The sequence below is a fragment of the Hippopotamus amphibius genome, chromosome 13 (assembly GCF_030028045.1).
Source record: "Hippopotamus amphibius kiboko isolate mHipAmp2 chromosome 13, mHipAmp2.hap2, whole genome shotgun sequence".
In the NCBI taxonomy this organism is placed as follows: Eukaryota; Metazoa; Chordata; class Mammalia; order Artiodactyla; family Hippopotamidae; genus Hippopotamus; species Hippopotamus amphibius.
The window spans coordinates 67,081,614-67,225,792 of NC_080198.1; the positions used below are offsets into that span (position 1 = coordinate 67,081,614).

Consider the following 144,179-nt stretch of genomic DNA (forward strand, 5'->3'; position numbering starts at 1 on the left):
CTACAGGATACACATTCTTCTCAAAGGCACATGGAACATTCTCCAGGATAGATCATATCTTGGGTCACAAATCAAGCCTCAGTAAATTCAAGAAAATTGAAATCATATCAAGCATCTTCTCCAACCACAATGCCATGAGACTAGGTATCAATTACAGGAAAAAAACTATAAAAAATACAAACACATGGAGGTGAAACAATATGCTATTAAACAACCAAGAAATCACTGAATAAATCAAAGAGGAAATCAAAAAATACCTAGAAACAAATGACAATGAAAAGACAACAACCCAAAACCTGTGGGACGCAGCAAAAGCAATTCTAAGAGAAGTTTATAGCAATACAATCCTACCTTAAGAAACAAGAAAAATATCAAATAAACAACCTAACCTTACACCTAAAACAATTAGAGAAAGAAGAACAAAAAAACCCAAAGTGAGCAGAAGGAAAGAAATCATAAAGATCAGATCAGAAATAAATGAAAAAGAAATGAAGGAAACAATCACAAAGATCAATAAAACTAAAAGCTGGTTCTTTGAGAAGAAAAACAAAATTGATAAACCATTAGCCAGACTCATCAGGAAAAAAAGGGAGAAGACACAAATCAACAGAATTAGAAATGAAAAAGGAGAAGTAACAACGGACACCTCAGAAATACAAAACATCATGAGAGACTACTACAAGCAACTATATGCCAATAAATTGGATAACCTGGAAGAAATGGATAAATTCTTAAAAAAGTACAATCCTCCAAGACTGAACCAGGAAGAAATAAAAAAATATGAACAGATAAAACACAATTACTGAAATTGAGACTGTGATTAAAAATCTCCCAACAAACAAAAGCCCAGGGCCAGATGACTTCACAGGCGAATTCTATCAAACATTTTGAGAAGAGTTAACATATATCCTTCTCAAACTCTTCCAAAATATGGCAGAAGGAGGAAGACACCCAAACTCATTCTACGAGGCCACCATCACCATGATACCAAAACCAGACTGGTCACAAAAAAAGAAAATTACAGGCCAATATCACTAATGAATATAGATGCAAAAATCCTCAACAAGATACTAGCAAAAAGAATTCAACAGCACGTTAAAAAGATCATACACCATGATCAAGTGGGGTTTATCCCTGGGGTGCAAGGATTCTTCAATATATGCAAATCAATCAATGTGATACATCATATTAACAAATTGAAGGATAAAAACCATATGATCATCTCAATAGATGCAGAAAAAACCTTTGACAAAATTCAACATCCATGTATGATAAAAACTCTCCAGAAAATGGGCATAGAAGGAAATTACCTCATCATTGTAAAAGCCACATATGAGAAACCAGCAGCCAACATCATTCTAAATGGTGAAAAACCAAAAGAATTCCCTCTAAGAACAGGAACAAGACAAGGATGCCCACTCTCTCACCATTATTATTCAACATAGCTTTGGAAGTGTTAGCCACAGCAATCAGAGAAGAAAATGAAATAAAAGGAATCCAAATTGGAAAAGAAGTAAAATTGTCACTCTTTGCAGATGACATATTATACTTAGAAAAACATAAAGATGCTTCCAGAAAACTACTAGCACTAATCGATAAATTTAGTAAAGTAGCAGGATACAAAATTAATGCACAGAAATCTCTTGCATTCCTATACACTAACAATGGAAGAGCAGAAAGAGAAATTAAGGAAACACTCCCATTTACCATTGCAACAAAAAGAATAAAACACCTAGGAGTAAACCTGTCTAAGGAGGCAAAAGACCTGTGTGCAGAAAACTGTAAGACACTGATGAAAGAAATCAAAGACGGTACAAACAGATGGAGGGATATACCATGTTCTTGGATTGGAAGAATCAACATTGTGAAAATGACTATACTACCCAAAGCAATTTACAGATTCAACACGATCCCTATCAAATTACCAATGGTATTTTTCTCAGAACTGGAAGATGAAATTTTTATGATTTGTATGGAAATGCAAAAGACCCTGAATAGCCAAAGCAATCCTGAGAAGGAAAGGCAGAGGTGGTGGAGTCAGGCTCCCTGACTTCAAACTATACTACAAGCCTACAGTGATGAAGACAGTATGGTACTAGCACAAAAACAGAAATATAGATCAATGGAACAGAATAGAGAGCTCAGAGGTAAACCCATGCACTTATGGGCACCTTGTCTTTGACAAAGGAGGCAAGAATATACAATGGAAAAAAGATAGCCTCTTCAATAAGTGGTGCAGGGAAAATTGGAGCTACATGTAAAAGAGTGAAATTATAACACTTCCTAACACCATACACAAAAATAAACTCAAAATGGATTAAAGAGTTAATTGTAAGGCCAGACACTATACAACTCCTGGATGAAAACATAGGCAGAACACTCTATGACATCCATCAAAACAAGTTCCTTTTGGACCCACCTCCTAGAATAATAGAAATAAAATCAAGAATAAACAAATGGGACCTAATGAAATTTAAAAGCTTTTACAAAGCAAAAGAAACCATAAACAGGACAAGAAGAAAACCCTCAGAATGGGAGAAAATATTTGCAAACGAAGCAATGGAAGAGGGATTAATCTCCAAAATATACAAGCAGCTCATGCAGCTTAATACCAAAAAAGCAAATAACCCAATCCACAAATGGGCGGAAGACCTAAATAGACATTTCTGCAAAGACGACATGCAGATGGCCAACAAATACATGAAAAGATGCTCAACATCACTAATCATTAGAGCAATGCAAGTCAAAGCCACATTGAGGTATCACCTCAAACTGGCCAAAATGGCCATCATCAAAAAATCTAGAAATAATAAATGCTGGAGAGGGTGCGGAGAAAAGGGAACCCTCTTGCACTGTTGGTGGGAATGTAAATTGGTACAGCCACTATGGAAAACAGTATGGAGGTTCCTTAAAAAACTAAAAATGTAACTACCATATGACCCAGCAATCCCACTCCTGGGCATATACCCTGAGAAAACCATAATCCAAAAAGAAACATGTAGCACAATGTTCATTGCAGCACTAAGTACAATAGCCAGGACATGGAAGCAACCTAAACGCCCATCGACAGATGAATGGATAAAGAAGATGTGGCACATATATACAATGGAATATTAGCCATAAAAAGGAATGAAACTGAGTTATTTGTAGTGAGGTGGATGGACATAGAGTCTGTCGTATAGAGTGAAAGTCTGTCGTATAGAGCGAAGTAAGCCAGAAAGAGAAAAACAAATACCTATGCTAACTCATATATATGGAATCTACAAAAATGATACAGGTGAACCCAGTGACAGGGCAAGAATAAAGATGCAGATGTAGAGAATGGACTTGAGGACATGGCTTGAGGGGTGAAGGGGAAGCTGGGACGAAGTGAGAGAGTAGCATTGACATATGTACACTACCAAATGTAAAATAAAAAGCTAGTGGGAAGTTGCTGCATAACACAGGGAGATCAACTCGATGGGTGATGACTTAGAGGGCTGGGATAGGGAGGGTGGGAGGGAGTCACAGGTGGAGGGGGATATGGGGATATATGTAGAAATACAGCTAATTCACTTTGTTATACAGCAAAAACTGGCACAATGGTGTAAAGCAATTATATTCCAATAAAGAACTTAAAAAAATAAAAATAAATAAATGGTGCTGAGAAAACTGGAAAGCTACACGTAAGAGAATGAAATTGGAACATTTTCTAACAGCATACAAAATTAAACTCAAAGTGGATTAAAGACCTAAATGTGAGACCAAATACTCTAAAAGTCTTAAAGGAAAACATAGGCAGAATACTCTTTGATATAAATCGCAGCAATATCCTTTTGGATCTACCTCCTGGAGTAATAAAAATAAAAACAAAAATAAACAAATGGGGCATAATTAAATTTAAAGGCTTTTGTACAGCAAAGGAAAAGCAACAAAATGAAAAGACAACCTATAGAATGTGAGAAAATATTTACAAACTGTGCGACTGACAAGGGATTAATCTCTAAATTATACAAATAGCTCATGTACCTCAATGTCAAAAACAAACAACCCAATCCAAAAATGGGCAGATATATAATAGACATTTCTCCAAAGAAAGAAGACATACAGATGGCCAAAAGCACAGCTTTCAAGATGCCCAACATCGCGAATTACTAGAGAAATGCAAATCAAAACTACAATGAGATATCACCTTGCACCAGTCAGAATGGCCATCATCAAAAAATCGACAAACAATAAATGCTGGAGAGGGTGTGGAGAAAAGGGAACTCTCTTGAACTGTTGATGAGAATGTAAATTGATACAACCACTATGGAAAACAGTATGGAGGTTCCTTAAAAAACTAAAAACAGAACTACCATATGACCCAGCAATCCCACTCCTGGGCATATACCCTGAGAAAACGATAATTCAAAAAGATATATGTATTCCAATGTTCATAGCTGCACTATTTACAATAGTCAAGACATGGAAACAACCTAAATGTCCATTGATAGATGAACAGATAAAGAAGATGTGGTACATATACACAATGGAATATTACTCAGCATAAAAACGATTGAAATAATATCATTTTCAGCAATATGAATTGACCTGGAGATTATCATACTAAGTGAATTAAGTCAGCCAGAGAAAGACTAACATCACATGATACCACTTATATGTAGAATCTAAGAATATGATACAAATGAACTTATTTACAAAGCAGAAGCAGACACACAGGCTTCAAAAACAAATTTATGGTTACCAAAGGGGAAAGGTGGGGGGAGGGATAAATTAGGAGCTTGGGATTAAAAGATACACATTTCTATATATAAAATAGATAATCAACAAGACCTACTGTACAGCACAGGGAACTCTACTCATTAATCTGTGATAACCTATATGGAAAATAATCTGAAAAAGAATAGATATATGTACATGCATAACTAAATCCCTTTGTTGTATACTTGCAACGCAACATTTTAAATCAGCTGTACTCCAATATAAAATAAAAAAAATTAAAGGAAAAGTTTATGCTGAAAGATCAGCTGTTTGTCTTGAGTTTCCCCTTATACATAACTAGTTGTTTTTCTCTTGCTACTCTTAATATTCTCTTGTGTTTAAATTTGACATTTTAACTATAATGTGTCTTGGTGTGGGACTCTTTGTGCTTTTTGGACTTGGATGATTGTTTCCTTCACCAGGTTCAGGACGTTTGCAACCATTATTTCTTCAAACAGGTTTTCTGTCCTTTTCTGTCTTCTCTTTCTGGGACTCCTATGATGCAAATGTTAGGATGCTTGATGTTGTCCCAGTAGTTTAGTTGCTCCTTAAATTACCCTTAGTTTTTCTCCTTTTTACTCTTCTGAATGGGTGATTTCCACTACCCCATGTTTTGGATCACTGATTCATTTGTCTGCATCCTCTGATCCGCTGTTGGTTCCCTCCAGTGTTATTATATTAATTTCAGTCATTACATTCTTCAGTTCTGATTGGTTCTTTTTTATATTTTCTATCTCTTTGTTGAGGTTCTCGCTGCATTGATCCATCCTTCTCCTGAGTTTGGTGAGCATGTTTATTACTATTACTCTGAACTCTTTATCTGGTAAGTTGCTTATCTCCTTTTTGGTTAGTTCCTTTTCTAAGTTTTGTCTTATTCTTTTATTTGGAGAACATTCTCTTCATTTTGCCTTATTCTCTTCATTAGCTTTCTACCTGGTCTTGAAGTAGTATCTAGCCAGGCATATTGGGGGCTCTTTTTTCCCATGCAGGGGCCTCAGGTGGGGGAGCCTGATGTGGGACTCAGACACCTCACTCCTCAGGGAGCCCTCGATGATTGTGGTATCCCTCCTGCTTGTGGGTTTCTGCACCAGGAGTGTGGGCTCTGACTAGACTGCATCTCTGCCTCTCCTACCCATCTTTTTTTTTTTTTTTTTTTTTTTTTTAGCATTTTTTTCCACATCTTTATTGGAGTATAATTGCTTTACAATGTTGTGTTAGTTTCTGCTGTACAACAAAGTGAATCACCTACATGTATACATATCCCCTCCCTCTTGAGCCTCCTTCCCACCCTCCCTATCCCACCACTCTATATCATCACAAAGCATCGAGTTGATCTCCCTGTGCTATGCAGCAGCTTCCCACTAGCTATCTATTCTACATTTGATAGTTTATATGTCAATGCTACTCTCTCACTTCGTCCCAGTTTCCCCTTCTTCCTGTGTCCTCAAGTCTGTTCTCTACTTCTGCGTCTTTATTCCTGTGCTGCCACTAGGTTCATTAGTACTGTTTTTTTAGATTCCGTATATATGCATTAGCATAAACATTGTTTTTCTCTTTCTGACTTACTCCATTCTGTATGACAGACTCTAGGTTCATCCACCTCACTACAAATAACACAGTTTTGTTCCTTTCTATGGCTGAGTAATATTCCATTGTATATACATGCCACCACTTCTGTATCCATTCATCTGTTAATGGACATTTAGGTTGCTTCCATGTCCTGGCTATTGTAATCTCCTATCCATCTTGCAGTGACCTTTTTTTATTTATCCTTAGTTGTAGAATATCTGTCCGCCTAGTCTTCAGATTGTTCTCAGAAACAGTTGTTCTATATGTAGTTGTAGTTTTGGTGTGTCTGTGTGAGACAGTAAGCTTAGGATCTTCCCATTCCACCACCATGATCTGGTGGCTACAACTTGAAAGTCAAAGTAGATGTAAATTTTATGGCCTGAAGTTTTGTTTCTCATAAGAGCAACTTGGCTTTTCTGATAGAGGAAATACATGTCTTATTCACCAAAACATGCAAGTAGTTGTATACATTGTTTATTGGTAGTATTCATTGCCAAGCAGACTGGCTGACTCTGACAGATCGTTTTTCCTATCTTGATAATAAGACTATAGGAATTTTCTACTAAAGGAACTTAAAGTCCAGATGGATCATAAAAGGAAATTGGAAATGGTGCTCCAAAGAACTTACCACGGGTGCACTCTAAAATCCAGTTAAAAAGAAAGTATCTGTGGGTGGAACTGCAAAGGAGTGGGCAGGATAAAGACATGAAAATAGGTAGACCTGAATGTTTCTGTTTGGCTGGACCAAAGTCTCAGAACTCTGCCTCTTCCCCCAAGGTGGCAATTCTTGCTGGGTAAAGAAGTATTACTCTGTTTATTCGCAAGTAAACTCTAAGTCTTTTTGATTCTTTCAGGCACCCTTCAAGACCAATAGAAGTAGGCTCTCTGAGGCTGATTAGCCATGTAGAAGACATGTGAAATGTTTGAAAACGCTCCAGTTTCTATGTAGTCTTTATTCTCCTCTTGCTTATGAAGTTACTCAAAATTATCTTCCCAAATTAGAAAAAAAATGTACCGTGTGTTCAGAATAAATTTCAACCATAAACCATTTTAGACAGCAGCTGAATATAAATAAGTTTAATCTAACACATCTGGTACCTCCTTTGCCTGCAGGGAGATTTTTTTAGGAGGAGGTTGGAGATCAGATTCTGTTTAGGTCACAGGGCCTGATCCTTTTTTTTCCCACTCTAAGAATTCAATGCTAGTTAGTATTGATAGAATCAGCCCAGGTGATTATACAGCTCAGGACAATAGACAGCTAGTAAGAGTAATTATGAAGGACCAGAGTTTTAGGTGGGTACCTAGAAATGGAAGATAAAGGAAGGGAAAACTGAGAGAGGAAGCAGAATGCTTACACAGAGTTCTGGGGATTGTCAGCCACAGAAGGACCTCAATATTCTTACTGGGTGTAGGTGTCTAGGGCCAAAGATTGGATACCAGACACTAAGAAAACATACAAAATTGGTAAAATAACGGAATAGCAGGAATACATTTCAGTATAATAGAAATTCAGACACCTTCATTTGCCCCTGCTTGCCTGATTACTCCTTTATTTTTTTCTTAAAAGGCAGTCAAAAGTGCGATAGTTTTGTAGGTGTGTGTATGTCCATGAATGCATACACACACACAAAATTGTTTTAAGGAGCTAAATCTGGCCATGTCTTGGCTGTCCAGATTGGACATCAAGAAACTTGAATTTTTTTTTTACCGATAAATTGTGTTCACCTTGGGGATTACCTTGGCCTGAACTCAGAACAATTCAAAGACACACATATTGGTGAGGGCAAAACCACGGACCCTGGCTTGGCTTGTCTGCTTCGCCAAACCCAAACAGCTCCACTTCCTCTGCTGAGTAAGATTGGGGTTTGGGGGACAAATAACTGATTCAGTCTGCTGGACCTATCTGCTTATTTGGCAGCTTGAAGAATGGTGGAGTAAATATTTTTTAATTGAATACACGAGATTTTTTTTAATACATGAGATTTATAATTGTTTGTAATAAAAATATTCAAAATTTATATAAATCTCAAAGTAAAAGATTTCCTTGTTTTCTCATTGCCACTTCTAAGCAGTAATTGCTAAGTTTTATATCTAAACAAATTAGATTTATAACTACAATTTTTAAAGTAGTAATTTAAAATTTAAACAAAAATATGGTACAGCTATAACTCTCAGAAAAGAATTTTAAAATTCTCAAATTAACTTTGTATTTCGTGAGAACAAAATCAACTTTGAAAACGAGTATATATGGGGAATTTCCTGGTAGTCCAGTGGTTAGGACTCTGTGCTTCCACTTCAGGGGACATGGGTTTGATCCCTGGTCAGGGAACTAAGATCCCACAAGCCACATGGTGCAACCAAAACTAACAAACAAAACCAAACAACCCCCCCAAAACAACAGCAACAAAAACACAAGTATATCCAGGGAAGACCTGCCAATATGTCAGAGTTAATAGACCCTGAGCTCACCTCCTCTCATGAGCACATCAAAATCACAACTATTTGCAGAAAAACCATTGATGGAAAAGAATGGAACCTACCAGAAAAGGTCTTCTACAACTAAAGACAAAGAAGGAACTACAATGAGACAGGTAGGAGAAATAGAGTCATGATATAATCAAATCCCATAACCCCTGAGTGGATGACCCACAAACTAGAGAATAATTAAATTGCAGAAGTTCTCCCATGAGAGTAGGGATTGAGCCCTACAAAGGCCTCCCTAACCCAGGGGTCCTGTACTGGGAAGAGGAGCCCCCCGAGCACTTGGCTTTGAAGGCCAATGTGGCTTAACTCTGGGAGTCACAGAGAACTGGGGAAATAGAGATTTCACTCTTAAAGGTCATACACAAAAGCTCACATGCTCCAGGACTCAGGACAAAAGCAATAATTTGAAGGGAACATAAGTCAGGCCTACCTGCTGGTCTTTGAGAGTCTCCTGGAGAGACAGGAGGCAACTGCAACTCACCCTGGAACACTGATACTGACATCAGCCTTCTTATGAGGTGTATCCACCACACTGACACTGGTGCTAGTGGGCACCATTGTGGAATCCTCCCTCTAGCTTATTAGCTCCGGGACCCAGCCTTGCCCTGGCCCAACAATCTGTAGGTACCAGTGTTGCAACACCTCTGGCTAGGCAACTAACTGAGCAGGGACACAGACCCAGCCATCAGCAGACAGGTTGCCTTAAGACTCCCTGAGCCAACAGCCACCTCTAGACATGGCCCTGCCCACCAGAGAGCCCAGGACCCTGATTCACCCACCAGTTGGCAGGCACCATCTGGTGCCCCAGGGGTCCCTGGGTTCTGCAGCAAGCCACCTTGTGACCCAACCCTGTTAACCAGCAGCTGGTAGCCTCCACACAAGGCAGGGCCTGGTAACCAACCAGTCTGGGGGCCAAGCTTATAAGACTGCCACACAGTCAGCTTACAACAGAAGGACCCATGCAGCACTCATGGGGGAACCCCTGGAACATACATCTTGGGTGGTGAGAGGAGAGTGTGCTGCAAAAGTCCACATCTCCAAGGCTGGGGAATGTAAATAACCTGCCAGAATCATAAAAATACAAGCAGCAACTTAGGCAAAATGAAGCAACAGAAGAACATGTTCTAGATGGAGAAACAAGGTAAAATCTGAAGAATAACTAAGTGAAGTGGATATAGGCAATCTACCCAAGAAAGAGTTTATGGTAGTGATCATACAGATGATCAAAGCACTAGGGAGAAGAATGGATGCACAGAGTAAGAAATTAGAAGTTTTTAACAAAGAGTTAGAAAATATAAAGAACAACCAACCAGAGATGAAGAATACAATAAATGAAATAAAAAGTACAATGAGAAGAAATCAAAAGAAGACTAAGTGATACAAAGGAATGGATTACCAAGCTGGAAGAGAGAGTAGTGGAAATCACTGATTCCGAAAAGAAAAAAGAAAATAGAATTTTTTAAAATGTGGACACTTTAAGAGACCTCTGGGAAAACATCAAGAACACTAATATTTGCATTTTAGGGGTCCCAGAGGAGAAAGAGAGAGGGAAATGGGACTGGGAATATATTTGAAGACATAATAGTTGAAAACTTCCCTAAACTTCTAATCTAGGAAGTGCAGAGAGTTCCATACAGTATCAACCCAAAGAGGAACACATCAAGACATGTAGTAATAAAAATGGCAAAAATTAAAGATAAAGAGACAATATTAAAAGCAACAAGGGAAAAGCAACAATTAACACACAAGGGAACTCCCAAAAGGCTATCAGCTGACTTTTCAACAGAAACTTTGCAGGCCAGAAGGGAATGACACAACATACTTAAAATGATGAAAGGGAAAAAAAAAAACAAAAACACCTACAACCAAGAAACTCTACCCAGCAAGTCTCTCATTCAGATTTGATGGAGAGATCAAAAGCTTTACAGACAACCAAAAGATAAAGAGTTCAGCACCACCAAACCAGCTTTACAAGAAATGTCAAAGGAACTTCTCTAAGCAGAAAAGGTCACAACTAGAGCTGCACAATTAAAATTCTCACAATCAAAGGTCACAATTAAAATTGCAAAAGGAAAAACACATCAGTAGAGGCAAACATAAGGTTAGGAGGTCATCTATGCACAAAGCTAGAAGGAAGGTTAAAAGACAAAGGTAATAAAACCATCCATATCCACAATAAGAAGTTAAGGGATAAATAAAGCAATTAGATGTAAAATATGACATCAAAAACAGTCATTGTGAGAGATGGAGAGCACAAATGCAGTGTTATTAAAATGCATTTGAAATTAAGCGATCAGCAACTTAAAATAATCACATATATACAGAATGCTATGTGAAAACCTCATAGCAACCAAATTAAAATTTATAATAGATACATACAGAAAAGGAAAAGGAATCCAAACATAACACTAAAGACAGTCATTAAATCACAAGAGAAGAAAACAAAAGGGAAAAAGACCTATAAAACAACTGCAAAACAATTAACAAAATGGCAGTAAGAACATACATATGAGTGATTACCTTAAAGGTAAATGGACTAAATGCTGTAATCAAAAGACAGACGAAGGATGCTGTGTAATGATCAAGGGATCAATCCAAGAAGATGTAATAATTTTAAATATATATGCACCCAACATAGGAGCACCTAAATACATAAAGCAAATATAAATGAACATAAAGGGAGAAATCAACAGTAACACAATAATGGTGGGGGATTTCAACACCCCACTTACGTCAATGGAAGATCATCCAGACAGAAAGTCAACAAGGACACCCTGGCCTTAACTGACACATTAGACTAGATCTACTTAATAGATGTATATAGAACATGGCATCTGAAATCAGCAGATACACATTCTATTCAACTGCACACAGAACATTTTCCCAAATAGATCACATGATAGGGTCCCAAAACAAGTCTCAATAAATTTAAGATTGAAATCATATCAAACATCTTTTCTGACCACAATGCTATGAGTATGGAAATCAATTACAAGGGAAAGGCTGCAAAAAACACAAACCTGTGGAGGCTAAACAATATGCTACTAAGCAACCAATGGATCACTGAAGAAATCAAAGAGGAAATTAAAAAAATACCTAGAGAAAAAAGAAAATGAAAACACAAAGATCCAAAACCTATGGGATGCAGCAAAAGCAGCTCTAAGAGGGAAGTTTACAGCAGTAAAAGGCTTCCTCAGAAAGCAATTAAAAATCTCAAATAACCTAATCTTACACCTAAAGGAACTAGAGAAAGAACAAACAAAACCCAAAGTTAACAGAAGGAAAGAAATCATGAAGATCAGAGCAGAAGTAAATGAAATAGAGATGGTTAAAACAATAGAAAAGATCATTGAAACTAAAAGTTGGTTCTTTGAAAAGGTAAAATTGATAAACCTTTAGCCAGACTATCAAGTTAAAAAGGGAGAGGGCCCAAATCAATAAAGTTAGAAATAAAAAAGAAGTTACAACTGACACCACAGAAACACAAAAGTTAAGACACAACCTTGGGAAAATGGACAAATTCTTAGAAAGGTAAAATTTCCCAAAACTTAACCAGGAAAAAATAGAAAATATGAACAAATAATGAGTAATAAAATTGAATCAGTAACTTAAAAACCCCCAACAAACAAAAGTCTAGGACCAGATGATTTCACAGGTGAATTCTACTAAATACCTATCCTTCTCAAACTATTCCAAAAAATTGCAGAGGAAGGAACACTTCCAAACTCATTCTGTGAAGCCAGCATCACCCTGATACAAAAACCAGACAAAGATATCAGAAAAAAAAGCAAATTACAGGCCAATATCACTGAAGAACATCCTCAACAAAAAATTAGCAAGTTGAATCCAACAATACATTACAAGGATCATTCACCATGATCAAGTGGAATTTATAGGGATGCAAAGATTTTTCTCTATCCGCAAATAAATGTGATACACATTAACAAAATGAAGAATGAAAACCACATGATCATTTCAATAGGTTCAGAAAACTCTTTTGACAAAAGTCTACATCCATTTATAATAAAAACTCTCCAGAGAGTGGGCATAGAGGGAACCTACTTCAACATAATAATAAAGGCCATATATGACAAATCCATAGCTAACATGATACTCAATGGCAAAAAAGGTAAAATCATTTCTTCTAAGATCAAGGTAAGGCAAGAATGTCCACTCTTACCACTTTTATTCAACATAGTATTGAAAGCCACAGCAATGGGACAAGAAATAAAACAAATCCAAATTGGAAAGGAGAAGTAAAGCTGTTACTGTTTGCAGATCACATTATACTATACATAGAAAATCCTAAAGATGCTACCAGAATCCTGCTGGAGCTCATCAATTAATTCAGTAAAGTTGCAGGATACAAAATTAATATACAGTAATCTGCTGCATTTCTACATAGTAACAATGAACTCTCAGAAAGAGAAATTAAAGGCACAGTCTCATTTATCATAGCACCAAATAAAATACCTAGAAATAAGCCTACCTAAGGAGGCAAAAGACCTCTGCTCAGAAAATTATGACACTGATAAAAGAAATTGAAGATTACACAAACAGATGGAAAAATATACCATGTTCTTGGATTGGAAGAATTAATATTGTTAAAAGGACCATACTACACAAGGCAATCTAAAGATTGAATGCAATCCCTATCAAAATATCAATGGCAAATTTCACAGAACTAGGACAAATAATTTTAAAATTTATATGGAAACACAAAAGACACCAAATAGCCAAAACAATCTTAAGAAAGCAGAGTAGAGCTGAAGGAATCATGTTCCATGACTTCAGGCTATACTACAAAATCATAGTAATCAAAACAGTATGGTACTGGCACAAAAACAGACACATAGATCGATGGAACAGGAGAGACCAAAAATAAACTCATGCACTTATGGTCAATTAATTTATGACAAAGGAGGCAAGAATATATAGTGAAGAAAAGATAGTCACTACAATAAGCAGTGCTAAGAAAACTGGATAGGTACATATAAATCAACTAAATTAAAAACATTCTCTAACACCACATATAAAAATAAATAAACTCAACATGGGTGAAAGACCTAAATGTAAAACCAGAAACCATATAACTCCTAGGGAAAAACATAGGCAGTACACTGACATAAACTGTAGCAATATTTTTTGGATCTGCTTCCTAAAGCAAAGGAAATAAAAGCAAAAATAAACAAAAGGGACCTAATTAAACTTAAAAGTGTTGCACAGCAAAAAACCATCAATAAAATGAAAAGGCAATATACTGAATGGGAGAAAATATTTGCCAATGATATTACCAATGCGGCTGAGAAGGGGTTAATATTCAAAATATATAAACAGCTCATACAACTCAACATGAAAGAAAAACAACCCAGGACTTCCCTGGTGGCACAGTGGTGAAGAATCTGCCTGCCAATGCAGGGGACATGGGTCTGAGCCCTGGTCCATCAAGATACCATATACCACGGAGCAGCTAAGCCCATGTGCCACAACTACTGAGCCTCTGCTCTAGAGCCCATAAACCACAACTATTGAGCCCACATGCCACAACTACTGTAGCCCATGCACCTAGAGTTTGAGCTCCGCAACAAGAGAAGCCACCACAATGAGAAGCCCACTCACCGCAATGAATAGTAGCCCCCGCTTGCCGCAAGTAGAGAAAGCCCACACACAGCAATGAAGACCCAACATAGCCAAAAATAAATAATAAATAAATAAGAAACAAACAACCTGATTAAAACATGGGCAGAAAACTGAATAGACATTTTTCCAAAGAGGACATGCAGATGGTCAACAGGCATATGAAAAAGTGCTCAATACCATTAATCATCAGGGAAATGCAAATCAGAACCACAATGAGATATCACCTCACACCTGTCAAAATGGTTCTCATCAGAAAGAACACAAATAACAAACATTGGTGAGGATGTGGAGAAAAGAGAACCCTCGTACATTGTTGGTGGGAATGTAAATTGGTGCAGCCACTGTGGAAAACAAAAACTAAAAATAGAACTATCATATGACCCAGCAATTCTACCCCTGTGTATATATGTCCAAAAAAGTGAAAATACTAGTTCAAAAATATGCATGCACTCCAATGTTCATAACAGCATTATTTACAAATTGCTAAAATGTGGAAGCAACCGAAGTGTCCATCATCAGATGAAAGGATAAAGAGGATGTGGTGTATATGTGCTGTATATGTGGTATAGATATATATATCACACAATGGAATACTATTGATCCATAAAAAAGAATGAAATCTTGACATTTGCAACAAAATGGATAAACCCGGAGGGTATTATACTAAGTGAAAACAGAAAAGACAACTACTGTATGATATTGTTTATATGTGGAATCTAAAAAATACAACAAACTAGTGAGTACAACCAGCACCAAAAAAAGCAGACACAGATAGAGAGAGCAAACTAGTGGTTACCAATGGGAAGAACAGGGGGAGGGGCAAAATAAGAGTGAAGGAGTGGGAGGTTTAAACTATTTGGTGTAAGATAGGCTACAAAGATATATCATACAACATGGGGAACATAGTCTATTTTGTAGTAACTGTAAATGGAGTGTAAACTTTAAAAATTATAGAAAAATAAAAAATAAAGAGAAAAAATATGTTCTATTGCAAATATTTTCCCACTATATTATCTTAGTAATGGAAATGCATACCATTCTCTAAGGAAGACTAGGAATGTGTAAATTTAGGATGATAACGGTTTGCTTGGGACTTAGAAACAGGGTTAAGAGCATAATACAAAAAAGAATGGGTTGCATGTTTCTGCTGTACCTCCAGTGGTGCAGGAGCCCAATAATTATTACCACGGGCAAGAAAACAGATGATGGATAATGAGCTAAAAGGGAAACTTGGGGTCTAGAAAATAATATTTAATGGGATGGGTTAGGCAATCTAAGTAGCACAGCCTCCAATAGGCCATATTCCACAAACTTTCAGTTCACTTTGGGAGAAAGTCTGTAGGCTGATTGGCATTGTTGCCTTGAAAGCTACCCCAAGCATTCACTCAGCTCAAACTCAATAATTCATCTGTGTTTTTTTTTTTTTAACAAAATAAGGTAAATTTTGAGCTGTATTAATATAATCTTCATTTTTAAGTATTTTAACACAAATCTACCCTGCAAGTATAGCTGTAAAGAGAATAGCAGAGGGAGAGAGAGGAGGAATAGGGCTCTAGGCTAAATGCTTTTCTGGAAATATCCCTAGAAATCCTCGGATATGTGTCAAATTCTTATGACACTTGCACACATTAAAAAGGCTGAAAACTTAAAATCCCAGGTGGGAGGGTGTCAGCTGTTTATGCCATTCAGAATGCATGGTGCTGTCATACATTTCTTTTTTACCTCTCTGGACAAGTATGGCCAGAGGAGCTGGTTAGTCATTCTTCTACCATGATGATATCAAGTAGAAAATGACCGAGGATCAACAGTGTTTTGCCACTAAACCAGCTGAGAGAGTCATTGACCCAAAGATAAGGCTTGTAACCAGTTAGCCAGAGCACTTTGGGGGCAGGATGTCACTGGGTAGCTCCTTTGAAGCTATGCTGCAGAACGGTGAATTTGGGCTTCAGCTTCCACGTGATATAGAAAACTGGCCCCTGCTTTTCTGGTAAGCGCCTGATGTGACCTCTAAAAATGGTTTGCTATTCACTTGACCCAGAAAATCCCACAAAATCATACAAGTCAAGAGGTTCAAATCTTCACGTTCACTCTAAGAACACTTGTGAAACTGCCCAGGCCATTAAGGGTATGCATATCCGAAAAGCTACCAAGTATCTAAAGGACATCGATTTACAGAAGCAGTGTGTGCCACTCCTTAGTTACAATGGTGGAGTTGGTAGGTGTGCCCAGGCCAAACAGTGGGGCTGGATGCAGGGTTTGTGGCCCAAAAAGAGTGCTGCATTTTTACTGCACATGCTCAAAAATGCAGAGAGTAACGCTGAACTTCAGGGCTTAGATGTATATTCTCTGGTCATTGAGCACACCCAGGTGAACAAAGCCCCCAAGATGCAGCACAGGACTTACAGAGCTCATGGTGAGATCAACCCATACATGAGCTCTCCCTGCCACACTGAGTTGATCCTTACTGAGAAAGAACAAAATTGTTCCTAAACCAGAAGAGGAGGTTGCACAGAAGGAAAAGATATCCCAGAAGAAACTGAAGAAACAAAAACTTATGGCTGGGAATAAATGCCACACACACACACATACACACAAATGAATGCAAATAAAAATTTAAAAGAAAGAAAAAAAGAAGAAAGAAATACTGGTCCCTTAGGACTGAGTGGCCAATTTTCCTGGTGGCCAACACTGGCCAAGACCCATAATTGAAAGAGCTGTCTCTGCCTTGAGCATTGCCAACCTCAGACAATCTGAGAATAGCTTTCTGCAATTTCATGTCTCTTCTCCAGACTGTAAAAAAGCTGAACGATAAACATAAATATCAGACAAACAAACCAAACACTGGACAGAGATGTGAGGACAAATGGATGAATCTCATGTGCTCTTTGATATCCTTGACATCCCAGGAAGTTTATTTACGTCCCATTTCCTGATATGAGAGCAACCAAAAAATGATGCCCTCAGATTCTTAAATTGCATCCTGTCATCCTGATACCCTCTAAGTGGGTATTACAACACAGTCCTCATTCAGATAGAGATAAACCCGGCAAAACATGTTTCTGAAAGAAGTACTGGCCTATCTTATTTTCTCCCTGTCTGAATGCCAGAGTTGGAACTTCAATTATCAGATAGACACCTGATCCAGGAACATACCTACACATAACAAAGCCAGAAAGGAATTCCTCATTTGAGGCTTGATGAAGATTTACTTATTTACGTAAATTTATTCTGTGATGGGAATGATACACAGTTAAGCACACATGGGCTATACAAGAAGGTTATATTGTGTGTGGATGGCCTCTGTCTCCTCACTCAAAAACTGGTCTTTGCCTTTGATCAATGCAGCTAAAGGACTCTTCCCTTACATCCTATGCACTTCAGAGTTCCCAACACAAATCACAGAGAACTTCAATGTCTTTGTTATTGTTCCCAATTTGGTCTTTAAGCAGCATGCAATCAATTTCTTCAGAAAATGTTGCTTTCTTCCAAAATACTGCACAAAATTCTGGCTGCCTGCCTTGTTTACCACCTCAGGAATTTTGCAGCTCCTTAACTCTCTAATCTGAACACCCCCGTGTCTGCAGTGATTTTGTGGATATTGTGGCTGCAGTCTCTCTGCAATGATCGGATTCTGCCTCGCTAACAAGCAACACAAACACTTTAATCTCCCTTCGGCCAGAAGAACTATTTGCTACTCAGACTCTGAAACAAAAACTGATTTCCCATTCTATGATACTCTGGCATCTCCTGGAACATGTAGCATCAATTACTATTTTTGTAGAAGTGCCCCCAGAAGTGGCCCTGGGGGAAAAATCTCTGCTTAAACCAGCAGCATGTGGGCTACACTATCCTGGGAACATCAGCAATTGTGCGTTACCCTCATCATAAATCCACAGGAATAATAAAGGTGTAGTCTTTGCATGAGTGCATACACCATCCTGAGGACAGGGGCCTTTCCCCCTTGTGGCTCCCTGGATAAAGCATCTGCTCAAATGATACCTTGCTCTACTGATTTGGCAATTATTTACTGTTTTTCACGGTTTTTATGGTGTTTCTCATAGTACTAGAATTCATAAAACAGGTATAATGAACTCAATGCAAGTACCTCCCAAATTGGGTCGCAAAGCTGATTCTTTTCAGTTGGTTTTATATCTGCAGCTTGATTAACCGTATTAGACTCTTTTATTAGAAAATGACCTATTTAATTAAATGAAATTGTTATTACTTAAAGCAAGGGAGTCATTGTTTACATTAATGATTCTCAAACTTGATTATCCATTATAATCCTCACGGGAGCTTCCACACTCTCTGAGGCCCAGGCTGCAAACAAATCAGTTACATTAATAACTCGGAGTGGAATCCAGGTGTCATACATCTTAAAGTGCCCCAGGAGATTCCAACATGTAGCTAAGTTTGGGAACTACTGATTTACAGGGAGACTTTAAATTTTTAATGTTATTTAATTAGACTTATAATAATAGCAAACTCTTGTTATATTGTACCTGCTATGTATCAGGCACTGCTGTAAGCATTTTATGAATATAAACTCACCTAATCTTCACTACGACCCTATGGTAGTATTGTTATCTCCATGTTACAGCTGATGGAAATAAGGCACAGAAATTAAGTGACTTGTCCAAAAGTCATTTATGTTGTAAGTGCCAAAGTGATGATTTTTCTTCCATCACTTTGGCTCATAACCATTATTCCAGCTATGAAACGTTTATGTTTTTAAGTAGAGTAGTTGTAGCAGTAGCAGCAGCAGGCACTCAGAGGCACACTTTTAAGGGCTTTATAGAAAGAAATACATTGATAGTAATGCAAAACTTCCTAAACGCCAGCTCTTATTTGTAACTGCTTAATCTAATTCTATTTTTCATTGTTCTACATTCAGACAAACCTCTTTTCCAATGTTATATAACTGAAATTCAGCCATATACTATGTACCAAGAAGTTTAGTTTAAAATCACTTAACATTGACAACGTGCATTCCTACGATAATCTTAATGTAACTTCCTTGCCTTTCATTCTCCTAAAAAAGTGATTCTTCTCTCCCCAAACAAATGAACAAACATACCTCTTTTCTTCTCACCTTCAGTCCCATCATCACAGAATGTGTAAAGTCCTCCCTGGTAGCCCTCTCCTGTGTTGCAGGCATTCTTGCCCCACGCTAACTGCCTTCCCAACATTCCTGGTTTACCCCCTTTCAGCATTTCTGACACCCAAGTTCAGCACAGAAACAAACGGCTCAGGGGCCCACAAGAGCCAGGGAGAACTCACCTTTCTCTGGTGTGCAGCGGGACGGAGAGAGGGGCTCTTCTAGCCTTAGGCCCCAGAAAAGGGACGCTCTGATTGCTCCCTTCTCCTTGGATCTATTTCTACTCTGCCTTGTTACGGCCTGCGGGGCTCACCCGTGAGGCCCTGGAGGTTCTGCAGCTGGAGCCACTTAACTGCAGCTGCCGCCAACTGAACCTGGCTGGGGGCCCTGAACTCTGCATCCATGAAGGGCAGCAAGTCATTCTTAAAGTTGACACATACATAGCCGTTGACCATAGTCTGACTTTTAGTCCACTCGCAAATAGGCCGTTGACTTACTTCTGTGATCACGTCCTTCTTTACATCTTAGTTTTAAGAACTGTGTCTCTGTTTGTCTCTTCTCCACACTCACCTTCACATTCCAGCCTCTGATGCAAGCCCTGAGCTGAGATAATCACCCTTTCTTTTACCCTTTCATTCCTCTGGAGTCTGTAGTTCAAGCCCCAAATATCCAGCCCAGCTTGGGCCGGCTACCTGCTGCTAGATCTTGCTGACACCCACAGTCTGCTTTTGTGGCCTTAGGACTACTGCCAAGCCTCTATAAATCTGTTTGCCAGTCTCCCTGGATGTTCTTTGCTTTATTGTTGATGACTGCTGAGACTTGTCTCAGAGACCTTCTCTGCCCCAGGGTTTTGATGTTTCTGACTCTTGGCCTTTTCTACCCTGACCCACTCCAAAAGCCATTTGACTTGAGGTTTGACAGCCTTTTCTCCACTGGAGCTGGGGTTTATAATAAATTATTTGTATGCACATGAAATTTTGTTTTTACTGAGCTCTGTCACAGGCTTCTAGCAGTTTTCCCCACCTGTCTCAGGGTGGCTGGCACAGATTTATCCTTTATTAAAGGGGCCAGGTCCTTTTTAGCAAAACATTTAAAAACCACATTTACACAGGGCATACCTGTAAGCAGGTGCACAGTAGTTTCTTAGGGTATCACTGGGCATCACTCTTTCCCCTGCCCTCTGCATCCCTCATCTTCTGCCATCACTGACCAGCCTCCACCCAGGCTCTTTCTTCCCTCCATCCCTGCATGTTCCTCCTCATATCCCTCAACTGTCAGTTTCAATACCCATTCCTCATGCTGTGGCTTCATATTAGAGTCACCTGAGTCACTTTTAAATCAAACTAGAGTCTCTGCAGGTGGGGTCTGGGCATTAGTGATGTTAAAGCCTCCTCAGATGATTCCAATGTGCCTCCAAACCTGACAACTTCTGACTTAGGGAAATTTAGCCTTTGTTCTTTTCTAGAAAGGGCAAAAGGCTCTGCCACCAGAATCAAGTTCTATCTAACTTATCATTTTACTCCTAATATATAACAAAGCATGTGGTATATCTTGGGGATATGTGTTTGATGAATAAATGAACGCATATTCTGAAATGTGATCACAACTTTTTCCCAAGGCTGCAGGCTGTGATTTCTATCCACTAAACCCAATTGGCTGGAAAATGTAAACAAATACACTCCAAGCATGATCTCATCCTATTATAAAAATTTTACATTTTGACATTCCTGATCACTCTATGTCTTAAAATTCAAAATATTTCCCCCATTTTTATATATACTGATTATAGGGAAAAAATAGAAAATACTTCTAATCAAAATTAAGTAACTAAAAGACATCTGTACTTATACCACCACTGCTAACCCTTTATCATCTCTCCATTTACAATGCCCACACGTTATGGCATATATTAAATTGAATCATACCTTATTTCTTCAGCAGTACATTGTATAAAAACCTTAGTTTTATTAAAAAGCAACTTGTAGACAAGTCAGCTAAATATAACGGAGGTTAAAACTTAAATGTAAAAGTCCCCTAGAAGGAACCTAAGACTTTTCTAATATTCAGCTACAATATTCTTGTGTTCTATTGTGAATCAAAGCCTTAAAAATATGTTTGAAAAGATGAACCTTAGGAGAGTGTGAACTAGATGAAGTTCCTCTACATATAGGGGCAAAGACAAGCATTTTAACAAAAATGAGAACATTTTCTGAGGGTTTTGTGTCAAATTTATAACATTACTTTAAACCTACGCTTGCTTTTTTGTTTTGACAGGAGAAAATCACAATAACTAATGTTTATCAACCACTTTTTGTTAGGCACCGTGCTAAACAATTTCCATGAATTATTTAGCTTCCTGCTCACAATAGAACTGTTCAGTAGGTGTTGTAATCCCCAGGTTATAATCAAGGAAACTGAGGCTTAGGTTAAAAAAAGTCATCTGGGTTCCGCAGTTAGTGACAGAGCTGGGATTCATGGATGCGCAGAGTAACCCCTGAACACAGTGTTCTGCCATCAGTCTAGCAACACTTTAAAAAGCGTAACACTTTGACAAAACTTGTTCTTAATAAAAACCTGTGCTGATAATCTCCCTCCCTTTATTAAATTACTCTAGAATTTTACTGGAGGTGGCCTCGAGTTTATGGTTTAAAAGAACCATTTTCCTTCTTGGGAAAATGGAGAATTTACCCATGTCTAGACTACGCTGTTTCTCTTGGTTTTCTGATTTTCTAAAGATTCTCAGTGGCAGTTCTTCAGCCCCATTGTTAGTCATCATTATGGTTTCCAGCTATACAATCTGTTGCTGACCTCCGTGCAGAACCAGAAGGGTCCACTTGAAGAGCAGGACAACGCGGCAATCAACAGCAGAGATTACCTCCTCTATCTCAGTTTAGAGCCATTTCCTACACAGCCCCTGTCCAAAGCCTGACAAATAGAATTGATATTCAGGGCTGGTAGTTCATGAGACATGAATAGTGATACATTCCCTAAGCTTTCTCTTATAGAGTCAAATCACCAGAAAGCAGCATACCTGCATTTTATTATTCTGGATTTGCATACAAATCATTTTTATAGAATTAATGACTTGAATTATGCCACCAACTGGCATCATTTGCTATTATCATGAATGGCTACATGTAGAATATCCACCCCTACTGAAGACACCATCCATTATGTGCTTCAATATTTCTTCTATAAAGGCTGATGTGGTAATAAAATAATAAAATCACGGGCCTCAAACCATTGTTATGAAAATAAAATAATGCAGATAAAGTATAGTTCAAATGATATTATTAGTGCATATTTTTTCCTTTTTAAAAAACTGTGGTCAAATACACACAGCATAAAATTTACTATCTTAACCATTTTGAGGTGTGCAGTTTAGTAGTGTTAAGTACATCCACATCATTGTGCAACCAATCTCCAGAACTCTTTACAGCTTGCAAAACTGAAATGCTATATATACCCCAACAATTTTTCATCCCCTCCTGCTCCTAACTCCTGGCAACCACCATTCTACTTTCTATCTCAATGAATTTGACTACTCTAGGTACCTCAGATAAGTGGAAACATACAGTATTTGTCTTTTTGTGACTGGATTATTTCACTTAGCATAATGTCCTCAAGATTCATTCATGTTGTAGCACACATCAGAATTTGCTTCCTTTTTAAGGCTGAATAATATCCCATGGTATTATATACATATTACCACATTTTTTTGTACATTTATCCGTTGGTGGACCCTTGGGTTGTTTCTACATTTTGGCTGTTGTGAATACTGCTGCTATAAACATGGGTGTACAAATATCTCTCCCTGATCTTGCTTTCAATTCTTTTGGATATATACCCAGAAGTGGAACTGCTGGATCATACATAATTCTATTTTTAATTTTGTGAGGAATCACCATGCTGGATTTTATAGTGGCTGTGCAATTTTACATTCCATCAACAGTGCACAAGGTTTCCAATTTATTTGCTTTCTCATCAACACTTGTTATCTTCTGTTTTTGCTTTTTAAGTAGTAGACATCCTCATGGGTATGAGGTGGTATCTCACTGTGGTTTTGATTTGCATTCACCTAACGATTAGCGATGTTGAGCATCTTTTCATGTGCTTATTGGCCATTTGTATGTCTCCTTTGAAGAAATGTTTATTCAAGTATTTTGTCTATTTTTTTCATCAGGTTAGTTTTGTGTTGTTGAGTTGTAGGCGTTTGTTATATATTCTGGATATTAACCACTTACTAGATATATGACTTGCAAATTTGATGCTCAGAAGCTTTTAATTTTGATGTAGTTCAGTTTATCTATTTTTACCCTTGTTGCCTGTGCTTTTCATGTCATATCCAAGAAATTATTGCCAAATCCAATGTTCTGTAGCTTTTCTTCTATGTTTTCTTCTAAGAGTTTTGTAGTTTTAGCTCTGATGTTTCAGTCTTTGATATGTTTTGAGTTACTTTTTGCATACAAGTAAGGTCCATTGTTTTTTGCATGTGATATCCAGTTTCCCCAGCACCATTTGTTGAAAAGACTGTCCTTTCCTCATTGAATGGTCTTGGCACCCATGTTGAAAAGGTATGACTATAAATGTGATAGTTTACTTCTGGGCTTTTCTATTGTATTCCATTGGTCTATGTGTCTGTTTTTATGCAAGTACTACACTGTTTTGATTAATGTAGCTTTGTAATAAGTATTAAAATCAGTAAACGTGAGGCATTCCACTTTGTTCTTCTTCTTCAAGATTACTTTGGCTATTCAAGGTCCCTTGTGATTCCATATGAATTTTAGGATGGGTTTTTCTATTTCTACATAAAACTTTGTAGAGATTTTGTAGGACTTTGATAGAGATTGCTTTAAATCTGTAGATCTCCTTGGGTAGTGTTGAAATATTAACAATATTAAACGTTCCAATCCATAAACACGGAATATCTTTCCATTTATTTGTGTCTTTAAGTTCTTTTAGCAACATTTTGTAGTTTTCAATGTACAAGTCTTTTGTCTCTTTGGTTATTTTATGTCTCCTACATATTTTATTCTTTTTGATGCTACTGTAAACAGAACTATTTTTCTTAATTTCCTTTTCAGACTTTTCATGATTAATGTATAAAAACATAACACAACTGGTTTGTGGGTTGATTTTGAATCCTGCAACTTTGCTAAATTCTTTATTGTTACAATTTGTTGTGGATCATTAAATGCAGTTTTTAAAATATAAGTTATTGCTAATCCTCTTTTATGGTAATTAATATGGATATAAGATATCCAATATATAAAATCACACGATCTTATACCCAAATTAGTGGAACCTAGCTCTTATTTGTTCAACTTCTTGCTCTTAAACAGAAAAAACCCTTTCTATCTCTGTCTCTGTCTCTCTGTTTCTTCCTTTTTCTTTTTCACTGTGATCACTTTACACAAAAATTAGTTTATTCTATTCTTAGAAGTTTTTGTATCTGTTTTGTATCTGTTATATACATATTACATATTATGTATGCTATATATATATACATATTATGTTTATATATATCACCTGTATGCATATATATACAGGTAAGGTTCTACCTCACCTCACACTCAGAGTTGACAGCAAAAATTGTCTCAAACTTTCTGTCACTCCCACCACGCCATCAATTCTTTCCAAATTGGTCAGAATTAAGAACAGAATATCAGTTCTACCAGATAATTCTTCCTTTTGAGTGACAAAATTCTGAGCAAAGTGAAGAAAACCTTTACCATGTACTATGTTTTTAGACTACTTATACTTACAGGCAATGTCTAGTTAATCCCCCATCTGTGACAATTTTGTAATCTTTTCCAGGAAAGACTTGATTATTACATCCTCTGACTGGCCAGATAAACTCTACAACATTCTGATAAAGTACCTTTGCTTCTTCTTTTACATTTATCTAAATAGTTTCTCCCATGTTTCTACCCTCAAGAGTAGAGTTCTTCATTACTTCTCTTTCGCTTGGTCAGCTTGTTTCTTTTGGAAAAGGAACCATCTTTCTCTACTGTCTTCTAGTCTTTTTTTTTTTTTTGGCTGCGCCCTGAAGCATATGGGATCTTAGTTCCCCAACCAGGGATCGAACCCATGTCCCCTGCAATGGGAGCACAAAGTCTTCACCACTGGACTGCCAGGGAAGTCCTCTTCTAGTCATTTTTATTGGCAACAAGTATCAGAAGCCAATCCTATCTTCCCTGCGTTACATTTTCCAGCATCCCTCATCTCTAGCCATAACAAAATACCATAAGCAGTGTCTTACCTACAACAGTCATAGAAAATAGGTAGGGAAAACTCAAAAACACTACAGTTAAATCTAAATGAGATGCTAAAAGACGTTTATATGACCCACAGGCAGGAAAAACAAATTAGAGAAACTAAGAACAAACAGAAAACAAACACATAAATAAAATGGTTGACTTGAATCCTTACATAGAAATAATTGGATTTAATGTAAATGGTCTAAATATACAAATTAAAAGATTGGAAAGTGCATTCTTTAAAAAAAAATGACACAAAGATATACTTCTATAACAACCTCAACTAAATATAATGATATAGATAGGTTGAAAGTATAAGGATGGACAAAGACATGTGACACAAGCATTAATCAAAAGAAAGCAGGAGTGGGTATATTACTACAACATACAATCAACTTTGGAGCAAAGGTAATGGTCTGGTACAGAAAGGAGCATTGTATAATGATAAGAGAGTCAATGCATCAAGAAGACGTCAGTCCTAAATGGGCATTCATTGAGCAACAGAACTACAATATATGTGGGACAGACACTAATAAACTGAAATGAAAAATAGACAAATTCACAATTATAGTTGGAGATCCTCTCTCAACAATTGATAGAATAAGTAGAGAAAAAAATCAGCCAGGAAATAGAAGTCTCATCAAGAAAAAAAGGGAGAAGATGCAAATCAACAGAATTAGAAATGAAAAAGGAGAAGTAACAACGGACACCTCAGAAATACAAAACATCATGAGAGACTACTACAAGCAACTATATGCCTATAAATTGGATAACCTGGAAGAAATGGATACATTCTTAGAAAAATACAATCTTCCAAGACTGAACCAGGAAGAAATAGAAACCATGAACAGACCAATCACAAGTATGGAAATGGAGGCAGTGATTAAAAATCTCCCAACACACAAAAGCCCAGCACCAGATGGGTTCACGGGTGAATTGTATCAAACATTTCGAGAAGAGTTAACACCTATCCTTCTCAAACTCTTCCAAAATATTGCAGAAGGCAGAGCACTCCCAAACTCATTCTACGAGGCTACCATCACCCTGATCCCAAAACCAGGCAAAGATGTCACAAAAAAAGAAAACTACAGACCAATATCACTGATGAATATCGATGCAAAAATCCTCAACAAAATACTAGCTAACAGACTCCAACAGCACATTAAAAAAATCATACACCATGATCAAGTGGGGTTTATCCCTGGGATGCAAGGATTCTTCAATATATGCAAATCAATCAACGTGATACATCATATCAACAAATTGCAGGATAAAAACCACATGATCATTTCAATAGATGCAGAAAAAGCTTTTGACAAAGTGCAACATCCATTTATGATAAAAGCTCTCCAGAAAATGGGCATAGAAGGAAATTACCTCCACATAATAAAAGCCATATATGAAAAACCAAAAGCCAACATCGTTCTCAATGGGGAAAAACTGGAAGAATTCCCTCTAAGAACAGGAACAAGACAAGGGTGTCCACTCTCACCACTATTATTCAACATAGTTTTGGAAGTTTTAGCCACAGCAATCAGAGAAGAAAAAGAAATCAAAGGAATCCAAATTGGAAAAGAAGAAGTAAAATTGTCCCTCTTTGCAGATGACATGATATTATATATAGAAAACCCTAAAGACTCTACCAGAAAACTGCTAGCACTAATTGATGAGTTTAGTCAAGTAGCAGGATACAAAATTAATGCTCAGAAATCTCTTGCATTTCTATACGCTAACAACAGAAGAGCAGAAAGAGAAATTAAGGAAACTCTCCCATTCACCATTGCAACCAAAAGAATCAAATACCTAGGAATAAACCTGCCTAAGGAGGCAAAAGATCTGTATGCAGAAAACTTTAAGACATTGATGAAAGAAATCAAAGATGACACAAACAGATGGAGGGACATACCATGTTCCTGGATTGGAAGAATCAACATCATGAAAATGACTGTACTCCCCAAAGCAATTTACAGATTCAATGCAATCCCGATCAAATTACCAATGGCATTTTTCACAGAACTAGAGCAAGAAATCTTACCATTTGTATGGAAATGCAAAAGACCCCAAATAGCCAAAGCAATCTTGAGAAGGAAAAATGGAGTTGGTGGAATCAGGCTTCCTGACTTCAAACTATACTACAAGGCCATAGTGATCAAGACAGTATGGTACTGGCACAAAAATAGAAAGGACAATCAATGGAATAGAATAGAGAACTCAGAAGTAAGCCCAAATACATATGGGCACCTTATCTTTGACAAAGGAGGCACGCGTATACAATGGAAAAAAGACAGCCTCTTCAATAAGTGGTGCTGGGAAAATTGGACAGCAACATGTAAAAGAATGAAATTAGAACACTTCCTAACACCATACACAAAAATAAACTCCAAATGGATTAAAGACCTACATGTAAGGCGAGACACTATAAAACTCCTAGAGGAAAACATAGGCAGAACACTCTATGACATACATCAAAGCAACATCCTTTTTGATCCACCTCCTAGAATCATGGAAATAAAATCAAGAATAAACAAATGGGACCTCATGAAACTTAAAAGCTTTTGCACAGCAAAAGAAACCATAAGCAAGACTAAAAGGCAACCCTCAGAATGGGAAAAAATAATTGCCTATGAAACAACGGACAAAGGATTAACCTCCAAAATATACAAGCAGCTCATGAAGCTTAATACCAAAAAAGCAAATAACCCAATCCACAAATGGGCAGAAGACCTAAATAGACATTTCTCCAAAGAAGACATACAGATGGCCAACACACACATGAAAAGATGCTCAACATCACTCATCATCAGAGAAATGCAAGTCAAAGCCACAATGAGGTATCACCTCACACCAATCAGAATGGCCATCATCACAAAATCTGGAAACCACAAATGTTGGAGAGAGTGTGGAGGAAAGGGAACTCTCCTGCACTGTTGGTGGGACTGTAAGTTGGTACAGCCACTATGGAAAACAATTTGGAGGTTCCTTAAAAAACTACAAATAGAACTATCATATGATCCAGTAATCCCACTCCTGGGCATATACCCAAAGAAAACCATAATCCCAAAAGAAACTTGTACCATAATGTTTATTGCAGCACTATTTACAATAGCCAGGACATGGAAGCAACCTAAATGCCCATCAACAAATGAATGGATACAGAAGATGTGGCATATATACACAATGGAATATTACTCAGCTATAAAAAGGGATGAGATGGAGCTATACGTAATGAGGTGGATAGAACTACAATCTGTCATACATAGTGAAGTAAGTCAGAAAGAGAAGGACAAATATTGTATGCTAACTCACATATACGGAATCTAAAAATGGTACTGATGAACTCAGTGACAAGAACAAGGATGCAGATACAGAGAATGGACTGGAGAACTCGAGGTATGGGAGGGGGCGGGGGGTGACGGGGAAACTGAGACGAAGCGAGAGAGTAGCATAGACATATATATACTACCAACTGTAAAATAGTCAGTGGGAAGTTGTTGTATAACAAAGGGAGTCCAACTCGAGGATGGAAGATGCCTTAGAGGACTGGGGCAGGGAGGGTGGGGGGGACTCGAGGGGGGGAAGTCAAGGAAGGGAGGGAATACGGGGATATGTGTATAAAAACAGATGATTGAACCTGGTGTACCCCAAAAAAAATTTTTTTAAATTAAAAAAAAAGGTAACTGAGGATAGAAGAAACATTGAACCCATAAAAAATTAAACAAGAAAAAAAAATAGAAGTCAATCACACCATCAACAAACAGGATCTAATTTCTTAAGACTGGGAGTAAGACAATGATGTCCATTCTCAATACTGTCATTTATCATACTACTGCAAGCTCTAGCCATTGAAATAAGCCAAAGGAAAAAAAAAAGGATATGTAAGGCATACAGATCAAAAAGGAAGAAATAAAACTGCCCCTCTTCTCAAATGACATGATTGTCTATGTAGAAAACGCCAAGAAATCAACAGCAATGACAAAAAGTGCTCAAAACTAATAAGTGAATTCAGCAACATTGTAGGTTTCAAGATCAACATACCAAATAATCACACTTCTGTGTACTAGCAAAGAACACATGGTGCTGAAAATTAGAAATACAATACTATGCACAAATTCTTAAAAAAAAACCTTCAGTGCAAAAATAACAAAATATATTCAGGGCTTATATACTGAAAGCTACAAAATGCTGAGGAAAGAAATCTAACTATACAGTGAGATCTACTCTACTCACAGATTGGAGGACTCAATATAATAAAGATCTCAATTCCTATCAAAATCCCAGCAAGGCATTTTGTAGAGATACACAAATATATTGTAAAGTTCATACAAATAGGCACAGACCCTAGAATATCTAAAATAATTTTGTAAAAGAAGAATAAAGTGGCAGAAGTCACTCTACTTGGTTTGAAGACTTACATAGCTGCAGTATTCAACACTGTGAGGTACTGGAGGACAAAGAGACACTGAGGTTAATGGAACAGAATAGAGAATTCAAAATATCAAATGTAAAACCATAGAACTTTTAGAAAAAGACATTGGAAAAAAATTGGGGGACAGAGCATTTGGTAAAGAGTTCTTAGACTGGACATCAAAAGTATAACCAATAAAAGAAAGAAATGATAAATAGGACTTCATCAAAATTATTCTCGGCAATAAAAACGGACTACAGATACACCTAACAATTTGAATTAATCTGAAGGGCATTATGCTGAGTGGAAAAAGAATTAGTATCAAAAGTTATATACGGTATGATTCTGTTTATACGATCTGTCAAAATACAGAGATGGCGAATAGATCAGCAGGGGCTGAGAGGGTGCGATTGTAAAGGGGTAGCTGCACGGAGATCTTTGTGGTGACAGAAGTGTTTTCTATATCGATTTTGGTGGCGGTAACAGGAATCTACACTTGGTATAAAACGACACAGACACCCCCACACACATATCAAATTTCTGGTTTTGTATTGTACCATAGTTAAGAAAGATGTAATCAACTGGAGAACCACATGAAGTGTACACGGGCTCTCTCTGTACTATCTGTGTAATTTCCTATGCGCTGTAATTATTTTTTATTACAGAAAAATAATTAAAAATAAATCTTATTTTGCGTTGGCTAGCTGTGGCCCACGTTGTTTCATAAAAGGAGAAACCGTGAGACGCGGAACACCCCAATAGTCACTTTTACACATAAACGTGACCTGGGGCACGAGAAAGGGGCTGGGGCGGCAGAAACTGGGGAGCCGGGGAGGAGTTTCCCTCGCCCAGAGGGTGCGGTGGCGGGGTGCCCGCTGCTGAAGCCGGGAGGGAGTGGCGCGCGGCCGAGCTCCAGCCCCACCCTCCGCCGCTCCCGGAGCCGCTGCAGAGTCCTCACCGCGTGGCCAGAAGGCTGGGGAGCCAGAGGCGCTGGGACTGTCGCTCCGCTCCGGTCTTCCGGACGGCCACAGCGCCTGGCCTCAGAGAAGAGCACACCTGTGAACTATGAAAATGTTTTGATCAGTGGGATAGTCTCACTCGCTTTGGCGCCCAGCCTCTTGATTGTGAGTTGGAGCCCTGCACTGCTTTCCTTCTCCAGAACCTCCCTCCCGAGGTGCTGGCGGGAGCGCTCCGGTGCGCCTGAGTCCAGAGCAGTGGCCGTCCCCGTCTCCAGGGGAGGGAGGCGGCCGCCGGGCCGGTCCCGTGTAGCCCGCGCCCCGGCAGGTGGATGGCCCTCGGGGCGCGCACAGCATGCAGTCGCTCAACATCACCCCGGAGCAGTTCTCCCGGCTGCTGCGGGACCACAACCTGACGCGGGAGCAGTTCATCGCGCTGTACCGGCTGCGGCCGCTCGTCTACACCCCGGAGCTGCCCGCGCGCGCCAAGCTGGCCTTCGTGCTCACTGGCGTGCTCATCTTCGCCCTGGCGCTCTTCGGCAACGCGCTGGTGATCTACGTGGTGACCCGCACCAAGGCCATGCGCACCGTCACCAACATCTTCATCTGCTCCTTGGCGCTCAGCGACCTGCTCATCGCCTTCTTCTGCATCCCGGTCACTATGCTCCAGAACATCTCCGACAACTGGCTGGGGGGTGAGTCCGCGCCCTTTCCTTCTCCCCTAATCCCCAGCATTCCAGGGGACCCCAGCCCCAACACACACTCTACTCTTCTGACCCTCTTACATTTTTCTCTCTACCAAATGAAACCAGTGCCCTTTCTTAGAACTTCCTCTCCTGAGCTCCCTTGCAGATTAAGTTTTTGCTCCTTTTGATTCCGTTCCAGCGTTTTTTTCCTTGTTGCGTAGAGACGCAAGTTAGGAAAAACGTTTAGGAGAGGCTCAGGGCAGTGGCATGGGAAGTCGCACCAGTTATTTCAGCTCCCTTTTCCATAATTACAGAGAGTTTTTTCCTATTTTTAAAATAAAAGTAAGATACAGTATTTCAGATAATAAAAGCCCCAACATGCCCTCATTCCTCTAACCTCCAGCCTCAATCCCGAGTTGCCTGTGTGGCTTCCAGACAGGTATTTGTACTGCAAGTATTATTATGGACTTAAAACTTTAAAACAAATATAATGCATTTGCAGAAAAAAATCTAGTCCTTCTTTTTAAAAAATACATGAACAGAGTCACACTTGGAGAAGGAACACAGAAAATGCGTCCTCTCGACTGATAAAGGAGGAGAGATTAATTTCTCTTCCTTAGAATGGGAGCAGAAATGGCAGAGAACCATTTGGAGCCATTGTTGGGAGCAGTGTGTGGGAAAACATAGACACTGCACTTCCCCAAATGATCCAGTCTTTCCAAAGAGACATAACTAGAGAGTGTGTTTTGTAATCCATAAATAGTAGTGAGTTGTATTCTCACCAGTGCTTATGGAGTGCCTTGGGGAGGAAACATCGATTGTACCTGCGTTTTCATGGGTGGATGTACCCTTGCGACCACAGAAAAATTCTTAGAAAGTAGTTAGAAATATAAGGAGAATGTAAGAGAAATGAAACATTATGCTTTCAAGCTTGGCTGTTTCCACCCCTTCCTTAGCTAAGTCCTTTTATTCTCATGGTGGGTGTTTCTTTCATCCTACCATTACCAACTTCAGATCCTCAATTTAAGTCTCTGGCATTGCTTTTTTTCATTAATTTGCACTGGGTTTATTGTAGTGGATCAGGATGCTAAAATCTTTCATCATCCCCATCCCATCTATGATGTATGTATTTCCCCAAAGGCACTAAACTTTGGAGTACATAGCATTGGCTTGAAAGTGACACATAATGCAGAGAACTATAAACTGACTTAATGGATTATGGGCTTGTCCTGCATGCTGATGAAATCATTATACATGGGCATTTTAAAGTTACCCAGTGCAACTAACTCTGCAGAATTAATGGAAAAACTTTTGACCATCACATATGGCTTATTTTTTTGAGAAAAGGGCACAGGAGTTTTCATTTCTGAATGAAATTTGTGAAGACAGATTTATGAAGCATGTTTGTATTGCTGGATGATTGTAATGCCATTTATAAAGATAAACACAGTTAAGCAAAGTGGGTTCTTATATTGGGAATCAAAAGACCTGGATTACTACTTTGGCATTAATACAGGTTAATTCAACATGTTTGGACCTCAGTTTTTCAATTAAATATTAAGGATTCTAGAAGCTTGGAAGTGGAATGGGGCAGATCTTTAGCCCCTATCATTGGAGAATGACACCTAGGGAATACTACTTTGTGGACCTTCCCTCCTGAGGACTTAGGTGGGCACTGCAAAGATTTTTCTCGAACTTTCTATGTTCCTAGTTCAGAGTGGACATTTCGGTTTAACTTCTAAATGCTGAAAAGGTTAATATATTGCTTATATATATTTCTGAGTTAGTGTGAAGATAAAGTGTATTGGTGAAAGTGCTTCGAAAAAATTGATCATTCCATGAAAATGTAGGGTATTAATTCTGTGAAGGAGTGTTTAATTGGTGATGGCCTGTGTTCATCTGGGACCAGATTTATAAAATAAATATCCTTATAAATTGAGTAAGCAACATCAAAATTGAAGTTCAGGGGAGAAGAGAGCTTCTAGAGATAGTAGTACAAAGGCTACTAGAGATGGTAGTACAAAGAGTATTATTAATTTGTACTGTATAGGAGAGGATAATAACTGCTAAACTCCCTTGATGATTTAGCAAAAGAGAGTTCAAGAGAATGTAATCTAAGAGTTGAAAATCAGTTCACATTTATTGTTTCGTGAAGCTACTGAGGCTCTCCTTTATTGGCAAAGAATTCTACCTTGAGAATACAAAAATGAATAAAGCCCATCTGTGGCTTTGAGGGCCTCAGAGAATAGGAAATAACCCAAACTGAGCAAAAATAAGATTTTATAGAAGGGGATTCATTCTGCCCTGCAGCATGGAAAAGTCAGGAAGGCTTCACCAAGGCAGGGATCTTGCAGGGCAATTCAGACAGTTTCCAGCAGAGAAAGAAGGATGGAGTGCGCTCTAGGAACGAGGATCAAAGTGTGGAGGAAAGAAAGTGATGTAGTCCAAGAGTACTACCTAAGGAAGGCATTTCAGAGAAGCCGGGAATATAAATTTTTATGCTGTTGGCATTTAATTCAAATTTTAAAAATAAAATGCAGTTGGGTGAAAGAAAACCTCTCTGTGGGTTTGGCCACATATCGTGGGCCTCCTGTTTGTGGCTTGTCTGTGAAACCTCTCAGATGTTTCTGACAGTGGTAGGGCTGGAAATGATTATCGTTTTTCTTCTTTTAGTCCACTCATCTCCCTTGCTAGGGATCAACAGTACCTTCTGAGTCAGAGCCTACGTTTTGATAAGATCCACAAGTGATTCACGTGCACAAGAAAGTTTGAGAGGCACCACTTTTTAGGTCCTGGTTCTTCAACCTGGCTGCACAGGGCGCCTCCTGATGGAGCTTTTAAAAGTGAGCTGTGCCAGCCCCAGTCCAGACTAGTCACATCTGACTTTCTGGAGCCAGCTTGTGCTAACTTAGAGAGCCCATTATGTGCATCTTTACCGAGCTCCCTGTTGAAGGATATCATGTTGTAGGCTTGAAATCAGTCACAGAAGGAGTATTTGCACTGTGGAAATCGGCAGCTACAAATGAGGCCTTTAAAAGCCCACGCTGTTGTTTTCCAGCATACCACTGAGCAAAGATACTGAGTTTCCTTTTGTACGGTGATGGCACTGTGAATGACAGTGAGACACAGTGTATTCATAAACATTTAATTTATTTATGTGAATTACACTTAAGTCAAAAGGAGATACAACTGATCCCCTGGCATCTAAGCGTTCCCCAGCCTTGTGGCAAGCTGATGTGTACGATCCTTTTATATACCGTGCCTTACCATCCTAAGTTCAACTCTCTCTGACCTATTGATTGGCTCATTCCCACACTACTTCCCAGTACTTCTTCCAACATGGAGTCAGCAAGAGTGGGGATTCTCTTCCCCCAAGAATAATAAATAGCATCTGCTTATGACTTTTATCACTAATACCAGGATGGGGTTGTGTTGCCATAGCAATTAAGAGCTGGGCCTTGAAGTTCTGTCTCTGTTCTACTCTCTGATCTGTTTGGTCAGCCTCCAGCAGTGAGCTTGCCCGTTTTGCTCTTGGGGTCATGGAATTCACCTGTCCTTATCTGAGACCTGTTTTTCTTCATTGTGTCTCTTTCTTCGTCCTCCTTTTATCTCTTTCTTCACAATATCCACGTGTACCTCCACATTCACTGACTGAACACGTTCTATTTTTTCCAGCTAAACTGAGTGTAATAGATTTTGCTTCTGAGTCATGCTCCAGGACGCTTTGCCCTCCTCTCTAGGTTTCCATCAACTTCTCTTTTCCTTCTTTTCTTTGTTTTCTTTATGTCTCTGTTTCTTTCTTTATGCTCTCCCTTTTAATGGTTCTCACCTTTATTTTTTGAGTGTGTGTCCACTGAGGCCTCTGTTTTCTTTCATCATTTGTTTCTGCTTTGAGGCTACAGCCAGGACTCTCGTTTCTTTGCTGATGATTCTGATATCAATATCTAATCATTATCTTAAGCCATAGTTTCTCACCTGATCTGAAGGCATTTACACATGGATATCTTCTCAGCCTCCAACATTCTCTCACCCTATGTTGTCCTTTTGCCCAGGGTCTAAACTATTACAAATAGCACCGTGAAGCGTTCTTGTTAGAGCAAGAAGGGGAAGGAAGCATTCAAAGAAAAGATGGAGAAAGCGGAGGATTTTTTTGATGTTAGGGCTCCAGAGTGCACAGTGGAGAAAGCACAGTGGAAGTGTTGGGAGGTGGGGGCTTGAGTCAGATTGCGATGAGCCTGGATGGGGACCAGGAGTGAGGGATGGTCAAAGAGAATGGGATTGGTGGTGACAGACGTAAATGTGAACTTGAGGCCCGGGGGAGTAATTCTAAAGACCTCTCAGAAGGAGGTGGAAAATCAGTTCTAATTCTAGCCTCCTTTATGGCTCTCAGCATTAATAAGGTGAGATGGAGTGTGTGTTTGCGGAAGGGGTAGAGTGGTGGCCTTGCTAGGAGCCTGCAGGGCTCTGTGTCCACTTTCATCCTGCTGTGGATATAGTCACAGCCAGGGGAAAGGATGGTCTCCCCAGGTGTACACAGAGCTCTGTGGCTCTCCCTGTAATCCTGCTGTGGGCATTGAAAAGAATTTTCTAGTGGTGGCTGGCAAATTGAGTAAAAGCTCTTCCAAAAAAGGAGTTCCAAAATACCCTAAATAATGGCTATGACAGTGGGAGAAGTGCACACCCACGTATGTATTCAATGACTTCTAGCTTGGGTAATAAAATGTAAAAATTAATTTTTTTCATCAGCTGATATGAGAATTCCTCTCAGAGCAGTGATTCTCAGTCTTGGCAAAACACGGGAATCACCTGGGCAGTTTTTTAAATGATGCCTGGTTCCTTACGCCTAGAGGTTTCTGATTTAATTGGCCTCAGTGTGATACCTGGGTATCTGATTTTCAAAAGTTCCCTGATAGAAAATATTATAATTTGTAACCAAGGTTGAGAACCACTGATGCAGTGTAAATGCTGACAGCACCAAGACTTGGGCTGTTATGAAGGTTAAAAGAAATAATGTGTGTAAAGTGGCACAATGCCAGTCACATGTACCCGCTTTAATATAGCTATTACATTTTTAAAATAGCAGTTGGAGTCAGAATGCTTGGAAAATACAGAAGTGGGTTGCATAAAATGGAGTCCTACGTGGAACTCTGAGGGAATTCTTTCATTGTATGCAGCTAATTACATCTTTACTAATGCCCTTAACCAATTTGGGGTCTCTCAAGATGGATTTGTAAAGAAGTCTAAAATGATAAAAATGTTGGAATCTAAGATATACAAAGAAAAACTAGAAGAATTATTCTATCATCTGGAGAATAGAACTCTAATGCTAAATTAGCACACTAGGTTTTCAGTCTGTTTTACCCCAAGCCGTAGTGGCTGGTGCAGGTGGGTGATGTGTGACAGTTGAGGCAAAGGTCCCAAGCTTCATCGGAACAACTCCCTTCTCTCTTTTTAGTAGGTAGATTTTTGCCTAAGATTTCATATAAAAATGAAGAATTTTACTGGAAGGAAGGTCTGGAGGGCGTGAGGGAGGGAAAGAAAGAGCACTCACTGCACACAGCGTGACAAATTTAGTTGAGTTTTTAGAGATTTTGAGCTGATAAATTGTGAAGTGGGTTTTTAAAAAAAGTTATTGAAACTTTATTTGATGTAGAGATATTAATTCTTTGGGCAAGTTTAGAGCAGAGGGATTAGACTGGAACTTCTTTAGGTCTATTCTATTGTTTGATTAGTTAGAAAACATCACTTGTACTTGTTATAATAATTTTCCCTGTTCTGTAACATTTCAGAAATTTCAGAGTCCTGGGGAAATTTAAATATGGTGAAATTGATGTAAAATCAGCAGTATTATGGGGCTTTAAAAAAATCTTTTAATGGGAATGATGAAAGCTATTGACACAGAATAGTCTCATTAAAATATAAAAAAATAAAAGAAATAAATCAAAGGGAGGCCCAACGGCAACAGCAGTTTGGAAGTAAAATAAAAATTGTGCCATGGGGCTAGCCTCTGGGTGATCTGCCTTAGGATCAGTTATGTACACACTTTGAGAAGAAAAGATGCCAGGGCATCAAGAAAATCACTAAATTTTCTTGGGAGGTGGGAGATTGGCAGTAACAGCAATGAGATTTATGTAAAAGATTCTACTTAGGACAAAAGCACTTTACAGTTAAAATCAGGACAGGAAGGGATTTAAGAATGAGAAAGTTTGAAAAACTTCATTGTTCACATAGGAGAATAAAAAGAATCTTCTTTTAATTTGCTTTTCTGGAACATAGCTCAGCAATAAGTGGTTGGTTTATTAGGATTCTTGTTTGCAAGTAGAGATGCCCAACTTAAACTAAGTTAAGAAAAGTGGGGAATATTCTTCTTCATGGAACTGAAAAGCTCAGGATTAGGTCTAGCTTCAGGCACAGCTGGATCTAGGTACTCCAACAATGGCTCCAGGGCATTGCCAGTCTCCCTCTGTGCCCAGCTTTTCTTCCTTCTGTATTGTGGTTTCAATCTTGGGCTGTCTTTTGTTAAGTATGTGAAAGATGATCCCTGAAACTATAGGCTTATATTTTCTTTAATACTCCTTATTTCAACTCAAGTGTCTATCCACAGATGAATGGATAAACAAAGTATGGTATATATATATAACGAAATATTGCTCAGCCAAGTTCTGGTAATAAACATTATGCTAAAGTGAAATAAGCCATGCACAAAAAAGATAAATTTTATGATTCCACTTGCTGAGACCAGCTCGGCGACTCGAGGTGAGTGACGGGTGCCACAAGCTTGAAGAAGACACAGACACAGACTGAAGAGAAAAGTAGGACCGCGGGGCTCAAGAGCTCTCGGATCAAGAGCCCTGCTGACTCATCCCAGGTTGCTTTTATTGAGTTCGTGGGCTAACATTCTCAGGTTACACTCATAAACAATCAAAGGCCTCACATGACTGAGGCAATTATCTTTGTTTACTTCCTGGGTCCGAGTTGAGCAGGTGTGGATTTGAGCTGGGCCTGGAGAGCAAAACAGCCCTGGGGGCAGGAGACCTCTCTCAGATATTGGGGGTCTGTGCCCCACCCGTGTTGGCCCCTCTGCGACTGTGCCTGTCTTAGGTTGTTCCTCCTCTGAGGAATCTTACCCGTCTTTGGCTAACCAGCCATCCTTCAGGACCAAACAGGGTGATATTAGTCTCCACGCCCCGCACCCTCAGTTCCTCCACTGCTCAAGCAGGACATTCTGAATCCCATCACTCGGCCCACATACTTCAACATTTTCAAGGTTTCAAAAAGGTTCCAGAATGTCTTCCCACACCACTTATATTTTCCTATCTAGAATATGCAAATTCATAGAGATAGGAGGTAGATTAGACATTATTAGGGGCTGAAAGGAAAGAGAAATAAAGAGTTATTGCTCAATAGGTACGGGTTTCTGTTTGTGGGGATGAAAATGTTTTGGAAACAGTAGTGATGGTTGCACAATATTGTGAAGTAATTAATGCCACTAAATTGTATACTTTAAAATGGTTAAAATTGCAAATGTTTGTTCTATATATTTTAACCCAATAAAAAATGTTCCCAAAAATTGAATAAAAAATACTTTGTATATCAGGTGAGAGAGAATCCTTTCTGGTAGCTGCAAAATATTCTGGAGGACTCCAGGCAGCTTAACATGCTTTTCTTACCCATAGAATCAATCATCGTGGCCCAAGCTATGAAATCCTCTGCTCAAGTATTAGTCATGTACCCATGCTGGCGGGGAGATGGAAGGAGGGAGGGCTGGGATCACTCCTACCTGAATGACTTGGGCTGAGTAGAATCACTGTGGGGAGATACAGGGGACAGTTCCACCCTTGCTCCCTGGCAACCTTGCACATCTTCACATGGGACACACAGGCAAGGGTTAACCAGCGTCTGACCTGAGTCTTGGCAGAATGCCTAGTGACACCTCCTGGAGCAGGGGGAGGAAATCCTGGTGAGTAGCCACTGTGAGGTGGTTTCTTTCCCTGTCTTGTGAGAGACTGACTACTTCTCATCCATCCCCTTAAGTTTAGTTTCAGTTGAACACAGGACTTGCCACCATGTTCCCACTTAAGGTCCAGCTATAGGCTTTTGTGTAAGTCTGTGAAACTGCTTGGCTGTACTTCAAGGTGGGGGGGCTGGGAGGGGTGGGGGGCCGGCGATCCTCTCACAGAGCACCCATTGTCCATGCCATTGGTCACCTGGCCCTTCCGGTTTAATGTCTCCCTGTGGGGTAGAGACATAGGGAGCTGACACCATGTTGATCTCGTTTTGCCGTTTGTGTCTGTGAACTGTCTCCTTCCTGACAGAACCCGTGGAAGGGTGACAAGCCCACCTAACAGCTGCAGTAGAAATACGTGTGGCCCTCGTAGCCACCACACTGCTGCTTGGGAACACTTGACTCTTGACAGGACGTTCTCCTGAAGGAAGACATGCAAGGCAGATAAACATGCTTAATAGAGTTGCCTACCTGTGTCTACTGGACTGAGTCCAACTAATGGAAACGATAAGCTCCCCAAACATATGTCCTCTCTTTCTGATTTCTTTGATGTCCTTCCTCAGGGCGTAAGCTCTGGACTAGGTTTTTTGGGACCAGGCTCAACCAGAGTTTGGAATAGCCTGTCCTGTTTACCTCTCCTGGTCTGGGATGGGTCCTTGAGAGCCCAGCCTCCACGCAGCTGCTTTCGCCTAGTGCTGGAGATATGCCTTCCCCCTCTGCTAAGGAATTATTGAAAGGTCAGTGAACGGGGTCTGGGAACTTCATCTTGGCATTTCCCTCTCAGCCTATGTCTCTAGAAAGGATTCAGCAGAAGCCGAACGTCTTGTCTCCTTTCCTTTCTTAAAATTAAGGATTTTTAATGATTGATTCTGAAGTACTCGAGTGTTTATTGTTTTTATCTATTGATGCAAAACTAAATTTGTTCTTCCTGTGGATGGGTTTCTGAGAAGGACATCATTTTTCTTACCAGAAAGATTACACTTTATTAAGGACTAATAGAAATCTCCTTAAAAGATAACATGTTCTCACATCCTGGAAGAAATAGAAGAGATAGTTTGGTGAAAATGAACATGTGCTTTAGAGTCACACAGCCTCGGTCCTAATTCTGTTCTGTTGTTTATCAGGTCCTGTATTAACTCGGTTGTAAGTTGCATTTCCTTGCATTCTATCCGCCCCTAGTTAAGCCGACCAAGCAAAGGCCATAAAAATGGATGATGCTGCCCCCCGATGGTCAATGCAACCCCAGAAACTACGACAAAGATGCAAGTTTTATGTCAGGCTGTATTGTAACAAAAATATTAATGCCTTTCCCATTGGATTTCAGCATGAAGCAGCTAGTATTTACATATTTTCACCTATAAAATTTGTCTCTTTCAATACATGCATGAAGAAGCATTTACGTTATTTAAAAAAAACTTTTCCTTATGAAATTGAGCTATCTGCAGATATTATAGGCTGGAAAACACAGGGTTTAATGTTAGGACAATTATTTAATTTCTGTTTGCTGTAGTCTCCTCATCTGTAAGCTTGGGAAAACCTACGCCCACCTTACAGGGCTGCTGTGTGAATGAACGACCCCATGTGTAAAAAATAAATCAAGCACTTACTGGGTACCCTGTGAAAGGAAGCAGACTGTTGTTCACAGCTGCAAGGTATTAGTATCTAAAGGAACACACCAAATCAAACAAAAACACGTAGATACCTAGGACAGAGTAGCGGTTACCAAATGTGTTGGGGCTGACACAGATTTTGTAATACCTTGCATGGGAAGGCGGGGAGGGCGCAATGGGTAAAGGGAGTCAACTGTATGGTGATGGGTGGAAACTAAACTTTTGGCGGTGAGCACACTGTGGTGTATACAGAAGTCAAAATTTAGTGTATACATGAAACTAATATAGTGATATAAACCAATGTTCCTCAATAAATTTTTTAAAATGTTAGATACATTTGTGTGTAGAATAGATTTATAACCAATAAGGATGATAGAATTAAAAACACTGTAAGTAATATCTCAGATACATATGACATGTATTTATACAAAACAAGTGTAAGTAATCACGTCCATTGATAGCTTATTTTTGTTGCTATAATCTTAAATAATGACCATGAAGATACTCACTTCTATATGCAAACTATAAAAATTCAAACTAATCATTTGTATTCAGAAAATAAAAAAGAGTGCTTGGTTTCTTTTATTTCAGAAGCAATAATGTACCCCTAGAGGAGAATCAAATGGTAAAAAATTTGTTGGGGCTGATACAGATTTTGTAATTCCTTGCAAGGCTCATGTGCCTTTCCAGGCCCCTTCAGACTGCGGGCACAGTGTTGCCATGCCAGCGTCAGTATGGAGCCATCCCACTGACTCGTGCCCCACCTCTTGTAATGAAGGACCTTGAGGTCCCACACCTCCTTTGTGCCACCCTCCCCATCCCAGCCCAACTGAACCTCCCTTGATTATGAATCTAAATTGCCGGTTACCTCATGGATATCCCCGCTGCCAGGCTCATGGCATGAGAAGGCACGCATGTCAGGGCACCTTAGTTTAACCACCAGAGTCACAGCCACTGTGAAGCAATGGCATCAGTTTCATGACTGCTGTCCTTTGACTCTCCTTTGTTGCTGGCAGAGATTTGCTGAGCTCTGGGCCATTCTGAGTGCTAGAATCTCACTCGGCTCTGTACAGAGTGGGAATAATATTATTGAAATGAATACCAAATTTTAATATAGAGCTTTCTATATAAGTATATTATTATCCCCATTTTACAGAGGAGAAAATGGAAGCACAAAGAGATGGTGTCTGTGTATCAGTTACCTATTGTGCGTAACAGATTACTCAAACTGGTGGATTATTTGCCCATGATCCAGTGGGTCAGCAATTTTGGCCTGGCTCAACTGGGCAGTTGTTTTCTAGTCACCCTTGGGGTCACTCATGAGACTACCTTCCTCCGGCAGCCTGATGGAAGCTCAGTGTTTAGATGACCTCCACAGAGACAGATCTTCTTTGTCCTGTGTGGTTTCCTTATTCAGCAGGATGACCCAGAATTCCTAATGTGGAGGCATCACATTCCAGGAGGGTGAGAACAGAGGCTTCAAAACCCCTGGAGACCCAGGATTGGAAGTTGCACAAATGTCACTTTTATGATAAAGCAAGTCACATCACTGGCCCAGATTCAAAGAATGGGGAAATAGAGATCCCTCCACTTGATAAGGGAAGTGATATAGTCACGTTGCAAAGGTTGGGAGCGGAGAGTTGCAGACAGTCATGGGAAAATTTGTAGCTTTTTTTTTTTTTCAAACAAACTATCAGCTATCACATTAAATAAATTGCCCAAACTCATATAAATAGGAACTGATGGTGCCAGGATCTGAAGGCATCTGCTTCAGGGTTGGGGTTTTAACACAGTGGCTATACTGGAAAGAGGCACAGTTTCTCTTTCTCCAATGCATTATGCTTCATCAGCTACTTCTACCCTGTTTGCATATGGAGTTTGCCTACACAGTGTGACCCCTAGACCTCAGATACTGGTTTGGGACCTGGAGGACACATTTCCTGAACTGAAAAAGTTGCCATGATCTTTTCCTCAGAAATTTTCATGAGAAGGGTCTCCTGCAAATTGACTCTCAGTAGCTCTGCCCACCAGTCCACTAACACTTGGACCATCGAAATCCATACTGACTCAAGTATAGAAGGAACTGTCAGGCTGTTCTACAGATGAAACCACATGCTTGGCTTTTTAAAATTTTTTCCATTACTGTAATATCCACAAACAATAAAGGATTTGCTTTTAATGAAGAGGAATGTTATTGGATCAAAATCTAGTCTAAGTATTGGTATGAACCTGATCCAAAGAGTGATTGCCTTAAGTGGGCTCTGAGGAAGAAATAGTGGTAATGTATTTTAAGAGAACAGTTTTACTTTTTTTGAGAGTGACGAAGGCTTAGAAATTAGCACTGATCTAGTGCTTAAAGCAAAGTAAGTGAGACTTAATAAAATAAAACAACACTAGATAAGACGTAGATCTTGTTAAAATTTCACGTTACCTATAAACAGAATCATTAGGTTTAAAATGTAGATCTTCACCCTGTGTTTGCAAGATGTAAAACAGCTGGTAAATTCAGCCCAGCACATTATTCAAATTAGATTTTCAGTGTTGAGGAAAAAACACATCTAAAGTTTATGGCTTTGAAGACAATTTATTTGCCTATATATATGTATATTTGGTGTCCCTCACTGGACTGTAAGTTCCATAAGACTTCATCTCTCTTCTTTATCCAGCACTTAGTTTTTTGCCCAGCAATAGAAAGTTCTCAATAGCACATAGGAGGTTCTCAATAAATATTTTTTGAATGAATTAATGAATATTATCTTATCTGTCATTGTACTGATGTTTGAGGCTTTTAAGGAATCAGTTTTATTTATTTTTGTGATGTGCAGAAGAATAAGATTGTGTTTGACTTTCATATGTATTGCATTTCTGCTTTTTTGGTCGCAAGGAACAAATATTCAATTTACCTCAAATAATTGGAGTTATGGCAAGACTATTTTGCATTTAAGGACAGTGACGGGTAGGTCTCATGGAAACTGAAGTGGGACCCAAGGAGGTAGCTGTGTAGAGCTCAGCATTAGAAATCATGAATCTCCAGGGCTTGGCCACAGATATGACTTTTCTCCCCTCCAGCAGTGGAAAGGCCTGCTTTTTAAATCTAACTGCTTTTTATTACCACAGTGTTAAATCTTTTGGTTTATTCAGTCTTTCTACTCTCTATCTTCTGCCTTCTGCTTTACTCTTGGTAGCTTGAATAAATCCTTGTGCTCCAAGTAGCCCAGGCTAGGTACAGTATCAAAGTCTAAGAAACTTAGCCCAATGACCAATACTAATATAAAATAAATTTAATTTTTACTTATATGTCTCAATTTTTTAAAAGATTTGAACTCACTTCTCACAAGATTATTTCTTAAAACCCCTTTCTTCTTGGATTATGGTTTTCTCAGGGTATATGCCCAGTTGTGGGACTGCTGGGTCATATGGTAGTTCTATTTTTCCACAGTGGCTGAAGTGAGAGAGTAACATTGACATATAGACACTACGAAATGTAAAATAGATAGCTAGTGGGAAGCTGCTGCATTAACACAGGGAGATCAACTCAATGATGGGTGATGACTTAGAGGGCTGGGATAGGGTGGGTGGGAAGGAGTTGCAGGAGGGAGGGGATATGGGGATATATGGATAAATACAGCTGATTCATTTTGTTGTACAGCAAAAACTGGCACAGCAGTGTAAAGAAATTATATTCCAATAAAGAGCTTAAAAAAAAACAAACAAACCCTTTCTTCTATTCCACTCAGGTCTTTTCTATCACACTTAGTAATGTCCCACAAAAGTCTTCTCACCTTGCAAGTCCCAGGTATCTTTTCAGGCCGCCCCCTACTTTAGACACAATGTTGTCATCCGTTTAATCATATAAAGCCCTCTCACTGACGTGTGCCCCCCTCTTGCAAGGCAGAACATCTAGATTCCTCAACTCCTCTGTGCCGCACTCCCCATCCCTCCCCAGGAGAACCTGCCTTGATTGTGAACACATGCTCCAGTTATCTTGTGGACATTCTTGCTGTGTAGTTCCTTCCTCCACCCTTGTCAGTCTTTTCTCTTTTTTACTTTCTTCGCCGTTCTCCCTATTCCTGTTCTTTTTTTTTTCCTCTCTCTCTCCCCCTGTTCCCCTCCCTGTCTCTCTCCTTCTCCCTTTTCCTCTCTCTTTCCTTTAAATCTCAGTCTTATTCAGGCAACTACCCCAGCCTAATATATACCCCCCATTTATTTCACACAAACTGGTTAATCAAATGGCCCCTAGAGGGAAATATCCAGCAAACATTTCCCTTAGTTAAGGAGTCAAGGGTGGAGGAGAGAAAGAAGCTAGGAAAACTCATACATTAATAAATGTTATCCTGTGACATTTGTTTATCTTCAGGTTTTCTATTTTCTTGTAACCCTTGTGGCCCCCACTGTTGCTTATATCTTTTTTGTATATCCTCTGGATTCATTTCACTCTGTATCCTTATTCTATTTCCTAAGTCTTAGCCCAAAGAGAAGGAATCTGATTGGCTTTGACTTTGGTCCTAATACGGTCCAGTCAGCAAAGGGCTGGGGGTGGGGGGGCAGGGTCATGTGACCCCCACAGGGCCTCTCCTTCAGCAGACTTGGAGTGGAAGGGCTGTGCCTTAGGGTGGCAGGATTGGCATATGAAGCAAGATGTGTTGAATAGTTTGGGCTCCTTCTTTGGGAAATCCCTGGTGGCTTCAGAATACACTAGGCTTGCATGGACTCCAAAAAGGTTAATTGACTAATGTGTTTCTTCCAAATTTCTCTATGAAATTCTCAAGTCTTTGGGAGAACCATTCTCTGTGATAATTTGCAAAGTTATTTCAATAATTATGATGGGAATTTCATGTCAGATAAGCATGAACCTTGGTTAGTTATCTAAATTGGATTTGCTTTTTATCCTCGACAGACTTCATTTTAAATGGTCTTTCTTGTAATAAACATTCCAGAGAGAGACGTTCTCTTTAGTTAAAGCAACTCTATACGTGTCCCCATTTTTTTCTCTTCTTGGAAAAAGGTAGAGAGCAAAAAAACAAAACAAAACAACAAAAAACTTTTTAAAAAAGAGAGAGAACTAAGGGGAAAAAAACACCCACATTTTTCTATTATTGTCAGAAACTCTTGACTTACAGATGTTAGTGACAGATGGGAAGCTGACTGTATGAGAATGGGATTTGATTATCTTCAATTAAAAACTTGAAGGAAATCTAACAGAAAAGAAATTGTTAAGTGAAAGGCATAAGAGCCAAAATAGTATTCTGAGCTGTTTGGTTTCCATCTGGCTTTTATACATCTTTTCAGCATGTTTCAGTTCTAGTTAGTGGCAATATAGAGTATTGTCAACAACTGAAGTTCCTGATGGAAGGGGTAAATCAAAAATGGCTGCTTCACTGGTGACTAGAAGATATTTTATTCTGGGACGAATAAAACTGGTTCCTTTTAATTTGAAATTCTGTGGCGGGAGGAGAGACTGCAGCTAGGCTAAAACAGTTCCTCCAGCACAAGTCATTAGGTCAAGTGGTCATAGGACCCAACTGTGGCCCAGTTACCATAGCAACAAAAATATCTGAGTTAGGAAACAGTGCTTCCTAGGAACAAAACAGAATGTCTTCAATAAATTGTGTATTTTTCTTTCTATTTAGAGTCTGGGCCACGGGCCTGCAGCATCGGCATCACCTGGAACCTTGTTAGAAATGCACAGTCTCAGTCCCCATTCTAGACCTACTGGATCAGAATCTGCATTTTAACGAAATTCCCCACATGGTCCAAATTCACAAGGAAGTTTGAGACCCACTGGTCTCTAATACACCAGTGCTGTGTACCACTTTGGGGATAGGTTATTTTGACCAATGGTAATGGGCCACCACTTTTTATTAGCAAATAGATAGGCTAAATATTTCTCTTTGATTGTCTAGTATGCCATAGAGGCAGTTACAACAGTAACCAGGACAAACGCCATTAGAGCTTATTTTTCCAAGTCATCATTATACGAAAGAGGGTGTGGAACCTAATACGCAATCAGCTTTACTTGTCTGCCTGATTTGTTGATGACCAAAATCTAGCTGAACCAAATTAAATGGGCAAAAATTTCCTCAGAGTAAATAAGCTTTTATGAAGCTGTTTACTCTGGTTTCCAGAAATCACAATTTTCCTTAATAAATCTCTATGTTATTGGGTGCTTTTTCTCCTTTCTTTAGCCCGTACCTGCATTTTCAAAGTGAAATCTATGGGTTGTTATTGTCAACGTGCATTCTTTGAATAGACTTTGATAGAATTCTTTTGTATGTTCATTTATTCATTCATTTACTAATTCAACTAATATTTACTGAATGCCTAGTGTATGTTAGTCACATGCTGAACTCAGATACAAGGGTGAACAGTACACAATATATGTCGTGTAGAGATTTTGAGGAAAGCAGTTTTCTGGAAAATGTGAGTCATGCTGTATGCCTGGAGTTTAGCATTCAAAGGGGAAGTGGTGAGAGATGAAGCTGGAGAGAAAAGGAAGAGAAATCTTGAAGAGCCTACTCGTGCTGTGTTAAGGAGTTTGAACTTTATTCTGAAGCAGAAGCGTCACTATTCTGAAGCAGCGAGTTTCATACTAGGAGTTGCAACCTACTAATTAGTCATAAGTCACTTGGTGAGTCAGGATTAGCAATTTTTAAAAAACTGAAATATACTAGAATAGAGCATTTCAAAGAGCATTTACATAGTAAAATTTTTGGTTGTGTATATACACATATGTATACACACACGCCGTAAGAAATATGTTTAAATTATGTGTGTGTATATGTAATGTACAGGTATTTCCTATTGTGGGTCACGGTCAAAATCACTACTGTAAAAGGAGTCAAGTTAGAGTAAGCACAGTTGACCATAAGCAAATTAAACCCATCAGAACTCAGCAGTGCTGTGATGGTTATGTTCTCTTGCTACACTGTGTCAATACTTTGTTTCAGCCAGTTCTCAGAATTGGATTACTAAACTGGGGGAATTGATGATGCAGTTTCTAAGGAACACAGATAATTAAAAAATTGATTTACCAGCTGGTTGATTGCTAGTAAAGTAGAAGTTTTTATTCACCTTGGAATGTGTGGGTGTGGATGAGACTTGACAAAGGCAAACTGTTTAGATGAGATTATGTCAAAAGATGCAAGTGGTGGCTGAGTGAAAGAATGGCTATCTTACATATGTTTTTTGCCTAGGGCCACCTAGCTCTCTGTTTTTATATTGCAGTAAAATCAGAGCTGTTTCTTTTTTTTATTTTTTTTTATTTTTTGGGGGGTACACCAAGTTCAATCATCTGTTTTTATACACATATCCCCGTATTCCCTCCCTTCCTTGACTCCCCCCTCCCCGAGTCCCCCCCACCCTCCCCGCCCCAGTCCTCCAAGGCATCTTCCATCCTCGAGTTGGACTCCCTTTGTTATACAACAACTTCCCACTGACTATCTATTTTACAGTTGGTAGTATATATATGTCTGTGCTACTCTCTCGCTTCGTCTCAGTTTCCCCTTCACCTCCCGCCCCCTCCCATGCCTCGAGTTCTCCAGTCCATTCTAGAGCTGTTTCTGAAAAAAAAAATGTATGGTCTTTCTGAATAATATGTTTTAATTTTTGAACTGTAAGTGCAGAATTTACAAAGTGGTAAAATAAACCCACTACTCAAAGAAATTTTAGAAAAATATTATCCGAACAAACTTTGCAAAATGGTGTTCAGAAAAACAGGGTGGGAAAGAAGCAGGGAAAAGTGAAAGAGACATGGGATGTAGAAAAGAAGGAGAACAGTGATAATCAGGCGTCTGCCAAGTCTAAGTATATTTATAGGTGGAGAATAGAGTTATATTAATTTGGCAAGTTGTAAAGTAATTTAAAAGAAATAGGATTGATGCTTCCAAACCACTGAATACCCTAAATACTTACTTGTTTTGTAAGGCCTATTTCCACACTAATTATGAAAAACCTGTGGTTTGGGGATTGTTTTTCACAGTGGCTGAGGGCATGGACTTTGGAGCCATCACTTATGGGATATAGGAACAACCTTGGGCAAGTTGCTTTTTTTTTTTTTTTTTTAATTTTTTTTTTTTATTATTTTTTTGGAGGTACACCAAGTTCAATCATCTGTTTTTATACACATATCCCTGTATTCCCTCCCTTCCTTGACTCCCCCTCCTCGAGTCCCCCCCACCCTCCCCGCCCCAGTCCTCTAAGGCATCTTCCATCCTCATGTTGGACTCCCTTTGTTATACAACAACTTCCCACTGACTATCTATTTTACAGTTGGTAGTATATATATGTCTGTGCTACTCTCTCATTTCGTCTCAGTTTCCCCTTCACCCCCTGCCCCCTCCCATACCTCGAGTTCTCCAGTCCATTCTCTGTATCTGCATCCTTGTTCTTGTCACTGAGTTCATCAGTACCATTTTTAGATTCCGTATATGTGAGTTAGCATACAATATTTGTCCTTCTCTTTCTGACTTACTTCACTCTGTATGACAGACTCTAGGTCTATCCACCTCATGACATATAGCTCCATCTCATCCCTTTTTATGGCTGAGTAATATTCCATTGTATATATATGCCACATCTTCTGTATCCATTCATTTGTTGATGGGCATTTAGTTGCTTCCATGTCCTGGCTATTGTAAATAGTGCTGCAATAAACATTATGGTACAAGTTTCTTTTGGGATTATGGTTTTCTTTGGGTATATGCCCAGGAGTGGGATTACTGGATCATATGGTAGTTCTATTTGTAGTTTTTTAAGGAACCTCCAAATTGTTTTCCATAGTGGCTGTACCAACTTACAGTCCCACCAACAGTGCAGGAGAGTTCCCTTTTCTCCACACCCTCTCCAACATTTGTTGTTTCCAGATTTTGTGATGATGGCCATTCTGATCGGTGTAAGGTGATACCTCATTGTGGCTTTGACTTGCATTTCTCTGATGATTAGTGATGTGGAGCATCTTTTCATGTGTGTGTTGGCCATCTGCATGTCTTCTTTGGAGAAATGTCTATTTAGGTCTTCTGCCCATTTGTGGATTGGGTTATTTGCTTTTTTGGTATTAAGCTTCATGAGCTGCTTGTATATTTTGGAGGTTAATCCTTTGTTTGTTGTTTCATAGGCAATTATTTTTTCCCATTCTGAGGGCTTTCTTTTAGTCTTGTTTATAGTTTCTTTCGCTGTGCAAAAGCTTTTAAGTTTCATGAGGTCCCATTTGTTTATTCTTGATTTTATTTCCATGATTCTAGGAGGTGGGTCCAAAAGGATCTTGCTTTGATGGATGTCATAGAGTGTTCTGCCTATGTTTTCCTCTAGGAGTTTTATAGTGTCTGGCCTTACATGTAGGTCTTTAATCCATTTGGAGTTTATTTTTGTGTATGGGCAAGTTGCTTTATTTCTCATTTCTTTCTTCAGATGGAAGTCATAGTAATACATACTTTATGGTATTGCTGCCAAGCAGATTTTATGAGTTAATGCTGGTTAGAACCTGGTAAATAGTAAAAATGTTCTAGATTGAAAGTTAGTCTTTTAACTTTGAACATCATTATTATTGTGGCTCAGTCAGGACAAAGGACATTTCTGGCAGGTATAAGGTATAGACCGGGACAAAAGAAAAGAGAGATCAGAGGAGAGCAGAGATGAACTTTCATGATATTGTAGAACTGCAGAAGTGAATGAGAGCAGCACAGGGAAAGAACTGAAAGAAGCATATCAGTCAGTGTTCTCCCAGGAAACAGAACCAATAGTAAGTGTGTACGTGTATGATTTATTGTGAAGAATTGGCTCACACAATTATAGAGGCTGGAAAGTCCTACAGTTTGTTGTCTGCAAGCCAGAGACCCAGGAAAGCAGGTGGTGATGGTAGTTCAAAAGCCTGAGAGCCAGAGAACCAATGTTGTAGATTCCAGTCTGAGTCTGAGGCCTGAGAACCAGGGACTTTGCAGAAGAAGATTATTTTTTCAGCTTAAGCAGTCAGGCAGAGAACAAATTCAACCTTCCTCCACCCTTTTGTTCTATTCAGGCTCTCAGCAAATTAGATGATGCCCACCCGCACTGGGAAGGGCCATCTGCTTTACTCCGTTCACCAATTAATACTAATCTCCTCTGGAAACACCCTCACAGACACACCCGGAAGTCATGTTTAACCGGACATCTGGGCACCCCATGGTCCATTTAAGTTGACATATAAAATTAACTATCACAGGGCATTGAGTAGAGTTCCCTGTGCTATACAATAGGTCCATGTGAGGTGATTGATGTTAACGGCATTTATTGTGGTAATTATTTTGTAATATATACTTGTATCAAGTCGTGTGTTACACCTTAAACTAATACAATGTTATATGTCATTTATATCTCAATAAAACTGGAAAAAAAGAAGAAAAAATTAACTATCTCAAGAAGTCATCTATAAAACACAAACTTTCTTTCACAACTAGTCTGTTCAGGAATACACAGAAAGAACAGAGAAGAAGAAAACAAAACCAAAAAAAGAAGTCGTAAAAATATAGAGAGAATTGGCATTCTTTTTAGTTATCATTTCTTTGAACATAATTAGGTATCCTGTGATATGCTAGAGCTAATTTGTATCATGAGAACCAGTGTGTACATCTATTCCAGGCTCCACACTCATTGATATCCTGTTGATAGTTAGGGATTGGCCAAGATGAGTATATTTATACCAGAAAAATTAGCAAATACTTAACAAATCAGAAACATTTTTCTCTTTAACCTGGGGAGCTGGTTGTTAACATTTACTAGCACACCATCGCTTGTATCCCTTGTAATGCAGATGATAAGAAATAGTCAGCATTCTAGGTTTTACTCACCACCATTGTTTTAATGCAGGTCATCATTTTCTCAATCAGCTTTAAACTAGCATTTTATAAACTACATTTTACTTTTGTTTTTTTTAACATTTATCCTTGTGGGTATTCAAACAGAATTTCATGGAATACTGCTTTATAATTATATGTTTATTTGTAGGATATTGTTTAATGCCTGCTCTCCTTCCATGAAGAACAGCTGGGAGTGTTTATGTTTTGTCTTGGTCTGTAGTCAAAGAGCCTTCAGTATTGTATGATCCATAGGTGAGTGGATGAACAAATGCGTGGATAAATGAGAACATAGAACATAAAATGAAAAAGCAGTGTGAAGCAACTATACTCCAATAAAAATTAATTTAAAAAATCAGTGTAATAGATGAAGATATCCTCCCAAGCCCTCCCCCAACCTCCCACAGTTGGAAGCAATGTTAGAAAGTAGGCCCTGAAGTGAAGGCTCACTCTTAAATCCATTCTCTTGCCCAGTGGTTCTCAAACTTTGCTGCATATTAAAATTACCTGAGAACTTTGTAAAACCCTAAGGCCTCACTCACACCTCACAATTCAGAATCTCTCAGAGTGAGATCTAGGTATCAATTTCTTTTAAAGATCCTCATGTTTTTCCAACATGTAGCCAGGTTTGAGAATCAGTGCTTTCTAGGGCCTGAAATCCGGAGTAGGTCTTGGAATTTCCAGTGTACACATTTCTGTTGTTGGGTAGGGAGTCTGAATATCTACCTAGAAGTAACTGATGTGAATTGTAACTGTTGGTGACTGCTTCCATCTTCACCTAGGGACTGGTCTGAAGTTTTGGTTATGGCTTGAAACAACTAAACAAAAATTCCCATTTCACCTTCTGTCTTGCAAAAAATGTTTGTAGATTTCTCTCTTTCTCTTTTCACCCCACAACTTTCTCTCTCATTCTTGTTTTTGTGCTCTCTTTTGAGATCTCAGGTTCATTACGTTGAGTTAATATTATGATATTATTATCATTCTGGACAATAACCTTCTCTTGTTTTATTATGTTTATATTCTTTTTTCCCTTAAATCCCCATTCCCTGCTGTAATTCATCTCCCTCTGAAAAGATGGCTACAATAATGTGTTTGATATGTATCTTTAAACTTGTTTTTATCCTTGTTATATATGTTGTATAAATTTGCATTGTTGCTTTGCTCAGTGCAGTTTCCAATATCTGTCCATGTTGCTATGTTTATCTAGTGTTTTTATTTTTAACAGATAATTTATGTACTTAAGGTCCACCTTTGTCTATAACATAAGATAGGCATCCTGGTTTATTTTTCTTCGTGTAGAGAGCTCTTCATTTTTACACTTCCTATAAACAATTTATAATTTCTCTATTGATTTGTGGTGCTGTTTTAATTGTAAATTCATTTCCCATCTTCTTTTCTTTCTATTTCGAAACATTGTTCAGTTGTCTAAGCCCACACCAGTGCTATAGCGTTTATTGCAAAGGCTTTAAACATATCTAAATATTGCATTGGGAAAGTCCCCCATTTCTTTGACCTGATCTTTCAGAGTTGATTTAGTTATATATGGACCTTTAGTTTTCCATAAGCATTTAAAAATAAGTTTGTCCCCCTGGAATTTTGATTGGTATTGTGTTCAACTTATATGTTGTTTTGGAGATAATTGATATTTTAATGATAAGTCACTGCAATATTGTCATGTTAATTCTATGTGGTAAGACCGAATAGTGGTCTGTCAAAGATGTCTACATCCTAATCCTTACAACCTGTGACTATGTAGCTTCACATGGGAAAAAAGGTTTTGGTGATGTGACTAAGTTATGGATCTGGAGATGGGGAGATCATGCTATATTATCTGACCGGACCCTACTAATCACAAGGGTACTTACAAAAAGGAGTCAGGAGTGTCAGAAGCAGAGAAGGAGATGTGGCAGCCATGTCAGAAGTCAGAGCCATGCAGGGCCTTGAGCCAAGGAATGTAGGCAGTCTCTAGAAACTGGAAAAGGCCAGGAAACAGATTCTTTTCTAGAGCCTTTGGAAGAAAGACATCTCTGCAGACCCATTTCAAACACCCGACTTCCAGAACTGTAAGATATGGATGTGTGTTCTTTTGAACCACGAAGATTGTAGTAATTTGTTATAGCAGCAGTAGAGAACTAATACAATCACCCTTTGTGCATAGAATAACTCTATTTATTTAGGTCTTGTTGGATGTTATTCCTTCCAGATAGAAATCTGGTATGTAAAAGTATTGGGTGGGCAGGTTCTTCAGGGGAGGTTAGGATCCTTCTCAACTCTAGGAGTTGGATTTCATTAATGTAGGACAATATTTTAAATTGTATTCTCCTTGTCAATGATGAGTTTTAAAATGGGCATGCGGCCCATTTTGGCCATGAAGTCTGAGATTTTCCTCACTTTCATAAAGGGCTTGAGAAAAGTATATAATTTCCTTTCCTCTGTTGGCTTTTGAATGTTGTTTGAGATGCAGTGCTTAGAGATAGTATAGTCATCTTCTTTGCACAAAGGGACAAGCCTAAGAATAAAAGCGAAACCATTCTGAAGAGGATGAGGTAATCCAAAGGAGAGAACGCCAATCCATGGTGAAATCATTAGCTGTGGAATTTACTGCCCCATTATTGCTCTACCTCTGGAATTGCTTTTATGTGAAATAGGACATTTCCCTTATTGCTTCAGCTAGTTAAGGGGAATTTCCTTTTATTTGCAGTCCAAAACATCCTCATTAAAATATAAAACAAACAGAAAGAAAATAAAAATTATATATTCCAAATCCAGAGGTAATTATGATGAGAATTTTAGGGTGTTACTAAAATTAGTGACATTTAGTAGTTAGTTTTCTCTTGAATATATTTTTAGCAAAATAGAAACCCTTTAGCATTTGCGTGTGTGTGCACATGCGTATATCACCTGTTTACTGCTTGATTTCAATTAGTTTTCATTTCAAAACCTCTATTGAAAGATGATTTAATAATTTACATTATATTGACATATTTATTTAGCCATTCCGCTATTTTTGGCATTAGTTTACACTAATTTGAGGTTATTTTATGTTTGGTGAGCAACTGAGTACATAAATTACATGAAAATTTTAAAATTTTTATTAAGCATTTCTGGGGAAGAACACTTTGTAATTCATTTTGTTGCCTTATGATCTTCACATTCAAGAATTTTTTCCTAATGCCTAAGCTGAACTTCTCCATTTCTTTCTTTTTATACAAAAAGAAAAGAAAAGAAAAGAAAAGAAAAGAAAAGAAAAGCAAAATCCCTCCTTTATTATTTGGCAGTGAGTTATTTTAACATTTTTAGCACAATGAAACCACATTGTTTCTGCTTTATTACCCTGATATCTAATCTGGGCTTATTTTATTCTATTACTTGAAAGTCTACTTATTGTCATTAGTGCAAAGTAAAAAATCAATTCAGTTACTTTTCTAAAATGGTATTTGTAGCTATTAGAGTAATGATAATAAGAAGAAAAATATCAGAAGAGACATAATTTTACTTTGGTGAACTTGTTTTCTGATACAAATATACACCCAGAAAGTTCTTCTTATAAAGTAGTTGAAGGAAGCACTCTGAGCATAACTAAAGAGTTAGTATCAGCTTGGCTCCACAAACAAAAACCTCAGGGTTTTGCAATTTGTATGGCCCCTTGTGGAGGCCCACACATCCTAAATCAGTCTTTCTAAGGACAGCTCTAGCGCATGTACACAGAGAAGCCAGAAGTCTTTCATGTTGCCCCATTCTTAAATACGTAAAGGCAACCAAGGATTGTTAAGCGGTTGAAGAAAGTTTACAGAATAAAAGGGAGTAAGACAAGCAAACAGATAAATGAAACTAGAATAAATGGGTGATTTACAGATTTCTTGAGAAAAGAGTTCTAAGTAGTATTTTCATATCTACAGACACATTCTGAAGAATGTCCCCTCATTGGATATTTTCCTCGTTGAATTCCTATTGGTTTTTAAGTCTCAAATTTCTACCATAAATGTATCATTCAATACAACACTTTTTAAGCTAATTTTACATAAGAAAAATTTATGTCCCCAAACTCAGTAAAACATTTTAAACAAAATGATTTATCTATAAATAAAAGTTCTCGAACAATATTCCAAATACAGTTGGTAGAACATCAAAATCACAAATAGGTATTTTGAAAAGCATGCCTAGTGTCCACAGTGGGATGTGGGTACTGAATGTTGCTGACACTAAGAGAAGCATCACATCATTTTACACATTCTTTGCGATTGAACCATTCTTTGCAGTTGTTACTCTTGAAAAGAAGACTGGCTTTGCAAAGAGGTCAATGAAAAAGATGTTGAAGAATTATTTAAATGCATGATGAGAAATTAACAAGTACTGAAGTTGTTCAGAATATCAGTCTGAAAAAGTTAATCACAGTGATAACCAGAAGGTATTCAATTAAACCACTAGACATTGCTTGCTGAAAATTATTTGTGGGCTCTACAGATACAATGATAATCATTATCTTTGAACTTGGTGGAGACATTACTGCTAGATATTTCTTATATCACCATGCAAAGAGTTCTATAAACATACTAGAGGAGAGTAAATAAACATGTATTCTGTAGTTTTTCTTTTTCTTTTTTAAATTATTTATTTATTTTTATTTTTGGCTGTGTTGGGTCTTAGTTGCAGCACGCGGGCTCTTTGCTGCATGGGCTTCTCTCTAGTTGTGGCGTGCGGATTTTCTCTTCTCTAGTTGTGGCCCACAGGCTCCAGGGCGTGTGAGCTCTGTAGTTTGCAACATGCCAGCTCTCTCGTTGAGGCTTGAGCTTAGTTGCCCTGCGGCATGTGAGATCTTTGTTCCCCAACCAGGGATCGAACCTGCATCCCCTGCATTGCAGGACGGATTCTTCCTGGACCAACAGGGAGGTCCCTTATTCTGTAGTTTTTCATCCTAAAGTGTCAACTATCTCCCTTGAAGATTCATTCAAGAGTCCCTACCCAAGCGCAAAAGTGATATTAAAAAAAAAACCTTACGGTTTCTGAGTTTTATAGTTTGCCTGAAATTGCACCTTTGCAACCCAGCTTACCCATGATATCACTTTCCACAACCAATGACAATGATTACATTTCAACCCTCCTCACCTTTCAACTTTCTTCAAGTTTCCAGTCTGTTCCTTTCTTCATGGGTATCAGGTCATCCAAGCTAACTGTCCTGTTTTTGTTGCAAAGTGTACCTGAATTTTTCTAGCATATTTATTCATTCCTGTGTGATGGTTGCTATGCCTTGTTGAAAAAAAATATTCATGCTGCACCTTGAAAATGCTGCATACGGGGCAATATGTGCACAAGCCATTTGATAAAAACCATTCTAATTGCTTTTGAAATTGGCAGCAATATTTTAAGCATTTTTTACATACTAAATGTTGACTTTACCATGTTTCAGTCATACCTCAGGAATTCTGTTGGGAGTTTGATTTGGCACTTTCAATAATGGGGATTAGGCAACTAGTGCACATTTTCACACAGAATGTCTCATTTTCATGAATGAATCATTGATGGTAAGTGGGAGATGTCTTGATTTAAGAAGATATTGACATCATAAATCGAGTAAATGTTTCTGAAAAGAAACATTTTGAGAATAAGAAAAAGCTCTTAAAAGTGAAAATATGATTGCTGAACTTATATATAAATTATAGGAGCTGGAAGATAAAGACAATAAAATCTCTATAATGTGGACCAAAAAGACAAACAGAATTTATAAAGCAAAAAATTATGTATAAACAAAAGATAGAAACATGAGGGATCCTTCCAGGGATTCCAAAATCTGATTAATAAGAATTCCACCAAAAAAAATCCACAAAAGACAGAGATAAGACACAGAGATAAGAGAGTCAGAAGTCTCTAAATTCAAAAGGCACACAAAGAGCAAAAGAATGAAAAATGGCCCATGCTTAAACACATATCCCCATAACATTTCAGAATTCCAGTAATAAAGAGATCAATAAAAGTTTCCAAATAGTAAAGCAGGATCCTCATAAGGGAGCAAAAATCAATCTGACACTATAGATGTGTTAGCATCAAAAGTGGATGCTAGAGTTCAACAAGGCAGAATCTTCAAGATTCCAAAGGAAGATGATATTCAATTTAAAGTCAAATTATAGCCACTTTCAGATAAGCAAGAACTTAAAGAGCTTACTTTAAACTCATTAATTTGAAGAAGTTACTTGAGAAAGATTCATGCAAAATAAGGGTAAAATACAAGAAATAAGAAGCCATGAAATAAAAGGAACAATGGAGAAGGAATCCATTCTACATGAATTTCAAGAACATGACTATAGAACAATCTTTAAATAAATAGAGTCATGAAAATTGGAAGTCAGTGGTCTTCTAGAAGAGAGTCTTAAAAGAACATACTAGAATTGATTCCAAGTTGTGAATCTGTTATGTGAAAAATTGAGATGTGATAGTGAAAATAATGATGACGCTGATGGCAGCTGTAAATGCAGCTAACACTCATGAATGCACTTTCACACAGTGCCAGGCACTGTCCTAAACACGTTGCATTTATGATTTCATTTAATCCTCCAAAAGTCATATGAGACAAGTACTTTTTCATCATCTACATTTTATAGATAAGAAAACCCAAGATACAATGAAGTAAGGTAATTTTCTTTAGGTCACACAACTAACTGGTGGTTAATCCAATATCCAAACCCAGGCAGTCTAATTTCAAAGCTTATACTCTAAACTGCTATACTGTATTGAAGAAGGTACATGTTTCTTCTTCAAACTGGAAGAAAAGAAATGCAAACTGAAACTCTAGGAAAAATTAAATAAATGGAAATACTCTACAAAAGGTCACAGCCAAGATATAAAGCACATTAAAATATGGCATAGTTTACAGCAATAAGTAAATTCACAAGGATCATGACTATAAAATCAGAGAAAGAGAAATGTGTTTGGAACATATATATTGGTTTTGTAGTTATCATATTTAAATAGTCATAATAATGAAAATGCTGTTTATAGTTTTAATCTTTTGTAATTAAAATGTAGGCCAAGTGCAGAAGATGTAACATGGCTATGGAACAGAATGAAAAGCTATCAGTCTTGATAAAGTAAATGTAAAGGTATAGCTGATAGAAGTTGGAAGGAAGAAGAGAGGAAGTAAAGGAGGAAGAAGGTGATATGAGGAGGTGAGGTGTCATCATCTTACAAAGGGAGGGACAAGATAAACTGTTGGAAGCTGATAGACCAAGGAATAGGGTATTAAGTATATTACTTTATGAGTCAGAGATAGAGGAAATCACATGTAAGAATTTAAGAAACATACTTCTCAAAACCTTTTCAAAGAAATTATTAAAGAAAGTGTTATAACTATAAGAAAACTAAAAGATGTGAGGAGAAGCAGAGGGGGAAGGCGATAGAAGTGAACTAAAAGCCCATCTATCCTAGAAGACAGTCAATATAGGCCATCTAAAATCAGTACATCAAGACTCTAAAGCAATTTGTTTAGTGATGTGAACGTACCTGGCAGAAGAATTAAACACAAGTAGGTGTTGGGGAATAGGACAGCGGGTGAGCGGTGGTGGGCAGGGACCCATTCTTTTTTATTGTAGCCCTTCTGATTTTGAGCCATTTGCTCATAATTCTTTGATTTAAAAGATATTTTTTAAAAGGAAGAAACAAATTTAATTTGTAACTGAAAAGCTACCCCCTCCCCCCCCCAAAAAAAAATATCTCCCAGCCCAGATGGCTTCACTGGAGAATTCTGCCAAACATTTAAAGAAGAATTAACACTACTTTTACACAAACTCTTCCAGAAAATAGAAGAGGAGGGAACACTTCCTAAACCATTTAATGAGGCCTTTTTCACTCTCACAAATAAATTAGACACAGTACAATAAAAAAATAGCTGCAAACCAAGTCTCTCATGAACTTATAAAAATTCTCAGTATATTAGCAGGTGTAATCCAACAATGTATGAAAAGGATTATACACGTGATCAAATGGGATTTATCCCATGTATGTAAGTCTGGCTCAACATTCAAAAATCAATGTAATCCACGATAGCAACAAGCTAAAGCAGAAAAATCAAATCCCAGCAATTGACACACAAGAAACACTTGATGAAATCCAACACCCATTCATGATCAAAGTTCTCAGCAAGTTAGTAATAGAGAGAAACTTCTCAGCTTTTTTTTTTTGGGGGGGGGGGTACACCAAGTTCAATCATCTGTTTTTATACACATATCCCTGTATTCCCTCCCTTCCTTGACTCCCCCACCTCGAGTCCCCCCCACCCTTCCCGCCCCAGTCCTCCAAGGCATCTTCCATCCTCGAGTTGGACTCCCCTTGCTGTACAACAACTTCCCACTGACTATTTTACAGTTGGTAGTATATATATGTCTGTGCTACTCTCTCACTTCGTCTCAGCTTCCCCTTCACCCCCCGCCCCCTCCCATACCTCGAGTTCTTCAGTCCATTCTCTGTATCTGCTTCCTTGTTCTTGTCACTGAGTTCATCAGTACCATTTTTAGATTCCGTATATGTGAGTTAGCATACAATATTTGTCCTTCTCTTTCTGACTTACTTCACTATGTATGACAGATTGTAGTTCTATCCACCTCATTACATATAGCTCCATCTCATCCCTTTTTATAGCTGAGTAATATTCCATTGTGTATATATGCCACATCTTCTGTATCCATTCATTTGTTGATGGGCATTTAGGTTGCTTCCATGTCCTGGCTATTGTAAATAGTGCTGCAATAAACATTATGGTACAAGTTTCTTTTGGGATTATGGTTTTCTTTGGGTATATGCCCAGGAGTGGGATTACTGGATCATATGGAAGTTCTATTTGTAGGTTTTTTTTTTTTTTTAATTTTTTTTATTATTATTTTTTTTGGGGGGGGGTACAGCAGGTTCAATCAACTGTTTTTATACACATATCTCCATATTCCCTCCCTTCCTTGACGCTCCCCCCTCGAGTCCCCCCCACCCTCCCTGTCCCAGTCCTCTAAGGCATCTTCCATCCTCGAGTTGGACTCCCTTTGTTATACAACAACTTTCCACTGACTATTTTACAGTTGGTAGTATATATATGTCTGTGCTACTCTCTCGCTTCTTCTCAGTCTCCCCTTCACCCCCCGCCCCCTCCCATACCTCGAGTTCTCCAGTCCATTCTCTGTATCTGCTTCCTTGTTCTTGTCACTGAGTTCATCAGTACCAATTTTGGATTCCGTATATGTGAGTTAGCATACAATATTTGTCCTTCTCTTTCTGACTTACTTCACTATGTATGACAGATTGTAGTTCTATCCACCTCATGACATATAGCTCCATCTCATCCCTTTTTATAGCTGAGTAATATTCCATTGTATATATATGCCACATCTTCTGTATCCATTCATTTGTTGATGGGCATTTAGGTTGCTTCCATGTCCTGGCTATTGTAAATAGTGCTGCAATAAACATTATGGTACAAGTTTCTTTTGGGATTATGGTTTTCTTTGGGTATATGCCCAGGAGTGGGATGACTGGATCATATGATAGTTCTATTTGTAGTTTTTTAAGGAACCTCCAAATTGTTTTCCATAGTGGCCATACCAACTTACAGTCCCACCAACAGTGCAGCAGAGTTACCTTTTCTCCACACCCTCTCCAACATTTGTTGTTTCCAGACTTTGTGATGATGGCCATTCTGATTGGTGTGAGGTGATACCTCATTGTGGCTTTGACTTGCATTTCTCTGATGATTAGTGATGTTGAGCATCTTTTCATGTGTTTGTTGGCCATCTGGATGTCTTCTTTGGAGAAATGTCTATTTAGGTCTTCTGCCCATTTGTGGATTGGGTTATTTGCTTTTTTGGTATGAAGCTGCCTGAGCTGCTTGTATATTTTGGAGGTTAATCCTTTGTCCGTTGTTTCATAGGCAATTATTTTTTCCCATTCTGAGGGTTGCCTTTTAGTCTTGTTTATGGTTTCTTTTGCTGTGCAAAAGCTTTTAAGTTTCATGAGGTCCCATTCGTTTATTCTTGATTTTATTTCCATGATTCTAGGAGATGGGTCAAAAAGGATGTTGCTTTGATGTATGTCAAAGAGTGTTCTGCCTATGTTTTCCTCTAGGAGTTTTATAGTGTCTGGCCTTACATGTAGGTCTTTAATCCATTTGGAGTTTATTTTTGTGTATGGTGTTAGGAAGTGTTCTAAGTTCATTCTTTTACATGTTGCTGTCCAATTTTCCCAGCACCACTTATTGAAGAGGCTGTCTTTTTTCCATTGTATATTCGTGCCTCCTTTGTCAAAGATAAGGTGCCCATATGTGTTTGGGCTTACTTCTGAGTTCTCTATTCTATTCCATTGATCTTCCTTTCTATTTTTGTGCCAGTACCATATTGTCTTGATCACTATGGCCTTGTAGTATAGTTTGAAGTCAGGAAGCCTGATTCCACCAACTCCATTTTTCCTTCTCAAGATTGCTTTGGCTATTCGGGGTCTTTTGCATTTCCATACAAATCGTAAGATTTCTTGCTCTAGTTCTGTGAAAAATGTCATTGGTAATTTGATGGGGATTGCATTGAATCTGTAAATTGCTTTGGGTAGTACAGTCATTTTCACGATGTTGATTCTTCCAATCCAGGAACATGGTATGTCCCTCCATCTGTTTGTGTCATCTTTGATTTCTTTCATCAATGTCTTAAAGTTTTCTGCATACAGATCTTTTGCCTCCTTAGGCAGGTTTATTCCTAGGTATTTGATTCTTTTTGTTGCAATGGTGAATGGGAGAGTTTCCTTAATTTCTCTTTCTGTTCTTCCGTTGTTAGTGTATAGGAATGCAAGAGATTTCTGTGCATTAATTTTGTATCCTGCTACTTTACTAAACTCATCAAATAGTGCTAGCAGTTTTCTGGTAGAGTCTTTAGGGTTTTCTATATATAATATCATGTCATCTGCAAAGAGTGACAATTTTACTTCTTCTTTTCCAATTTGGATTCCTTTAATTTCTTTTTCTTCTCTGATTGCTGTGGCTAACACTTCCAAAACTATGTTGAATAACAGTGGTGAGAGTGGACACCCTTGTCTTGTTCCTGTTCTTAGAGGGAATTCTTCCAGTTTTTCTCCATTGAGAACAATGTTGGCTTTTGGTTTGTCATATATGGCTTTTATTATGTTGAGGTAATTTCCTTCTATGCCCATTTTCTGGAGAGCTTTTATCATAAATGGATGTTGCACTTTGTCAAAAGCTTTTTCTGCATCTATTGAAATGATCATATGGTTTTTATCCTTCAATTTGTTGATATGATGTATCATGTTGATTGATTTGCGTATATTGAAGAATCCTTGCATTCCAGGGATAAACCCCACTTGATAGTGGTGTATGATTTTTTTAATGTGCTGTTGCAGTCTGTTAGCTAGTATTTTGTTGAGGATTTTTGCATCTATATTCATCAGTGATATTGGTCTGTAGTTTTCTTTTTTTGTGACATCTTTGCCTGGTTTTGGTATCAGGGTGATGGTAGCCTCGTAGAATGAGTTTGGGAGTGCTCCACCTTCTGCAATATTTTGGAAGAGTTTGAGAAGGACAGGTGTTAACTCTTCTCGAAATGTTTGATAGAATTCGCCTGTGAATCCATCTGGTCCTGGGCTTTTGTGTGTTGGGAGATTTTTAATCACTGCCTCAATTTCTGTACTTGTGATTGGTCTGTTCATGGTTTCTATTTCTCCCTGGTTCAGTCTTGGAAGATTGTATTTTTCTAAGAATGTATCCATTTCTTCCAGGTTATCCAATTGATTGGCATATAGTTGCTTGCAGTAGTCTCTCATGATCTTTTGTATTTCTGAGGTGTCCGTTGTGACTTCTCCTTTTTCATTTCTAATTCTGTTGATTTGCATCTTCTCCCTTTTTTTCTTGATGAGTCTGGCTAATGGTTTATCAATTTTGTTAATCTTCTCAAAGAACCAGCTTTTAGTTTCATTTATTTTTCTTATGGTTTCTTTCCTTTCTTTTTCATTTATTTCTGCTCTGATCTTTATGATTTCTTTCCTTCTGCTCACTTTGGGGTTTCTTTGTTCTTCTTTCTCTAGTTGTTTGAGGTGTAAGGTTAGGTTGTTTATTCGATCATTTTCTTGTTTCTTAAGGTAGGACTGTATTGCTATAAACTTCCCTCTTAGAACTGCTTTTGCTGCGTCCCATAGGTTTTGGGTTGTTGTGTTTTCATTGTCGTTTGATTCTAGATATTTTTTGATTTCCTCTTTGATTTCTTTAGTGATTCCTTGGTTGTTTAAGAGTGAATTGTTTAGCCTCCATGTGTTTGTCTTTTTGCAGTTTTTTTCCTGTAATGGATATCTAGTCTCATGGCATTGTGGTCTGAGAAGATGCTTGATATGATTTCAATCTGCTTGAATTTGCTGAGGTTTGATTTGTGACCCAAGATGTGATCTATCCTGGAAAATGTTCTGTGTGCACCTGAGAAGAAAGTGTAGTCTGTCGTTTTTGGATGGAATGTCCTATAAATATCAATGAAGTCGAGATGGTCTAATGTGTCATTTAAAGCTTGTGTGTCTTTGTTTATTTTCTGTTTGGATGATCTGTCCATTGATGTAAGTGGGGTGTTCAAGTCTCCCACTATTATTGTGTTCCTGTTGATGTCCCCTTTTATAGCTGTTAGCATTTGCCTTATGTATTGAGGTGCTCCTATATTGGGGGCATAGATATTTACCATTGTGATATGTTCTTCTTGGATGGATCCCTTGATCATTATGTAGTGTCCTTCCTTGTCTCTTTTAATAGTCTTTACTTTAAAGCCTAATTTGTCTGATATGAGTATTGCTACTCCAGCTTTCTTTGGACTTCCATTTGCATGGAATATCTTTTTCCATCCCTTTCCTTTCAGTCTATATGTATCCCTTGGTCTGAAGTGGGTTTCTTGTAGGCAGCATAGAGAAGGGTCTTGTGTTTGTATCCATTCAGCCAGTCTGTGTCTTTTGGTTGGAGCATTTAATCCATTTACATTTAAAGTGATTATTGACATGTGTGTTCCAATGACCATTTTCTTAATTGTTTTGGGTTTGTATTTGTAGGTGTTTTCCTTTTCTTGTGTTTCCTACTTAGAGAAGTTCCTTTAGCAATTGTTGTAAGGCTGGTTTGGTGGTGCTGAATTCTCTTAACTTTTGCTTGTCTGGAAAGCTTTTGATTTCTCCCTCAAATCTGAATGAGATTCTTGCTGGGTAGAGTATTCTTGGCTGTAGGTTTCTCTCTTTCAGGACTTTCAGTATATCCTGCCATTCCCTCCTGGCCTGCAGAGTTTCTGTAGAAAGGTCAGCTGTTATCCTGATGGGTTTTCCCTTATATGTTGTTTGTTGCTTTTCTGTTGCTGCTTTTCATATTTTTTCTTTGTGTTTAATTGTCGTTAGCTTGATTAATATGTGTCTTGGTGTATTTCTCCTTGGGTTTATTCTGTATGGGACTCTCTGTGCTTCTTGGACTTGGTGAATTATTTCCTTTCCCATGTTGGGGAAGTTTTCCACTATAACCTCTTCAAATATTTTCTCAGACCCTTTCTTGTTTTCTTCTTCTTCTGGGATGCCTATAATACGAATGTTGGTACGCTTAATGTTATCAGTGAGGTCTCTGAGACTGTCTTCTAATCTTTTTATTCTTTTTTCTTTTTCCTGCTCTGTGGTGTTTATTTCCCCCATTCTATCTTCCAACTCACTTATTCGTTCTTCTGCCTCAGTCATTCTGCTGGTTATAGCGTCTAGAGTATTTTTAATTTCAGTTATTTTGTTATCCATTGCTGTTTGTTTTTCTGAGTTCTTATGAGCTGTTTCTTGTACTTTCTCTATTTTGTTATTGAGATTTTGTATCATTTTTACTATCATTACTCTAAATTCTTTTTCAGGCATTTTTCCTATTTCCTCCTCATTTATTTGGTCTTGTGGGTTTTTTTCCTGCTCCTTTGCCTGCATGGTGTTTCTTTGTTTCCTCATGGTTGTCCAAACTTTTGGGGTTGCTTGTCCTGGCGATAGAGGTGTTTATAGAAGACTGTCCAAGCCTCAGACTAATGTCCAAGTATTGGATTAAACGAATATTAAGTCTAGGAAACACATACATGTATAAGACACACAATTACTGAATCCGTTAGGACATAAGGCTCTAGAAAGACCTGACAGAACCCCAGTGTGCTATCAGATATTCAAAGAGAAACCCAACAGAAATTGACAACTGAAACAGAACAAATCAGAGACAAAAGCAAAAGCAAACAAACAACAAATAACACCCTACACCTACAAACATCAATCCAGGGAGATTTTGTAAGCTAGGATCAAATATAGAAAAAAGCTGGAGTACCACCAGAGAGAATGGAGATTCTCAGAATGTAATTAGACAACTGTACTAAGAACTAAGATAAAGACAAAAGCCTAATATTAAATACCAAGGCAGTGCGTCATCTGGAGAATAGAGCAAGGAGTCTAAGCAGACCGATAGTGTTGCTTATAAGTATGTTAAGATAAAATAAACTTAAAAAGGCTGGAAGAAAGGGGAACAGAAGGGTGTACTGTGGTTGGAAATATGCAAATAAAAAGAAAGGAATAGAAATGTATAAAAAATAGGGATGAAAGGAAAGTATGAGAGATATTTTGTCCGTACTACCAAAAACTTAGGTAGATATAAAAGTATATAAAAAGGCAAAAAAAAAAAAAAAAAAGAATAAAAAATATCATTAAAAAATTATGTTATAAAACTTGTAGATCCCTTAGGGCTAAGATCGTATTTAATAAATCAAAAAAAAAAAAAGAGAGAGAGAAAGAAAAAAAAAAAAAATCCAGAACTGATCCCAGAATGGACCAGTTCAATAGGTATTGATACTACTATTTCTGTTTCCTTAGCGTCTCAGCTGTAAGTGTCCTTCTCCTTGCCTTGGGTTTTTTTTGCGTTATTCTGTGACCAGCAGAGGTTCCTTTATTGTTCGTCTGTAAGCCTTGGTGTGTGGGGAGGGAGAGGGTACAATAGTGGCTCCTTCTCCTGGGAGTGAGTGAGCAGTGGCGCACTGTTGTTTCAGTCGGGCTTGGAGGTCCCTGATGCAGAGGGACGCCGGTGGCTCAGGTGTAAAGAGAAAGTCTTAGAGTTGGGCCTCTCTCGGGGTTTTTTCTTATTGATGCTGTTGTTTTTTTTTTTTTTTTCTCTCGGCAGCCTCCCTGCTGCTGGCGTTGCAAGGGGTTTTAATCTAGCCCCACCCGAGTGCCTGAGGGTGCTTGTTATCCCTGAGCGCCTTAGTTGGCCCGCGGGTGTCTCTCCACTGCCTGTTGCAGAGGCTCCGAAAGAGAGGGAGAGGCTACAGGCGCGGCTCCTCCCCCCCCCCCCCCCCCCCCCCCGCCCGTGAGCCTGCAGCCTCCAGCCACCATCATGGCCGGGCAGCTCTCAGGGATGGGCACTCCTCTCCGCGGACCTCCTCCCTCCTGTGTTCTCGGTCGGTCACCCTACCGGCAACAATGTTTCTCACCGTGAACCAGCTCTCCGGTTCCCACGCTCCCGCTCCTGGACCCTCCGTTCAGCCGCGGATCAATGTCTCGGTCTGGGAATGCTGAGCTGCGTTGCGGACCCTCCGTATGTTTCTCACTCCCTCCCATCTGCCACAGCTCTGCCGCTTCACCCTCTTTGAGCCCTCGTAGATGCCTCCCTACCGGCTATGTCGGGCTCCCCGCAGCCCTTTCTGGTGTCCGAGGCCGTCTGCTGGTGTTCAGCTGGTTCTCTGTGGGAATGACTGCGTCCTTCCGTGCATTCCCGATGCATCTGTGGAGAGGGATGCACTCCACGTCTCTCTACTTCACCGCCATCTTTTTCTCTCCAGGTGTAATTATTAAAGAGCGGACTTTGGAGCCCTTGAGTCTGGTTCTTTATTGCTTCTCCCTCTCCATAGTCAGGTAGAAGCAAGAGAAAACCACCCAAGAGCTGAGCTTCGGGGACAGACTGGCCAGCCCTCCCCTGACTAAGGCCTCTGCCCAGGTCCTCTGTAATTTCTTATGCAGGGGTCTGATATAGAAAAAATGGAAGCAGCAATGGAGGCAAACCGTATGATTTGGACTGTGTTGTCTCAGCATTAACAATACACACAGAAGGAACATTGATCAGAGTATTCTACATGTTAGGAAATCTACCTTTAAGAGAAAAAGCACTAAAAGAGACGTATTCAAGTAAGTTTACTTGGTTTACAAGCAACAGTTGATAGCTAAGTAGCTTAAGAGAAGGGGATATACTGGAAAGATGTTGGAGGTTCACAGGATCAGTATGAATCTGGAGGAAAGGGCCTGCAAGAGGCAAGGACCCAGGTTGTGAAGAGGTCAGCTGCAGTAACTAAGCAGTGATCTGTTCACGCTCACGATCCGGTGAGCATGGGGCTGACTGCTTCAAATCTTCCCCTTCCATCTTCACTGCACTCTTTCAACAGATGAAAAGAATTGAGAGACATTTGGCACATTTGGAGCCGATAGAAGCTCTGAGAGAATCCATCCTTGTGTGTGCCTTGTCTTCCCTAGTAGGGCCTCTTCCCTAACCTGCCCACATAGGGGAGAGTTCATGCACCAGAGGAAACTGTGTTTCTGTTAGGAAATGAAGGTGGATGCTGACAATCAAAATATGAGAAATAGGGACTTGCCTGGTGGGCCAGTAGTTAGGACTCAGGGCTTCCACTGCTGAGACCCGGGTTCGACCCCTGGTCGGGAACTAAGACCCCACAGTCTGTGCAGCTAGACAGAAAGGAAGGAAGGAGGGAATGAAGGAAGGAAGGAAGGATCATAATTCACGTTTAAAAAAAAATATGAGAAATAAACATTCCAGGCAGGCTCTAAGATACACATCTCTTACGTTAAGATCAGGTAATCCCATCAGGAAAAACGGAAAGGACATCCCAAGAAAACAGTGCCCTATGTAGAAAATTCTAAGATTATCATCCCAGTTTAAAATTGCCATTTGTGGGAGGAAATGTCACAAAGGACACATTCTTGCAAAATAACTGAGACCTGTTCGGTTCACATTGGAAAGGTTAACATGTAGAACAAGCTGACTGTAGAGTCATCAGAGAGATTCATCAGCAGAACAAAGAGCTGAAAAAGAAAGGGAAGGTGATCACTGATACAAATTTAATAAAGGGCAGAGAAAAAACAAAGCTCTTCAATGACTATTTGGCTTCAGTCTTCTAGACTTTGAAAAGTGACCTCCAAATTAAAAAGGGCAAAACAAAGATGGTTAGGATGAAAATAAGGAGCCAATATAAGTGAATAGATAGTAAAGAGTGTCTACCTGTTTTTTAAAGAACTCAAGTCTTTAGCATAGATAAATTACATGCCACAACATTGAAGACGCTTGGAGATGTGATCAAAAAAACACTGTCAGTAATTTCTCAGAAAGTTGGTTGGAGAAGTGTCAGAAGTAATGAGTTGGGCAAATGCTGTCTAGATTCATACAAAGGGTAAGATGACAGATTATAGAACTCCTCTGGGTGCAGAATCCTCAAGTGGATTATTAAACAGATGATTTGTGAGCATGTAGACAAGAAAACTGCCGTGTTGCATGGATGTGTGCAGATAAGTGAGAGTGTCACAGTGGGAAGAGCTGGAGTCAGACAATGCCGGCTCATGCCTTCATTTTGTCACTAAACAGCTGTGTGGACATGAGCAAATCACTTAACTCCTTTGAGCTGCCCTGTATTTATCTAGGAAACAGTTTATTGAACTAGATGGTCTTTCGCGGGCAGTTTAGCCACAAAGAATCCATGAGTTCCATATATACTGAATTTACCTCAATTCTTTTAATGAGGCTGCATTTATTAAAGAACATTCCTGTACTGGATGCTTATGTCATTTTATGAAGTACACGTATTGGTCCTATGACAGGTGGGTATTATTAATCCCTTTTTACAAGTGATGAAATGGAAGTTCAGAGTGGCTAATAGATTAGGTGAATCAAAACCAGAGTATACCCTGATATCAGGGAATCAGTTGACCAATTTTCCATGCTGTTGTGATGGACAAGTTGAATAGATTTAGGATGGATAGTGTTACAATGAGATAACACTGTAGTGTTTGTTTGGATAGTTATTCCTAAAATTTGTTGATAATGGGAAAAACAGTGTTGTCCATTTCACGGAAAGTTTCTTCTGGCATTTCTTTAACCTTGGCTTGTCCAACTTCTGTTTTTGTATAAACAATTTGGCTGAAAGAATCAAAGAAATTCTGATTAAATTTTCAAGAAAAAAAAGAACAGGAGAAATATCCAGATTAATAATTTATTCATATATTCATTTATTCAAGTATCACATCCAAACCAGGATTTGAGGTAAGCTAATTCATTCACAGCATGACAATTATTCAGGCAGTGAACTGTACTCATACTGAAAGTACATCCCTGCACTTAGCATCAAAACTATCTTGCTGAGAAGGAAGGGCCTTAACTTTGAGCAGGGTTGCAGGCTGGGAGTGCTTTGTTTGGGCTTTTAGGTTGCCATTTGGAGCGTCAAAGAAGGATTGGAATGGAATTATCTTGAGCGATATCTAAGTCATTTTTTTTCCCCTAAGTCACAGGATGGGAAGTAAGGGAATCTTGAATTAACAGAAATTTTCTGTTTAATAGACCCAATTCATTTCAAGTTGATTCCAAGTTCAACAGAAACCAAACATTGAAAAATTCTAGCACAAAAGTCTGCTGTGTATTTCAGTTACACTCACAGAAGGTGATGTTGAGACCCAGGGACGCGGTACGGCCCTACAGTTTCTGCCTTGGCCAGGCCACATCCTGAGTGTGGTGGGTTCCCTTCGGGGCCACATAGTCACAAACTGGAGAAAGTTCAATGGAAGCTGTCCAGGGAGTTGAAAGTTCTGAAAAGCGTGTCTTGAGGAATAGCTGGGACAACTAGAAAAGACTTAGGGCTGACATGAAAGTGTCTTTTAAACATATGAAGAGTTGCTGTTTGGAAAAGACAGTTGGTTAGTTCTAAAACTCTCAAAGAAAAATTAGAAGAAGTGGGTAGAATTATTGAAAAGCACTTTCTCCAGCAAAAGCCTCTTCAAAGTTGAATGAAGTCAGTTTCACAGGGTTAAGAGCTTCCTAGTCACTCATCCTCTTCAATTCAATGAATGTCAGTTGAGAGCCTTCTGTTTGCCATTCTCAATGCTTGGAATACATCAGTGAGAAAAGAGACAAAAATCCTTACTCTTGGAGTGTTTACATCCTAGTAAGGGTTGGGAAATTTTCAATAAACAGTAAAACAAATCAGGAGATTATATAGCATGTTGGAGTGTGGAAGAGTCATAGGAAAAGAGTAGAAGAAAAGAGAGGCAGAATGAGAAGAGGAGGCAAGGGACAGGCTGCTGTGACAAAGGGATTGTTCGAGTAGGTTGGCCTCATGGGGAAGGTGACAACTGAGCAAAGGCTTCAGGGAAGGGTGTGAAGAATATTCTCCTGGGGGAGAATATTTCCAGCAGAAGGAAAAGCCACGTGAAGACCTGAGGTGAGGATTTACCAACAGGATGGCTCCCCTGTAGGTGTTTAAGCAAAGCCAGGCAGAGCATTTGGGAGAGGAGGTGAAAAGAGGATTTCTGCAAGTGGGCTGAAGTCTCTTCCAACTTTTTATATTCCCTGAACTTATGATTTTCTGATAGTTCAGAATAATTAATTTGGTAGTGATGAGCAGGGTGGATTCAAGAGCAAAGATGTCAGACCAGAGCTCACAAATACCAATGGTGAGAAGGCCAGACAGATAGTGTAAGACATTTTAAAATATGGGCAATGCATTCAGATATTTTTTTAAATATGTAAATCAAACAGAGCATGCTTGCAGGCTTTGAGACCTTTGCATTAGAGAAAGTGAAATCAGTTAAGAGCATAATGGTGTAATCTGGATATTAAGTTTTGGACAGGAAGTCAAAGGAGAATAAAAGATGAAGTAATCTGGGAGTCTTAGATGAAAATTATTCCTTTGTTATGATTTGACAGGGAACCAAAAGGGAAGAAAGAATCAAAGACCACCCTGGTTTAAACCCCAAGAGACCAGTTAACACTGTCTTTGCTTTTTCTCAAGCAAGGGTCACATTGATTTTCTTCTCCTTATTATCAATGGCCAGATACTCACTCGTCCTCTCATTGTCCTACTCTACATAATTACATATAATTTAGGAACTTGGAATCCACTTAGGGAAAGAAAATATCAGTGAGTGCAAACTTCCTTAATTATTTTGTGTCTACAGTGTCATTATAGGCATAAAACTTTTGAACAGAGGCTAAGAATTAATTCACTGTGATAATTACAAGAAGACAGATAACACTTCTTTTTGCTGTGTAATTTGTCCTGTTTCCTTGCTGCAGGTGCCTTCATTTGCAAGATGGTGCCATCTGTCCAGTCCACTGCTGTTGTGACAGAAATCCTCACCATGACCTGCATTGCCGTGGAGAGGCACCAGGGACTTGTGCATCCTTTTAAAATGAAGTGGCAGTACACCAACCGAAGGGCTTTCACGATGCTGGGTGAGGACATGCCACTGGCAGTGTTAATGTCGTTCTTCATTACAGAACAAAGAGAATTCCTTCAACATGAATCATATTTATAAGCTAGAGGAGGAACCTCCCGTCTATCTTGTAGGCATTGGGGTGTAATTTCAGGGTGTCGGTCCTCTCCACACTTACTGCTGCCCTCCCCGCTCTTTCCTTGAGGCCTAGCCCAGCTCTGAAAATCTCTCCTTTCAGATTTACTTCTTGAGTTGCTGTTCTTAAATTTTTAAGTTCTACTTGTAGCTGATCTAAGGTCCTCTATCAGTGGCATCGCCGTATTAACAATTATTAGATTAGTCAGCTGTCTTCCTGATGTAAGAGAACTCTGAGCTAAGATGCCCTTGACAGGTAGATTTGGACAGAGGCCAGGAAAGGTGTGTTCAGAGAAGTGGGCAGCAGGGTTGCTGCCTAGAGTGGGTGTTGGTGGTGAGTACACAACAGCAGAAGGCTGCAGGGCCCATGAGAACATTGGTGCTGAGTGCTGGGGATGCCTGACAAAGACGAATTCCACCCCCTTCCTAATTTTGCTCCAGGCGTTCCTGAATCCTCAGGTGCTGTAACCATTCCTGAGTCAGCAGATCGTGATGCGCGTGTACCTCGTAATGTATATAAACCTAAAGCAAGGTCCTAAAGCCTAGGACAGTAAAATGGAAGAATGTCTCTATCTGATCATTATAATTGAGCCATTTAAAACTTAAATGTGCTTCTCAGTGATCTGAATGTATTATGGCTGAATAACCAGAGGTTTAGGAACAACTAATGCTATAATTGAAGAGAGCAATTTTTCCTACTATCTCACTTGGGAGGAATGAGTAAACATTTATTTCTGCTGTAAGAATTTAGCCCTCATGGGACAGCAGAATTACAGAAAGAACTCCTGAAGGCTTTGCGACACCAAACTCATTTTAAATAGTTTGAGCTGTATAGCTAAGCCAATAGGGGAAAAATTGGTTCATTTCAGTTATTTTCAAATTTATGTCACATCCTCTCTACAAAGAATTCAAAGACCTCTTGCCTTTTAATAATTGACATGCTCTCACCATCAGAACATCTGAAAACTGCATGGGGTGTGGAAAGAGGGTTAGGAAAGGAATACACGGAGGAGGGGAGTTATTAGAAAAGGAAAGAGAAGGAGAGAGAGTTTCGACACCTGAAGGCAAAGTTGATAGTAGACAGCCAAGGCGGTTTCTACTCAAAAAAGTCACAGGAGATGGAAAGGTGTTTAAATCAAGAAGATTCACCTCCCCAGGAGGCTTTCTTGCAGTGACAGCTCCCTCTAACTCTGTTACACGAGGAACCAGCTGTGTCCATCTCCCTGGTACCTCCTTCTGGCTGAGACTGCCCTGCCCCCAACGCCCCAGCCAGCAAGACTGCTAGACTTTCTTGCCCAGATGATGCAATAGCTCTCCTATCCCTGAGCAGGCAGTGGATTCAAGAGGATTGACAATGAGCTGAGCAACTAGACTCATTTCCTCCAGAAATTCTGCTGAAGATTGGAAAAATGATTGGATATGAGATAACATAGTAAAATAAGGATTGGACTAGAAGAGAATAGATGTGTAGAGCAATGAGGAGAGAGAGACGGAGACAGAGACATTGATCTGTGAGCCTTAGTACTATCTTGAATTATTGATTCATAATGACTTTCTATGGGTGGTGTCAGTTCACGTGTATTTTTATAATAAACCCCAATTACAGATTAAGTGAGTCTCAGTTCCTTGAAACCCACTGCAATACAGTGTTTTCTTAGTGCTTCCACTCAATATAGAAAGAACAAGCAGCATTTGAGCTGGAAAATTTTCTTCAAAATCAGTGTTGGGGCTCTTAGTTCTGGCCTTGCCCTAGTCCATTGAGATGCTCTTTTGTGCCTTGCTAAGGGATGCATCATTAAAGTAATCCCCTCAACACACTCAGGGAAGCCAGGACATTTGGAAAGAGCACCTTGGTTTCTGATGTTACAAGCATTTGTTTTGTAAACAATAAAATCGTGCTCATATAATTATGCATAAGATAAATGTACTTTCAATTTTAAGATGCTATAGAGGGTTCTCTATATCATGTTTAAGTTACTCATCCATTCAACAAAGAAGCAGTAGGTGCTTGATCCACACCTACTGAGGGACAGGAATTTCCCTGGGAACCTTATTTGGGGAAATAAATACAAATAAAGAAAAGGCATTGTCCTTGCTCAGAGGAAGTTGGGAAGAAACCAGTAAGGGCAACAAAGGTGCCACTCTGCTGGGCACGTGGAGACAGCAGTGGTCAGTTCTTCTGGAAATGGCGATGACCTTCAAAGATTTCCAAGAGAAGATGACTTTTGAGTCAAGTCCTAGAAAATGGGTCCACAGTTAGCTAGTGGGGATGGGGTACCAGTCTAGGGTGACAGCATCCAGGTGTGGAGCAGCACAATGCATTCTGGGAAATGGCAACTGAAACCAACTCCGTAAATTCCTCCATAGAGGACTCGGGCGTGAAGAACGTGAACAGAAATGTCAGAGGAGACAGAGAGGCAAGTGAGAGTGTAGAGAACCTCGGGGACCATTTTAAGGGATTTAGGCTTTATCATTTAGGCATGTTTTAACATTTAAAACATGTTTCAGGAAGACTATTCCAGCAGCGATTTTAAGGGTAATGAAAGAGTAGAGGTGAGACATGTAAGGAGACCACTGCACTGCTCCAGGACACAGGTGATGGGGTGCATTGAACATAAGGAGTCTTTATGGTTAGAGAGTTAAGCATGGATGTATTTGGCTTCGCTGAGTTGTATTCTGATGATTTTAATGTTTTTGCAGGTGTGGTCTGGCTGGTGGCAGTCATCGTAGGATCTCCTATGTGGCACGTGCAACGACTTGAGGTAGATTGGGATTGGTAATCATACTATTGAAATGTCTTCCCATCCCGCTTACTTATAATAACTTTCCTTCCTGCAAGAGCGTTATAGCAAATTTGTATGATCTCAGTTATTTCACTGGAGGTTTTTCAAGTGGAACAAAATAATTTAAGATTTTTTTCCTCTGCTTTTTCTAGCTCTTCCTTGATCTTATATTGTTAAGACTTTAATGCTTAAAATAAAATGTACCAGGGTCACCTTCTACATTTTCCTGCCAGCGGAACATGCCTTTCCTAGTGTTCTTCAGTGTCTTGTCATGTTTTAAGTGTTGAACGCTTGCTCTAGATTTTTCTTTTATTTTTAAGACACATAAAAAATTTGTAACCTCTTATCTACTTATTGGTTGATTCTCCTTCATAAGCCATTTCTCACCTGCCTCCCTCTTCATTGACAAATTGAAATCTGAACTGGAACATGTAAGAGGATCCTCGTATCCAACCTTCCTGCTTCCCCCACACCACTGTCAGATGGGCCAAGCCCTCAGTGGTGATTCGCAGTGAAGGAAGCCCTGTACCTTTTTTGGTGACCCAGTCTCTCCATTGGAGGGTACTTGAATGCATCCTGCCAGGGAGATTTAGCACAGAGAGCAGTCTTCAAGGACAGTAGGGGATTACTTATATACCCTGTAAGATAATTTTTAAAAATACGTGTCTTTTGTACCTTTTTAAATTGACATAAGCAAACGTGAAACTTTACTGGGCCCTCAGTGTCCACTGGCACGTGTATCAAATGAGCCCTCAGACAAGGGTACATTTACAAAGTAGCTTGATGTTTGATGCACCCGGTATATTGAATGAGCTGAGCTCCGTAGGGAAGAACAGAAGGCATTTTTATTCTGTCCCTTGCTACCTACAAACATGCAATCTGAGAGCTTCGCAGTCCGCTGATGAAACGTGGCGGATGAAGCCTTGAGCGCGCCCTGTAACTCTTGCCGTCATTCAGAGAATAAAATTCCTCCGGTCACTTTCATTCACAAGAACAGTGACTGGTCACCAAATATTGTTAGTTCCCTTATCAAAATGTCCAGTCCAGTGTCACAATCACATAAGCCCATTCTCTCATTCAATTTAAGACATCTCCCTTCCCCCAGTTTGAGCCATTTTTAGGCCTAGAATCCTACAGTATAGAGAGTGGATACGACTGCCTTATTTTGCACATGACTCTGCCCTATGATTGATTCTTTACTTCATGGGTTTCTCACAAATAACACCCCTGAGGCTTCCCATGGCTACTCCCTTCTCTAGCTAGCTGCTAGTGAAGACCTTTCAGCTTCCACACACAACTGGACATGGCCAGCTCCTTTCTCTGAGGCTGCCCTTATCTCCAGCAGGAAACCTATACCAATGAAGTCCTTTTATAAATGACCCAACCCAGTTCCCACGTGGGGTCCACTTCTGACCCACAGAACACAAGAAGACAGGCCCATTTTTCAAATAAAATTATTTTATCATATGCTTTAAATTTATTTTAAATATAAAAATCACTTCACTTGTAGAAAATGCATTAAATCTAATTGGCACAGCCAGTCATGTCTGTCAGACAGATCAGCCAAATAGATTTTTCTTGCCTTCTGTCAAGAAAAAGTATGATTTCATTTTGCAAATCAAATAATTGTATTGATATGCTTTCCCACGGCCACCTTCTCACTGCTAAACTCCATTAGCAAGAGTGCAAGCAGGCAAGGAGCCTTAATTTCTCAGCCAGCTGAAATGAAGCAGCACTGACTTCACCGTCTCCCCTGATGTTCTCTTTGCTTTGCTCTCACTAGGCTCTCTCGCAGGACTGATGTATTTGACAGCTTTCCGGGGATGGAAGCAATGAGGTGGTTAAGTTAACGTGGTCATCGCTTCTGCCCCTTCACTGTATGGAAAATGGGAATTCACAACATCTCGTCACCTGTCACACAACACCTTTTTTCTAATGCTAAGTTTTCCCCTGAATAGAAATACATTTAATGTAGGGAAGAGCACAAAGCCCTGTCACGCATTTATGGTGCCTCGATCAAGGTGGCTTCACTGACACCAGTCGTTTGAACCGCCTCTTGCTTTGGTGGCCTATAGTGAGATTGGGGTTGGGTGAGAGACACAACTTGTGAAAATTGAAAGAAGGGCGATTATGAAAGAGGAACTGGGAACGTAGACCCAGCATGACCCTTCAACCTCAGGCATCCTCTTAGGCGGTGGCATTTTAGAGACCTGTGTGTTTGGTTCCCATGAAACCATCTCAGTGTGCCCTCAGAAGGTCTCTGCTTGTCCCCAGGGGCATGCGCATCTGTTCAGAGACTGTCAGTCTCGCCTTGTGCTTTAGAACGTGTCAATACATGACCCCCGTGGCTGTTGGCCCCGTGGGCTCTGCCTATGTGGAGTCAGAATGACTTTCACCTTAATATCCTCTACCCAGGGAGTATGGACCTTGAAATTATTGTTCAATGAGTGTTTTCATTCCTAGCTGTATTTGAAAAATAACACCTAAATCAGAACTTGAATTTTCATACTTTTGATGACTATACCGGAAAGCTTTTTTCCCTCATTCAACTGACTTTGAAGATTGGTGAAAATCTGCTGGGAATGGAGGCAGAATTATGTCTAAAGACCTAAGTATTCTTCATCTCGAAAGCTCCAGAGTGACTCAGACAACAATAGTTTTGATAAATTCTCTAACTTTAATTCCTATTATCCAGATATGTGACTTTTGAATATACTTTAAATATTTAGTTTGTCCCTTGTTAGCATTTTCTATTACTATTAATATTGTTAGTATTAATTTTTTTAACTCATCATATTAATCTGTTAGAAATAGTATTAATAAATAGCAATTGCCTTTCTGTGAAATATATAGTTCAAGGGCTTATAATTGGGTCTGAATATTCGTACATTGGCAATAGTTTGAGTCCCAGCTTCTCATTCATCTTAGAATCTAAAAGCTGCCACTTGCCTCTCTGAAATCTTTGCAAGCAACCTGATCTTTGCAATCTGAAATGGCAGTAACAAAATACAGACTTCCAGTACTTATTTAACTGGAAGAAGTCTGATGCCTCATCAAAACTAGTCTCTTCAACAACTGAGGAAGCAAAATAATGTAACAGTAAACTAACTGACATGCTAGTACAAAATATTTTTTTATAAGTACTTTGGTCATCGTAGTATTCTTTCTTTCACATAATTGAAAACTTACGACTATTGTGTAAAAAATTGAGAAAGGTAAAAAAAAAGCGAGCAGGCTCTGGATCTCAATTCCATTTAAAATAGAAAAGGAAATATGAAACTCTTAAGCATTTAAGCACTGAAGTGGGAAAAAAACACATTTCACAACAAAAGAACAACTGAAATTATATCTCATTTGAAGTATGTACCCACAGTAAATGTGTAAGGATCTGAAAAATGCTGCGTTACAATAGTACTTGGCTGCTTTGCATTCTTCTGATGCTGCCTCTGGCTCTTCTAACTGAATTATACTTATTTTAAAGATTAAGTACGACTTCTTATATGAAAAAGAACACATCTGCTGCTTGGAAGAGTGGGCCAGCCCTGTGCACCAGAAAATCTACACCACCTTTATCCTTGTCATCCTCTTCCTCCTGCCTCTTATGGTGATGCTTATCCTGTACAGTAAGATCGGCTATGAACTTTGGATAAAGAAAAGAGTGGGGGATGGCTCAGTGCTTCGAGCTATTCATGGAAAAGAAATGTCAAAAATTGCCAGGTCTGTTTAACGGAATATTCACTTCTGTTTAAAATATTCTTAATTAGTTGTGCTGGAAGAGACAGTTGCCAGAGATCTCAGAATTCCTGGGTGATTTAGTCAAAGTGTCATTTGTAATTCACATTTAGCACATGGGCTGACTTTAAACTTTGGAGATTTTATGTATGGCAGGAAGGAAGAGTAAGATTACCAGCTCCCAAAGCAAATGGGAAGTCACTGTTATAATTACTTGGAATTTTTTAAATTGTTAAATTTTCTTCTGCATGTCAATACAGCATGGTAAGAATTGCTGTAGCGCTCTCCTCTCTCTGCCACTCACCAGCCACATGATGTGGATAAGTAAGCATCCTTACTCCCAAGGCTCCTGCTTTCCTGATGTGTACCAGGAAGCATAATAATATCCATCCTTACATCCTCCCCTCTCCAAGGTAGGTGCTAAAAGATATGAGATGATATGTGTGAAAATCCTTTGGAAATGAGAATATGTTATTTATTTTAAATTATTATTACTGATATATTTTATTTTTACCTAAGGGCTTTACTTTCTGATCATATTGATTAATATAAATTTAAAAATAGAATTTACTGCTATGATACTTATGAGCCATATGGTTTATTTTATAATCTACACTGAATGGCTATTAAAAACAAAATCTTCTTCTAAGTCTAGTGGTTTGATGAAATTTATCATTTCTTCAACTGTGCAGTGACCTCTAGTGCCCAGTTTATGTAAGAACTCCTCCCTCTTGATGGGTGATGGACTGTTCAGCACCTTGGGACTTATTGGTGATTTAGCTTTCTCACTTCCTCAGAAGAAAGGACTGTCATGTTGAGATAATAAATAATGATTATGACTCATAAACTTGAAAATGTGTAGATCTCTTGCAGACATTAATCTCCTTTACAGGACTAATGGAGAAAACTCCATTGGAATCCCTAGTTAATCCTATCACTTAGTTATATAATGGAGGATTACATTTTAATTCTGTCCTGAGGGCTTCCCATATTTTTCTGTCATAGGAATAAGCGTTCTTCATATACAATGAATAAGAACTTTGACACTGAAATTAGACTTCTTAAGTTTAAATCCAAACTAGCCTTTATAGTTTAAATCCTCTACTAGCCATCTGACCTTGCAAGTTACTTAACCTTCTCTGTGCCTCGGTTTCTACATCTGTCAAATGATTTGTTGGGAAGATTGATGACATAATCCATGCCGGGCATCTGTCACAGGTGCTCGTCCCCTAATGAGCACAGATCTTAAGGATGTTTGCATTATGGGAAATGTAGGGATGAATGGGAAAAGATGAAAAACAGTTCACCATCTGTCATGAGCGTCATTAACATTTGAAAAATTATCACTAAGTCTAGACTCAAACTTTATTTAATAGCTTTGCTATCAGCTTGACACACCTGCCAAGGAGAAGTTAGCTAATGCAATGTATCCTTGTGGGTCCAGGAAGAAGAAGCGAGCTGTCGTTATGATGGTGACAGTGGTGGCTCTCTTTGCTGTGTGCTGGGCACCTTTCCACATTGTTCACATGTTGATTGAATACAGTGAGTGCTTGTCATTCTCATTTGATGGAAGTTCTAGTTCACTTCCTGTTAGAATGGACAGTGAATCATTGAAATATGTTGCCATTCACTTGTGTAATCAAATATCAAACATTTAATAGATTTCTTTCATGTTTTCAAAATCGCTAGATCATTATGTGGTAGGTAATTATGAATGAGTATGATCAAAGCTTTAATAATTACAAAAGATGAAGAAAAGCTTTTGAGATTCATCTCCCGCCTTCTGTTCTCCCTCAGCCATTTAAACATTGGGAGAGGTGTGACATCCTGTGAGTGTTCTCTATTTAGAACCCTCACTTGAACCACATGAATTTAATAACACCTAGACCCTTCAGCCAGACCTTTCATGTATTCTCTCTGATAATCTGAGCCTTAATATGGTTCTCAGATGATTGTGTTTCTGTAACCCAAGTGGACGTTTGAAGTGTAACTGCGACTTCCAGTTTACATGAAGCTTGAAAGCAAATTGAAATGCAATAAATCCTTTAATATGTGCTGGACACTGGGCTGTGCCAGTAAGCCTAAATTCTCTAAGAAGGAGGACTCTTCACAAAGGTGGTTTCTCTTCAGACATCAGATGGCTCTCCCCAAAATGGTCTTGAGAATGTTTCACACCTTTAACCACTTGTACAAGTGTAAGTGCTTGATAAAGACAGAAGATAAACAGAAATGTTATTTTATGTTCATTAAAACAAATATCCATTCTAAAGGATTACTTTTTATTTCAGGCAATTTTGAAAAGGAATATGATGAGGTTACAATCAAGATGATTTTTGCTATCGTTCAAATCATTGGATTTTCCAATTCCATCTGTAATCCAATTGTTTATGCCTTTATGAATGAAAACTTCAAAAAGAATTTTTTATCTGCAGTTTGTTATTGCATAGTAAAAGAAACCTTATCCCCAGCACGAAGGCACAGAAATTCAGGAATTACGATGATGCAGAAGAAAGCAAAGTTTTCCCGGAAAGAGAACCTAGTAGAGGAGACCAAAGGAGAAGCATTCAGTGATGGCAACATTGAAGTCAAGTTGTGTGAACAACCCGAGGAGAAAAAACATCTCAAACGACATCTTGCCCTCTTTAATTCTGAACTTTCCGAGAATTCTGGTTTAGGGAGTGGGCATTAATTATAACAATGTCTTCTTAATTAATGCCATTCATGGCTTAATCTAAAGAGAAAATTATTTTGAGCAAAGGTCAAAGACTTGTTATTTATCTAGCACTGTCTCCCCCATTCAGTCAATGTAATGTACTTTCTATTTATTCCTAAATTGGATGAGAAAATAGCTTAACAATTATATCTTTTTTCTTGAATAAATTTAATAAATATAATGTGATTTTTAGTGCACCATTGAAGCTTGGTGATACAGTCTCTTGCGAATGAGGTCTCTTCAATAATCATAAAGTCAAAGACAGAGGAGAAGCAGCAAAATGACAGATGGCTAAGATTTAGAGGCAGATGCCTGGGTTTCAGCTTCTTACCCATCATCATTGCTGTGATGACTGACAAGTCACTTAACCTCTTTAAGCCTCTTTCCCTTCCTGTGTAAACTGGGGTGATACCTCCTACTTCACGAACAAAGTGAGGCAGAAGCGGGAAAACACTTCGTACTCTGAAGCATCCCAAGTTCTGGAGGATTTTTGCAGTTCTTCATGTCTCAACCCTCCCACCCCCTTTCTGTTCCCTTTTCCTTTCTGAGACTTGTCCTCAACCCTATTCAACTTTCCACTTGTGCCTATTCTGTAACTGGTTTCTCTAATCAAAAGAAGAATGTTTCTGGGATCCTCATTTATAAGTTAACTATAATATATTTAAGCCAATCTAACTATATCAAATATTTATATTTTTAAACCTTCTATTTTCACTCATGGGATGAAAGACTTTTTGTTATGTAAAAGGACTTTTAGGTATAGTTAATGAGAGACAATCGACTCTAAGCCTGTGAAATTTTATCACGCCCAAAACTGACCCCCAAGAGAGCTGGGTCAGGGAGAATATTAGAGTTCCTCACCTATAGTCCTTCCTTACCTAATTCTCCCTTAAACTGAACTCCTCTCCTTTTAGTCTTCTCCTCTTACTCCCAAACATCATGGGTCCAGTGGCCACCATCAGCATGCCCTGTTGCTTCCCCTTCATTATCTGAGCTTCCCAAAGTCCCGTCGTCACAGCCTCATGGCCAAAGTGTTTCTTCTGTCTCCAGGTTTCCAACACTTGTTCTTCCAGCCAAGTATCAGAAAGGAAAAGAAGCTCAAGAATTCTCAGGGTATTTCCCTTGTATTGCTTTCATGTTTGGGAACCAGAGAACTCAGGCCATTGGGATCTTTCAAGATACAGACATTTAATTTTATATGTGTGTTAATGTACGCATGAATGAAAAAAAAAATTAACAAAGTCAAGAGAGGAAAACTGATTGTTTTGTGTTGCAGTGGACTACATCATGGGTTATTTATGTATGCTGTTCTCCTGTTATACCTGTAGCAAAACAGTGGTTGTCATTAAATCATTAAACCATTAAAAATGAATCATATTCACTGACTTTTGGTTATCTTTGTTTAATTGGCAAATATCCAAATGACTCTTCCTAAATTTGATGTACACGTGCTCCAAATATGACAATGAAAAACTTATATATCAACACTATTCCTGACCATTTAATTATTAAGATTAGAGTTTTTAAAAATTCTTAAACATTGCAGAGCTTGATCTAAAGCATTTAGATATTAGATAATAATTTAAATATTTACTTTAAAATTTCCAGATAGCCTGCGAAAGCTTTTCTTTTCTTTCTTTTTTTTCCCTCACATTGCATAACGTATTTTGTTTCAGAAACAAAAATAGTTACAGTGCGCTTTTTTTGTTTTTTAAACATATGATTCTTTTGCTCTGTTATAAAAGTTTGGAAGAGAAATATGGTCCAGTCTATTACTGAGAAATACCTACTGTTAGCCGAAAAAGCTCGGAGTTCAGTCTGGACATGAGTCCTGACGATGGTCCATCCAGAGTTTGCCTCGGATTTGCAAAAGGAGCCCTGATTATGGCCTTTCTAATTCCCCTGACTTCACAGTCCTCTAAGTCTCTTAAACCCCTTTGTCCTCCACCCAAGGCCCTGTTCTTTTCCCCTTTTTTCTCTGCCCTAATATGTCATTCATTTTACTCCATCTGGTTTCCCCTTATCTGGTGCCTGGAGTGAGGATTGAAAAGGTCTCTTTGGATCCAGGAGATATAGTTGAAGAGGGGTACAGAAAACTATTCTTCCATTTACCAGCATTTGGGTAAAATGTCTATGAAATCAGTGAAAAGATAGGTATCACTGTTCAGAACCTTAAATCTTTTGTTTCATTGTTGATCATTATGCCAAAAAGAGCTCTATGTATTGACCAATGTGGCAACATAACTCAAAAGGGAGAGGAAAATCTTTCAAATGGTTCCAAAACAATTGAATGTCCAAGTACCAAAGATAGAACGTTGATCTTTACACTACACATAAAAATTAACCCATAATGCATCATAGACTTAAATATAAGAGCTAAATCTATAAAAACTTTTGAATAAAATATAGAAGAAAATCTTTGTACCCCAAATTAGGGGGAGGTAAAGATTTCATAAACAGGGCACTAAAAGGAAGAAGCCTACCGAGAGAACTGATAAAATGAACTCCAAAAACAAAAAACTGCATGAATGTTCATAGCAGCTTAATTCAAAATAATCAAAAACTGGAAACAACACAAATGTTTATCAACTAAGGAATGAATAAACAAATTTTGGAGAAGTTATGCAGTGAATATAATTCAGCAGTAAAAAGGAATTAACTACTAGCACATGTAATAATAAGAATCAATTTCAAAAGTATTATGCTGAGTGAAAGAAGCCAGGCAGGAAAGAATATATATTCTATGATTCCATTTACATGAAATTCCAGAAAAGATAAAACTATAGGAATAGGGACTTCTCTGGTGGTGCAGTGGTTAAGAACCCGCCTGCCAATGCAGGGGACCTGGGTTTGATCCCTGGTCCAGCAAGATCTCACATGCTGTGGAGCCTGTGCGCCACAACTGCTGCAGCCCGCGCACCTAGAATCTGTGCTGCGCAACAAGAGAAGCCACTGCACTGAGAAGCCCACACACCGCAATGAAGAGTAGCCCCGGCTTGCCACAACTAGGGAAAGCCTTCGCCCAGCAACGAAGACCCAACGCAGCCAATAAATAAATAAATAAATAAATAAATAAAATTTTGAGAAAAAAACTGTAGGGATAGAAAACAAGCAAGTGGTTGCTAGGGGCTAGCTAACTTTAGGCAATTGACTCAATTGACTACGAAGGCCATGAGGGACTTTTTTTTTTAGATGATGGAAATGTTCCATATCTTGATTCTGGTCCCAGTTACTTGACTTTATACATTTGTCAAAATGTATTGAATTGCATACTTTAAAATGGTGAATTTACGGTATGAAAATTATACTTCAATTTTTAAAAATACATAAGGGAGTTTCATTTTGCAGTACAAAAGTGCCAAATCCTTATATTGGTTCCTTGACTAGCACAAGATCTGCTACAGTAGGAAAAGCCTAGCGGAAGCATTTGAAACTGCCTCCGCTCTTCCCCACCCCCAGCAGCCAAGAGAGTAAATCAAAATCAATGTTGCTTCCCAGGGTGAACATCAAAGATTAGTGCCACTCTCAAAGATTTAAATGATGCAGCATAGACACCCATCACGTCCCTATTTAATTCACCAATCAGACCCCTGCAAAAACTGGTTAGCTCTTAATGAATGACAGTGGACTAATACAGACTTAGGTTATAACTCCAAGGGCTGCTGCTGTGCAGGATGTAGGATGTAGTATCTTTACTAGAGCAGATTATCACAGCCTCTGGTCCATTTCATGCAGCTATGGCTCAGGCAAATGCATTGTTTTCAGTGCCCACTTAAAAGCAGAATCAGCAGCAGTTTACATTCACATGAGAGCGACGACAGCATACATTCCACTGCTTTAACCAAGATCATGTTAATTTGCCTATTACTTCACAGTCTAGTCCAAAGGGATGTGAACAGTCTGGATGCTCTGCATGGGATCATTTTGGTCCATTATAGTTATCACATTATATTAATTAGATCTAAGAAGCAGAAGAAATTGGCAAGGAGTCTGCGTTCATAATCACACGTGTTCCAGATAGTGGGAAATAATAGCAATAAAACTTAACAAGATTTAGAGGCTGCCACATTGGTGACGTTTTTAGGGGTTCTTATGTTCTGGGAAATTTCGTGACATAGCTTTCAAAGTAATTTTTGGGCTTTTGTACCTTGCACATCCTACCACTAACAAAGAAGTACAGTATTTGGTAGACCTCTTTGGGTTTCGGAGGCGTATATTCTCCTCTAGCAAATATTGTTTTGACCTGTTTATTGGCAAGATGGTAGGCTGCTCGTTTCGAGTGGGTCCCAGAACAAGAAGGGGCTCTGCAACTGGTCTAGGTTACATACAAGCAGACCTGTCACTTGGACCCTATGACCTAAAACATCCAATAGTCTAGGTTGCAGTATGAGAAATTCAGTCACCAGGATCATACGCCTCTTAAAATCCCGTAGTATTAGAAGTATCTGTGTTAGATAAAGATGTCATGTGAAGCCTCTGGCCAACTGCAGTTAAAGAGTTGCTGTGCATACTCCTAGATTTCTGGAGTAATCCTGTGTCATCTATTCATTGTCAAAATGTAGCTCCAGACCAAGTGTCATACCATCCAGTCACCATGTGACCAAAACTGCCTGTCATGAACGGGGCACTGTCACATCAACTAAGTCATAGACTGGGCAATCCCATAAACAATTCGTAATAAAATGGAAGTAGTATATCCAAGATCATTTGGAGCAGGTCTGGGGGCACAGGTAAGGTATGCAAGTAGGTAGCACACTCCTCCATATTACTGACCAATTTTGCACCAGTGTCTCTTCCTTAGCTCACATCTATGGGCTCCACTTTGGATTATCAGTTACTGAGAGAGATGTGTTAAATTCTTCCACTATAGTTTTTTTTGTTTGTTTATTTATGTATTTATTGGCTGTGTTGGGTCTTCATTGCTGCACACAGGATTTCTCTAGTTGCTGCGAGCGGAGGCTACTCTTCATTGTGGTGCACGGGCTTCCCATTGCAGTGGCTTTTCTTGTTGCGGAGCACAGGCTCTAGGCACATGGGCTTAATAGTTGTGGCTCACAGACTTAGTTGCTCCACGGCATGTGGGATCATCCCAGAACGGGGCTCAAACCCACATCCCCTGCACTGGCAGGCAGATTCTTAACCACTGCACCACCTAGGAAGTCCCACACTGCAGTTTTATATTTGTCTATTTCCTCTTTTACATCAGCCAGCTTTTGCTAATCTGTTAAGGTTATGTTATCAGGTACATGCACCTGTAGGATTCTTGTCTTTATGACTGGCTATTTTGTCATTATGAAATATTCATTTTTATCTCCAGTAGCAACAAGAAAGTTTTCAAAGGGGGAAAAAAACATTATCAAAAGACCTTCTTTAAATATTTTTAATAAAATGTTAAAAATGATGTGTACTGGTGTTTACCAATAGAAACAACTGAGATAGAAAAAACCTGAGTGCCTACTAATATAGGAATGGCCAAATAAATTGTTACATCCACATGACCTATGTTTTCAGAGAATGTCTGTTGCCATGTGTGACAGGTGAAGTAATGCTAATAAAATGTGAAAACTACACATTCAGAAATTCCCTCCTAATACTCAACCTAACCCTCTATTCCCCATATAGTCTGTAAAAATAAAACTCCTGTCTTTATCACTCCATAAAGAGTTCTTACGTTCTCAGCTCACTGAAGTAGCTTTAACATGTTTTTCTGCTTTATTGCTCTAAAATTCAACCTGGACCCATTTAATTTCATTATCTGTAAGGGTAGCAGGCTCTTTAAATGCAATGTTGAGAAGTTATTACTGTGAGTTGAGGTAAAAAATAAGTTCAGCTACTTTGCAAATGCAGTATTTATAGGTTTTATGGGGAGTACAGGAGTGCTTGAAATGTTGAAACAAAAACAGACCCACCTATTAAAAAGTGTAGACCGGCAATGTGTTGTTCACTGCCACTGAATGGATTCAGCAAATATTTTTGGAGCTCCTACTGTGTGTCCGACCTAGACACCTTCTTTCCATTTCATGATCGGGAAAATCATTTCTATTCTGAACCAGATGAGGCTGAAAAGAGTTGGCTGGCAAATGAGAGAAAAGGGAAAAGAATCATAAAAATCAGTTGAATCTATAATTTTTAAGAACATATAGAGCTTTACTGGCTTAGATCTCAAGTTCCTTTTCCTCTTGCTCAGCAAAATTTTCGTTTTCCGAACTGAGTCTATGATTTCTCTATAAAAGAAATCAGAAAGAAATGAGATAAAATAACATTAAAATGCTCCCATTTGAATCATTAATATTGTAAGACGATATGAGTAAATGCTCTGTTCTGACTACTTTGGTTTCTGATCACTATGCCAGATTCCTTAGTTGCTGATGTGCTTACAAAACTGTGTTAACTCAGAAAAACCTAGAAAAATAGATATAAAGAAACTATTTTTAAAATTAACTTTTAATGAATTGGCAAAGGCAATTTTAAAAAAGGGAGATCACAAGGAAAAAGAGCATCCAAGAAATCTACCTCTTCTCTGTAGGGAGTAGGCATTTCAGTATGACAGTTTTTCTCTAGACTCCACCAACCTGCATGGTTTAAAAAATCATTAAGGAATGATTTCTTGTTTAAGATAGTAGACATTGTAAACATATTTTTTTTCCTCCTGAGATCCTATCAGAATGATAATGAAAGAAAACAAAGGGTATAAACTCACAACAATAAAGCAAAAGAGAGGGTAGTCACAGTGGATGAGAATTTTCAATAAATTTCTTGCAAACAAAAACTGGCTGTTGATTACGAACATCATGTTGAAACTGAGGGTAGTCATCAGATCCTAACTTGCTTAATATAATAAATAACTGTAACTTGTCTTCCCTGATCAAGCTCGCTTTAATTGTTTTTACAAAAACTTGCATATCCTCCAAGCATCACCTAACCTAAACAATAAGATGTTTGCCTGAGTTGTTTTCCAGGAACTTGGAGTCAGCTGTGTTTAGTTTGAGCTCCAGCCAGTTAAGAATGGTTAGAACCACCAACCCTCCAACTGGGCATGTGTAAGTGTCCTCAGTGCCCTTTTGACATCGGAGGGCCCAAAACTCTACCTCCAGGACACACTAACCCCACCATTTTCCGAACATGGGCCCCCTGGAAACGCATGTTGCTTAGTTGCTCCTGCACAGAAGAACAGTTACCTCACCTTTTTCTTGTTTCCAATTACCTTTCCCCATATTCCCCATACCTCAGCTTTATCCCATTAATTTCCTGAGCTCCTTGCCTACAGGGAGGCAAATTTGAGAAATTTGTTCTCCCGTCTCCTTGCTTGGTTGCCTCAGGAATAAACCCTTTCTCCGCTGCAGACCTCAGCGTCTCAGAACTTGGTTGGCTGCACGTTGGGCACATGAGCCTGGCTCAATAACATAATCATGAAAAAACAAACAAACAAACAGTGGAAGTCAGAGGTTAGAATATACCCAGAGAAGACCACAAGAGCAAGAGAGAATTGTTCTCTTCAGCAGAACCCTAGAGCGACTCAGGATCTTTTAGATAGTATCTGCACTGGAGAGTGAGAGAAAGAGAGCGGCAAAAAGGGCAGACTTCATTGATGGTCTGTCTACAGAACAGTTAGCCACCTCAGTCTACTCCATCACTCACCGCAAACAGAATGGCCATCAGGAAGGTATTTGCCCTCAGTCCTCAACACTTCCTCCCTCCAAACATACACACACAGGTTTCCTCTTGAGAGAAACTGGAGGAGAACCACAGCACTTAGTGTGAATGTTGACAGAAACTGCAGGGTTTTGGAATGCTAGAGTGCTCAAGCGTGATGACCAAATCTACACCCAATCAGCTTACATCAGAGCCAACGACGTGCGACCATTTGCCCATGTTCACAAAGCTCTTGGTCAGTTCACATTTCTCCATTCTTAAAGGATTGTTAGACATGTTAGAAAAACCCAAAAGGTGAAGGAACAAGATTAAGAAAGAGATAGAAAACTAACTCTAGAATAATCAAACACAGACCCAAGGTAGCAAAAGAGAACTTAGAGATAAATTTAATTACTATTCTCATAGAAATTTGAGAAGATATTGCCTTTAGAAAACCAAAAATAAGCATGCTAGAGAAAAGAACAATTGGATTAATAAAACCTTGGCAAATTAAAAAATAGATTGCTGAAATTAAAAATAGATAATTCACTCATCCTTATTCCCCATATATTTAATAAGAGGCTCCACAAAACTTTCTTCAAAAGTGTTTTCTAAGGTAGGTTTGTATGGCAGACCTCCTGAGGCTGTGTTTATCATTTGGAGTGCTGTTTGGAGATAGATGGCACAAACTGAGTACTTTGAGGTGAGATTAACAAAGCAGCCATTTACAATGGAGTGAACAGGGTACCAAAAAACAGAGGGGTTAGTGCAGTACCAGCGGTAAAAAGCAAGGCACTCCTCCTATCCCTGGGCCTGAAGGGATGACAAGATGGAGGAGGAAGAGGAGGAAGAAGAGAAGGAGCAGGAGAAGAAAAAGAAGCTGAGAGATAGGGAGAGAGCTGTGTGGAGAGAGCGACTTAATAGGAACTATGACCTTGGGTAGAAGCATGAAGGCAGCCCATGCTGCCCCTCTTGGAGGGTGCCGTGGATACAAACACGCAGACCTGATTTCTTCCTCTCTTTGCTCTACAAGAGGGGTCTCTATTCCCCAACACAATCAAATGCCAAGGGAGCCCATGATCCAGGTGTGGAGCAGAGTGTTGCAGGGTGGATGGTTCAGAGTGGGCAAACAAAATATCCAGTACATGTATCCCCGAACCTATGATAGTCATGTGTTCGTATTTAAATGGTGATTTAGCCGAATATAAAAGTTGTAAGTTCTAAGTTCATTTCCTTCAATACACCTAAATCTATAATGTTTTGTCTCTTTGATATAAGTGTGGCTATTTAGAATCCTGATGTCAGTCTAAGATACCCTCTTTCTCTTTGGTATCCTTTAAGATTCGTTCTTTGTCCTTCGATCCTATAAAGTTTTACCATCATGTATTTAGATGTGTATTTTTTTTCTTTGGTACTCTTTGAGTACTTTCAGTCTGAGGTTTCTAATTTTTATTTTTGAAAAGTTCTAATTATTTCCTCCAATATTTCCTTCCCTCTATTTATCTGTATTTTTCCATCTGGGATTTCTATTATATGGATTTGACACTTCTACTTTCATTCTCTGTTTCATTCAAGGTTTAATTAATGATTTTTTTCATCTTTTAAAACTTCCTTGATGTCCTTCTGGGAGAGTTTCTTAATCTGATATTCTTGCTCAATAATCTGCTCTTGTTCTATATCCACTCTGCCTTACAATATTTTTATTTCAAAGTTTATATTTTTCATATGCAGTGTATCTACTTGATTTTTCATTGTAACTGTTAGTTTCTTTTTCATGGCACCAGAATCCTCCCTAACATGTCCTGAAGGATATATATGATGCTTTATTTTAAATTCTTGATCTCCTCATTCCATTTATTTTGCATAACTACATAGATTGTTTAGTCTATTATCTTCCTTTAATAGCAGCTGTGTTTTTCAGATGTCTCCTTAATTTACTTTGTGAGTTTATTTCCCTCTTACAGTTTTAGAGGTCTTGGCTAGTAATATGGAGGGAGCCTAACGGGTGCCTGAATACTGTCTTCTTAGTGAGTTTACAGAAAAGATGTGCTCAAGGGGCACAGCTGCCAGTGCCCCTGTTCAGACTATACTGTCCTGGTTTGTTTCTTTCCCCCTCAGGCAAACCTGGCCGTCTTACTATGATGTCAGCTGAATTCCTTTTTCCAGTGAGGATGAAGCCATGCACATTTTTACCCTAACCATTTATGTATCCAGCCAATATATATTTGTTAAATGACTTCTATATGCCAAATTTGCATTTGCAAGATAGCTCTAGTTATTGTTGACTCTGTTCATAGGATAGGCTCTATCTTTGAACAAAACTAACAGATCATCCTGAATACAAGTATCAGTACATGCTCATAACTTTACTAATAGCCATTTTCTAAACTTTCAAGAACATGATAAAGCAAGAATTTATATAATGTGCAAAAACTAAAATATTTATGCGTGTAAGATAATAATTTATACTTTAAAATTCAGCATGGTTAAGTGCAAACTCTAAGACACTGCAATAGGAGTTATCTCATGATTCCTGTCTTGATGTTTACCATTACTCAAGAAGGCAGAATATGTGTATAAAAAGACAACACTAGACAGCAAAGGATGTGTCAAATGAGAGAGTCAAGGAGACAGTAAAGAAACGATAGCTGAAATTTGAAGTATTTAGACCAAATGTGGGGTTGAAATGACCTGCAGGTGATGAGGGAGAATTTTGTAGAAATTCTAATAAGGCGATTTTAATGGAAAGATCTCTACTATGAGTAGGAAATAGTGCTTGGATGGTTAGATGGTATAGAAATTGTCCAGAATAGTCAACTATGGTGAATGTATCAATAAAAGATGATTGAAAGAGTTTCTGAGTGACAAAGTGGGCCAGATTAAAGTTCAGATCTCACAAGTTTTAGTGGTCAACAGAGGCAGCATGGTCTTATTTTCTAACAGTGCCAAAGAGTAAATGGGCTTGTCTGGGAAATTCAGATCAGCAGAGAAGGTGAACACAAAAAAGGAACAATGAATTAAAAGGGGTTTTCCTAAATATGTAACAGCTATTGTATTTTTAATAATGGGAAAAAATGATGAGAAAGCAGAAGAAAATAGTAAGGAAGGGGAGAACTGATATGGATTTGTAAAGGAATGAGTAGATGTGAGAGTTTACCCCTCTGTCATCAGGCAGAGATAATAGGAGTGGATACAGGAGGAGGTTAGAGGTTAGGAAGTGGTACACGTGGCTGAGAAAACATTGGCAGGACAGATTTTTGTGAATAGATGAGGTTGTGGGTTGTCTGACAGCATTGTTCCAGTTGAAAATTGGACGTGGCTGAGCTTCTGGACATCCTCTTTCTCTCACCACACCCCTTGGGGGCGGAGGGGGAGGATGCTTCCCTCCTTTGGGCTCTGGCCTTGCTGGTACTAAGGTCTTCTGAGAATGAAATCTCACTAAGGCTTTCAAAATTGAATAGAAGAAATATTACCTCTTAAGATTGCCTGAGAATCGATTAAAGCTTTGTGTTTCCATGGTTATAGATAACATACTTATGCCTATGTCACAAGAGAAACAGATTAGAAATATATGGTTGAATCACTTCCAAGATGTAACTGTTTACTGGGGGGAGGAAGTAAGTAAAAGCACATATTTTTATTTTTCCTATGTCATCTTCCTATGGGAAGGACAAGCTATTATTGTCTGCATTTCCTCCCAAAGATCTCAGCCTGAATTGATTTCTCTCCCAACTCTTGAGGCGTGTTTGCCCATAGCACATGCCTCTGACAATTTGTCCTGCTCTGCCTTCTGTTGTTGACTTAGATTAATTAGTTTTTGCATCCTCATGTAACACGTACACATACAGATTTCTGTAAAAGTGAGGGGTGGGTGGGTTGCTTACCTGGTTTTGCCCACTCTGGATACCAGAATCTGAATAGCCATAAATATGTAAATAAATATATGGCAATATTTTTCAGCAAGTCATTAAATTTTCAGCCAGTCAATAGTAGCTCCATCCATGGGGGTTAAAGAAACACATTCTGTGCTATGCCATTTTGCTCTATTTCTTATGGTCGCATCTGCCAAAGCTTCCCAGTCTTGTTTTAAGTCCTATATTTGTAGGTTGGGGGCTTTGGTTTTTTTTGGTTTTTGGGGTTTTTTTTTTAAACTCATCAGATGTGTTGAGTGTTTGGGGCTGCACGCGGGCTTTCTCTAGCTGTGGTGAGCAGGAACTACTCTTCGTTGTGGTGCACAGGCTTCTCATTGTGGTGGCTTCGCTTGATGCAGAGCATGGGCTCTAGGCGCACGGGCTTCAATAGTTGCAGAACGCAGGCTCAGTAGTTGTGGGGCACAGGTTTAGTTGCTCCACGGCACGTGGGAATCTTCCCGGACCAGGGATTGAACCCGTGTCCCCTGTATTGGCAGGCGGATTCTTAACTACTGTGCCACCTGGGAAATCCTATTTTCCTATTATTCTGAGTGGCGATTTTTCTGAAGTATTTTTCATTTATGTTTTATGCAAAGAATGATCATTCAATCTTCAAATTAAGACTGAGAATTTTCCAACTGGGATGTCTTGGTTAAATTTTCCTTGTATCTTATGTAGCCTTTTTCTTATGTTCTCTGTGAATATAATAAATACAATAAATGAATATTTATAAGTATAATATATAATATATAATTATGGTAATGTAATATGTAAATAAATAAGTGCAAGTAATAAAACAACATATCATGCTGTAGTGAGGATTAGGAAAACATTTATGGAAATATCAAAGCCATGATTCATATGAAAGCACTTAGTTATTCCACCGATAGCAGTTTCTTCCCTTCAGAATTCTATCTCCGGATTTTTCTGAGAACTCAGTTATTCCAAAAGATTATTTCTGGGAACTGAAAAATTTGAAATACTTAGCTCCTTTCTGGCTGGAAAGGAAAATCTCTATGGCATGTATAGAGTTAGATTTGGTTCATTTTTATAACAGTAAGGAAAAACTATTTTTTTTAATACTTAGCAAAAAGTATTTGCCCTTACTTTTAAAGGAGACCTGGATTTGTTTTTTATTGCAATGTATTTCACATATAAAATTTACCACTTAAAAGTGTGAAATTTAGTAGTTTTCAGTATATTCACAAAGTTATGCAATTACTGCTGCAAACTAATTTCAGAATATTTTCATGACCCTAAGTTAAAATCCTGTACATATTAGCAGTCATTCTCCACTGTGACCTTCCAGCCTCTGGAAACCCCTAAGCTATATTCTGTTTCTATAGGTTTATCTTTTCTGGACATTTCATAAAAACGAAGTCATACAATATGTGGCCTTTTGTCTGGATTCTTTCACATAGCATAATGTTTATAAGTACCATCATGTTGTCACATTAACAGTTCATCCCTTTTTACAGATAAACAATATTCCATTGAATGGATATACCACATCTTGTTTATCAATTCATCTGCTGATGGACATTTGGGTTTTCTTCTATTATGAATGATGTGGCTATAAACATTCATATATAAGTTTTTGTTTGAACATATATTTTCAATTCTCTTGGATATATACACATAGGATGGAATTTCTGAGTCAAAAGGTAACTTTACATTTAACTTTTTGAAGAACTGCCAAACTATTGATATTTTCCATGGTAACTGCACCATTTTATACTTCCAGCAGCCATGTTCAAAATTTGTAATTTCTCTATAATTTCACCAGTACTTATTACTTTCTAATTTTTTAATCCTAAACACCCTAGTTGAGTATGAAGTGGTATTTCTTTGTACTTTTGATTTGCATTTCTCTGGTGACAAATGACATTGTGCTTTTCATACGCTTGTTGTCATTTGTATATCTTCTTTACAGAAATGTCTATTCAAATCCTTTGTCCATTTTTTACTTATATTATTTATCGTTTTGTTGTTGAGTTGAAGTAATTCATAATATATTCTGGATATAGCTCCTTAACAGATTTATGATTTACAAATCTTCAACTCATTTTGTGGTTGTCTTTTCGCTTTGCTGATAGAGTCCTTTGATAGATGAAAGTTTTGTTCATTTTGATGAAGTCAAATTTATCTCTATTTTCTTTAGTTACTTTGTGTTTTGTGTGATATAGATATAAAAAAAATCACCTAATTCAATGTAACAGAATTACATCTAAGTTTTCTTCCAAGAGTTTTAGAGTTTTAGCTCCTACATTTAGAACTTCAATCCATTTCGAGGCAAGGTTCCAACTCCTTCATTTGCAGGTGGATATTTGGTTGTCCCAGTGCCTTTTATTCTTCCCCCCATTGAATGGATTAAGCACATTGATCAATAATCAACTGACCAGGATGTTTAGATTTATTTCTGGACCCTCTATCTTGTTCCATTGATGTACATGTTAATTTTTATGCCCATAATGCACTGTCTTGACTAATGTAGCTTTGTAATAAGTTTTGGTATCTGAAAGCATGAACACTCCTACTTTTTTCTTTCTTTTCAAGATTATTTTGGCTATTCTGGGTCCCTTGCATTTCCATATAAATTTGAGGATGTTTGTCAATGTCTATAAAAAAGATAGTTGGAATTTTGATGAATATTGTGTTGAATATGTACATCAACTTGGGTAGTATTGCCATCGTAGCAATATTAAGTCTTTCAGGTTCATGAGTACAGGATACCTTTCTATTTATTTAATATCGTCCTTAGTTTATTCCAACAATGTTTTATAGTTTTCAGTGTACTAGTCTTATACTTTCTTTTACTAAATTTATTCCTAAATATTTTAACCTTTTCAATGTGACTGTAAATGGAATTTAAAAAAAAAAATTCTTTTCTGATTGGTTATTGCTGCTGCATAGAAATTCAACTGATTTTTGTATATTGATCTTGCACCTTGCTATCTTGTTGAATTATTAGCTCAGAATGTTTTTTGTGGATTCCTAGGATGTTTTATGTATAAGATTGTGTCTTCTGTAAATAGAAGAAGTTTTACTTTTCCATTTCCAGTCTAGATGCCTTTTTCTTGTCTAATTGCCTTGGCAAGAACCTCTAGAACAATGTTGAATAGAAGTGATAAGAATGGACAACTTGTTTTATTCTTGATTTGGGGGGAAAGCTTTTAGTATTTCACCGTAAAGTATGATATTAATTGTAGGTTTTTCATTAATGTCCTTTATCAGGTTGGATAAGTTTCCTGCTATTTCTATAACATCTGTTAAGATGTTCATGTGGTTTTTGTCCTTTATTCCATTAATATGAGGTTTTACATTGATTTTCATATGTTGAATTTATCTTGCATTCCTGGAATACATCTCACTTTCCAGAAGTAAATAATCCTTATTTGCTGCTAAATTTAGTTTGCTAGTACTTTGCTGAAGATTTTTGCATATATATTCATAAGAGATATTGGTGTGTAATTCTCTTTTCTTGTGATGTCTTTGTCTGGCTTTGGTGTCAGGGTAATACTGGCCTCATGGAATGCATTGGGAAGTTGCTTCTCCTCTTGTGTTTTTGTTTTGTTTTGTTTTTTTGGGGGAGCATTTGTAGATGTGTTAATTTCTCTTTAAATGTTTAGTAGAGCTCACCAATGAAGCCATCTGGGCTGGACTTTTCTTTGATTATTAATTCAATCTGTTCAATTATAAGTCTATTCAGATTTTTTATTTCTCCTTAAATCAGTTTCAGTAGTTTGTGTCTTTCTAGGAATTTGTTAATTCTGACCAAGTTAGCTAATTTTGTGGCATACACTTTTTATACTATTCCCTTATGATTCCTTTTATTTCTATAAATTCATAGTAATATCCCACCTTCCATTCTACCACATAGACCTTTATAACTAAGTACAGTAATATCTTCTTCAGTTTTCCAGCATTAGGCAGGAATCCACTAAAACATAAAAGCACATGGTTGTTGATTTTATTCTAAATTTTCTGAAAATGAACCACATTTCTTCCTCAAAAATTTTTTTTATAGTTACTGACTTTTTCTATTATTAATCTGACTTATTTCACTGTCATCCTGTATTAGTTGGCATTCAGGTACCAAATACAAAACACATAGACTCTAGCCTAGTGTGTTTAAGCAAACAAGTCTGGTTTTTGTTGTTGTTGTTGTTGTTTTTAAGCCAGATATTTGGCACCCAACATTGATGGGTAGGGAATTGGGAGGCCAGCCCACCGCTGGCTCCAGGACCACACCACTTCCACTGTGATCCATTCCATGAAAATGGATGTCCTGAGTTCTGCTTAACACAGAGAGAATGAGGAACTCAGCCGTGGGACCCCTGTAAGAGCTGCCACAGAAAATCCAAATGCCTCTGTGACTATCTTTACCACCAGGATCCAGGTTTTTGCCCACCCTACTTTTATTCATTCTCGAGGTGATACTGGTGTAACACACTCAGATTTCTTACTGTTTTTATTATAATTTATTTTAATCACCACAACTTGAGCCACTTAGAAATGTAAACAAACTTTGAGGATAATTTTCCCTTTAGATGAAAATATCTGTCTCCAGTGGTACTTTTTTAAATGTGTTCTCTGTTTCTTTCAGCTTTTATATATTTTTAGAGACTTCCTATTGTACTCCTCTTCACATAACTCTTGTTTACATAACAGCTAATGTTTGCATATTTTGTTCCTTGAGTTAAGGTTTACTGCAATTTCCTCTCTACATCATCATTACATATTTCTGAGATGGAAAGTACTTATATTTTCCAAGTATTTGAAAGAAGAATGTCTACATTTAAAATGTCTGTGACTATGATTATATTTGCGAGAGAAGCAAATATTTATGTGAAGCCAAAAGAAAAAGAAAAAAATTATATGACAAGGGGAAAATCTATAATAAAAAACTATAACCTTTACTTAAATTAGTGGGGAAAATTGCCAGCTGAGAACCTTGAATGAAGGGTAGTTTGAAACAATTTGTTCTCTTTTGATTTAAATCCACGTGTATTATGGTACAAAATAAAAGAGTCTTGGCTTTGAAAGGTAATATTCTGTAAGGAGAGTCACAGAACACAGTATTGTATAAATCTTTTTCTTGCTCTCTTCATTCTACCTAGAGAACTACTCAGTATTCATTGTGCAATCTTTCAGTAAAAAATGTCATTTCTCTAGCTTAATCCACCTATGTCCAAGTATGAAATGTCTTGGCAGTTCTCTGTTTTTATTATAAACTCTTTTCGGTGTCCAGTGTACATAGAGAAATGTACACAAGTTGTAAGCATGAAGCTAGATGAATGAAAATGACTTTGGCATGTTTTGTAGTGACGCCACATTGGCTTTATTATAAACTACACCCCGTTTCCTTGCTGAGTGAAATCCTAGTATATTGTATAGAAAATCACTGTCAAATAGCATATATTTAAATACCTCAAAACCTGATTATTTTTTGAACTTCCAGAGAGATCAATTACTATATTAGAACCTTTGAAAAATTAGAAAATACTTAACAGTATCCTTTTCAGAGCCACTGGCTGGCTGAGCTGGCAAGCATCTACAAGTGCTCTGACTGGATCCTCCTGGGAACGTGGAGGCCAAAGCTTAGCTTAATAGAGGTAGAGCAGAATGTAAACTAACTCCAAAGCCTGCACTCTTTCCATGCACCAGAGTGCTCAGCAGTAGCACACAAGATGAATTTGAGATGGTTTATCTTAATGTGTTCTCAAAAAAATACAATGGTTATATCAAGCTTGTGATTTCTCAGATACAATTATAGAGGAAAATGCTTGTGTTGAAATGCTCAGAGACTTTTAAAAATATTAAACAAGTATTAGGCTTGACTGTGGTTCAAGAATAAGTGAAGCTTGGAAAACACAGTACCGCACCAGCTGCCTTTACTAAACAAAATTGCCTCTGAAATGGGAACAAAGAGGAGTTGGGTGAATCCTAGAGAGACATTTTAGGCTGAAACCACGTGAGGCCAGTACTGAAGACTGGCTTACTACCTGTATTCCCACCGGCAGGGAATGGAACTTACTGAACACTGTAGTCTGGAAGCTAAAGACTACATTTCCCACATGCCTTCAAGGTCAGGATCCACCGTGATCTTGCATCAGCCTGAGATGTAGGAAACATACATATCACACCTATTTATTTACCTTCCTGTCACTTTATAATCATCTAAGAACATAAATGAAACCTGAGAGGAGGCCGTACTTCTGCTGCTTGTGCTGCCTTTGCAGGAAAGTGCTGCTGCCTCTGCAGGGAAGCTGGGCCGTGGGAGAATCTGGTTTTCTGTGATAGCTGCAACAGAGGCCCCCGTAACTCGGACCTCACTTCCATCAGTAAACTATTTCACCTCTATGTATGTCATCACATAGAGTTAGGGTAAGATTGAAGGCAACAGAACACCTCTAGTCAGTTATGTAAAAAAGAGATGAATTAGCAGTTTTGAGGTGACTCCCAACAATTTTGAAAGGGCTGGAGGAAGGGGCTCTAGGCTGAATTTTCAGGAATTACTCTCATAAAATATAAATGGCCTGACTAGAAGCTGCTTCCTCTGCTGCAATCTGGAAGATGAGAAATCAGGAGGCCAACTCCACCAATGTTGGTTGCAGGACCCCATTTCATTTATCATGACCCATGCGCTATGTGAATTGTGATGTGTTCATTCCAGCTTCATTATTTTCTCTATTTTATTTTTATATCCCTCTTTTCCAAATTTTAAAATAAACTATCAATGATGAAAAATACAGAGCTTCCCTTTAAGTGTACTGATAACATTAGCCTACCAAATGCACACATAAAATATACTGTAAAGTGCTACACTTCAAAAAAAAAAATTCTATCATTCCTCTCCTTCCCCCTAAATCAGACCTCCAACCTGTGTTGTTCTTGTTGTTGTTGTTTTGTTTTTTGCCCATTGCTCTGTAGATGGCGCCATTGCCGCACAGCACCAGGTCCGTTGCATAAGAATTGGAGGGCTTGAAGAGGACTGCGAACACATTAATTTTAAAGATTCCTCTGGAACTCTGGCTTATGGTTGGGTCAGAGCTAAGTATTTTCAAGTTTGGTCTGTGCTTAGATGTTGGCAAGGTGCCTCTGCTGTCTGGGAAGTAAAGGTTAAAACAAGCTTGGAGGTCAAAATCCACAAGTGGGTTTCTAAGCAAGAGAAAAGGTGCACTTCACTGGGATGCCCTTGACAGCCAGTTAGTGTCTTGTTTTGCGCCTTTCAGTGCTCACCTCAGCTGGTATGAAAACGTGCCACCCTACTCAAGAGTCTATCTTCACCTGTGGGAAGGTAGGCGAGGACAGCTGCCTGAGAAAGGAAGACCAGATCATGAAGGAGATGCTTTTCATTTTCATACAAACTCATCATCTTTCTTCCTCTTGTCTAGATGCCCTTTTTTACCTTAGTAACACAACATTGTGTCTCTTTCTGACTTTTGCTTTATGGAATAAATTACTCCCTCCAAACTGTATCTTTGGAAGAAAAATTAAAGTAGATGATGAATGTGAGCAGTAAAGCCCACATAAAGATCAATTCTGAGACTCGTTGACCTATTCAGAAAGCCAGACGATATAACTGCATACCTTCCAACTCCTGAAATCCTCCAGCAAATTTGAAGATAGGTGCAAGAATAATAATTCCTAGAAAACCCCAGTAACTTAGAAATCAGTTTGAGTCACATATTTGTGAAAGTATGCAGTCACATTAATAACATACTCAGATTGATAACTAGCCCTATCAAACAGACACGCTTAGTAGAGATTCATCCAATGATGACTATGGGCCAGCTCTTTTGAGGGAAGTCTGTTGTCTTTCCAACAATATGATCTGCTATGTGCTTCAAAGAAAATAGTTTGTACAGCACAAGTACATTTTCAGCAGGTAGAAACATTTGTGTGTTTGTGTTTTAAAAACAAAAACAAAAAACAACATAGCCTGAAAGAGTGATTTCTATATCTCAAAACAAAAATTACTGAACCCACCTACATGCAGTTAGCTCTGAGACAAGACTTGAAAATCTATATTCATAAATGCTCTATAAATCACTCCAAGAATTTGGTAAGTCTTGGCCTATACAAAAGGAATAAGAAAATTGATGCTAGAAACCAGAAAGAACATGGCTACACTCCCAGTACTTATGATACAATATAAAAAACTCCGCATTTTCAAAATTGGAAATGAATAAAAGGAAGAGCTGAGGGTGAGAAGTACAGATGTGGATTTCAAAACTCTGGAATTTAAATCCTTTTACTGCCTTCCGATGACCCCTTGATCAACATTGCTTTCTCTCTCAAGTTCTTTTTAATATATTAAGAGTAGAATACCTTCTGATGATATCTAGCAGAGGAATACGATATAATTTTGGTAAAAAAAAAAATATAGTAAACTTTGTGCTGGCCAGATTCTTTATAAGCTTGTCTCTTTGGCTATGGGAGGAGCTGCATACTTATCTTACGCATCTTGGTGTTGTAAACTTGGTAATAAATGAAGTGTTAAGTGAATTGAGAAGGTGCGGGAAGCTAAATGCACACAAGTGTATGATTTAAACTGACTGAAAGAGAACAATAGTCCCAGGTTGTGTGCGTACTGATATGGAGTGGGACAGAAAATAAAGACTGCAGTAAGTAAGTGTTGCTTCTAACAGCGTATTAAAATAACATAAAACATCCAAAGCAGAAGCCCTTAGTTTAGATAGTTCAACCTTGTATTAAAAAAAAAAAGTCAGAGTCATATGATTCTTTTATTCTTTACTGACTAAGGATACTACTTCTTTTTGCATTAATAAATTACATTTTATTATTGGATTTTATCTTTATTAGCTTTTTTTGTTATACATTTTTGTAACACTATTTGAGAGATTACCCTGAAATTACAAAATGCAGTCATGACTGCTAGCTACTTTTACTATTTCCTAAATACTGCAAAGAGATTATAATAATTTAACTCCATTTATCTCCTTACTATTATTTTTGCTATTGGTGTCACATTTTTTTCTTCTACCCAAGTTATAAACTCTTGAACTTCTGTTTCATTTTCTGGGACCATAATCCTTTGACATGAAAAACATTCTTCAGTATTTCCTCTATTGTAGGTCTACTAGCAACAGTTCTCTCAGCTTTGGTTTTCTGAAAAATTTTCTTCCTCATTTTTTTTTTAAGCTCTTTATTGGAATATAATTGCTTTACACTCTAGTATCAGTTTTTGAGGTACACCACAGTGAATCAGCTGTATTTATACATATATCCCCATATTCCCTCCCTCCCGCGACTTCCTCCCACCATCCCTGTCCTGGCCCTCTAAAGCATCACCCATCGTTGAGTTGATCCCCCTTTGTTATACAGCAACTTCCCACTAGCTATCTATTTTACACTTGGTACTGTATCTATGTCTATGCTACCCTCTCACTTCACCCCAGCTTCCCCTTCACCCCTCACCCCTCACCCCCCACCCCAGCCCCATGTCCTCAAGTCCATAATCTACATCTGCATCTCCACTCTTGCCCTGTCACTGGGTTCATCAGTACCATTTCTTCAGATTCCATATATATATGAGTTAGCATATGGTATTAATTTTTCTCTTTCTGGCTTACTTTGCTCTGTATGACAGTCTCTAGTAGGTCTCTCCACCTCATTACATATAGCTCCATTTCATTCCTTTTTATGGCTGAGTAATATTCCATTGTATATATGTGCCACATCTTCTTTATCCATTCATCTGTTGATGGGCATTTAGGTTGCTTCCATGTCCTGGCTATTGTACATAGTGCTGCAATGAACTTTATGGTACATGTTTCTTTTTGGATTATGGTTTTCTCTGGGTATATGCCCAGGAGTGGGATTACTGGGTCATATGGTAGTTCCATTTTTAGTTTATGATAGAGCCTCCAAACTGTTTTCCATAGTGGCTGTACCAGCTTACAATCCCACCAACAGTGCAGGGGAGTTCTTTTTTCTCCACACCCTCTCCAACATTTATTGTTTCTAGATGTTTTGATGATGGTTATTCTCACTGGTGTGAGGTGATATGTCATTGTTGCTTTGACTTGCATTTCTCTAATGATTAGTGATGTTGAGCATCTTTTCATGTGTTTGTTAGCCATCTGCATGTCTTCCTTGGAGAAATATCTAGTTAGGTCTTCCACCCATTTGTGGATTGGGTTATTTGCTTTTGTGGTATTAAGCTGCATGAGCTGCTTATATATTTTGGAGATTAATCTTTTGTCAGTTGCTTTGTTGACAAGTATTTTCTCCCATTCTAAGGGTTGTCTTCTTGTCTTGTTTATGGTTTCTTTCACTGTACAAAAGCTTTTGTGTCATTAGGTCCCCTTTGTTTATTCTTGATTTTATTTCCATGATTCTAGGAGGTAGGTCAAATAGGATCTTGCTTTGATGGATGTCATAGAGTGTTCTGCCTATGTTTTCCTCTAGGAGTTTTATAGTGTCTGGCCTTACATATAGGTCTTTAATCCATTTGGAGTTTATTTTTGTGTATGGTGTTAGGAAGTGTTCGAATTTCATTCTTTTACATGTAGCTGTCCAATTTCCCCAGCACCACTCATTGAAGAGGCTGCCTTTTCTCCATTGTATATTCTTGCCTCCTTTGTCAAAGATAAGGTGCCCATGTGTGCTTGGGTTTACCTCTGGGTTCTCTATTCTGTTGCATTGATCTTCCTTTCTACTTTTATGCCAGTACCATACTGTCTTGATCACTGTGGCCTTGTAGTATAGTTTGAAGTCAGGAAGCCTAATTCCACCATCTCCGTCTTTGCTTCTCAAGATTGTTTTGGCTATTCAGGATCTTTTGTGTTTCCATACAAATCACAAGATTTCTTGTTCTGGTTCTGTGAAAAATGCTGTTGGTCATTTGATAGGGATTGCATTGAATCTGTAAATTGCTTTGGGTATTTAGATAGTCATTTTCACAATATTGATTCTTCCAATCCAAGAACATGGTATGTCCCTCCATCTGTTTGTGTTGTCTTTGATTTCTTTCATCAGTGTCTTATAGTTTTTTTGCATACAGGTCTTTTGCTTCCTTAGGCAGGTTTATTCCTAGGTATTTTATTCTTTTGGTTGCAATGGTGAATGGAAGAGTTTCCTTAATTTCTCTTTCTGCTCTTCCATTGTTAGTGTATAGGAATGCAAGAGATTTCTGTGCATTAATTTTATATCCTGCTACTTTACTAAATTCATCAGTTAGTGTTAGCAGTTTTCTGGTAGAGTCTTTAGGGTTTTCTATGTATAATATGATGTCATCTGCAAAGAGTGACAATTTTACTTCTTTTCCAATTTGGATTCCTCTTATTTCATTTTCTTCTCTGATTGCTGTGGCTAACACTTCCAAAACTATGTTGAATAATAATGGTGAGAGTGGGCACCCTTGTCTTGATCCTGTTCTTAGAGAGAATTCTTTCAGTTTTTCACCATTGAGAACGATATTGGCTGTTGGTTTCTCACATATGGCTTTTACAATGCTGAGGTAATTTCCTTCTATGCCCATTTTCTGGACAGTGTTTATCATAAATGATATTGAATTTTGTCAAAAGCTTTTTCTGCATCTATTGAGATGATCATATGGTTTTTATCCTGCAATTTGTTGACATGATGTATCACATTGATTGATATGCCTATATTGAAGAATCCTTGCATTCCAGGGATAAACCCCACTTGATCATGGTGTATGATCTTTTCAATGTGCTGTTGAATTCTTTTTGCTAGTATCTTGTTGAGGATTTTTGCGTCTATATTCATCAGTGATATTGGCCTTTAATTTTCTTTTTTTGTGACATCTTTGCCTGGTTTTGGTATCAGGGTGATGGTGGCCTCGTAGAATGAGATTGGGAGTGTTCCTCCTTGTGCTATATTTTGGAGAAGAGTTTGAAAAGAATAGGTGTCAGCTCTTCTCTAAATGTTTGATAGAATTCGCCTGTGAAGCCATCTGGCCCTGGGCTTTTGTTTGTTGGGAGATTTTTAATCACAGTCTCTATTTCCGTACTTGTGATTGGTCTGTTCATAGTTTCTATTTCTTCCTGGTTCAGTCTTGGAGGATTGTACTTTTCTAAGAATGTATCCATTTCTTCCAGGTTATCCAATTGATTAGCATATAGTTGCTTGTAGTAGTCTCTCATGATCTTTTGTATTTCTGAGGTGTCAGTTGTTACTTCTCCTTTTTCATTTCTAATTCTGTTGATTTGCATCTTCTACCTTTTTTTCCTGATAAGTTTGGCTAATGGTTTATCAATTTTATCTTCTCAAAGAACCAGCTTTTAGTTTCATTGATCTTTTTTATTGTTTCCTTCATTTCGTTTTCATTTATTTCTGCTCTGATCTTTATGACTTCTTTCCTTCCACTCACTTTGTGGTATTTTTGTTCTTCTTTCTCTAATTGTTTTAGGTGTAAGATTAGGTTGTTTATTCAATATTTTTCTTGTTTCTTCAGGTAGGAATGTATTGCTATAAACTTCCGTCTTAGAACTACTTTTGCTGCGTCCCATAGGTTTTGGGTTGTTGTGTTGAAAACACATTTGTCATTTGCTTCTAGGTATTTTTTGATTTCCTCTTTGATTTATTCAGTGATTTCTTGGTTGTTTAATAGTGTATTGTTTAGTCTCCATGTGTTTGTATTTTTACAGGTTTTTTCCTGTAATTGATATCTAATCTCATGGCGTTGCGGTCAGAGAAAATGCTTGATAAAATTTCAATTTTTTTGAATTTACTGAGGCTCGATTTGTGACCCACGATGTGATCTATCCTGGAGAATGTTCCATGTGCACTTGAGAAGAAAGTGTAGTCTGTAGTTTTTGGGTGGAATGGCCTATAAATATCACTTAAGTCAAGATGGTCTAATGTGTCATTTAAAGCTTGTGTGTCCTTATTTATTTTCTGTTTGGATGATCTGTCCATTGATGTAAGTGGGGTGTTCAAGTCTCCTACTATTATTGCGTTACTGTCGCTTTCCCCTTTTATGGCTGTTAGCATTTGCCTTATGTATTGAGGTGCTCCTGTGTTGGGGGCATAGATATTTACAGTTGTTATATGTTCTTCTTGGATTGATCCCTTGATCACTATGTAGTGTCCTTCCTTGTCTCTTCTAATAGTCTTTTCTTTAAAGTCTAATGTGTCTGATATGAGTATTGCTACTCCAGCTTTCTTTTGACTTCCATTTGCATGGAATATCTTTCTCCATCCCTTTACTTTCAGTCTATATGTGTCCCTTGGTCTGAAGTGGATTTCTTGTAGACAGCATATGTAAGGGTCTTGTTTTTGTATCCATTCAGCCAATCTGTGTCTTTTTGTTGGAGCATTTAATCCACTTACATTTAAGGTGATTATTGACATGTATGTTCCTATTACCATTTTCTTAATTGTTTGGGGTTTGTTTTTGTAGGTTTTCTCCTTCTCTTGTGTTTCTGCTTAGAGAAGTTCCTTTAGCAATTGTTGTAAGGCTGGTTTGGTGGTGCTGAATTCTCTTAGCTGTTGCTTGTCTGTAAAGCTTTTGATTTCTCTGTCATATCTGAATGAGATTCTTGTTGGGTAATGTATTCTTGGCTGTAGGTTTTTCTTTCTCAGGACTTTCAGCATATCCTGCCACTCCCTTCTGGCCTGCAGAGTTTCTGCAGAAAGATCAGCTGTTATCCTCATGGGTTTTCTCTTATATGTTATTTGTTGCTTTTCTCTTGTTGCTTTTAATATGTTTTCTTTGTGTTTAATTTTCATTAGTTTGATTAATATGTGCCTCGATGTATTTCTCTTTGGGTTTATTCTGTATGGGACTCTCTGTGCTTCTTGGACTTGGTGAATTATTTCCTTTCCCATGTTGGGGAAGTTTTCCACTATAACCTCTTCAAATATTTTCTCAGACCCTTTCTTGTTTTCTTCTTCTTCTGGGATGCCTATGCTTCGAATGTTGGTGTGCTTAATGTTGTCACCAAGGTCTCTGAGACTGTCTTCCATTCTTTTTATTCTTTTTTCTTCTTCCTGCTCTGTGGCAGTTATTTCCCCCATTCTATCATGCAACTCACTTATTCATTCTTCTGCCTCAGTTATTCTGCTGTTTACAGCATCTAGAGTATTTTTAATTTCGGTTATTTTGTTATCTATTACTGTTTGTTTGTTCTTTAGTTCTTCTGAGTCCTTATTAACTGTTTCTTGTATTTTCTCTATTTTGTTATCGAGATTTTGGATCATCTTTACTATCATTACTCTGAATTCTTTTTCAGGCAATTTTCCTATTTCCTCTTCATTTATTTGGTCTTGTGTATTTTTACCTTGTTCCTTCATCTGTGACATATTTTTTTGTTGTCTCATTTCCCCTCCACTTTGGATGGGCAGGATTGTGTTCCTGTCCCACTGGGTGTTTGGCCTGAGGTTTCAAGCACTGGAGTTTGTAGGCTGTTGAGTATAGCTGGATCTTGGTGTTGAGGTGAGAACCTCTGGGATACCTCACTCTGATGAATATTCCATGGGAACTGGGTTTCCCTTTCAGTCCGATGTTTTGAACTCAGAGCTCCCACCTCAGGAGCTCAGGCCTGACCCTGAGCTTGTGAATCAAGATCCCACAAGCTGTGTGGAGCAGGAAAACGAAAAAAATTTTAAAAATTAAAAAAAAATAAGTAGGAAAACAGCAGAACAATAGCAAGATAAAAAATATGATAATAGGAAACTAACAGATGTGTTAGAAAAAATTTTAAAAAAAAACAAAAAACAACTGGAAGTTAAAACAACTGCAATAGCCTAAGTGAGGAGATGGGAAGAAAGAAAAAGAAAATGAAAAAAACAAAAAAAAAGCCAGAAAAGGCCTTGGCTGTGGGGGTGGGGCTTAGACAAGGAGGGGTGGGGGAGGTTAGGCAATGGGCAGGGCCTACGCTTAGAAAAGACCCTGGGGATGGTGGGGAATGGGGCTTAGGCCCAATGAGGCAGAGGGGCCCAGGAATGCCTCTGGTCCTGGGGGCAAAGGACCAGGTCAAGGTACCCAGTGGGCTCCCTGGGCCCAAGTTGGTGGCAGAAATGCTAGGCACCTCCCCTAGTCCTCCAATCTTGAAGGGTCCCTCCCCCTTGTGTTCTCTTCTTCCTTATCCCCTCCCCCCTATTCCCCTAGGACCCTCACAGCTGGAGGGGGCACTGGAAGGCAGGAGACCAGACTCTGATGCTCAACAGGCTTCCCAGGGCCAACTGGGCTAGGGTAATGCCTGCAGCACTTTCCCAGATCTCCCAGTCTCGTAGGGTCCCTTTCTGCCTCTCTTCCTCTCCCCCACCCCCCACTCTCCTAGGTCCCAAGCAGCTGGAGGGGGCCTGGAGTGTGAAAGACCAGGTCCATGAGTCTAGCAGCCTTCCCAGAGCTAGTGGGCAGGGGAAATACCTTCTCCACCTCCCTTGATCCTCCAATCCCAGAAGACCCCCTCCACTGCCTGCCTCTCCACTTCTTCCCTGCTTTCCTTCTACACCCCTAGGACCAGTGAGACCTAGAGGGGCCCCTGGAGGACCGAAGACCAGGCCTGGGGGCACAACAGGCCTCCCGGTGCCAAGTGGGTAGGGAGATTTTCCACAGCATCTCCCCTGATCCTCTGGTCCTGCAAGGTCCCCCCCACCACTGTCTTCCTCTCTTCCTCTTCTCCTCTCCTCCCTCCCTCACATGCCTGTATGACCCACTCAGCTGGAGAGACTGAGGGACCAGACTCGGGAGTCCAGCAGGCCTGCCAGGCCCAAGTGGGCAGGGGAAAGGTCCTCTGCACCTCCCCTGGTCCTCTGCTCCTGGAACGTCCCACCACCAGTCTGCCTCTCTTCCTCTTCCCCTGCCATGCTGCAATGTCCTCAGGACCAGCGCATCTGGGAGGGGACCCTGGAGAGTTGGAGACCAGGCCCAGGAGCCCAGCAGGCTTCCCTGGGCCAGTGGGCAGTGGAAATGCCTTCTGCTCCTCCCCTGATCCTCTGATCCCAGAGCGTCCGTCTCCTCTTCCGCCTCTCTTCTTTTCCCCCTACCGCTTCCCTCCTGTACTTCTAGGAAAAAATGGCCCAGAGAAGCCTTGGAAGGTGGAGGACCCGCCCAGAAGAAATACCTGGCAGCACCTCCCCTATTCTTCTGACCTGGAGAGATCCTTTCCCACCCCCACTGTCTGCCTCTCTCCCTCCCCCCTTCTCCCTCCCTGCCATGCCCCCAGGATCCTCCTGCTGGAGGGGGGCCCAAAGAGTGAAGGACCAGGCCCGGGAGCCCAGTCGGCCTCCCTGGCCAAGGGGGCAGTGGAAACGCCCTCTCACCTCCCTGTCCCCCAGTCTCAAAGCCCCTACCCCCACCTGTCCACCTTTCTACCTCTTTCCCCTCCTCCTTCCTTCCCACACCCCCAGGACCCAGGCAGCCTGGAGGGGGCCTTGGAGGGTGGAGGACCCCACTGGGGAGCCCAGCAGGCCCCCAAGCTGGGGAGCTCAGCAGACCTCCTGGCCTCCTGGGCATGAGAAACCCAGTTGTGGTTTCAGATCTCCCCAGCCCCCAACAGTTCCTCCAGGCAGGAACCTCCCCCCTCCCCCAGCCACCTCCCAGAGGTGCTGGTCCCCTCCGGCTTCCCCTTCCCCACCCCCTTGACTTCCCCCAGGTCCTACCTGGTTGCTCCAGGGTTCCTGCTGTCGGCTTGGGCCTCAGGTCCTCCGCCAGCCTCTGGCAACCTGTCTATTTGTGGGGAGACATGATCTCCGCCTCTTCCCACGCTGCTATCTTGACTCCGCTACCTTCCTCATGTTTTGAAGGATGTTTTCACTCTGTGTAGAATTCTAGGTTAGAGGGCATTATTTTGTTTTGTTTTTCAGTTCTTTAATAAAATCTTCTAGTATTTAGATTTGATCAATGGTATCTCTTACTGTTATTTTTCTGAAGGTGGTATGGTTTTTTCTATGTTTTAAAGATTTTCTCTTATTAGTTTTTAAAATAATAAGAGCTGAAGTTTTCCTTGTATTTGTCTTGCTTGGAGTCCACTGAATTTCTTGAATCTGTGGGTAATTTTTCCTCAGATTTGAAAAGCTTTCAGCAAAAATTTCTTCAAGTAGTTCTTTTGTCCCAATCTGTCTCTTCTCCTTTTGAGGCTCCAGTTATATGTAGGTTAGGCATTTTAGTCATGTCTTATAGCTCATATATGTTTTATTTTGTTCCTTTTTTTTTTTTTTCCTGTCTGTGCGTCTGGAATATTTTCTGTTTCCCATTTTGATGGTATAAATACTGTCTTCTGTGTTCAGCCTGCTCTGTATTTTGCATTTCTAGAATTTTTTGATTCTTTTTTATGTGTTCTAATTCTCTCTTGTAACCCTGTATCTTTTCATGCATTTTATTCATATTTTCCCTCTATGTTCTGTTCTTTAACTCATTAATCATATTTATTTAAAGTCTTACCTGCTAACTACAACTTCTGGATTATCTTAAAGGTTGTGTCTACTGGCTACTTTACCTCATGTCTCCTTTGGACCCACCACTTTATTTTGCGTTTTTACAGTATTTTGGTTTCTTTTCTGCTTCCTATACCATTTGTTTCTTATGAGGTCTGTGTTGGAAGAAAACTTTTTTTTGTAACATAGCTTTCAGTACCAATTGCAGAGAATTCTAGGTTCTTTGTATTTGAAAGTTGACGAAAAGTCATACCTTAAGAATAGTGTTTTAAGACCCTGTATTTCTATGTCTGGCCACTGCATGGAAGATGAAATGCTGGAACCTAAAGATTGTTCTTTCTTAATATATCCTGCAAATGCTGTCTGCAGCTTATTAGTCAGGAGTAGTAGCTTCATTTATCCATGCCTACATTTCTCTCTGTGACATTATTATTACTAGAGGCGAGGAAAGTATTTATTTTATTGTTTACTTTCAAAAAAGGGAAGAAAAGCTTCTAGATTTGTCCCAACATGAAAAAGATTCTCCTTTTCTTTCAAAAATTATAGCTTACATAGAATCCTTTTCCTTCCCTAATTTACTTCTTCTGTTCCAACTATAACTTTTTATTATTTAACTACTTCATAACCATATGAGCTACACAAATACTACTTATTTATAGACTGTTGCCAGAATGGTTTATTTAGCTATGAGCTGAACTTCCTCCTGAAACAAGAACATGTTACATGTAGTTTGTACTTGAAGAGCCTCAATCAAATATTGTTTGAGGTGATCTTAATTCTAGGGCAGAAAGGGAGATAAATTTAAGATATTCAAGAGAGTGCAATCCCTGAACCCATTTTAAACCAGCCTCATACATTTTAAAATAGACTCATTTTCTTTGCTTCCATCAGATTTCATGAAACCTTTATTATAAGGAATGACTCATAAAGAAATATACCTTCATTATACAGGTACCCTCTCTTCTATAAGTATTCTTTTGCACTTCCAGGAGATGCTATCCCAGATTTATTTATTCCTATAGCCCTTCTAAGTAATATATACTAATGCAAATTTCTTTTAGATTATGAGCCTTTTCAATTATTAGCAACTAGGAGCTAAGTACTGGAAAAGGTGTCCTTCGTGATATAAGCTTTTACGCTCAAGAAAAGGACTTGTCAAATCCCAGCCTTTGGCTTGTATGTGGAGTGTTATCCCGATTCTGTTGATGAGGCAATGAAAGACTGATTTGCCATGTTTTCTCTGTGCGAAAATCACCATCGAGGCTGAAGTGATAAATACACACTAAAAGAGCCAAACATTTGGGTGGCTTGGAGGACTCACTTCAGAATAAATACAGACTTGGGTTAAAGTCTGGCTTAGCAAGTTAATTTAATCATAAGTGTCGGATTTTTCTTATCTAAAATAGGAGTGATATTTTTTTTTCACATTTGAATAGAGCTTTAGTTGACTAATAACGTTTCCCTAGATTTCCTCCTTAATTTTGATTTTTCCCTAGAACTTAGTCAAGGTGAAAACCTAAAGGAAAAGTGGGCTGGGGTCTTTCATTTTCTAAGTGACTTCATTACATCCTTCCTCTATCCGTTCCATGTCCACTTGAACCCAGAGAACAAAGGATATAAAGGAGGGAGAGGGCTATACTGTTTTGTGCTTTGGTGAGAAATGAATCTATGGCCCTCTCTGGGCTCCATGAATAAGTAGATGACAGAGGAAATTCTTGAGATTTCAGGATAGAAGTTGTAAGTGGACTCTTCCAACGTGAGGTGTTGCACAAAACATGTAGTCCTGTAACTGGGAGTAGTCAGATTATAGAATAATGATAGTTTAAAGTATCTACCTTGTATCCCAGGTGTTAGACCCTGAAGCTAGGATGGGTCCTACCTTCTGTTTGGGCTGTGGAGATGCCCCACTGTTTTAGAGACTGCCAAAATTAAGGATGCCTCCACCATGTAGACTATTGGCAGTTGATCATTTTTATTGCCATATTTTAGAAAATGTAAGATACCAAGGGGTATGGGTTTGTTAGAAGGTTTATTCTCCTTTTATTCCTGCATTACTCCTTCATTTGTAATACCATACAAATGGAGAGGATTCTTTTTTGATACTAACATTTCTAGGTCCTGAGGTGGCACACCTCACTTGTCAGTACGTGTGAAACTAGACAGGTCCTTCACCCTAATACAGACCGAGGCCAATCCACTGTGAGGATCACTGGGGGTCTGTTCCTGCAAATGGCTGGAGATGGTAGTCTTCTGACCCTCTTGATTACCTTTGCCCTGTTGTGAACCCACCATGATAGCTAAGCAATTTTTTCCCATCATATGTGGACTACATAGGGGAAAATAGAATAGATTATATAAATACAAAAATTGTATGTAATAAAAGCAGATTGGTTTGGTTTAGCTTCGCTCTTGAAAAAATATGGATACCTTTGGCACATCTTGTTTAACAATAGATAAAAGTCCTAGCCTATTGAAACCAACTTGTTGCTTTAGAAGGAAAAAATGGACATGGCAGTGTCAAGAGGGCCTCAGACTCACGTAGGGGATTTTTCTAAGGGTTTCTAGTAATACCCACCCACCTTCTTAAACTCTGGTTCCCTGCCTTGCATATGATTCTCATTTAACCCTACACACAATTTTCCTCTGATTGATATTTCAGTCATCAGATTAAGATTCACAAAATTTTTAGTTAGCAACTTTTCTGCTGTTATCTTTCAGGGCTTATTGAGAGAGCCTTTAATGTATCCTGCCTATTATCGCTCCATCTATCTGCCTTCTGACTGATACAAATAATTTATCATTTCCACATACAGTAATCCATACTCAGGAGAATATTTTCCAGCACTGAAACAGAGACTCATTCAAGTGTATCAGCAGAAAACGCACGAAAAAAATCATTAGACTGTATCATTGGTAGATAGATTGAGACTTCCCATAAATGTGATCCTTCAATGTCCCTCTAGCACATCTGATGCAGAGTTGCTGTGGGCTTGATTGAAATGCTACATGTGAAGTGTTTAGTGTGATGCCCTACATTCAGGAAATGTGATCAACTTTAGCTTTATTATCATCATCATCAATATGAAGGCAGTGCTTTTTCCAATAAAATACATGGCCGTATCTTTCATGACATCAGTGTGTTCTTTTGCAAATAAAACATGAGCCATTAATGAAAAGCCAACTTTCTCCAAAGGGTAAGTAAATTGCACACAATAACTTGATGGTATCAGTTAAGCAAAAGCTATCCTCTCCTGAATATTTGATTCATTGCTTGCTGAAACAAAATTTTTAAATTAGTCTTTTCCACCGAATGACTTACTTTGTTGACGAAGGCAGAACTGGCTACTAATTTCATCATTATGTGGAATTATGCCAAGATGTGCATAGGTGTGTCCCTCCTTGATAGAACGCGAACCCACGAAGAGTTATCTGTCAGCCTGCATACACATCCACAGACAACCCGCCCAGGTCTGTGTGGGGATGTGTATGAGGTCATGACGGAGCGTGGGGAACACAGCAGGTCACCTTTGCTTTCTTTGAGAAAGATTTCTTTCTAATTTCCTCATTAACAGATTCAACTGGACGGTCTATTATTTTTTAACTAATTCTGTACTATTAGAAGTTCTACCTTTTTTTTTTTTTTTTCTATAAAGAATCAAAGAAATGTAGCAAGGCTCATTGCATTGATTTTCTTTCTATTACAGGTCAGGTATGCTTTAGAAACACAAGTGACCGTGTTATTCTTTAGCTTCGACATGTAATTAAGTGGGCCACTTGACAGCAGCATGGAGAGGTGAGGAGGTAGGATTTTAGCCACCTGTGTATAGAACACCCACTCCGTGCTCAAACTAGGTAGACTGTATCATGTATTATCTAAATTGGGATACTTTAGAGAGTGAAATGGGGCTCTACTGATGAAGACAGAGTGAGAACAGGCACAAACTGGGGCTGTCCCTACTACTAAACCAGGTTTGCTTGCCAGTCGCTCAGCAAGCCAAACTATGGAACGCCGCGGTTTGCAGCAGAGAAAGGGTTTATTCACGAGGCAGCCAAGTGAGGAGACAGGAGAACAAATCTCAAATCTGCCTCCCTGAAGGAAGGTGAGGGGCTCAGGACATTCATGGGATAAAGCTGCGGTGTGAGGAGTGTGGGGAAAGGTGATGGGAAACAAGAAAAAGGTGAAGTAATTGCTCTTGGCAAGTGCAGCTAAGCTACAGGCTTCTTCTTCAGACCCATGTTCAGAAAATGGCAGCCTTAGCATGTCCTAAAGGTGGAATTTTGGGGCCTCTAACATCAAAAAGCCACTGAGGACACCCACGCATGCCCAATCGGAGGGTTCATGGTCCCAACTGGTCTTAGAAGGCTGGAGCTCAAACTAGACTCAGGTGACCCCAAGTTCCTGGAAAACAGCTTAGGCAAACATCTTATTGTTTAGGTTGGGTGATACTTGGAGGATATGCAAGTTTTTGTAAAAACAATTGAAATGAGCTTGATCAGGGAAGGTGGGTTACAGTTCATTATTTATTAAGCAAGTTACAGTTTAATGGATCTAACTGATGACTATCCTTGGTTTCATCCCCAGTTAACTGGCATATATAATCACTTTAGCTATACCTCTTCTAAAAGCTTGGAAAAATAGTGGAAGATATGGGCTTTTTGTTTCATTGTGAACTATCCCAAAGACCTGTACTAGGTCTGGCCAAACTGTAGCTTTAATAGTTAGGGGTGACATTTGATGTTAGTTGGACAAATACAATCTATTGTAGATAATAAACTTTCCAGAGGTAGTAAATGAACTTACCAGCAGGACTAGGAACAGGGAGTGATCCCTGAGCACATTCTTCTATACGGAAACATCTGAGCCTGCCTGGGGCTCAGTTTCTGTCAGATGTTTCCATGCCAGGGCCTGGCTCACATTTCCCAGATATTCTGGAGTTCTGGCCTCAGTTACAGGTCCATCTGAGTATTCACCATCACCAGAGTATGAACTAGGTCTGGCAGGGCCATGGAGAATAGGGGCCTGAAAGTTAAACAGAGATGGGTGCAGAAGTTGTAGCAGAGCAATCAGAAGGCAGCAGGAACCACAGGAGACCCTGGGTTTGACAGACTTAAAACCCAAGTATGCAGAAAACATTTTCAAACTGAAAGAAAGACTCCAACTCAGATTACGATGTACATCTAAGAGGACAACTTGAGCCTCAGAGAAGCTCCGGCCTAGGTGAAATCTGGGAAGAAAGGAACTCTCTGGCAGTCGTAGACATTTAAGTTCTTCCCTCAGAGGTACTGCGAGAGAGCATGGCTGTATCTGTAAGTGGTTCCTGGCATGTTTTAGAATCTGAATTTCTGAGAAGATGAAAAAGCCGGGGAGAATGGCAGTAAGTATGACCGTGAAAAAAGCATAGGCTTCAGCGCTGAATAGTTCCATGTGTCTGAAAATATCTAGGAAACCCCTCATTACTCTTTCTCAGCTCTGGGGTGCTATCATCCCCAAAAGAATAGAGGTCGTAGAGATCCACCTAGTTCTGTGTTTGCAAGTTTTACCCAAAGAATGAGAGGAAGATGGGCTTAGGGACTTCAAAGAATGACTATAAAAATATAACAAAGCTTCCAGGACTTTTCTAGGAAAATTCATGAAACCATGGGATCATAGAACCAGAAAAGAGCCTGGAGACCAGTGATGCAGATCCCCTCCCTTGACAGATGTGGCTAATGAGACCCCATGAGGTTAGGAAGTCATCCAAAGCTGTCGCTTAGCTAGGCAGCAGCAGAACTGGTGTTAAAACTCACTTCTCCTGACTCCCTGTTCAAGACAGTGCAGGAAGGGTGGGCGGGAAGTGTTTAGGGGAAAAATTAATGTGGGATTTAAAAAGTGGGAGATAGTGAGGTAGATAAAAACATGAACTTTCAAATTTGGAAAATGGTAGATGAAGGCTTAGAAGTGGAAGAAGAAAGCATGTCATTAGAAAGTAAGGACCGATTGGAAGGAAGGGACAGACTGCAGTGGGGATTAGGGAGACAAAACTGAGAAGAAGCTCTAAAGGCAGCAAACACATGTCACTTGTCACCAACTAGGGTCATTTTTGCCATGCATCCTGGTCCCCTAGAAACCCCTCATTCCTCTTTATTTCCTCAACAGTGATATTTTAGAGGAACTTCCCTGACATTCTTTGTTCCCCAACACCTACAAATTTTTCTTTTGTGTGAGCTGAAAATATCTTGTAGATTAGTCAAAAAGGTTGTCTTGGTATCTGTAAGTTGGGGAGTGGCATTGTGACATGCATCCAGATCTGGTCTTTGTCCTTTATGCACAAGTGGTCCAGAAGGAAAATGTCTGGCTCACAGATGCAGATGGCATTTAACGCATGCTGCTGTATTGCTTTCGGATGTCTTAGCCTTTGGCTGTGATGAGATAGTCACAATGTTCATACCATTCCTGGCAGGCTTTTCTCCTTAATGACACTGAACTCTTTGAGGCCTAGAATTCGATTTTGCTGACCTCCGTAGGTCCATTTCCTACGCTATACCTGGAACACAGTAGGTGCTCAGTAAGTGCTTTTTGAGCCCATGAGGGATGGGTGAGTGAGTAGCAATCCCTAATACATGATGTAGTGATGATGAATTGCCTGAGCATCTTATTCAAAGGAGAAAGGTGTCATTTATTATTGGGACAAAGAAGGGAAAGAGAATGGCATATTAAATTTTGCACACAAAATTTTACACATACAACAAGCCCTGATAAAGTGTGATAACCAGGCAATCATTGGGGCATGTCCTCCTCCCCCGCCACAGATAATTTTCCGAGCATGTAAGCTTTTTTCATGACCCCAGCTCCTCTATACTTCGTAAAAACCAAATCCAGAGATGAAGACCGTATAGGTCTGTATTTAGTCTATTCCCTTGACCTTGTTTCTCTCCTCAACCAGCGAAAGTCAATTGAAAACTGCCTGGAGGAGCTGAATCTTAATAAAACAAAACCTTAAATAAAAATCTAAAAGGAAAGCACACACTGGCAATGTCACTAAGTGGATCAGGGCTTCCGTTTTCACACTGCAGAAGTTAAAAGGCACAGCAGCAGGAGGCACGTGTCCCTAAGGAGGAATCGAGCCACAGCCCTTTCCCCAAGTAGCAGAGCTGCAGGCGGGCACAGACGCCCACGCCTGAGCCTCTGGCTCTGCAGCCCCACTGGACTTCCTCCCTGCCAGCAGGATCAGCCTCACAAATGAAAGTTGTAATATCAGTTCCCACCAGAAAAGTGGCCAAAGACTATTTTTTAAAGACTTGTGCATTGTTTCAACTGAAGAAACAATGGAACTACTAGCAATCCTTTTCTCCTTAGTGCAGCTAGCTCCTTTGCAAACAGGATGCACCCGAGAGAGGAAGAAATTTACAGCATATGAAATGAAGAGCAGCCGATAAGGAAGTTACCTGCCCTGGGAGCAAACGGGTACAGCCGATCCACCAGCTGACATTTTTGGATGCAAATTCAGTTACTTGCGGAGAGTCAATCACTTTAAGAGAGTGTAGAAACTGGCCTTCTGGATATTTCAGAGATGTGTAGCAGAGATGCAGATTAATTCAGATATTCAAGCAAAATATAACCTTTTCCTTTTCTAGAACTCATCTGATCTTTCTCATGAGCTCCTACTTATCTGAGCTGTAGAGAAAAACATTTAGCCCCACTTGGAAAACCAAATTTGACATAAGAATACAAATATATTCGTATATAACTGTTTTTCAGAAATTGCCTCCTCTCCCACCCCGGGGTTCTAGACAGACCCCACAAGACAGACACATAGACTTCCCAGCAGCGTACAGTGCGGAGTGGAGGGTTTGCATAAACTTATAGCAACAGATGAAGGGGGTGTTTGGGGGCGGTCTCTGCACAGATCCTAGTAGGGCCCTCAGCTCTTCTGACGTCCCTTCCACCTGATTACTGTACGACCTATTGGAATATGAAGCTGAATTCTTCAAGTAATGAACTCAGCTTTCTCAGGGCCCTATCTCAGCTCTTGGCCCTATCTCAACTCTTGGCCCTATCTCTGCTCTTACTGGTTCCGTTTCTGTTCCTGAGGTCGGGCAGTGACTCCCACTTGAGCCCAAGTTTGTGGCCTTGGATGCAGCAGCGTTTTGCCGGTGCTGCAGCGACATCCCTCCTTCACTTGAGCTGGGTGACCGGGACCACTGCCTACTTCCCGCATCCCTCCCAGGGAACTCACGGTGACTTGAATACATTCATGCCATGAGTTTGATGAGGACTTTGGCAAGTTGGACTCAGACCCTTCACTCCGACCATTTGGTCACCTAGTTTGTGGATCCTCAAAGAAGAGAGGTGCAGAAGTCTCTATTCTTGGTGGTGGTGGGGGTGGGGGTGTGTGTGTGTGTGTGTGTGTTGCATTGCCTTTAAATTATTCAGCATACTTCCAACATCCAGGACTTTTGCTCAGACACAGGACACCTGGAGATGGTGTCATTTTACCTGTTTCTAGTCTTCTCTGCTCCTCTTTCTTCCACAAGCCAGACTTTCCCTGGAAGGGACAGACTTTCCCATTCTTCCTCTCAGATAAAGAATTCCCTTCCCCAAAACTGGAGGATCGGATCTACCAAACCAGGATTTTGATATGTTTCATAAATAAGTTAAAGTTAGAATATCCTTTTGCATTTTGATAAAGACTGTGCTTCGGTACGATTGCCTTGCTCTAGCCAGAAGGAATCCACCTTTAAGAGGCAAGGCTGTTGGCAGACCTCTTGTTCTTGGAGAGATCTGTCTTCTTCTTTCCTACAGAGCTTCAGAACTCAGTATAGGGACTTCAAGGAAGCAGCATTCATAGGAAGAAATGAAATACATCAGTCTATTTTTCTAAAAGTACCATCCCTGTTCTAAGAGTGGGACGTAGCTGCTGGCGTCTCTTCTGTGCCCTCCTTCAGGCTCCAGGCTCAGTCAGGCTTTCTAAGAGTCCATAGACCACCCCCTCCTCTTTTCCTGTCTTCCTCGTGGGGCCTGGAAGCCCCCCATAAAACCAGACCTCAACATTAATTCGAGAAGTGAGGAGATAAGCATGTGAGTGGGAAGAATAAATGATTATGTGGTTTTCCAGAGACAACCTCAGAAACAGCTGTGACTCACAAGGAGAAAGGCATACGCACACAGTACTGTCTTATAAGCCCTTCTTTCTCTAGCAAGAAGAATTCCTGCTTTTACTTGCCTGCAAGTGGAAACAGGCAACAGAGCCTTTCCATACTTTTCTTACTCTGTCAGCAAATCTGGAACTTGATGTTGTAAACCCATTTCTTACTGATGTTCAGACATTCCAGTGTTTTCTGTGCAGTTTGACAGTGGTGAGTAGTATGCAAATAATTGTAATAATAATTACAGTTCTGCTAAGTGAATAGACTGAATGCAGCTCAGTATCTTTTTTTGGTGAAAGATGGCACTGACTCTCCCAAAAGAGAGTCAAAGATGCTGGAGGCAGAGTCCTTGCTTTGCATATTTTCCCCACAATACTCATTTGTATCCATCATGACTAATTTAAAACCCAGAATTGTAGTAAAATTACATTTTAATTTCACACTATTAAAACTAGAACAGTCCCTGCCAGGTCCAACTTGTCCTAACAGGTTTTTATGTATTGCTTTTTAGCATTTTATAAAATCTTCTAATTCTCTTGCTTTTGTGCTGCATTAAAGACTAAATGAGGAAAAAGTAGGAAAGAATCAGAACCATTAGGCCTTTCAAAAGGTGGCCATTAAAAATAACCTTTAAAGGAGGTCTAGCAGCCACCTATTCATTCATTGACTCCAGAATCTACCAAGTCATCTTGACTAGATCTTCTCTGATGGAGGGTTGCTGGGAGGGAGAGCTGAGAATGACCAAGAGACACGTCTTGCCCCTCAAGTGTATGATTCAGATTCAGAATCTTTTGAGTAATTTTGGTTTTTTGAAGGTTTTGATTTTTTGTTTATTTGATTTTTAATGTGGCCCTGACCTTTGGTATGCAAAGCTTAGGGAAGGGGTGGATGAATTTGCATAATGACCCCAAAAATCTTTTGGGAAGGAAAGGACAGCATCAACTTCCCTCCCCCGCCCCACCACCCCCGCTGCCTTAAAATCTGAAGTTAGGGAAATAGGCCATGATGGAACAAGGTGGCCCTAACCAGAGCCGGAGGGCAGAAAGAAAAAAACAGCCAAAAAGAAAAAACCAAAAAAAACCAAAAAAACAAAAACTCACATCGCTGAGTCCTTAAGGGAAAGAGGAATGATTTAAACTGAGGACCCAAAGGTCATGGCCTGAGACTGATTCTTGCACAAGGCTTGTGCAAGGTAGGAAGCCCCTGTGGACCCATCCAGAGTGTAGTCCTTGGGAACAATAACTGAGCATGTAGACCTGACCTTGGGCCCAGCATGGGCTCCACCAATGCTTGGATAGGGGTCTGGGCCAGCAAGCACATACTGTGCTGATGCAATTCCAGCCACCAGAGCGTGCAGGGTCTGAGTGGCCGCAGGGCAGCTACTGCCTGGTGTTTGGAAGTGGAGCTGTTGTCTTTGGGGATAACATAAGTCCCTGAGGGCAAACAGAAGGAGCCTGGATTAACTGCACGCAACTGAGAGGTGTGAACATATTTGTATCCTGAGTTGGTGAATGAGAATACCCAGGTTACAAATCCAACCAGAATCAAGGTTTAGTGAACTACTATGCACCTCGTCCTGGTCTAGGTGCTTTTAAGAGTATAAAGAAGTTAAAACCATGGTACCTGTCCACAAGGAGTTCCTGGTGAATATTAGAGAGGCAATGCAATTAAAGAATAAGAGAGTATATTGAAGGCATTAATTGTGAATAAATAATAGTAATGCATGTATAGCATTACTAAGTACCAGATCCTATTCTTAGTACTTTACATCTAGTAACTCAAACCTCTCAACAATCCCATTAGCTCCATTTCACAGGTGAGGACACTAACCACAGGAATTCAGGCAACTTGTTAAAGGTCCCACAGCAGTAAGAGGAGAAGGCAAGACTTCCACTCCAGAGTCTGTACTCCTAACTAACTACATCATACAGCCATGCAGCATGAGGACCCCAGGAGTTCAAAGTGGACAAGAGCAAAACTCACCTACTATAGATAAATGCACAAGATTAATCTAACTTCTAGAACCAAAGCAAGAATCTTACAGAGAAGCAGACAAAGTAAAGGGATGCGTTATGAGCAGCTTTCCATGTGTGTTGTTTAAGCCAAGGTAGATTGATTTCTTTTGAAAGTGGTAAGGTGAAGAGCTTTTATAGAAGCCATCGAGATGTTGAATACTATGTTCTCCTTCTCAGAGGATAACCAAAAAACCTAGCGTCACCTTCATACATCTAGTTGGATATCGAACTTTTTATTCTATCCTCATGTTTTTATTCACTCAGCAAATATTTAACAAGCACCAGAGACTCAACAATGAATAAGATACCCTCCTTGTCTTATTGGAACTTATTAACTAGCAGAAACAACAGCAAATAATCAAGCAGGGTTCCCACGATGGGTGGTACTCAGCGGTGGGAGTCAGGAAGACGAGCCTGAGGAGGTGATGTTTGAGTTGATGTGGGGAGGGGCCCTGTGTGGAGGACAAAGGAAGCAGCACATTTAAAGCCTGGCAAGGGAAAGTATCTTGCATTTTAGGAAATGGAAACCATTCAGTATGTCTGGAGAAGTTAATTTTTCATGGGAAGTGCTTGGAGGGCATAATATCTGATGAGACCAGAGACATATTCGAGTTGTTATCTTAAGGGTCTTTTATACCAAGTTAAGAATTATTATGAGGACAATAGGGAACTATGGAAAAGCTTAAAGCATGGATGTAATAAAATCATATTTTTATTAAAGAAAAAAATCCTAATTGCAGCATGGACAATGATTTGGGGGCTGCTGAGACTGGGGGTGAGCTGATCAGCTACGAGGCCATAGCAGAAAGTCAAGTGAGAGATAATGAGAGCCTGACCTTAGGCCATGGCAGTTAAGACAAAAATATATAGATTGATTCAAGAGATGTTAAGGAAAGAAAATCCATTAATCACTGACTGGAAGTAATGGGCAAAGGTGAAAAAGGAGCCAAGAAAGATTTCCACATTTCTGACTTGGTCAGATGTGTGGATGGTGCTATCGCTATGTGTGGAACAAATTGAATTTGAGCTTCGTTGAAAACCACTACATGGATATGACTGGTTGGCTGTGACTACACTGACCTGGAACTGGGGGGCTGGGGGACTAGGCAGCTGGGGGTGAGGCTGTCTTAGTTGCCATGATGAATTTGAGCATTGTCAGCAAAGAGATGGAAGCTGAAGCCATGGGGGTAGGGTTGGGGGTCCAGATAAGTTACGGAAAAAACAGTCTGTAGAGGAGAAAACACGCTAAGCCAGATGGATGAGGTATGCTAATATATAAATATTCGGCCATGTCGGGTCTTAGTTGCAAGCTGGAGGGCTCCTTAGTTGCAGTATGCGAACTCTTAGTTGTGGCATTCGTGTGGGATCCAGTTCCCTGACCGGGGGATCAACCCGGGGCCCCCTGCATTGGTAGCACAGAGTCTTAAGCACTGAGCCACCAGGGAAGTCCCAGGAACACTAATTTTTAAGTTCTGACCCCGGAGAATGCCAGGGAGATTTTTGGTGATTCTGATGAAACCAGATTCAGTGAAGTGAAGGTGATGGAAATTGGATCCAGACTGGCTGAGGCCAGGACGAAGAGACACTAAAAGTAGGCAAACTCTTCCTAGAAGTTTGGGAATTTAGGGCAAGTTAAGATAGCTTTTGTCTTCCAATAAGAAAGATTAAAAATGAAAGCCCAAAGGAAAATGGATTTTTGTTAGGCAATCTGAACTCTTACTTTGAGATCTTTCTTGGCCTCTAGGGGACCTAACTCTACAGAGAAAACTTTGCAAGTTTAAAGATGATGGGAAAAAAAAAAAAAAAAAACACCAGAGAATTACAGTAAGTTATTTCTCCCCACTCTTATGCCTCCTTTGCTGGACCTGGGAGGCAGATAGTGAAAAGAGTCTTGTGGAAAATAAAGTAATTAGAAGAGTTTGATATTTTAATTTTAAAATTTTTAGTTTCTTTTTGATTCAGTAATCTTTCCCCCATCTTGCACAATCCACTTTAAATGAAACATAATAAGAGATTGCTTGGTAAAAAAGTAGAAATTATAATCAATATGCATAGAAAAGAGCTTGAGTAAACATTGGAAATTGCATTCACGTGAAGATATGTTATGCCTGTCAAAAACATAGTAAATTATATTAATTAAAATGAGGTTTCACAAGTTTCTTTAATGTCATCTTACAAATCCTATGCAACATTCCTGAGATATTTTTGTTTGTTGCATTAACTACAAAAAAAATAAAACCAATGAGCCTTTTTCTTTTTTTTCAGCATACTTATTTTTGCTTATAAAATAGCTACTTTCCATTTAAAGAGCTCCACAAAATGTTCTCATAAACACGGTCTCAAGACTATTTTCTCGTCTGAGGTTTCCTCCTCCTGACAGCCGCTCACCACACTGTCCCTGTTCCTCTCTCCCAGCATGTCCACCCATGATACTTACTGTTGAGATGCTATCAGAGAATTATGTCTACTGTGGAGGAGATCCACAGAGAAAAGCAGCTCTTCTGCCGAGGGCCTGGGGTCGTTAGGGAAAGCTCCATGGAGAAGATGATGAGGTCCAATTGAATTATAGTTCCCGGGTCTTCATGACCTCCCTGTAACAGAATTCCACATCCACACCATTTTCCACGAGACGTGACTGTGACTCCGACTGCTGAACAGGCAAAGTAAATTTTCCATTCTATTGACCTTGTGCTTGGCAATATGCCCCACACTGAAAAATGGGATGTTAAAGACCTTTAAACCTACTTTAGTGATTGACTGCTTCTCGTGACCTGCGATTCACCAGAAGAAATACAGGCCCTGGGTAGCCATAGGTCCCATAATGAGAGACATGAGGAGTGGATATAAACTTAAGCCACAGCCTGAAACAGAGCTGCGCCAGCTGACCTGCAGACTTGAGAGCATGAGAGAAACGGTTACAGCTGTAATCAACCCAAATTTGGGGATTATTTATTACCTGGCCTATAGCAACGGAAACCTCGCGAATACAGTGATCCCAGATCAAAACGAGGAAGACATACATATCAGGAGGATGGGGTCTAAAGGGTATTCCAAGAAGAACCAAAAGCATGAACAAGTTCCTCCAGGTCTAGGAAGGCTGCTCTGCTCTGAAAATTGTTGAATAGATGGTAATGCCAGGTGTGAGTGAGGCATGGGGTGAGACAGAAATAATCAGGAACCGGAGTGTCAGAGACATGTTTATTGCCAAATATGAGCATTTAGCATTTATTCTATAGGTATTAAGAACCCATTGGAATAGTTTAAGCAGATAAGAGATATAGTTCGATCTGCATTTTAGAAAGAAGTTAGCAGTATGTGGCGGACGGTTTGGAGCCAGACAAGAGATAGGTCAGGATACCAGTGAGCAGTGCTGAGGATGGAGAGGAGGATGCAGGTGTTAGAGATGTGAGGAAGTTAAGACTGTCATCAACAGCATCATCGTTTTTCACAAAATCAACCTTCTACAATACTTTTCAAAGTGAGCTCGGAGGAAGTTCTCAAAAAGCAAAATGTACTGACAGCTAATTTTCAGAAAGAGCAAGCCTCCGAATGATCAGTTCACTGAAAATCAGTTAGCCAAAGGCAAGTTTATGTAAAGTCAGCTGACTAAAAGTTAATTTTTCCCCGAACTGCCAGACGATAATATAAAGTGAGTCTAGGACAGCGTGAAGATGCAGAAGAGGGAGAGGCTTGGCAGATGCAGGGCGTGGAGTGGGGACTGGGGAGGAACGGTGGGGGAGCTACAGCAAAGAGAAAATCTTGGGGAAAACAACCTTAGTAAGTCAGCAAATTAGCTTTTGGCAAATGGGTTATCATCGATCTTTGGTGAATCGCTGTTTGACAGGTGGAGCCCCTCAGGAAGCAAATAGCACACTCATGGGGTAGAACTGGTGGGAATTTAATGAAGGGACAATTCAGAGAGGAGTGGGCTGAGATCAAACCAACAAGGTCTGATGAAGTAGCAAGAGACAAGAAAAATGCTTTTCCACCTTGGCCAGAAAAGACGAGGGGAGGGAGGAATTCCTGGTGTTCGGGAACAGAGGCTGCCCAAGGAATGCAGCTGCTCACCATCCTGCTAAAACCATCAGTGCTCCCCTCCTAAAAGTGTGCTCCATGGAGCTGGGTGTGTTTGCAGCAGGAATGGGCTGGGAAGGAGCCTGTGTGTGCCTGAGTGTGCATGTGTGTGCAGGTAGGTGTGGGGGAAGGTAAAAAAAAAAAGGGGGGCTTGGACCTCTACTTCTGCTTCAATTAAGACAGCTCTATTATCTATGTTATATGTTAGAGTTTCTTATAACAACAACAAGGTGAAAAAAAGACTCATTAGGTTACAGACCTTGTGTGATATATGCACGAAAAAATACAAAGCAATAAGGAATGGTCTCTTCTCTGAGAAGAGTCTACAACTAAGTTGGGGGGAGAAAACATGCATAGAGAGGTATATAAATGTACAAACTACTACATACTAAATACTAAGTGAGGGCAATAGATAATTAGGACCACAGAAGTTCAGATAGAAAGGTAAGAGTAAAATTAAGGGTAGTGATTCTCTTTATCTTTTAGATTTTGTGAATCACGTAGCTGAAAATTTTTCCCTCTTTTTATTTCAGGGCAAAATTTGTGGTCCAGCCTTAGGCAGTCCATTGAACTTTATGGCAGGCATTTTATGACTGTAAACTTTATGCCTGGCTCCATTGTATAATGTGATTTTTGTTTTTTCTTTGCTCTATCTTTCTCACATAAGTCTAGTTTAGTTACTGTCATGCACTGAAGTCAGAAGGCTGATTCAAATTCTGATGCTGCCGTTTGAACAATCTCAGATAAATTATTCAACTGTCCTAAGTCTTCTCATTTGCAAGTTTAACCTGTCACAACTTTGTGAGAATCTGTATTCTCAGTGTATGCACAGTAAGATCTGAAAGGCCTAGTAGTGGTTTCCTTAATCGGGACGGCTGTCTTCAAGATTCAGCTACAGGCTCAGAGGTGAGGACGGGCAGTTTTGTGTCCCCATGCTCAAAAAGTAATTGCTAGAAGTCTCAATGAGGGCAATGCCATTCCCCGATGGGGTGTTTCTGGAAATTTGAAGGGGTAATTTTGTCTGTCACAATGATGAGGGGGTGGGGGTGCTGCCTCTGACATTTAGTGGGAGGAGGTGGAGATTCTTGACATCCTGCAATGCACACGACTGTCCCACACAGCAGAGAACCGTCCCACTTCCTCCACAACTTTCAAATGTCCCATTGGTGAAAAGCCTTTTTACACTTCTCTGAACCCAGAACTGAACTCCTTTGCACATGAAAACACCCAGTACGTTTGGTGCCTTTTTAGCATAGTCTGATATTTCAGGAATGCAACTACTGAATAAATAAAGAGGAGACTGTACTTTGCCATGTTTGGAAATTAACCGAGTCATTCTCCATTTCAGAAAACTACACAGGAGCCTCCCATAGAAACTCACAACGTGCTCAAAAGGCATCTAGCTCTGCCTACCTCACAAAGGCACCCGCTGTCGTACCATGACTGCACCAGTCAGAAGGAACTAGGGAGGTTTGTGTCTTTCCCCTATGCCTACCTTCTGGTTGCAACACACCAGAGAAGGGAGCAAGACATGGAAAGAGCAGAGTTAGAAAGGCAGTAGGAAAAACAGGCCATCTCTCCTCCCCACTGAAGTTCCCAAGCCATTATAAGATTATTATATTGACTGTAAGAGTGTAAGGTTGAAGTTTTGCATTGGACTGGGCTGGATTAAAGCCTGAAAGCAAGTCCTAATTACTGGAAAGAGGCATAACTAAAAGCTACAGGACCTAAGATGATTTTGAAGGACTGTCTGACAATGGAGAGGCCTACAGGTCATGATGAGAGAAAAATGCAGTCAGTTCCCTACTGTTCCCCAGGATAAAACCATTCAAGTCACCAGTTGCATAAGGAATCTAAACGTTATTATTACTACCCTTATTAGGGTCATGCTGTAAACAGGCTCCCCTGGCAGCATGTGTGAGGCACAGTCTAGACTTCCAACCCCCTGTCCACATCCTGCAGGTGGACGCTCTCTAAAACCAAGTCAAAGAAAGTAGAATTTTCAGGGGCTCTCAATTAGATGACCACATAAGGAGACAGAACTTGGTTTTTCGTTTGTAGCTCCATATAGCTCCACTATGTTGCTGGGTTGGTCTTTGGAAGACCAAGAGGGAGTGAAGATGGAATCAGGGAAATGCAGCCATGGAATGAATAACCTGGTGCTGTCCCCGTGCTCGCACACCAACATATCACTAGGACTGGCATGAAGATAGTGGTTAAGGACCCATGCCAGCTAATAATTAAGCAAGGGCATTTGTTTAGCGTAGACTCTAACCGTGTTTGGAGTTGGTATATTTGTAGGCAACAGGATAAAGATTTGAAAGTTAAAATTCTGCCAAATCCTTCCTCTAGATCGTGACAACTAACCAACCAACCAACCCCAGAGCAGCCCATTCCAACAGATTGGTTCTGTATCCTATAAAACTTTCAAACATTTTCTCCTCTAGGGAAATTGGTTTCTATCATTATTTAATTATGATTATAAGTAACCTAGGTTAGTAATTTGACATTTTATCTGTGGAATTGGGTTTAAGAAATACTCATAACAAGAGAAAAAGATCTCATTTTCTGCTACTTGGAGAGTGCTACATTTTTGCATATGTATGAAGTAGTAAGTTTTTGTTCTTATGCAACTTACGGTGAATGTGTTTTAAGGAAGTTTTTTTTCTTTTTTTTAGTTAATTTTTATTGGAGTATAGTTGCTTTACAACGTTGCCTTAGTTTCTACTGCACAACAAAATGAATCAGCCATGCATATACATGTATCCCCTTACAGAATTTTTATTTATTATGAGTGTAAATTTTACTAAGTTTAAGAAGCAGAAGTTGTATTTACATATTAAAATTGTATGAATTACCATCAAAGCTTGTATAGTTGTTATTGCCCAAAGAAAAAATTCCTAGGAAAGTTTATTTAGACTTGACAATTCCAGAGTGCAGGTTCTGTGTCAGTTTTAATTTATGTTCAAATGGCATTCTCTCTGGCTTTTCTTGACTTCTATGCCAGTTCTTTCCTTTGTGCATCTGAGCCTAGACAGTATTATAGAATAGGACAGGAAGGATATGAATAGCCTTAATTAATTACCTGTAGTTAGCCATGGAGCTAAGTGTTTACTTCTTGTAGTGAAACTGTGTATTGCATTGTAGAGTCTCTTCCTAATGAGAACCCTGGGGACAAACTTCTCTCTGGCCTTCCTGCAGGTACTACAAGCAACCCTGAGCATTGATCTTTTAGATAACTAGTACAGCTGATCATGCTTCCTTATCTTGTTCTTTTCTTTTTAAATACAAAAATTAAAGCCAAAATTGAGTTACCCAGTTTACAAGTATTTAGAACTTCATGGAATGCATTTGAGGAAGATCACCCTTATTTCTAGCTCTATTACATCACTACCTTATTGTCTCTTTACATCATTTTTGAATTGATGCTATCTTTCTGTCTTATATATCTCTCTATAAAATGACCTGAATCCTTATATTTTGGAAAAAGACGGCATCAACATTGTGTGTGTGTATATGTGTATGTGTATGTATATATATACATACATAAAATGATCTCATTTAATCATCAAGACTGCCCTATGAAGTCCAATGCCTTTTTCTGACACACAAACACAATTACAATAAGAAATAATAGTTTTCCAATGTTATTATCCAGTACACATACACAAATATATGACTAAAACAAAATTCACCCTTACTACATGTGATACACTCTAATAATTTATATTCCATTCTGCATTTAGTTTAAAAAAAATTAATGTAGGTCTTGTTGCACAAAATTGATTTTACTACCTAGTAATGGTTATAACCAACAGTTTGAGAAAGACTGCCTCATAAAATAACTTCCATCAGGGTAGAGCCCATGCCTATTTTGGTCTACCCCTATAAGTCCTGTAATGTCATAGTTCACAGTAGCATTCAATACATTGCTGCTGTTTGTTAAATAACTCTTACAAAGGTAAACTTCAGCTCTCTTGTGATCTTTTCTATTAATTCACACTTCCCATCAGCAGTGCAAGAATTCCATAATTACTTATGGACTAAGAAATCTTGGGAACTACAGTGATGTGTTCATGTGGCAGGATGGCTTATGGGTTAAGAGCATGAATTTTGAGGCAGACTAGTGGCGTTTGGGTGCCAGCTCCGGCAATTACTACCTGGTTAACTTGGAGCACCTTGCTTAATCCATTTGTATCTTATCGTATTCATCTGTAAGATGGCAAACATGCATACTTCATAGAGCTATAGTAAAGATTAAATGGGTTCATACATGCTAAGGTCTTAGAATATTGCCTAGCAATATAGATTACTTATAGTTACTTATTCAGCTGTTGTAGGCATTACTCAGGGAGAGAAAACTCAGTGGCAGTGAAATTTATCCTGTTGTCCTAGACTACTTCTACAACTCTAAAGCTATGGAGAATGGGTGACAAGTACCCCCACTTTTTAAAGAAAGCTGAAAGACCTTGTCTCTATGGACCCACTCAGAAGTAGCTAACCTGTCCTTTGCCTCTCTACCCCAGTGTATACCTCCAGCCTTCATAAGAGAAGACTGGAGATTCTTTGAGAGAATTCAATAAAGAGCTTATGTGGAAGTGAAGAACACTTAGCTTTTTTCTCCCTTTCCCACCTTAAGCCTTTGGGGACCTCCTAAAGAAGAATCACCTAAAATCTGGAAATTTGTAGACCATCTTTATTCAACCACCAGGTGAGGAGTGAACATGGTGGAAGAGATCTGAGAACATGATGGATGTTCTCCAGGGTTAGGAAATAAGGGCATAGAACCGGTTCCTTATTCTGCCTGAAGAACTCTAAAGGCAGGGAGCTCGTGGGAATTGCTTGTAATAGCAAGGCAAGGAGCCAGGGCAGTGGTGAAAGTAGCCCCACTTACCGAGAATTTTATGGCAAGAATATAGCTCCCGTTTGCCAAGTAGGTACCTCCAAAGGTAGAGAGCCTCAAGCTTCTTGAAACCACTCCTCCCAGTGGGGGTCCCCTGAAAGGACAAGATGACTACAGGGGTAAACTACTAGAGACAGGAGCTGAGTAGGGGTCACAAGAGATCAGCCAGGGAGTGTACCACCTGTGATGAAAAACTGTAGTTCAGAGGTTCCCAAGGAACCCACATCTATGCCTGGGAAACTGCCAGTATTTGAATATCAGCATCTTGGCCCTTTTCCTTTGAGCTTCTGTTCTCGTCTCAGTCTGGAAGACTCAGACGATGGAAGAGAAAAGCATATGGTCATGAGATAAAAAAAGTGACCATATTCCTTTTCCCTCGTGATCCTAAAATGGAGAGGGGAAGGAGGAAGAGAAGCTTTTAAAAAATAATTAATTAATTATTAATTAAGTGTAAGATTAATGTCTTGTCTTAGTCTGAATAGGCTTTTCCATGCCTTTACTCTTAACCTACCCGAGTCCTTATATTAAGGAGTTTCTTGTAGACAGAATATAATTGGGTTTTATTTTTTTATCCACCATGACAATCTCTGACTTTTAATTGGTAAATTTTGACCGTTCACATTTAAAGTGAGTGTTGCTATAGTTGGATAAATACCTATCATGTTTGTAATTATATTTTACTTCATTGTACTTGTTCTTTGTTTTTATTCTTCCCCCGCCCCCCTGCTTTTTCTGCCTTTTCTGGTTTTAATTGAGCATTTTATGTAATTCCATTGTATTTAATGTCGTGGTATATCAATTATAGTTCTTTTTAAAATTTTTCAGTAGTTGCCTTGGAGTTTGCAATATGCATTTACAAATACCCTCAGTGTACATTTGAAAACAGTATACCACTTCACAGGTAGGGGAGGTAACTTATAGCAGGTTATTTCCAACTCCTACCTTCCATCTCTTATGACATTGGTGTCATTAATTTTCTTATCTATATGTTATAATCACCTAATACTTTGTTAATATTATTATCTTAAATGGTAATCTTCTAGATCAATTAAGAGTTAAAATTAAAAATTTTATTTTATCTTTATTTATTCTTGTCTAACACTCTTCCTTTATGTAGTTAGAGTTTCTGGCCTGTATAATTTTCCTTTTCCATAAAAAAAAACTTCTTTTTTAACATTTCATTTAAGGCAGTCTGCTGGTAATAAAATCCTCATTGTTTGCCTGAGGAAGTTTTTATTTCTCCTTTACTTTTGGAGAATAATCTCTTTGTATATAGAATTCTAGGTTAGTAGGAACTTTTTTCCAACACTTTAAATGTTTCACTCATGTAGTTCATGCATGCATGGTTTCTGAGACATCCACTGTTATCTTTGTTGCTCTATATGTAAAGTGTTTTCTACCCCCTGGTTTTTTCAAGGCTTTCTCTTTGGCTTTGTCTTTAGCTATTTGAATATGATATGCCTATGTGAGGTTTCTTCTGGGTTTTTTTTCTTTTTGGTATTTATCCTGCTTGACGTTCTCTGAGCTTCCTGGCTCTATGGTTTGGTGTCTGTCATTCATTTTGGAAAATTCTCGGCCATTTTGATTTCAAATATTTCTTCTCTTCACTCTTCTCTTTTTGGTATTCTAGTTATATATGTATTACATCTTTAGAAATTGTCCCACAGTTCTTGAATGTTCCAGGGTTTGTTTTTTGTTTTTTTCATTCTTTTTTCTCTGCATTTCAGTTTGGCAAGTTTCAATTCATATATCTTGAAAATCTGTTCTTTATTTCTGTTACAGTTTTTTATTTCTAGTATAGCCTTTTGATTCTTTCTTAGAGTTTCTGTCTCTCTACTTACATTAGCCACCTGTTCTTGAATGTTGTCTACATTTTCCATTAGAATGCTTAACATATTAATAATTAGTTAAATTCTCTGTCTGATAATTCCAACATCTGTGTCATATCTGAGTCTGGTTCTGATGATTCCTTTGTCTCTTTGGACTGTGCCTTTTAACAGGCCTTTTTATTTTTTGTTGAAAGGTGTGCTTAAAGTAGTGATACACTGAGCAATAAGAACTGAGCTAAAGGCCTTTTTTGTGTGGTTTCATAATACAGCTAAGACTTGGGCTATATTTAATGTTTTCTGTAACTGTAGATGCCAGAGGGTTTAAATTCCTCTAGTGTATTTGTTTTTGTCCCCCTGTTGTCTTTGGACTTTCCTAGCAATTCCTTCTTAAATAAAACCTGACCCTTGCAGCTCTTCCAGTTGTTATTATTTCTGGAGCCCTGTTGATGTGATGATAAGATACTAGTAAGGAGAAGCATTCTATAATCTTATGATTAAGTCTCAGTTTTTTAGTGAACCAGTCCTCCAGGCTGTGACCTTCACAAGTGTTTCTTAGATTTTTTTTTTTTTAACTTTTTAGGTGAGACAGGAAAGCTAAAGGGAGCTTGACTGGGATAAATGCTCTTCTCCCAAGACTGAATAAGGCTTTGGTAATGTATTTCCCCCTGCAGAATGGCTCTTTCTTATGGAGAATGCTTTCAGCATATTTCAAAATAGTTACTTTCCCTTCTTCTGGGCAGAACCACAAGGGAATTTTTTCTGACTCTTCACTGTTAAGACTGGAAGTACGAACCATGATAATCACAGGATCACGGGAGTGATATCTTATTACATTTTCAGAGTCCACCCACATTCAAAGGGAGGGAATTATACAAGGGCAAGACTTATTGAGGATAATGTTCGAGTTCTGTCTACCACAGTGACATTTTGACACTGATAGTTAAACCGATAGTAGGAATTCAAGTTCAATTGAGGTGCACAGTGAATAATTCATATTACCACTCCACGGGCCCCCCTAAAACCAAGTTCCTCTGCTGAGTTTATGATTAACATCTCTATCCAAAATGATTGTCCCCTTTTTCATCCAGCATCTGTCCTCCTCAAGATAGAGGAGTATCAAAGAAAAGGGGGGCGTGAAACCAAGAGGAGCCTTGTGGGGCTCATGGGGCATGGAGGCCTTTTGTCCCCCATTTCTTTTAGGCAAGACTCCAGCCTCCATGACATTCCCTGAGTACCGAAGGGCAGATTCAAACCGTTGCTAATCAAGGGAGGAGCAGCCACTGAAACCACCTGAGGCAAGATTAAAGGCATCATAGATACTCATCAAGATTAGGAGACCCTGTGCACACCCTGATCTTGTCAGCAACCCCACCCTTTTGAAACTTTGCAGAAGAATGCAAGACTATTACTGCCTTGATTCTTATCACATATACTCCTGACCAAGAGCCAGCACACACACCCCACCCCCGACTTTAAGATCTTTCCCTATTCCCTAGGGAGGAGGGCACAGTTCTTGACCCGCTAACCTGCTGTGTTTCCTTTTTGCCTGGCAAAGAATACAGCCAACCTTTCTTTCTCCTCTTAAACTCTGTCTCCATATCTCATTTCAGCATCGGTGTACAGGGACCCAATATTTTGGCATCAAATTTTGGGGGCTCATTAATTTTTCTGAGAGTCAGTTTCCTCTTTAGTAGCATACTTATCTAACACCATTGTTGCAAGGGTTTGTGTTCCTAGTGTTTATCACAGCCCCAGCTGTGTAGTACTTGCAAATGGTAGTTGTATCTGAACTGTCACAGTAGCTTTGAGTTTCTGTGCAGCAGAATGACCTCAAACATTGGCAGCAGGAGAGAAATTGAGGGTTATTTAAAGCATAAGAAAGTGGTCAATTAGTTCACATTCTAAATGAAAAACCATACAAGTATGCTAAAGGTTTTAAAAGCAGCTTATATCAATGAGACAAATGGAATTGAACTTGAGGCTTCTTCTGACAAAACCAGTACCCTCTTTCAGGTCCCAAATATATTTGATGGGTCAGGAGGTCAAAGCTATTATTTAAAAGGAGAAAATAATTTTTCCAGATAATAGAAATTTGTATTCTTTATAGAAACATCATCTGAAAGAATAATCACAAAATGAGAGCAAAGAAATTTCTTACTAAATAATGCAATTAGTAATGGAGGTAGGTGGGAGAAACTAGTTTTACAAGCTACTAAAACACATAAAGGTAAAGAGTACAGTATTAGCAACACAATTGGAGGTAGAGTCACAAAATTGATAGTTAAGCCCAAAAACAGACTATATTTTTTTAATGGGAATTATAACGTATCTGTCAGGTAAAGGAGAATAATTTGGGAATTGGTATAGTTGGCTAGCTATTTGGAAGAAAAATCTAGTTACATCCTCACCTTACACAATATGCCATATAAATTCTAACTTTATTAAGATAGTTTATTACTACAATTAATAATAACAGCAGCAATAATCATTGCCATTCAGGAAGCACTTAGCCCTTTCTCAGAGGAGAAAGTTACCTGGTTGATAGTTAAAAGACATTGGTCCATGTTCCTCAGGTGGGTAGTGGTAACCTATCAAAAGTCTTGTGCTTTGTCTCTTTCTTCCTCATTCCTTCAGACTCACACAGTGCCACTACCCTGGATAAGTGCTTCTATTCTACAGGCTCATATTTCTTCCTGGGTGGTATATTCCCAGGTAAGGCTAGCAGAGAGAACTACAAGTGTCATTTGATTTTCACTCCAAGCCATATCAGCTAAGAGAGCTTTTTCTTTTTGCATCTCGGTGACTACACACAGAGAATTTGAATACCATTGCAGACCCAAGATCCAGCTCTACCATCAGGGATCTTTAGTTATGACAAATACAAGTACCTTGCTAGGTCACACTGGTTGACAGTTGAAGAGCTCATTGCTTACAACTGTATCACTGACATATTCCTCTCTTATGTGTAGTACAGCGATAATTCACTTAAAACTACTCTTCTCTTTATAAACACTGGAAGTGAGTTTTCCTTTTCATTTTTACTTTTTAGGATTTTAAAAATTGTACTTTCCATCATTAGGGAGCATATTTGAATTATTCTATGGTGAAACATATTGGTAAAATAACATATTGTTAAAATAAATTGTTAGCAAGGAATCCAAATTGGAAGTAATAAATAAAACTACACAGGTGCCAAACTCTAAGATGACATTTTCAGTGAGAGTTGTGATGGAATCTCAGGGTAAGGTATTAACTGATATTTGTTTCCTATTTAGAAATATGGAGAAGGTAGACAAAGTTTAATAAAGCAATGTGTCTAGAATCAAATCTTCTTCCCCCCTCTTCATCCATTTCTCCCACCTCCCATCCCCTGCCTCTGGCAACAACCAATCTGTTCTCTACTCTGTATCTATGAGTTTTTAAAATTAAAAATTTTTAGTATATTTTTTAGACTCCACTTACAAGAGAGATCATACAGTATTTGTCTTTCCCTGTCTTACTTCACTTAGCATAATGCCCTTCAGGTCTGTCTATGTTGCTACAAATGGCAAGACTTCATTCTTTTTTTTATGGTTGAATAATATTCCTCTGTGTGTGTGTGTGTGTGTGTGTGTGTGTGTATCACATCTTAATCCATTCATCCATCATTGGACACTTAGCTTGTTTCCGTATATTGGCTGTTGTCAATAACACTGCAATAAACATGGGAGTGCGTATATCTTTTCCCATTAGTGTTTTCATTTTTTTGAATGAAATACCCAGAAGTGTGATTGCTGGGTCATATGATAGTTCTATTTTTAATTTTTTGAAGAACTTGCATACTGTTTTCCATAGTGGCTGCACCAATTTATCTTACCACCAACAGTGCATAAGGGTTCCTTTTCCTCCAGTCCTTATCAACATTTGTTCCTGTCTTTTTAATGACAGCCATTTTGACGGGTGTAAGGTGATATCTTATTGTGGTTTTGATTTGCATTTCCCAGATGATTAGTGATGGTGAGCATCTTTTCATAAGCCTGTTGGCCATGTGTATGTATGTCTTCTTTGTAAAAATGTCTATTCCGATTTTATGCCCATTTTTTAAATTGGATTGCTTTTTTGCTATTAAGTTGTATGAGTTATTTATGTTTTTGGATACTGGCACCTCTTTGCTGACCTTGTACAAAAGCAGTGGTGGGCAAACTGCTGGTGCCTTAGCATAAACCAAAACAGCAGCACCCAAGTTGTGATCACTGTGTTTTTCACCACTATGCACTCGCAGGAAACAAAACAAAATAAAACAAATAAAAACAAAACGGTCAATTTTACTGAAGAATGTCCTTGATGAAACAGTAAACATTATGTTATGAATTTTACTAAATCTCAGTCCTTGAGGACACATATTGTTAGTTTTCTATGTGACAAAATGAGAAGTGTGAACAAAGCACTTGTGCTGAATACTGAAGTATAATAGCGTCTAGAGAAAGCACTTTGTGATTGAATTGCAAGATGAACTTGCCATTTTTTTCAGGAACAATATTTATACTTGAAAGAATTTCTTGAAACTGAAGCGAGTAAGTTGTGACTTCAAGGAAAACAGTTGTATTTGTTGCCAGTGACAAAAGTCTGAGTTTTCAAGTGAAAATCAGAATATTGGAAAATGTGTAACTACTATGGTGAACTTGACTGCTTTCCAGTTCTTCAAGACTTTTCTGATGAGACTGGTGATAACATTAACAAATTTGAGGTTTTAATACTTTGTAATGAAATGTGATAACATTTAGAGGATTCGTGCAATTCAGTGAGCTAATATTTTCTGAGTGGCTTAGGCATGATATTTTAAAATCATGCATGGGTAAAAAAATATATATTCAAAGTCCTAGAAGTGCCAACGGATTGTAATGAAAAGTACACCAAAATTTCATTAACATGGTTTCAGATTCTGTTTTGATAGTAACCTTTAAGAAACAGTCACTTGGTGAGTTTTGTGTATATCAAAATAAAAACCCTACATTTTTCAGAAAAGGCTATTAAAATATTCCTCCTTTTCCAACTACATATCTGTGAGATACTGAATTTTCTTCTTATAGTTCAACCAAAACAACACATTGTAACTGATTGCATACCAAAGCAAATATGAGAATTAATTGTCTTCTAACAAGTTTCACATTAAAGATGTGAAAATGTAAAATGTAAAACAATGCTACTCCTCTCAATTCTTTTTGGTTTTGGAAGCAGTTATTTTTCATTAAAATTTTATGTATTAAAACACGTAGTAGGTTTTTTCAATTAATTAATAAGTGCATACTTTAAAACTTCTTAGTTTTAATTTCTAATATGCTAAAAATATCAAAAGATATGACCCACATAAACAAAAGCTTTGAGGTCCTCAATATTTTTAAAAGTGTAAATGGGTCCTGAAACCAAAAACTGAGTACTATAAGAAATATAATTACGACAACAATAGAAAAATGCACAACCCCATTTGCAATCAAGGAGGTACTTGTTTTGAGGTGATTCCTTACCCAGCAATGGGAAATGGGGACACACTACCTAATCCTAAATCCGAGATAATAGGTTTTATCCTATTGCTATGTTAGAAGGAATATATTTTTTTCCCTCTTTATATGTTCTGTCTTTCTCACTCACACACATTCTTTTTCCTACATGCACACACACAGACACACACACACATTTTAATTTTTGTAATTATTTAAAGCCTAGATCTAAACAAATACTGAGATCAGCTATAGAAGAATTCCCTGAGCATGATTTATTCCAGTAACAGGTAGCCTGAGAGAATAAATGTGCTTCCCAGTTCAAGCTATACATTGATGACTTATAGCAAAAGAACACATCTGGAGATAACACAGCTGATTGTGAAGGATAGTGGGCTTAACAGAACAGAGAAATGGTGTTTCCAGCAAACATTAGCATCCTGTTATGACTCACTGTGTCCTCAGGCATGAAAAAGCACAATGTCTGTTCCCTTATCTTTAGAATATTGGTGGCATTTTGTGCTTATGTGGCCAAACTGAAAGAACAGATGACTAAGCAAGAAGGGTTGAGAGTAGCACTGATTCTCACCACTACATTCAGAAGATCTGAATATAGAAATGTAATTTTTATAAAATTACAATAATATAAAATATAACAGAAAATGCAATAATATAAAATAATATAAAATGTAATTTATAAACATGTTACAATAATATAAAAGTGTAATTATCCCTAATATTTGGTCCCTCTCCTGTGTCAGGCACTGTGCTAGGCATTTGAGTTATCACCCTGAGCAGGGCACAATCCCTGGCCACAGGAGTCATGTATCTAGGGGAGAAATAGACACATATAGAGACAATTTCAGTGCAGAGTGATAAAGGCTACGATGGGGTTAAATGCACAGGTCTGTAAGCTCCCAGAGGACAGACCCTAAGTCAGTTTGAGGAGGGCTGCTTTCCAGGAAGACTTTTCAGAGAAAGCATGATCTGAGTTCAGCCCCAAAAGAAGAATAGGAAAGGTAGGAGAAGGAAGGAAATATATGCATATGTTGCGTGCAGGGTAGGGTTGGGGGTGGAGGGGGGCAGTGCTGGAGGGAAACTGTTCCATGTAGAGAGCATCATGTGCCCAAGTGAGCAGAAGCAAGACACTGCAAGACCATTAGGGGATGGAAAGCCCCTTTTCTCTTCTTCTTTGGTCTGTTGGCTTCTGTTTTTTTAAAAAATAGAATGAAGAGGAGTGCTAAGAGTTGAGACTAGAGATGTGAGTCCGTCTGATCAGGGAGCACTAAGGAGTTTCATTTTGGAGGCCAGTGTAATAACCATAAAAACTGGGAGTACTATTATCATATTTGTGCTTTAGGAAAAATATACTCTTTTGCACCTTGGAGATCAACTAAGAAGGGGCTGGATTCAAACAGAGAGCTATCGGATACATGCCACTGAGAAAGAGAGCTGCCTCTGGTAATTCCCTCAGGGCAGTTCCTCCTTAGGTCCTGGAGTAAAGGGTGATGGTGGCTTCTGTGTTTAGTCCAGTAACATCATGCCCCGCTTTGGCTGCTTGTTTTTTGGGTTGTTTTTTTTTAAAGAACTTTTATTGAGATACAATTGACATACAGTAAACTGCGTATATTTAAAGCATACAATTCGATTTTTTTCTTATTAGTAATGTATATATGGTAATTCCAATCCCCCAATTCATCCCATCCCAATCACCCCCTACCCCATCTTTCTCCCCTTGGTGTCCATATGTTTGTTCTCTACATCTGTGTCTCTATTTCTGCCTTGCAAACCGATTGATCTATACAATTTTTCTAGATTCTGCATATATGCATTAATATACGATATTTGTTTTTCTCTTTCTGACTTACTTCACTCTGTATGACAGTCTCTAGGTCCATCCATATCTCTACAAATGTCCCAATTTCATTCCTTTTTACAGCTGAGTAATATTCCATTATATATATGTACCACAACTTTTTTATCCATTTGTCTGTTGATGGACGTTTAGGTTGCTTCCATGACCTGGCTATTGTAAATAGTGCTGCAATGAATGTTGGGGTGCATGTGTCTTTTTGAATTATGGTGTTCTCTGGATATGTGCCCATAGAGGGATTGCTGGGTCATATAATAATTCCATTTTTAGATTTTCAAGGAATCACCCTACTGTTCTTCATAGTGGCTGTTTCAATTTGCATTCGCACCAACAATGCAAGAGAGTTCCTTTTTCTCCACACCCTCTCCAGCATTTATTGTTTGTAGATTTTCTGATGATGCCCATTCTAACTGTTATGAGGTGATACCTCATTGTAGTTTTGATTTGCATTTCTCTAATAATTAGTGATGTTGAGTAGCTTTTCATGTGCCTCTTGGCCATCCATATGTCTTCTTTGGAGAAATGCCTATCTAGGTCTTCTGCCCATTTTTTGATTGGGTTGTTTGTTTTTTTTGACATTGAGCTGCAATGACCTGTTTATATATTCTGGAGATTAATCCTTTGTCTGTTGATTCATTTGCAAATATTTTCTCCCATTCTGAGGGTTGTCTTTTCATCTTGTTTATAGTTTCCTTTGCTGTGCAAAAGCTTTTAGGTGTCATTAGGTCCCGCTTACTTTCTTTTGTTTTTATTTCCACTACTCTAGGAGGTGGGTCAAAAAAAGATCTTGCTTTGATTTATGTCAAAGAGTGTTCTTGCTATGTTTTCCTCTAGGAGATTTACAGTTTCTGGCCTTAAATTTAGGTCTTTAATTCATTTTGAGTTTATTTTTGTGTATGGTGTTAGGGAGTGTTCTAATTTCATTCTTTTTGTATGTAGCTATCCAGTTTTTCCCAACACCACTTATTAAAGAGGCTGTCTTTTCTCCATTGTATATCCTTGCCTCCTTTGTCATAGATTAGTTGACCGTAGTTTATCTCTGAGCTTTCTATCCTGTTCCCTTGATCTATATTTCTGTTTTTGTGCCAGTACCATATTATCTTGATTACTATAGCTTTGTAGTATAGTCTGAAGTCAGGGAGTCTGATTCCTCCAGCTCCATTTTTTTCCCCGCAAGTTTGCTTTGGCTACTCGGAGTCTTTTGTGTCTCCATACAAATTTTAGGATTTTTTTGTTCTATTTCTGTTAAAAATGCCATTGGTAATTTGATAGGGATTGCATTGAATCTGTGGATTGCTTTGGGTAGTATAGTCATTTTCACAATGTTGATTCTTCCAATAAAAGAGCATGGTATATCTCTCCATCAGTTTGTGTTATCTTTCATTTCTTTCATCACTGTCTTATAGTTTTCTGAGTATAGGTCTTTTACCTTCTTAGTTAGGTTTATTCCTAGGTATTTTACTCTTTTTGTTGCAATGGTGAATGGAATTGTTTCCTCAATTTCTCTTTCTGATCTTTTGTTGTTAGTGTATAGAAATACAAGAGATTTCTGTGTGTTAATTTTGTATCCTGCAATTTTACCAAATTCATTGATTAGCTCAAGTAGTTTTCTGGTGGCATCTTTAGGATTTTCTATGTATAGTATCATGTCATCTGCAAGCAGTGACAGTTTTACTTCTTCTTTTCCACTTTGGATTCCTTTTATTTCTTTTTCTTCTCTGATTGCTGTGGCAAGGACTTCCAAAGCTATGTAGAATAGTAGTGGTGAGAGTGGGCATCCTTGTCTTGTTCCTGATCTTAGAGGGAATGCTTTCAGTTTTTCACCATTGAGAATGATATTGGCTGTGGGATTGTCGTACCTTTGGCTGCTTGTTGAGGCAAGTACCTTTCTCAACAACCCAGCCCTAACATATCAACTCAACTATTCATCTTCTCCCTTCCACATTTTACCTCTTTCTGCTTTCTGCTATTACATAGTAAGGAATGAAAAATAATTACCATGATGATGTTAACCACTAATAATAAATAATAATAAAGTTCAGTTAATAATACTGATGAAAGTGTACATCCCTCAAACTCTTCTACACATGTACTATCTCTTCAGTTTAAAGGTAAGACTGTAAGTAACACAATCATAGAACAGAATAAATATTTTGATGGTAAATTTTTATCAGGAAGGGGACAATTTATGTAGTATCTACTGTTTAAAAGTTAATGTATATTATTCCTAAATCCTAATTTTAAAATCTCATATCTATAATCATTTTCTACTGTGACTCTATGGAATTAGTACTTTGCGAAATAAATCTGGGAATGTCAGAATTGTTTGCACCATAGCTTTGAAGCATATTTATAATGTTGATATTTAAATGATTCAACTTTTAAAATGGCCCCCATTTTCACTACTGCCTATATTCAAACCTTTGTCACATAACTTTGTAGTGCCCTAGCACTTTGACTTTGGGCTTAACCATGTAACTTGTTTTGGTCAATGGGATGTTAGCAAATTGGAAGCAAAAAAAGACTTGAAAAGCACTTGCACAATTGGGCTTCCTCTGTCTCACACCTTTGCCTTTGCAATGAGACCAGCCTGCTGGAGATGAGAGATGTGAAGCAGAGCCCAGTCACCATGGTTGTCATACCCAAAGCCAGACTAAATTGGCCTATAGTTAGCTGGTCCCCAAATGTATGAAGAAAACAAGCCAAGATCAAGAGGGCCATCTAGTTGACCCCTGTGTTCCCCCAGTGTCATGAACAATAATGCTTATTGGTGAATGTCACTAGATTTTGCAGCTGGCACACAGCATTATACAGGCAATAGATAAGTGATACAAAGAGAACAGAAAATTTCCTCTAGCAGGGTTTGTAAAAGTTTGTTTTCTTTTTTAAACTAATGCTTATTTAGAAAAGCTTCTTTCAACTTCGTAACTCATTATTGATAATGTCATTATTCATTAAGCTGAAAATTGATCTTGGTAATATAAATCTTTGAGATGGTTGTCAAATTTGGGAAAAGCCCTGACAAATTTCTTTAATATTTGTCACAGGTATAATTTCTTTCTTTATTAATACTGCTACTATGGTTTGTGTCCTACAAACCTGGGAAATCTGGAAATATCTATTTTGAATGATATTTATCAAAATATCTTCTTTGAATGATATTTAGCAAAAAGCATATGGCATGTTCATATTGTCATTTGCTGCCTTACTAACTATATTCCTGTTCCACCTTAAATAGCTCTCTACAAGATTAGAATCCCCTAATTAAAATATTTTAATAAATTTATTTATTTATTTATTTATTTATTTATTTATTTATTGGCTGTGCTGTGTCTTCATTGCTGTGCACAGGCTTTCTCTAGTTGCAGAGAGTGGGGGCTGTTCTTTGTTGCAGGATGCAGGCTTCCCTATGTGGTGGCTTCTCTTGTTGCAGAACACAGGCTCTAGGAACGCGGGCTTCAGTAGTTGTGGCACATAGGCTCAGTAGTTGTGGCTCACGGGCTTAGTTGCTCCGCAGCATGTGGGATCTTCCTGGAGCAGGGCTCAAACCTGTGTCCCCTGCATTGGCAGGCAGATTCTCAACCACTGCACCACCAGGTAAGTCCCTAATTAAAATTTTATAAATCTAATTGGAAAAGTTTTATGCAAATTATCTCTGGCTTTGTACATTTCACATCTTGATTTTTCTCCTGTATTCACTTACTTCTGATGCCATAGTCTGCAGTAAGAATATTCCTGGAAGCAAGTAAAATTTAATCATACGTGACAAAGTGATTGTGAAACACATACTTATATCTTTCTATATGCAAATGAAATGCATGACCAACTAAACTTCCCTGTACCTGTATC

The 144,179-nt window shown here is 38.9% G+C and overlaps 1 protein-coding gene and 1 pseudogene across 1 annotated transcript; both read left to right on the top strand.

The window, feature by feature from the left end:
• Positions 1-16,449: 16,449 nt before the first annotated feature.
• LOC130834476 (60S ribosomal protein L17-like) lies at positions 16,450-17,004 on the top strand (annotated as a pseudogene).
• A 14,146-nt stretch (positions 17,005-31,150) lies between these two features.
• QRFPR (pyroglutamylated RFamide peptide receptor) lies at positions 31,151-82,090 on the top strand. Its single transcript, XM_057706395.1, has 6 exons — positions 31,151-31,850; positions 72,612-72,770; positions 75,587-75,648; positions 79,151-79,386; positions 80,846-80,943; positions 81,690-82,090. The coding sequence occupies exons 1-6, from the start codon at positions 31,511-31,513 to the stop codon at positions 82,088-82,090; spliced, it is 1,296 nt and encodes a 431-aa protein (XP_057562378.1). The 5' UTR covers positions 31,151-31,510.
• The last annotated feature ends 62,089 nt before the right edge of the window (positions 82,091-144,179 follow it).

What these genes read in the sequence shown, in the direction of transcription:
- QRFPR (XM_057706395.1), top strand. Translation starts at nt 31,511, where the DNA reads ATGCAGTCGCTCAACATCACCCCGGAGCAGTTCTCCCGGCTGCTGCGG. An exon ending in AAGGGCTTTCACGATGCTGG is followed by an intron (nt 72,771 to 75,586) that starts GTGAGGACATGC and finishes ATGTTTTTGCAG; the next exon opens with GTGTGGTCTGGCTGGTGGCA. An exon ending in TCACATGTTGATTGAATACA is followed by an intron (nt 80,944 to 81,689) that starts GTGAGTGCTTGT and finishes TTTTTATTTCAG; the next exon opens with GCAATTTTGAAAAGGAATAT.